This window comes from Lissotriton vulgaris, chromosome 1_2 (genome assembly GCF_964263255.1).
Source record: "Lissotriton vulgaris chromosome 1_2, aLisVul1.2, whole genome shotgun sequence".
In the NCBI taxonomy this organism is placed as follows: domain Eukaryota; kingdom Metazoa; phylum Chordata; class Amphibia; order Caudata; family Salamandridae; genus Lissotriton; species Lissotriton vulgaris.
The window spans coordinates 329776214-329920392 of record NC_141686.1 but is presented as its reverse complement, the minus strand read 5'-3'; the positions used below and the strand labels follow the sequence as shown (position 1 = coordinate 329920392).

The 144179-nt window shown below is 48.7% G+C and overlaps 1 protein-coding gene across 1 annotated transcript; it reads left to right on the top strand.

The window, feature by feature from the left end:
- The first annotated feature begins 72186 nt into the window (after positions 1–72186).
- LOC147736659 (glutathione S-transferase P 1-like) lies at positions 72187–135088 on the top strand. Its single transcript, XM_086953800.1, has 7 exons — positions 72187–72503; positions 77781–77816; positions 90399–90511; positions 98341–98428; positions 115305–115408; positions 132325–132432; positions 134029–135088. Coding segments are annotated over exons 1-7 (639 nt in total). The 5' UTR covers positions 72187–72502; the 3' UTR covers positions 134218–135088.
- Positions 135089–144179: the final 9091 nt, after the last annotated feature.

The following is a 144179-nucleotide window of genomic DNA, read 5'->3' as shown; positions in this document are numbered from 1 at the left end:
CATAACCTGTCAGTCGTGCTATAGTCAAGTGTTGAGTCTGTGTTCGGTTTAAAAGAACTTCCACGGAGTGTGGAATTTGTACTGTCAATTGATGTCCTAACACTATTGAATCACTTTGTCTGATTGCTAGAGCTGTTGCTGCAACTGATTTCAAGCACGCAGGCAAGGCCTGGGCTACTGGATCCAATGTACTAGAAAAGTAGGCACACGGTTTGTGTGAACCTGCTTGATCCTGAGTGAGTACTGACAATGCAGTACCTTCGCGTTCCGTGACAAAAAGTGTAAAAGGCTTGCTGTAACATGATGTCGCTAAAACTGGTGCTTGACATAAGGCTTTCTTTAAGTCGTCAAAAGCTTGTGTATGTTCCTGAGTCCATGGGAGGACAGTCGAAGACGCTGCCTCCTGTGTTGTCAACTGTATGAGTGGCTTGGCTAGAAATGCATACTGAGGGATCCATTGTCTACAGTAAGAAGTGAGGCCTATAAAAGCCCGTACCTCCTTTTGTGTCTTGGGTGGTGACATGCTTACAATTAACTGGATGCGGTCAGGTGTTAGCTGTCTCCCCCCTTTGGACAGCAAGTGCCCAAGGTAAACCACTTGCTGAACACAGAATTGTAGCTTCGAAGGGGACACCTTGTGCCCCTTGTCAGCCAGGAAATGCAAAACCGTCAGTGATGCTAGTTCACATTCACGTTCACTTCGAGCGGTGATCAATAGATCATCGACATACTGAAGTAGGGCAGTGTTATCAGGCATGTGAATACTGTCAAGTTGTCTTTTCAGTGCTTGGCTATAGATGCTGGGGCTTTCTGTGAATCCTTGAGGTGCGCGTGCAAATTTGAAGCGTCGACCATTTAAACAGAATCCGAAGAGATATTGGCTTTCCGGATCAATTGGGACACTAAAGAAGGCGTTCTTCAGATCAATTACAGTAAAGAACGTTGCCTCAGAATCAATAGCTGTCAGTAGAGACGAGATATCTGGGACCACAGGATACTGTGGTACAATGCATTTATTCAATTCGCGCAAATCGATGACTAATCGATAAACTGGGGGTGCATTTGGATCAGTGCGTTTAAGAATTGGAATGATAGGAGAATTACATAAATTCGAGTCGGTTTCTACAACCACTCCTTGTGCAATGAGCTCGTCAATGATTTTCAGTAAAGCCACTACAGCATCTGGGGGTAACTTGTATTGTCGAATTCGTGGTAATACAACTCCTGGTTTAAGTGTGACACGATATGGAGTAATGTGCATACAACCTACATCAGTGGGGCCTTGCACCCATAAATGTGCAGGTACATTCTGTAATCTGGGATCAATATCTCTCAACACATAGTGACCCTTAAAGTCACGTAAAAACAGTCTAACTCCTTCCGGAGAACAGCAAATCACAGCTCCTAGAGCTTTCAGTGTCTTGATACCTAACAAGTTTTCTGGACATGATTTCGTTAATAACAAATCTGTAGTGCGAGACAACGGACCAACTAAAAGAGGTACTGGTTGTGATACTTCATTTACAATAGGTTTGCCTGAAAATCCAAGGGAAACATTCTGGGAGCCTGAGAGGGGTGCCCCTGGAACCTCGTCGTGACTTATCGTTGTTCTGCTTGCCCCTGTGTCAATCAAAAACTTTCTATCTTTACCTAATACCTGACTATGTACGTAAGGACCCTCTTGATCTACAGGAACCTCAATAAGAGGCAAGCCAACTTCCCTCTCTAGGCTGTTTCATGTGTATCGCTGATAATCGGGATAATCAGTTTGGGCATACTGGTACATCTGTTGAGTTGCATGTTGTGTTGCGGCAATCGGTTGTGGCTGTGGTACCGCTACGGTCTGTACTGTCTGTTGTGAAGTCTGCATAGGCTGTGCATTCTGTGGTACTTGTTGTTGGACCTGATCTGGTCTAGGTAGGAGCGGTCTCTCTTTAGTTTTACCTGTAGCTATATTGTGTTTCAAAACTGCACAATCGTTTATATAGTGACCTGGCTGTTTACAATAGTTGCATGTCCCTTTAACAGGAGCTGCTGAATTATTGGACTGTGTCATGCCCTTTCTCTGACCATCAGCTGGGACTGACTGAGCAACTAACATTTTCATTTTCGTGTCTTTCATACGTCTTTGTTCGTGATCATGTTCTTCCCTAATTCTGTTCTGGTGGTACTGTAACATTTGTAACATCTGTGAAGGCGTGTTTGCTTGCCAGGTGCTCTCGACTTTCAGTACACGATTCTTAACTTGGGGCAGGGAATTCTCGACTAACTTAGATACAAAAAGATGTGGATATGACTCGCTACTTGGTTTCAGGCCACTATTAATAACAAAACATTTTTCAAATCGGGAATAAAAATCACTAGTGTCTTCATCGGGTTTCTGTTTACAGGCTGAGATTGCATCCCAGTCCTCCTTTTTCGTTGCTAATAAACGTGGCAAAACTTGTACTAACAATCCTGGTAACGCTTTAGTTTTGTCCCCAAGCCCTAGGCCTGGGGTTCGAGTATTTTCTTCGTTCGCTAATGCAGCCCAATCAATCTTTTGCTCTCCCACCTCCCATTCTTTTTCTTTTAGTTTCTCGTAAATACCGGCAGGCAATAATACTTTCAATATTTTCATGATGTCGGGATAGGTATACTCACCCATGAGTAACATGTCTTTGATTTCACGGTGGAAACCTGCAGGGTCTTTATCGTGACTAGGCACTAATTTCTTCATTTCTAATAGTTCCATTTTAGTTATGGGCGTGTACACAAACACGCGTCTAAAGGTATTATCCTCATTCTTGACTGGATGCACTTCTCGCAAGGGATTTTGTCTGTCTATGTAAAACATTTTTCTTTCTGGGGGTGGAGCTGAAACAAACAGTGGATTCAGGAAAGCACTATATCTGTGTCGATGTTCTAGAATAAGCTTAATTAAATCGGTACCCAGGCCACTCCATCTATTCATGAGTAACTCTATTAATACATCAGGTAAGGGACCTGGATCAGAATGTTGGCTCTTATACAATATAAGGAGGTGTTGTATCATATACATACTAGCTAGTCGCTGTTCATCTGGTGAAAGATTCAAAAAGGTCTGCGCTAATGCATCATCACCGTATTTATCAGAATTGTCAGCCCATTGTACTGCTGACCTTGCTAATTCTTGTTCATCCATGGAATTGAGTACATGGTACCCCATTCGTTCTTGCAGTATTTTATCGGTAGCCTGAAATAGATGTTCAGGGGTCTTTGGATTTGACATAGCAGAGTGAAAAAGTCTCTTGCTTTCTGGACGTATCGGTTTATTAAAGGATCTACCCTTTCCTAAATATGCTATCGTTCCTCTATCTCCTGGCTCTGTCTCTGGCTCATCCTCTGAGGATTTATTCTCGTCTGATTTTCCTTCCCTTTCAGCTTTCTCTTTTTCTTTTGCATGGAATACTACTACTTCTTTACGAATTTTTCTGTACATGCTCTCTATACAATTTTGTTTATCATGTTTTCCGTCTGAAATATTCTGACCCCACGTAGTTAATACCTTCATCTCTTCTTCATTTACACCAGGCCGGTCTCGTTCTCTTATGAAACAGTTTATGAGGAATCTCAATAGTAGGCTCTGAATGTCTACTTTCTGCTGCGCCATGGCCCCGTGAACACATTCCGGACCCTCCCGCGTCTGAACAAAATGATATATCCTGTCCAGATTAGCTTTTATTCCTGGAAACAGGACTAAAAAGTCTGCAGCACGTCTTATACGTATTGAGGCTAATAACATGCAACCATCTTTGCCTGGTATGGGGTCATATCTACAGTATGTGATAAGTTCTTTCGCTTTTTCATTGCTAGTTCTTTAGTATTTAATCGATGTACTGGTGGCGGGGTCTGGAAACCTTCTGATGCACCTCCTGAAGCGGAGGCTTGACCATGATCTGTTGGTAGGGCCGTATCAGGCCCAAAAGGGTTAAGCGGATTGATATTGTTAATGGGGGGTGCAGGAAGTGGTGGGGGAGTGATCTGTCGTTGGGGAAGGTTATTAGGGGGTGGTATAGGTGCAGGTGGAACATTGGTATATGCGGGTGCTACATCGTCTAAATACGAAGAAAGGAAAATCTCTGCTGCGGTCTTATGACGTAATTTAGTCGGAACCAATGGAGGGGGCAGATCTTTCGGTGCTTCCGGGGTCGCCTTGGGCAGGCCCTCGGCCAGGACTGGATACAATCCTGTCATAAGTGCACTTCTTTGTCTGTCGTGTTGTTCTATTTTGACTCGTTCTCCTTCCTCTAGTAGTTCATTTTCCTTGGCTTTTTCGGAATCCTCTCTACTCTTTTCTGCTTTTCGGAGTGCTTTCTCTGTGCGCCTGTGCGATTCTTTCCGCCATAGTTCAATGGCATCTTTCTGTGACTGTCGGGCTTTCTTTTTCCATAATGCTTCTTCTACTCTCATGATGCACTCGGCATCCCACGTCCCTGTAACGGGCCATCTTTGATTCTCTGCTAAATCTTTGGTGTAGTCCACCCACAAGTCGAGATATAATACGGCATCTAAGCCATGCTTGTGGTACATAAAGTGCCCTGGAGTGTCCCTACGTGGAACAGGCACTGCCTCTTCTAGAATCCCTTTTCTAGTTCCTATCTGTCGTAACTTGGAGAATAGCGGCATTTTCGAAACTCAGTGCTTGATAACTCGATACTTACCTGAACACACGCAATACAATAAACACAGTAATGAAGATCAGACAATCACTCATACCACGACATAAAAACACATTTAAAACATTTCGAAGCGGACATTAACTAGATAACTTAATACTGGATGTACTGCTAAACAGTACAGATACACTGCTACAACAGTGCAGACCGGGTCTGCGTACCCAAACCCGTCTTGACCGGACACAAATTAATGCACCCGTCTAGATGCGTCCCCAGCAACGGTACTCACCGGGAAGCACGGAATCGGAAGGCCTCAGAAACTCGACACTGGACTGGACCCTGGACTCGACTGGACTGGACTCGACTCAACTCGCGACGTAGGTACTTCGGAACTTCGGAACTGGTGGGCCTCTGAATACCTCGGACCTTGCTCTCTCGGCTGGGCTCTGGTCGGGATCCTCCGCACTCCTCACCGCCTCGTCTGGGTGTCGATCGCAGCCTCAGTCACCTCCGTTGGCCTGAGGGAGATACAGGAAATCCTGCGGGTACGCGTAGTTGTCCGTCAGCGCTGTGGCAGGGGACCGGGCCTGCAACGCACCGCTGGCGCGTAAGGTGGGGGAGGGGTCCCTATTCGGGCGCCAATTATGTGGTAAATTTAAATTACCTATACTTAATTTATGCGGTAAAGTTCAATAAGAATAACTCAGTCAAAAATAAGAGGCAGAGTCCGTGGCATCTGAGTTTATATGGGTTTTATTCCTTAAAAAGGAATTGGTTCGAACCAGGTATCATGTTCCATCACCACGAGGGTTCAGGAAGGGAATTACAATGCTTTATTAACAGTACATCATATATATAGTCAATGCATTACAGTGGTGATGGGTTCAGAAGGCGTAACAGCTGAGAGAATCGAGATAAGAACACAAGTGCGTAACAATACGTAATCAGAAGGCGTGCACGAGGGCGTACACAAAGGTGTGTGCTAGAAACGTCACATAGAGGTGTCACAAGTGGGTGGATCCCTAGAAGAATCCTGCAGTGTCAGCAGAAATATGTGGCAGAGATGCGCGCGCAGCAGCATGACGTGTAATTGACGTGTAACTGGAGGGTGAAGGGGACTTGACATTTAGCTTTACATGTGGAGACAGAAGTCTGGCGTGTCAGAACAACCTAATCCCAAATCATATCTGGTATCTTGTGTTTGAGGAACTATATTATCTAGAAGGAAAGGTCTCTCGGGCAGAGGCTATTCTATACTGACTGCTAGTGCGTGCATATGCGACTACGTGTCTACGTGTAAAGCAAGGGGGCCATGGGCCTACCATGGTAACGGGAGCTATGAATTACTTGCATGGAGACAGAAAGGCCGGGCCCTTTGCTCTGCAGCTGGGAAGGATGTTTACCTAAACTACTAGACAGGAATGTATTTTCGAGGAGCGGAGCAGATAACTTGAAGGCTGAATACAGTCTTGGCAGGCAAGCAGGCAGAGCCAGGCACCGCTAGCCGCGCAGGGAGTAAGACAAAGGTCAGGGATACAGATGCAGCTTCCAGAGGCAGAAGACAGAAAAAGGCTTGAATGGCAGAAAACAGGGCCTAACTCGCCAGAGCTAGGAAAACGTGAAAAGTACACCATGTAAAGACGGTGGCAAGGCATACTTAGGAACTGAATATTCAATCCATTCATGGTGGATCTGAAAGAGGACATGTTAACGTTGGACACAAATGTATTTGCGTCTTCATAGCTGGTTGTGGAGGGAACATACATGTACTTGAAGCACGTACATGGAGCCGTTGGGGTCTACGATAGGGGACACAATTGACCATAAAAATTCATATTACCTCAAGGCTCTATTGGGTCTGATGGTACACAGGTCCAGTTGCTCTCCTGGGTGTGATGGTGCGCAGGTCCAGTGGCTCTCCTAGGTGTGATGGTGCGCAGGTCCTCTGGCTCTCCTGTGAGAAGGTTCTGTGGCTCTCATAGGTGTGATGGTGCATAAGTCCTGAGGCTCTACTGGGTCTGATGGTACATAGGTCCAGTTGCTCTCCTGGGTGTGATGGTGCGCAGGTCCAGTGGCTCTCTTAGGTGTGATGGTGCATAAGTCCTGTGGCTCTCCTGGGTCTGATGGTCCGCAGGTCCTGTGGCTCTCCTGGGTGTGATGGTGTGCAGGTCTGCCGGCTCTCTTGAGAGTGATGGTACACAGGTCCTGTGGCTTTTACTCGGCTGTGATGGTGCATGGGTCCTGTGGCTCTGCTGGGTGTGATGGTGCATAGGTCCTGCGGCTCTCCTGGGTGTGAGGCTCCGCATGTCCTGTGGCTCTCTTGTGTGTGATGGTGCGCTGGTCCTGTGGCTCTCCTGGGTGTGATGGTGTGCAGGTCCTGTGGCTCTCCTGGGTTTGATGGTGCACAGGTCCTGCGGTTATCCTGGGTGTGATGGTGCATAGGTCCTGTGGCTCTCCTGGGTGTGATGGTGCATAGGTCCTGTGGATCTCTTGGGTGTGATGGTGCGCAAGTTCTGTGGCTCTCCTGGGCGTAATGGTGTGCAGGTCCTGCGGCTCTCCTGGTCGCAGATCCTGAGGCTCTCCTGGGTCTGATGGTGTTCAGGCCCTGTGGCTCTCCCGGGTGCGATGGTGCATAGGTCCTGCAGCTCACCTGGGTGTGATGGTGCATAGGTCCTGTGGCTCTCCTGGGCGTGATGGTCCGCAGGTCGTGGCTTTCCAGGGTGTGATGGTGCATAGGTCCTGTGACTCTCCTGGGTGTGATGATGCATAGGTCCTGTGACTCTCCTGGGTGTGATGGTGCATAGGTCCTGTGACTCTCCAGGGTGTGATGGTGCGTAGGTCCTGCAGCTCTCCTGGGTGTGATGGTGCATAGGTCCTGTGGCTCTCCTGGGTGTGATGGTGCATAGGTCCTGTGGCTCTCCTGGGTGTGGTGGTGTGCAGGTCCTGTGGCTCTCCTGTGTGTGATGGTGCATAGGTCCTGTGGCTCTCCTGGGTGTGATGGTGCTCAGGTCATTGCGATTTTACGTAATATATGTGGAATGCAGGCAGTAAACCAACGCAACCCTTAAAACATGCTCTTGAGCAATACCCAGCAAAAATATCCCTCTTGGAATAAATGGGGAGCAACACAGTGTTTATTTGGGGGCAGTGGGAGCAGCACTCGAAGGAGAAGCACTAAACAACGCATGCACTCTCATGGCGTGCTGAATGTACACAAGTTCCATAAATGTGAGTAATGGGAGGATAGAAGCCAATCAAAAGGATTGCAAAGAGGTAATGTTCCAGGGTAAGAACAAACAGAAGATGAGTAAGGCAAGTCATCAAATAAGAAACAAGCACATGAGAGTGACAATAAAACCAACCAATGGTAAATAACGGGCAGGCTCTAAGCCACGCAGCTTGCATTGTCTGATAGGCAAGACCTAGCAATTCAGGAGAGCCTGATGAGTGCAGGCAAGCAGCATCTCTGAAGCCCACAACAACAAGGGGTTGAGAACTATAGCTTCCCTCTTTGATTGGAACTGACAAATGAATGCCAGGAAGAGAGGCTTGGTAAACCAGTTCATGCTGCTAAATTACAGATTTTTACCTGTATTTAATGCCAATTTGGGCATTGATGTGGCTTGCTTCTCTGTGTGTTTTGTGTTTTTATGAGTGCATGGTGTGGTGTGTGTGAGTGATTTGTTTTGAAGAAATGATTTAGCTATGTTCTGAGTGTGTGGTGTGCTAAGTGTTTTTGTTCTACGCTGTCTTGTGCATTTGTTATGAGTGATTCTGTTTTGTGAGTGTGGGTGGGTGTTGAGTAATGCATTTGGGTTTCTGTATTTTGCATGGATAGAAATGTGTGTGTATGTTGTAGTGCATACATCAATACCACATTGTGTTTCCTGTGTTGTCTTTTGGTGGAAGTGGTGTGTGTTATGTGGGAGGGAGGTGTATGCAAAGTGTGATGTGGAGCATTTATCTCTGATACTTGTGTGCATTGGTGTGGTGGTTTTGTGTTTGTGTGACGTGGGGTGATGTAGGGACAGATAGGGCAGGTGAAAAGTATGCAGAAGAGAGAGTGACTGAAACAAGTTACCTTGGCAACTATACAGCCAGATAGTTTTTCCTGCAATCAGTTGTTCCAGGTAAAGTGCTTGTTTAGACCTGCCAGCCTTAGGGTGGTCTTCCCTAAAACGTGTTGCCTTCATTCCTGCACTTTGGCTGATCTCTGCTAAAGTGCGTGTGCTCTTTCCTTAAAACTTAAAAATTGGTTATCACGTAATTTGCAACTGTCATTTATTTGTAAGTCCCTAGTGAAGTGGTACTACATGAATCCAGGGCCAGTAAATTGGGTGATACTAATGGGCCTACAGCACCGGATGTGCCACCCACTTTAGAAGCCTTTTAAATATGTCTCAGGGAGGCGTGGCCAAGATGGCGAGCGAGTAGGACGTGCCTGCACGATGTTCAGCCGGACTGCCCGGGCACACTCCCTAAGTACTTACTAGCTGGGCCCAGAAGAACTGTTTCAGCCCTAGACAAGTGCCGGGGGGTCAGTGCTGAAGGCAAGCACACGAGATCCGAGTCCAGAGGGGAGCTTGGGGGGCCGAGAAAGGAGTGCGGTGGGGCCTGCCGGATCCAGGGTAGCGCAGCCCAGCGACGATCGCACAGCACAAAGCCAGCCCGGAGGAGCAGTTGGTGCTGTACTGTTTGGTAGCAGGCCGCACTCGAGAGACGTTGGGCTTGGCATATTCCCCTGCCCCCCAGGGATCTGGGTGGACTTAACCCAGCTGTTTGCGGAGGCTTGTCGCGGGTCGGGTGGTGCTGTCTGCGCAGGTCTCCGACGGCCCTGATGAACGCGGCACCGCACCTCATGATGCGGGAGGTGGAGTATTGAAAAGAACGGTGCAGCACAGCCCACCAGCCGATGCACCGGGCTGCTCCAGGCCTGGCGCACCACACCGGGACCTGAGCAGGCCTGCCCTGGTCACTCGCATCGGCGAGAGGCCACCTTTTCGTCCCAGGTGCTTCGCTGCACCGGGCACGAGCACTGGGCCCGGTGGGCTGGCTCTCACAGAGGACCTGGAGCGGGCACCCCGCAGGGTGGAGCAGGGGATCATGCAGCTCGACAGCAAGGACATCCTTGAGCCACTGAGGGCTTGTGGGAGGATACCAAATGTTGTAACGGAGAGGCTGATCCAGCAGGTAGAAGCAAAACTGAGGAACAGGAGAGGGCCTTGGAAGGACACCACCTCTGGTGCACAACAGGAGGGTGAGTTATGTGCCCCCTACAACAAATCTGCGGCCTACCTGAGCCCTATATCTTGCACCTCCCTGTGAGACTGCCAACCCTTGGAGAATTAAACAGTCCAGGACCGAGAGAGGCGGGGGAGGCCCTGATCCCAACCTCACAACGGGGAAGACAGTGCTGCCAGAGGCCATGGTTTGCATCAAGAGGCCTGGGGAGCAATCCTGTATGGGCCTTGCCACATAGGCGATAAAAATGTCTTACTGGCGCACCGGGATATCTCGCTTCCCATAGGTGGGATCCTGCAAGTTGGGGCATCTTTGTGGGGATACTGCTCGGCAGCTTAGGTCCTGAAGACGATACGCTGCGGCCCATTCTCATGCATCACAAGGCTACATCCTGGGCTATGGAGTGGTCTCTTCTTCGCTCCTGCGCCTCTCCTGGCGCTGCACCAGGGACCTATCCAACTTCGGCCAACGATCTCGCAGCATCGCCAATAGTTAATTAGCGGGAAGCACCCTAAGGTAAAAACAGATGGGGACACCACTAGCAATACCTACCTCATTCCACCCCAATAGCCAAGACTCTAAAATGGCGGCCACCAAGGGGAAAAAGGACCGTTCAGTCAACGAACTCCTAATAAAATCGGCTGCCACTGCCAAGCAACCGCCTGAAGCGCAGGATCCCAATGAATTGGGAGACGCACAAGCCCCACTCACCCGTTCCTTTATTGAAACACTCTTTGCCTCACTACGGGAAGGACTGGAAACCATGAAGACAGAACTAGCACAGGAGCACTGAGAGGTGAGAAAGTCATGTAGACGTACAGAGAGACAGAGTGGACACACTGGAAACCAAAGCTCAAACAGAGACTAAGAGATCGAGCAACTCCAACAGGAGGTGATCCGCCTCAAAGATTAGCACTTGAACCTACAGGCCCATGCCAAAGACTTAGAAAACCAATCAAGGCGCAACAATGAATGCATTAGGGGCATTGCGAATGGAGCAGAAAGTCAGGACATTGAAGCATTCATTGGCAGCCTCTTGAGGTCCTTCCGGGACCACTGCAGACATGGAAAATAAGCTCAATCGTACCCATCAAGTGGGGCCAAGGAGGCCCTCCCCGGCTCCCCCTGCCGATATTCTCACATGTCTACATGACTATCAATTGAAGGAATGTATCCTCCAAAAGGCACTGGATAGCCACCCAATCCATTACCAGAAGCACTAACATACTTTATACCAGGACCTCGCCGCCTCCACGTTGCAAAAAAAGGAAGGCATTCCGCCTGTTCACGTCTCACCTGCAAGACAGCAAAGTGTCATACTCTTGGGGCCATCCGTTCCGACTTATCTTCCACATAAATGGCAAAACCCACCAAACAAGTTCAGTACAGGAGGCTCGTCAATTGCTGAATCTCACGGATGATCCTCTAGAGGGCCCCCCATCGACTACCAGTTCTTGCAAAGAACATCATTTTCACAGAAAGAAGACAATGGGCCAATCTACAACTCGGCTGCATCCAGACCCTGAGACAATTGCTAGGAAACGACAGGCGGTGCTGGCCTCAGTAGAGTAGAGGTGGACTTTGTACCCCCAGCAGCTTAACTGATCCCCTGGCACACTTTAATTGATAATCTTTCTGGGTCCCTCCATAGCTTCTCTGTGGGGGTGATGGGCCTGGGAGGGTCGGGGATGGCCATGATGTCTCGACTTGGTCCACCCTTCTCCCCTGGAACTTGCCACCCAGGACAATCGTAGTACTATGCGTGTAATGCTGACTGTTTGTTGTGTTATGTTGGGATTGTTTGGTCTCCCCATGCTCCCTGAATCTGACCCTTAATGCTGGCTTTAGGTTTTGTCACAAATATGGATTTGTTGCTCTGTCCCTATGAGATCCACAATAGCTCTGCCTTACAATAGCAGTATTTTTTCTTAGATTCCCTCCTTGACCGTCAACATGCCAAACTGTCTTAAGCTCCTCAATTTGAAAATTAAAGGGCTCAACAACCGTCTGGGCCACATGATTGCCTCCTTCAGGAGACACACCATCTTTCCGGCGACTCCCATAGGCTTCGCTCCAAGAAATTCCTCCAACAAATGTTCTCGTGCATGAACACCAAGACAGCAGGGGCAGCCCTTCTGCTCTCTTCTTTCTTTCTTGGGAAGCTAGGTCTCAAACAAGCTGACCATGAGGGTCAACTATTAGCCTACTCCTTCACAATAGGGATGCGCACTCTCACCATAGGCTCAGTCCACGTCCCACACGAGGGTCAGGAGGGATTCCTCCGGAGGGCGGTACGAGAGGTTGGTGGGTCCTCAGACAGGATGGTATTACTGGGAGGAGACTATAGTCTTCGACACCTCACCCGACAGATCCGCCCAGAGGCAGGGACAGGCAGGCGCTATCTCTAGAGATGAACTTCAGAACTTCCGGAAAATGGGCCTTTTAGACGTTTGGTTTTGATGATTGACGGACCAGTTTGAATGAAAGATTTACTCAGACCCTCATACCCCCTTTTAACTTTCAGTCGTAGGTGTTGAGGGCCCACTGCAATGAGGGCTCTCTGACACAGAGTGGGCCACTGCTCACAGCTGCTAGTGGGGATGAGTGAAATGAGGGATTTGCATGCAGGGATTTTGAGTCAACAAGTCCAAAGTCTACCTGTGACTGGCTGCGTTTCCCTCCTAGTTTTTCACAAAGACTGTATTAAGCCTCGCCACCCATGCACCTCAGTGGCTAACCAGAGTGTGTTTAGGTGATGGCTTAATCTGCTCTGTGGTTTTAAACTGTGCTCGGAAAGTGCATACAGCGCTTGTTTTTGGCTTGAAAAGTGATTAGTTTAAACATGCAAAAGGAGTATTTTAGTGGCTTCAAAATTGTCCCTTACCTGAAAAGTAGAATCTGTGAGCCAGGAAGTGTGGGTTGTGCCTGTCTGTATCCAAGGAGATTCCGCATAGAGGAGCACCTCTCTGCCACAGCAGTCTGGGTTTAAGGTCACTTGGCTGTTATGTATGTTTTCTATGTGTTGTTGTATCTGTTGCTGTGATTGGTTGCTAGGACTAGTACTTCTATAGGACTGAGGGCCTAAGGTTTGAGTTCTGATTGGCTGTTTGAGCTAGGGTTCTTATTGGCTACTAGGGCTATCGTTTCCTATTGGATTTAGTGATTAGGGCTTTAGCTTTGATTGGCTTTTAGGGTTAGGGCTGTGATTGGTTAATAGTGTCTGTTCTCCCATCGGCTCTAGGGTTTAGGGTTAGGATTCTGATTGGTTACGGCTAGGGCTATATTGGCCAATTGGGCAATTTTAGGCATAGGTCCCAGGGCATCTCAGCCCGGGCATCAAGCTAAGGGCAGAGAAGACCAGGGCAATTGCCTGTTTGGGTCGGGCCTCAGGCTAAAGATAATGTCTCATTTTTACTGACACGCTACCACTTTATGCCCTCCACATCAGCCAACATCCAAACACAATATCAGGAAGGACATTCCACTCATGCACCGCACACAAACTTCATACAGATTTTAATGTGTATTGAACCCCACAAACCACACCTACACACAGCTTTACCCCAATTATGACACTATGACACCTACATTCTCACACAATGCAGAACTTTGTCCTATACCATCAACACATCCAAACATCACCAACACAACACAAAGCCACATTGTACATGAAAAAATACTCTCTCAAAGGCTTTACTCCGTCCTATCATCACCCTCCACCTCTATCCGTGTATCCTCTGTCTTCACTCTCTCTCATCCCAAACCCTTTCTACTACTATGATCTCCAAATTAACCTTTCCTAGACTCTTCCCTCCGCTACACCTCCTATCTCTCCCCAAACATCACTTTAATACTATGATCTCCAAATTAACCTTTCCAAGACTCTTCCCTCCGCGACACCTCCTGGATCACCCCCAACATCACTTCACTACTATGACCTCCCAAACAACCCTAATAAATTCTGCCTTATGTCATCTCTCCTTTGGCTGATTCCAAACCTCATTTTTCTACTCTGATTCTCTTTCTGCCCGATCCCTCTCTACAGGCTCTTCCCTCCTCCAAATCTCCGTTACTCATCCCCAACCTCATGTTACTACTATGGTCTCCTAATTAACACTACTGGGTTTCTTCCCTCCTCTATCCCTCCATTACTCTATTTAAACAAACTAACAGAGTGACATGTCCCGCTCAAATTAGCTGGCACCTCCACATACTAATAGTAATAGTCATACTATACTCATATTTCCCTAAACGAATCCACCACTAATGCTTTTGGCGTTCCAGAGTAGTGTATTACTCACCTGAAAAGCACTACAACGCCTCGTCAGGGTTTGTATGTGCTTTACAAATACAATAAAATTACAATTATTAGGCATCTGAAAGAAAGCCAAGAGGTTTGCTACTTGAAGTAATATCTTTAATGACCACTGTTGGCACCGGAGCCCAGACAGCTGCTGTCGCACCTAGATGACGTTACAACATCCTGATGGAATGCTTCACATAGCAAGGCACGACTATACCTAGAATAGCCCCCTTCCTTTCTAAAGCAAAACAAAGACACAGTAAAGAAAGTGTAAGAAAACAGAATTCAAATTAAATCAAAGGGCAGTATTACAAAAATAAATATTGAAGTAACGACACTGCATAATGGAAAGCTAGCTTACCAGGTAAGTTCAGCACAACTACAGGTAAATTCTGAAACGGTGCATAGCAAATCAAGGACCACCACATGATCCATGAGATTTGGTCTGGAGAAGAAAAACTTGAAAATGCCTTCTGAGCATGACCAGGTATCTTGATCCTCACCTTATTGCATTGAATAAGTGCTAACATTGGATAGGGAGCAGATACGGATAGCATGTCTAACTTCTAATAAATTGTTAATCATCTTTAATAGCAAAGACAGATTTTAAGTCGCAATTCTGAAAATTCCACTTTTAGAAAGATTTCATTTTCTTGGACTAACTATTTGTGCCTTCTGCCAGTAACCTGGATCACATGAATGTGATCTGACTCTGCTGTTGGAGTTTGTGAATTACTCCAAGGTAGTGACACAAAGGGGACTAGGTGTGGGCAGGATGGGCACTGCTCCACTTGCACTTTAAAGGTGCATGCCTGAAGCACACACAAAGTAACCAGACACTTGTTGTTTGTGCTCCCAAAACTTCTTGAAGCCTTGACGATGGAATAGAAGAGCTTTCCAGAACCAGACATGGGAGTAAGACAGGGTCTTCCACCACACACAAAGGCTGGCACAAGGTATAAATGTTGGACCCTTACACATCTATTCAGTACACTCAGAAGGACTGCCTTGCCACCAGAGGACTGATTTGTTGTTACCAGAGGATTACCTGCTGCTTTAAGGGTTGCATTGTTGCTTGAAGGAAAACTGAACTATCTCCTTGAACCCAGGGCCACCAAAGTGACTCCAAGGGATAGGTGGTTGGCCCTCTTTGTGAGCTACAGAGTCATAACTAGCTCATGAGCCCTTAAACGCTGCAGCTGGACTCTACTGGAGTGAGTCCTAACACCGCAAGTGGTGCCCCTGGATCCTGGGGCCTTAGTAATGGTGTTGGTAGTAACTCTCCAAAAGCTAGGACATTTTTCAACCAAAAACTTCCTGGAGACTTGACATAAGATCAGGAACTACAGAAGCCTAGGACCTACCACTGCAGCTTCGCACTATTTCGGATCATAAGCAGTTAAAAAAAAGCTTAATACCTGGCTGTTCTGACCTCTCACCTCTCCCCCCGTTTTTAGCTGTTCTGACCACTTACTTTTCCCCCCGCTTTCAGCAGTTTTTATCTTTGCCTTCACCGGCTATCGTTGCAGCGCATTGAGACCCTTCTGGGTGATATGTGCCCTCAATAAAACTCTGTGGCTATGACTACCAGCCAGCCCATCTGCTAAAGGTGCAACGCCAGTCATCTTGACTTCGCACTAGCTCCCACTATGTTCTTCTCCACATCAGCAAATCCTGGTCAGTGGGACCTCCTGGAAATGGTATCCGGCCTCAGGGATCCTTCTTCTGCTACCCCCTGCAGCTTCATCTCACTGGAAATGTTCAACTTCCATAAAGTTGTCAAAGTCCAAAGGTAAAAATCTTCCCCAGGTTCAATGATGACGGGCCCCCATCGATGACAACAATCTCCTTGGTCAGGAAATCCAGCCTTTCTCGCTCAGAGATTTTCCTGCTATCATTGACAGCTTTACCGAGACTTTGCCTAGCGGCTCCCTGGCATTAATGTTTCCACCTTGGACCCAGCCTGCTGCCTTGCCCCACTGAACTTTATCTTCTCTGGAAATTTTCTGCAGAACTTTTTCTAAGACCGAAGTAAGCCGAGACCGGAGCCAATCCACCCCAGGTATCCGATCCACAATACAGCACAGTCGGCCTTAACTTTTGCCTTTGACCCGGTCTTGAACAATTACCCGTGAATGGTGCTTTGATTATTTAGGTACTAGATTTCAATAAAAACTTTAAGAATTCATAATTCCGGTTCTACTGATTGGATTTAACTCATTTTGATGCAATTGTATTTGTTACAATTTTCAAAATTTGTTTAGGATTTTTCTTGCGTTTTCTCTTTCTTGTGGTTTGTGTGCTGCATAAATACTTTACACATTACTTCTAAGTCAGGTCTCACTGCTTTTGTGCCAAGCTACCCAGGGTTGTGCACAGTTTTATTTAGTGACTTTTATGGTTCACCCTGAGAAGAACATTGATTGCTGCCTGAATGGGGCTTCTACTTGACTTCATAAATAATAGGATTTCTCACAGAAACTGAAGTATTGGATATAAAAACGTGCACTGATTTGATTAACATCTGTGTGATGTACAGTGAAAAACAGTATCTCACATTTTCGGAACATAGAAGTGGGTGGATTGGACGAGGCAGTGCAGTGACCCCGATACATTCTCGCTGCTCGCTTCCAATGTCTGAGCCATAAATGCCTGCCAAGTGGGTATTTTCAGTAGGACGTTGCTGTGGTTTTTGATCTCATTTTCCTTCAAGCAGCATGGAGCACACATGTGAGAGACCTGTTGGTCAAGGTGGGGATCGTTGCACGCAGCACTTCTGATGAATGGATCGTCTATCCTGGTTCGAAGCGTTTGCTCTCTTGGCGTCTCATTTACAAAGCATTGGCTCAGGACAGCGCCTAAAGCCATTTTGCTGCGCTGCCCTACGCCAATCTATTGACAAGATACAGTACATTCCTGTCCTTTCAGCAGTGTTGGCGCACATTTTGCAGCCAAGTTCCAATGCAGGCCCCCTTGCACCATGGTGAAAGTGCATCTGTGTTGCTGTCATGATTGCTTTTGTGCAAGAAGGGGCCCCTTACTGTATAAAAAAGCATTTTCCTCGTTCAATGTGTGCTGCAGAGAGCAGCATACATGGAAAGAGGAAAACAAAGAGAAATGTCTGGGAGGCATCAGTTTTTGTCGCTGTGACGGGGTTTACATGATGCTGTAGATCAGGGGCGGTCTGGAAATCCCTCAATGTGGAATGGGAACACCCACAGCAAGGCCCATGGAACGGCTCCGAGACGCGGAGTTAGGAAGGCAGTGACTCCATAGCACAGGGTGGCTTTGTGCCACCTCAGATATGATTGAGAGGTTTCCACGGCTGCTCCGGCAGTGCAAGCTTCTCGTAAATGAAGACCTTGGGGCTTTGCAACTGTTTAATTGGGATTGTTGCTGAGTCCTCCTATGCACATAAACAATCTTGAAATGCCGTTTTGTAACTGCTTTGTGTGCTGCTCAATGTGGCAAACATAGAAGTTGCAAAACAGCTTTTCTTCAAAAAAATGATTGTTTATGCGCAGGAAGGGGGACCTTCCTGCATATAAACAATCATTGGCGTTTCTTTGTTTCCATGTAGCACGCATGGAAACAGCAAAAACAAGAAGAAATAAAGAATTTGTCCTCGTTGCACCTGTTTAAGACCATGTTTACCCTGGTCTTAACTTTGGCGCTACCTCCTTTTTACCCCTAAGGGGCAACCTCAAAATCAATGGGTGTTGCAGAGGAACGCCCACCACAACACACATTGCCCGCCCCATTCACGCTAAGCATAGCGTGAAAGAGTGCCTTGTTTACAAGGCAGTGTTGTGCCACATTAAGTGGCACAACACTGTCTTGTAAATAAGGTGAAGCCATTATCACCATCACAACGTCATTGAAAGTGACGTTGTGGTGGGGATAGCGGTTTGTAAATATGCCCTTCAGTGCGCTATACCCCTGCTCCCAGGGAGACGGTTCCTGGCATTCGAGGGGTCGGACATGTCCCTCCATTTCAGGGTTGACAGCGATGGGAAACAGAGAGCTGTCAGAGGGTTGGGAGGAGAACCCTGTATCCCTGGCAGCCCTCCAGTGCAACACATACTACCCTAGTAGAGTGCCATCAGAATCACAGCCGCCTCTAGGCGCTGATGGCCAGAGGAAGAACGGTGCAAGCACATGTAATGTAATGTAATGTAAAATAGCATTTGTACCGTGCAGCAGTCACTCCAAGGAGCATCAAGGCGCAAAAAGCTGATTCAGAGATAAAGGAAACAGGTAGGGTGGGGATGGAAACTCACCCAACTGTTACACTAGTGCTCTAACACAGGTGTCCTGTAGCTTGAAAATCCAGGTTTTCAGTCCCTTTCTGAAGTCTTTTTCCTTGTCTAGGGCACGAAGGGAGGGGGGAAGAGTGTTCCACGCTTTTGCTCCGAGTACTGGTAGGGATTTGCCACCTCTCGTGCTAAGCCTGAACCTAGGTACTGACAGGAAATTAGAGCTAGATGATCGGAGATTGCGAGAAGGATGGTATCTGGCAAATCTCTGCTGTAGGTATTTTGGTCCCAGAGCATGGGTGGCTCTAAAGGTAATGATCAGCATTTTAAATAGGACTCTCTTATTTATTGGGAGCCAATGTAGAGTATTTAGTGCAGATGATGCGGAGGATTTCTTCAGCCATTTAAGGACTAACCTAGCTGCGGCATTCTGCACCATTTGAAGTTTATGTGTGGTGGTTTTTGTAGTACCTGCATATAGACTGTTACAATAGTCTATCCGCGACGTCACCAAAGCGACTGTTACCGTCTTCCTAGCCTCTAGTGGAAGAAGGTCGAAAAACTTCCTGAGTCCTTTAATGATGGCAAAGCAATTGCCTGCCACTTTCAAGGCTTGCTGCTTGAAAGAAAGATTGCTGTCAAATGTAATCCCTAGGTTTCGTGCCGATTGAGTTGTATTCGGTGGGATTTCTGCCTTTTCTGGCCACCAGGTTTTGGGCGTAAAGTTGTTATTTGGGCCCATTGGCACGATTTCTGTCTTGCCTGTGTTGCATTTTAGATGATTGACTTTCATCCAATCGAAGGTTGCCGTGAGGCAGCTTTTAAGTTTTTCTTCCCATTCCTGTGTGTCTTTGTCCAGCACTAATATCAATTGAGTGTCGTCGGCATAAGCCACTACATCAATTCCAAATGACGATATTAGTTTAATTAAAGGGGCGGTGTAGACATTAAACAGTGTCGGGCTGAGGCTTGAGCCCTGTGGGACGCCCATCTTTATTAATTTTTCCTTGGAGCGAAATTCTCCGAGAGTAACTACTTGTCTCCTGTCACTCAAGAAGAAGTTTTTGATCCATTCCAACACTGTGCCAGAGATGCCAGAGGTTTCAAGTCTGTTAATCAGGATGGCATGTGACACAGTGTCGAAGGCCGCCGATAGGTCTAATAAAATCAGGACGGCCTTCTTACCCTGGTCCAGAGCCATGCGGATGGTATCTGAGGTGAGCAGGAGGGCAGTTTCCGTGGAGTGTTGAGCCCTGAAACCCGATTGATTGGGATGCCAGGCTTCATTTCCTTCCAGGAATTTGGTGATCTGTTTGTTTACACAGGCTTCAGTGATTTTACTCAGCATAGGGAGGAGAGATATTGGTCTTAAGTTGGATAGGGTGGTAGGGTCAGGGAGAGGCTTTTTTTGTAATGGTTTAACTGCCGCTAGCTTCCATTCAGCTGGGACTGTTGCTGTGGTCAAGGAGGAGTTCACAATACTGTTAATCACAGGGTTAACTACCTCGACCATCATATGTAGCAGTGCCGGAGGACATGGGTCAAACGGGGAACCTGACTTGGCAGCTAAGATAGCCTTATGGGTCTCGTCCAAGCTAATGGGAAGGAAAGTTTCCAGTCTGTCTCTTTCCATGTTTTCCTCATTTACCCTAACTTCAGAAGTGATGAAATCCTTGGTGAGTGCTAGTACCTTGTTTTCAAAGTAGTCTGCGATGGTGTTGCATAGATGTTCCGAAGGCGGGATTTCTTGTTCTAATATTTTGGGTTTATTAAAACTATTGACAATTTTAAAAATAGTTTTTTGTTTGTTTCTGGCATTTTCTACTTCCGAGGTGTAAAAGTTGGTTTTGGCTTGTTTAATCAGAGCATGATATGCGCTTCTGGTTGATTTGTAGTTATTCCTGTATTCGATGCAGTAGTTAGTTCTCCATCTGCGTTCGGCTCTACGCACCTCTCCTTGTTTTATTTTTAACATGGGGTTAAACCATGGTGCTGATTGTTTTTTAGCCGTTGGTCTAGGTTTACGGTTAGTCGGGGCTGCTATTGCTTTCAGGTCTGACATCCATTTCCTGAAGTTGTCATTATCAGCTTCTGGCTGTCCTGACCATGAAGGTTCATGTTCTTTTGCTATATTAAGCAGTTCTGGGTGTTTCATGGCGTCTTTCCATTCTAATTGACTGCTGTGTACAGTTTTCCCTGCCAGTTTATTATTTCTAAGCATTTTAAATGGTAGTTCAAATGGGATTAATGTATGATCTGTCCAGGTTTGGATTTTATGGGATTTGATTTGAATGTCTTGCAGGTTAGTTGATATGCAGTCAATCGTGTGACCCGCCTCATGTGTGGGCTGTGTGACGCATATAGTAAGGCCTAATACATCCATGGTATCCCTAAAGGCGGTTGCTGAGGTATCCGTAGGGGAGTCAAGATGGATATTGATATCCCCTAATACAGTGAAATTAGAAAAGCGCGTAGCCAGGGGGCTCAGTGCCTCTCCTATGCTTTCCAGAAAGCTTTTGCATGGGCCTGGGGGGCGATAGATTAAAGCACCAGCAAAGGTAAAGGAGTCTGTGAGTTTAAGTAAAAAGCACATCCCTTCCGCATCCTTAAGCTCTTGAAGTTTCGTTGTGGTGCAGTTAAAGGAATCTCTATATATTATTGCTATTCCACATTGTTCCGTCCTCTGTGTAAATCTTCACAGATTGATTGTGACATTTGTTTTGTTGCATTTCAGCTATTCCTTGCTTCCCAAGCATGAGAATGTTGCATCGTGGGGCTTGTAGTCATGCTATTTTCGCTGTCACTTTGGGCAGGCAAAGCTTCCAAAGTGAGGCTGGCAAAGGGACAGAACAGCCTGCAGGTTTTACACAAGAGGTGGAGACCTATGTCAGCGACGTTTCATAAACTTCAAACCCTGAGGCATATGTACAAGCCCCTATCACCACGGGAACGTCACTTTTATCGATATTGTTGTGGCAATAGGGACTTAGCCTAATTTACAAGGCAGCATTAAGCCACTTAATGTGGCTTAACGCTGCTTTGTAAACAAGGCCCCCTTTCACGCCTTGGTTAACGTGAAATGAGAGGGCAATGAGTGTTCCAATGGGCATTCCACTGCAATACCCATTCATTGTTTATGCTGCCCACTATGTACTAGAGCAGCGTACATAGGAGACAGCGCCAAAATAAAGACCATATAAAACATAAACCTGGTCTTAAATTGACGAAACGAGGAGAAATGAATTATTTCTCCTTGTTTTTGCTTTTTCCATGTGTGCTGCCTCGTGCAAGGCTGCACAATATCATTCTAAATATGGTGCATACTTTCGTTTCTAAAGTGGCAGATAGAAGCATTAAGAAAGGAAGCCTTACGCCTCTCTCCGCCACTTCCTGAAATATCCCCCATCCCTTTCACGTGCAGAAACAGAAGTGAACTCCGCTATCAAGTTCTGAGAGCTCAAAAAGGCGCTAGTGAAACAGTGCGGTGCAGAGGCGCTAGTGAGATGGTGCAGTGCAGAGGTGCTACAGAGGCGCTACTGAGACTGTGCAGTGCAGAGGCGGTAGTGAGACGGTGCAGTGCAGAGGAGCTAATGAGGCAGTGCAGAGGCGCTGCAGAGGCGGTAGTGAGATGGTGCGCTGCAGAGGCAGTAGTGAGATGGTGCTTTGCAGAGGTGCTAGCGAGACGGTGCGGAGCAGAGGTGACACTAGTGAGACAGTACGCTTCAGAGGCACTTCCAGAGGCGCTAGTGAGACGGTGCGGTGCAGAGGTACTAGTAAGACGGTGCGGTGGCGCTACTGAGACGATGCAGTGCAGAGGCGCTACAAAGGTGCTAGTGATTTGGTGCAGTCAGTGCAGAGGAACTAGTGAGATGGTACGGTGCAGACGCGGTAGTGAAACAGTGCAGGGCAGAGGCGATAGTGAGACATGCGGTGCAGAGACACTAGTGAGATGGTACGGACAGAGGCGATAGTAAGACAGTGTGGTGCAGAGGAGCTAGTGAGACATATGGGCAGGGGCAATAGTAAGACAGTGTAGTGCAGAGGCGCTAGTGAGACTTTCAGTGCAGAGGTGCTAGTGAGACGGTGCGGTGCAGAGGCGCTAGTGAGACTTTCAGTGCAGAGGTGCTAGTGAGACGGTGCGGTGCAGAGGCGATAGTGAGACGTGCAGTGCAGAGGTGCTAGTGAGATGGTGCGGTGCAGAGGCGCTAGTGAGACACTGCAGGGCTGAGGCAATAGTGAGACGTGCGGTGCAGAGGTGCTAGTGAGACATTGCAGTGAAGAAGCAATAGTGAGACGTGTGGTGCAGAGGCGCTGGTGAGATGGTGCGGGCAAAGGCGCTGGTGAGATGGTGCAGTGCAGAGGCGCTAGTGAGACAGTGCAGGGCAGAGGTGATAGTGAGACGTGTGGTGCAGAGGCGATAGTGAGATGTGCGGTTTAAAGGCACTAGTGAGACGGTGCGGTGCAGAGGCGCTAGTGAGACTTTCAGTGCAGAGGTGCTAGTGAGACGGTGCGGTGCAGAGGCGCTAGTGAGACAGTGCAGGGCTGAGGCGCTAGTGAGACTTTCAGGGCAGAGGTGATAGTGAGATGGTGCGGTGCAGAGGCGATAGTGAGACGTGCAGTGCAGAGGTGCTAGTGAGATGGTGCGGTGCAGAGGCGCTAGTGAGACAGTGCAGGGCTGAGGCGCTAGTGAGACGTGCGGTGCAGAGGCACTGGTGAGACGATGCAGGGCAGAGGTGATAGTGAGACATGCGGTGCAGAGGCACTAGTGAGATGGTACGGACAGAGGCGATAGTAAGACAGGGTGGTTCAGAGGCGATAGTGAGACGTGCAGTGCAGAGGTGCTAGTGAGACGGTGCGGTGCAGAGGCGATAGTGAGACTTGCAGTGCAGAGGTGCTAGTGAGACGGTGCGGTGCAGAGGCGATAGTGAGACGTGCAGTGCAGAGGTGCTAGTGAGATGGTGCGGTGCAGAAGCAATAGTGAAGCGTGCGGTGCAGAGGCACTGGTGAGATAGTGCGGTGAAGAGGTGATAGTGAGATGTGCGGTTCAGAGGCGCTAGTGAGACGGTGCGGTGCAGAGGTGGTAGTGAGACGTGTGGTGCAGAGGCGATAGTGAGATGTGCGGTTTAAAGGCACTAGTGAGACGATGCAGGGCAGAGGTGATAGTGAGACGTGCGGTTCAGAGGCGCTAGTGAGACAGTGTGGTGCTGAGGAGCTGGTGAGATGGTGCTGTGCAGAGGTGATAGTGAGACGTGCGGTGCAGAGGCACTAGTGAGATGGTGCGGGGCAGAGGTGATAGTGAGATGTGCAGTTCAGAGGCGCTAGTTAGAAGGTGCGGGGCAGAGGCGATAGTGAGACAGTGTGGTGCTGAGGAGCTAGTGAGACTTGCAGTGCCGAGGCGCTAGCAAGCAAGCCAGTGGTGTGAGCACCCAGAGAGGACACTGTGTGGTCTACATGGTGAGGGGATCCTTTTGCATACAGAGCAACAGAAACAAGAAGCAGTAGAAAGACAACAAGCAAGGGCAGCTCTCTCAAATGTGGTCAATATTCACATGGAATATTTCGAAATGCTGCCCAAACTGTTTCTGAGGACAAAAAGAACTAGAACAACAGCAGTGAAAGCTTCTCTCCTTCAGGGGACAGGTAGAGCCAGGGCAGCAGGGCAAGCTTTCCTCCTTCAGAGAAAAGGTAGAGCTAGAGCAGCAGGAAAATCTTCTCTCCTTCAGAGGACAGGTAGAACTAGAGCAGCAGTGCAAGCTTCCCTCCTTCAGAGGACAGTTAGAGCGAAAGCAGCTGGACAAGTTTCTATCCTTCAGAGGACACGTAGAGCAACAGCAGTGCAAGCTTCTCCCCTTCAGAGGACAGGTAGAGCCAGAGCAGCAGTGCAAGCTTCTCTCCTTCAGACGACAGGTAGAACTAGAGCAGCAGCAGTGTAAGCTTCTCTTCTTCAGAGGACAGGTAGAGCCAGAGCAGCAGTGCAAGCTTCTCTCCTTCAGAGGACAGGTAGAGCAGGAGCAGCAGTGCAAACTTCTCTCCTTCAGAGGACAGGTAGAACTAGAAAAGCAGTGCACGCTTCTCTCCTTCAGAGGACAGGTAGAGTGAGAGCAGCAGGGCAAGCTGCTCTCCTTCAGAGGACAGGTAGAGTGAGAGCAGCAGTGCAAGCTTCTCTCCTTCAGAGGACAGGTAGAGCAGCAGACGTGCAAGCTTCTCTCCAATACAGGACAGGTAGAGCCAGAGCTGCAGTGCAAGCTTCTCTCCTTCAGAGGACAGGTAGAGCGAGAGCAGCAGTGCAAGCTTCCCTCCTTCAGAGGACAGGCAGAGCCAGAGCAGCAGTGCAAGCTTCTCTCCTTCAGAGGACAGGTAGAGCCAGAGCAGCAGTGCAAGCTTCTCTCCTTCAGAGGACAGGTATAGCCAAAGCAGCAGTGCAAGCTTCTCTCCTTCAGAGGACAGGTAGAGCCAGAGCAGCAGTGCAAGCTTCTCTCCTTCAGAGGACAGGCAGAGCCAGAGCAGCAGTGCAAGCTTCTCTCCTTCAGAGGACAGGCAGAGCCAGAGCAGCAGTGCAAGCTTCTCTCCTTCAGAAAACAGGTGGAGCGAGAGCAGCAGGGCAAGTTTCCATCCTTCAGAGGACAGGTAGAGTGAGAGCAGCAGCAGTGCAAGCTTCTCTCCTTTTGAGGACAGGTAGAACTAGACAGCAGTGCAAGCTTCTCTCCTTCAGAGGACAGGTAGAGCTAGAACAGCAGTGCAAGCTTCCATCCTTCAGAGGACAGGTAGAGCAGCAGCAGTGCAAGCTTCTCTTCTTCAGAGGACAGGTAGAGCCAGAGCAGCAGTGCAAGCTTCTCTCCTTTTGAGGACAGGTAGAGCCCGAGCAGCAGTGCAAGCTTCTATTCTTCAGATGAAAGGTAGAGTGAGAGCAGCAGCAGTGCAAGCTTCTCTCCTTCATAGCATAGGTAGAACAGCAGCAGTGCAAGCTTCTCGCCTTCAGAGGACAGGTAGAGCCAGAACCGCAGTGTAAGCTTCCATCCTTCAGAGGACACGTAGAGCAGCAGCAGTGCAAGCTTCGCTCCTTCAGAGGACAGGTAGAGCAGTAGCAGTGCAAGCTTCTCTCCTTCAGAGGACAGGTAGAGCCAGAGCAGCAGTGCAAGCTTCTCTCCTTCAGAGGACAGGTATAGCCAAAGCAGCAGTGCAAGCTTCTCTCCTTCAGAGGACAGGTAGAGCCAGAGCAGCAGTGCAAGCTTCTCTCCTTCAGAGGACAGGCAGAGCCAGAGCAGCAGTGCAAGCTTCTCTCCTTCAGAGGACAGGCAGAGCCAGAGCAGCAGTGCAAGCTTCTCTCCTTCAGAAAACAGGTGGAGCGAGAGCAGCAGGGCAAGTTTCCATCCTTCAGAGGACAGGTAGAGTGAGAGCAGCAGCAGTGCAAGCTTCTCTCCTTTTGAGGACAGGTAGAACTAGACAGCAGTGCAAGCTTCTCTCCTTCAGAGGACAGGTAGAGCTAGAACAGCAGTGCAAGCTTCCATCCTTCAGAGGACAGGTAGAGCAGCAGCAGTGCAAGCTTCTCTTCTTCAGAGGACAGGTAGAGCCAGAGCAGCAGTGCAAGCTTCTCTCCTTTTGAGGACAGGTAGAGCCCGAGCAGCAGTGCAAGCTTCTATTCTTCAGATGAAAGGTAGAGTGAGAGCAGCAGCAGTGCAAGCTTCTCTCCTTCATAGCATAGGTAGAACAGCAGCAGTGCAAGCTTCTCGCCTTCAGAGGACAGGTAGAGCCAGAACCGCAGTGTAAGCTTCCATCCTTCAGAGGACACGTAGAGCAGCAGCAGTGCAAGCTTCGCTCCTTCAGAGGACAGGTAGAGCAGTAGCAGTGCAAGCTTCTCTCCTTCAGAGGACAGATGCAGCCAAAGCAGCAGTGCGAGCTTCTCTCCTTCATAGGACAGGTAGAGCAGCAGCAGTGCAAGCTTCTCTCCTACAGAGGACAGGTAGAGCTGTAGCAGTACAAGCTTCTCTCTTTCAGAGGATAGGTAGAGTAGTAGCAGTGCAAGCTTCTCTCCTTCAGAGGACATGTAGACCCAGAGCAGCAGTGCAAGCTTCTCTCCTTCACAGGACAGGTAGAGCCAGAGCAGCAGTGCAAGCTTCTCTCCTTCAGAGGACAGGTGGAAGCTTCCATCCTTCAGAGGACAGGTAGAGCTAGAGCAGCAGTGCAAGCTTCTCCCTTCATAGGACAGGTAGAGCCAGAGCAGCAGTGCAAGCTTCTCTCTTTCAGATGACAGGCAGAGCCAGAGCAGCAGTGCAAGCTTCTATCATTCAGAGGACAGGTAGAGCCAAAGCAGCAGTGCAAGCTTCTCTCCTTCAGAGGAAAGGTAGACCTAGAGCAGCAGTGCAAGCTTCTCTCCTTCACAGGGCAGGTAGAGCCAGGGCAGCAGAGCAAGCTTCTCTCCTTCAGAGGACAGGTAGAAGCTTCCATCCTTCAGAGGACAAGTAGAGCTAGAGCAGCAGTGCAAGTTTCTCCCTTCATAAGACAGGAAGAGCGAGAGCAGCAGCGCAAGGTTCCCTCCTTCAGAGGACAGGTAGAGCCAAAGCAGCAGTGCAAGCTTCTCTCCTTCAGAGGACAGGTAGACCCAGAGCAGCAGTGCAAGCTTCTCTCCTTCCAATGACAGGTATAGCCACAGCAGCAGTGCAAGCTTCTCTCCTTCAGAGGACAGGTAGAGCTAGAGCAGCAGTTCAAGATTCTCTCCTTTAGAGGACAGGTAGAGCCAAAGCAGCAGTGCAAGCTTCTCTCCTATAGAGGACAGGTAGAGCCGAAGCACCAATGCAAGCTTCTCTCCTTCAGAGGACAGGTAGAGCATTAGTGCAAGCTTCTCTCCTTCAGTGGAAAGGTAGAGCCAGAGCAGCAGTGCAAGCTTCTCCACTTCAGAGAATAGGTAGAGCAGCATCAGTGCAAGCTTATTCCCTTCAGAGAACAGGTAGAGCAGCAGCAATGCAAGCTTCTCCCCTTCAGAGAACAGGTAGAGCAGCAGCAATGGAAGCTTCTCTCCTACGGAGAACAGGTAGAGCAAGAGCAGCAGTGCAAGCTTCTCTCCTTCAGAGGACAGGTATAGCCAAAGCAGCAGTGCAAGCTTCTCTCCTTCAGAGGACAGGTAGAGCCAGAGCAGCAGTTCAAGCTTCTCTCCTTCAAAGGACAGGTAGAGCCAGAGCGGCAGTGCAAGCTTCCTCCTTCAGAGGACGGGTAGAGCAGCAGCAGTGCAAGCTTCTCTCCTTCAGAGGACAGGTAGAGCCAGAGTAGCAGTGCAAGCTTCTCTCCTTCATAGGACAGGGAGAGCTCGCTCTACTGCTGCTTTCACTCTACCTTTCATTGCGTGAAAGGGGGTTTATTTACAAGGTGTCAAAGTTCAAAGTTCAAAATAAGCTTTATTCGATATTCAGAAAAATATCATATAAGCATACATTATTATACAAAGTTTATAAAACATTGTGATTAAAAAGACAAGGAAGATTTCAGTTAAAAAAGTCATCCAGTACTCGATAGGATGTTAAAAACATTGTTGCGAGGACTATTAAAAACTGCACTTAACAAAACGACAATTAAAAACAGGGATGATTATTTTCACCCGTATCAGTCTAAAGTATTCCTAAATTTTATCAATAATTTTAAAAACTGCTCCATTTTAGTTATCACCTCCCTATCTTCAAGCTCCTGTAAACGCTCAAAGGCAAGTTTACACAACCTGAGATTCCATCTCTTGAGTAGGGGTAATAATAGAGCTTTTCTCAATGACCCATAGTATTTACAGAAGAGAATGGTATGGATGTTAGTTTGTTGAGATATAGTGTCACAAGGGCAGGAGCAAAGAGTCCGAGACCAATCGTTACATGTTGGAAATGTTACATATCGGAAGAAAGAACCCAGTCTGAATCTGGTGAGCAGCATCCTTGAATAACACGAATAATCTGTAGAAAGGTATAGTTGAAGACCCTTGTGTTGTGTCACCCTTTGATACGCCAGAATAGTGTCACAATGCTTTTGTTTATTCCATCTGACTGTTTCCAGGTGGGCCATTAGAGTCTTTCTTAAGCATTTTCGTGTAATGTTTTCTAATGACGAAGGATCTGTGAACCATTCTGGGCGCCCAATTTCAAGAAAGAATTTTTTCACATAGACCAGCCAGCTTGATAGAGAATGTTTGGCCCCTTCCAGATTTAGAATGTCTTGAATCACCTCTCTGTTAAAATCAGTCTCGGGGGTAGTCCAAATTTTGTGCCAAAGAAGTGGAGGTTCAGATTTTATAATATCTGCTATAAACGGTAAGTCCAGTTCGATGTGCATCTGGTACACCGAGGTTGCTTTTGAGGCGGCCAGGAGATACCTTACAAATTGATTTTCCACGATTTGTATCGGTGAGATGTTTTTGTCTATTCCCCAAAGGCCTGCCCCATACGTAGCAGTACTGACACATTTTGCTTTATATATGGTTAGTAATTGTTTCACCGGCCTTCCCCCTATTTTGCCTGCAAAGTCACGGAGCCCGCCAATGGCACTCAAAAAAGCAAGTTTCCTCTTCTCTATTGCCGCTTTCCAAGATAATTTTTTATGTAGACAGATACCCAAGTAAGTGAATGCCTCCACTGTTTCCAGTCTTTGGCCCTCGATGAAGATGGGGCATGGGTTTTTTTGTGGCCTTTGTTACTTAGCATAGAATAAGATGTTCCTATGTTCACTTTAAGGCCCCTATCATTCATAAAATCCGTGAACGCTGAAACTGCCTTTTGTAGACCCAATCTAGTCTGTGGGAGAATTGCAGCATCGTCTGCATATAGCAGGATTGGTATCGGTTGTCCTCCTACTTTGGGGAAATCACACTCGATGTTTTTGAGATGCTCGCCAATCGCATTTATATAAAGGGAGAAGAGAAGGGGTGCCAAAATGCACCCCTGTCTGACCCCTCTATTGATATTAAAACGTGGCGAACACTCTCCCCTCAGTCCAAATCTAACTCTGGCTCCGGCTTCTCTGTACAAAGCCTTGATGAATAGAAGGATTGATGGATCTATCCCAAATTGATTTAATATGTCCCATAGTTGGACATGCTGGACGCAGTCGAATGCTGAGGTAAGGTCTATGTACGTTATGTACAGACTGCGCTTTTTGATATCAATGTATTTGGACTTGATTAGATGTAGATTGAGGACCTGTTCAATTGTACCTCTACCTGTCCGGAAGCCATATTGTAATTTCGACAGTATGTTTTTTCCTCCAACCAGGTGGTTAATCTTTCAGGATAATTCGTCCGACAATTTTCATCAAGGTATCGAGGAGGGATATAGGCCGGTAGCACGATGGCAAGTGTCTATCTCCTTTTTTGAAAATTGGTATTACAATTGCCTCTCCCCATGTTGGAAGGAGATCAACGGTGTTTATAGAGTTTAGGACAGAGGTCAATAGAGGTACCCAGAACTCCATTTCTGCCTTATACACATCTGCAGGAATTGCATCCGGTCCAGGTGCCTTCCCTGCTGGACTTTCTTTGATCGCCAGTTCCACCTCCTCAAGTGAAAAAATAATTTTGCAGGAACTCTCTCGGGATGGATTTAAGATTGGTGAGGGGAAACCTTCTAATTCCAAATTATTGGGATATGTGGGTTTGGTATATAGCTTCTGGAAGTGTTCCGCCCACGTCTCACCAGTTATTGCCATATCCAAGTTCCTTTCGGGCATTTTTACCCATGGCAAGGGGGAATTGATGAGTCTCCAAAAAGCTGACATATCCCCCATTTCCGATGTTGTCACCAAGTTCTGCCATGCTTCCTGTTTGAGTGCCCTTTTTCTATCTTTTATGGCCAGGCGATATTGAGTTCTCGCCTGGCGTATTTCTGTTTGAGGTTTGGGTATGACACGCAGCAAGTTCTTTAGGTATTTCAAAGCCTTCGAACATTTTGTGTCAAACCATCCTTTATGTACAATGGGACCTGGTTTAAACTGTCTCGTCAAAAGTTCTTTCAAGGTGACCTGAATTTTAATGAAAGCTTTACAGATGTCATCGGGGTTGTTTTTATTAGAAATACAAGTATGTATCTCCTCCCTCCTCATGTCGACTAGGTTTTTGAGACGGTTGTTTGGATTAATTTTATTCCATTTAACACAGTATCCATTTTTTGCTCCCATTTTAATAGGTTGTTCATAGGTAACCTTGTGTGAATTTTGATTCTTGATAACCGCCGGTAGCTCGATGGTCTTGGACAGTGGATAGTGGTCACTGTGTGGGTGGTCGAGGGTGTTCCAGTCTCGTATTAGCGGCGCATGAGTTTTTGAGAATAGTATAAAATCTATGGTGGTATTCATGCCCCTGCCGTGAAAGGTTGGTTTGTGAGGGCATGGGGTATGAAGAAGCTCATTTGCAAAACGTAGGTTAAATGAGGTCACAAAAGTGTTAAATAGGTCCCCTGATTTTGTGTGCAGGAAATGGTTAAAAGTAGCATTACGAGAGTCTGAATCATATGTCACAAACATGTCACAATCATCTCTTACAATGTTTGAGCAGATATGGCAATTTAAATCGCCAAGAAAGACTATTACACACTCTCCGCCCGAGGATTCTTTGATCTTTTGCAGTGCTTGTTGGAGATTTTCCAAGTCAGCCCCCAGTTGTTCTACTGTGAGGTTGTTGTAGAAGTTGACAATTAACAATAACAGTGACGGGGCGATATCCATAGCGATTACCTGGAAAGAGTCTCTCAGTATTGTTTTCCTAATCCTATGACCAACTGCTACACTAATATAAGAGCATAATCCCCCTTTATGTCTACCCTGTTTGCTCATGGCAGCCGGTGAGTGAAATGTCTGAAAACCTTGGAGGTGGATAGGAGAGATCGCCCAGGTTTCCTGGAAGCACAGGATGGAGTACTGATTTACAACCTTTAGCCAGTCCAGTCCTGTAGTACTATTTTTGAAGAGAGTCCTGCCAAATTCCATGAGAGGAAATGCAAATTGGACATGTTATTTCGGTCTGCCTTATGGGTCGAGGGTGAGTTGTCAATTGCATTTAAGGCAAGACAAGATAGTCTTCTGGCATTGCCCCTTTCGGTAGTTTTTTCTCTATTTCTTGTCCCATTTTCTGGGGAGTTTTTATTAGTCCCATTTACTGGATCGTCCTGCATGGCATGGGTATGATCAGTTATACGATCATATCTCCCGTTATCATGGTTTACTTCCTTGTCTTGAAGGAGTCATTCTACGTCATCCAGCCCGTAGAGCGACTCAAAGTAGTTATGACAAGGTAAGTTCCAGGACGGATTAAAGAATGGTAGGGGTTGCGCAAACCCCTCTGGGTAATGCTGTGGTGTCAGCAGTTGCATGTAATCATTAAAAGGAAGGAATGACTGGTCTCTTGTTCCATACCTTCGATTGTAATTTCTATAATGCGCAGATGTGGGTTTGTCGTAATAAGATTTAAATTAATGTAATTTAGGATGCATTAACGCTTCAGGGTAAAAGTAAGCTAGGGGTTTTGGCGAAATTGGACCCCTGTTAAAACCAGAGAACCAGTCTGTGATGTGTGTGATAACCCTTGGATCTTTAAAGGTAACAATTACTACGTCCCCTTCAATATCTTTGGGGCGGATTCCGACCCAGTTAGTTCTTCTTACCATTATTATGTCGCCGTTTATGTGAGGAGGTAGGGGCCTATTTTCTCTAAGCCAAAAAATAACCTTATTTTTTAGGCTATGATGGTTTTCATAACCTCCTGTGGTAGATAATGGTGAAACTCCCGTTAGAACGATGACGTTCTGTGATGCGGCAGGGGGTAAGTCGACATATCTTTTGGCTACACGTTTTTCCTGTTGGACGGCGGACATCGTTTTTTCGGGGGTGGGTTGTGCATTGCCCATTTTTGCTGAGGCTATGAGGGAGTTAATTTGTGTTGAATGAGTGTCAGAAGACACTTTTGGAGGGGGGGCTGGATTATGGATGGTTACTGTCTTCTTTATTGGAACTGGAGAATGAGTTTTTTGCTGATTTGAAGCAGTGAGTTGCTTCTTTGATTTTTGAGCTTTGGTCATTTTTTCTATTTTGGGATTTGTTCCCCCAGCAATCGATGTAGTGGGCTTTACATTGAGGATTGTAAGTTTTGGGTCGTGGATTGTTTTGTCTCCAGATAATAAGTTTGAGACGGCGTCCCGGGGCCCCCTTAGCTGGTTGGTTTTGGGTCAGAGTTTCTGAGAGAGTGTCAAGTTGAGTAGCTATTCTTTTCACTCTCTCGTGTATTGGTATTAGCAAAGCCTTAACAAGGTGTTCCATGGCGTCCACAAAGTCTTTGATTGTAGGAGGGACACAGGAAGTAAATGTTTCCCTTGGTAATCTGGGTGTTCCTTCTACAATTTGTAGTAGTTCTTTGGTTAATAAGTCCTTAGCCGATGTTTGGGTTTTAGGAATGCTTTTCATAGGGGCTCTTTTACGTCGTTTTTTAGGTGGAGATCGAATAATAACATGTTTCTTTTTGGGTTGATTTTTAGAATGTGAAACTTTATCTACCTTTAGTACAACTGGTAAAGGTTGAAACATGGTTACCTTTTGTGTGGCCAACAAAGGAGGGATTTCTATTATGTCAGGTTGAACAAACTCTGCAAACTTTGGCAAATTTGGAGTAACCAAATTAATAAGGTCAGAGGGTGCGGAGATTGTGATGTTTGCGGATTTTAATGGGGATGGGAGAGAGGATCCATTTTTTGGAGGGAAATAGGATTGGAACACTGAGGGGACGTTGTCCGTGTTCATTAGATCCTCATCTATGTTTTTTAAGGTCGAATTAAGTGGAATGGGCTCAGGGGTAAATGTCGGGTCTGGTATTAGTATGATGTTTTTAAGTTGCTCTATGGATTGACGCCGAGCAATACGACGCTCTACCAGGGCCAAGTCTCTATCAATTTCACCTGTTGCTTTGAAGAAGAATTTGTCCAAAGGTCCTAGGATAGAGGGCCCTTCTGCAGTTGGTTGCACCTCAGTTCCTGATTTAGGCATGATCCTGGCTGGTAGGACTGTGTGGGACCGAAGCACAGGTTAAGGGGATGGCCCAGCCCGGCCATATCTGGCCTTGGAGGGCCGTAGAGGGCCCGCCCTTTGCCCGGGCTTCGCCCCGGGTGTCCCGCTCACGTCCCGCGACGCTGAGGGCTTTCTGATTTATACTGCCCCTCCCGTCGCGTATGCCGCGTCGGGGAACGCGCCGCCGCTGAGCCTGTCGGGATTTGCAGTCCCGAGGCGGCGGCGCGGCTGGTGGAGGGAAATTGACTTCCTTGGCGGGTCCGCTCGTAGTTCCCTGACCGCTGTCGCAATCAGGCGCTGTCAGGTAAATTGCTGGTTCCTTTCCTTGATAAATGCCTCCCCCCGCTCCACCGAGGGCTTTCTGATTTATACTGCCCCTCCCGGCGCGTATGCCGCGTCGGGGAACGCGCCGCCGCTGAGCCTGTCGGGATTTGCAGTCCCGAGGCGGCGGCGCGGCTGGTGGCGGGAAATTGACTTCCTTGGCGGGTCCGCTCGTAGTTCCCTGACCGCTGTCGAAATCAGGCGCTGTCAGGTAAAGTGCTGGTTCCTTTCCTTGATAAATGCCTCCCCCCGCTCCACCGAGGGCTTTCTGATTTATACTGCCCCTCCCGGTGCGTATGCCGCGTCGGGGAACACGCCGCCGCTGAGCCTGTCGGGATTTGCAGTCCCGAGGCGGCGGCGCGGCTGGTGGCGGGAAATTGACTTCCTTGTCGGGTCCGCTCGTAGTTCCCTGACCGCTGTCGCAATCAGGCGCTGTCAGGTAAAGTGCTGGTTCCTTGCCTTGATAAATGCCTCCCCCCGCTCCACCGAGGGCTTTCTGATTTATACTGCCCCTCCCGGCGCGTATGCCGCGTCGGGGGAACGCGCCGCCGCTGAGCCTGTCGGGATTTGCAGTCCCGAGGCGGTGGCGCGGCTGGTGGCGGGAAATTGACTTCCTTGTCGGGTCCGCTCGTAGTTCTCTGACCGCTGTCGCAATCAGGCGCTGTCAGGTAAAGTGCTGGTTCCTTTCCTTGATAAATGCCTCCTTACAAGGTGTCGTTAAGGGGTTAATGCTGCCTTGTAAATAATGGAACGTCGAAAAAAATGTAAACATGCCCTATTATTCTTTTCCTACAACAGTTTATTTGTAACCCCTGCATCTCTTCACAGGTATAAACTCTCCACTGGTAACAACTGCATCTTGTCTGCAGGAGGAGAGCGACATGTTTCAGATGTTCTGTGCATGTTCCATGTGCGCGCGCTTTAGGTTAAGGTTTGGGGCGAGATATCTGATGTTTCTTCTATAAACACACCCAAGGACAGGTCAATGATGGGAAACTGGTGGTCCTGCGCGTGGCCATCCCTTACAGAGGATCTGATTGGAGGCCGCCGGAGTCTGGTTTGCAGGTGTCCAATCACAGGCTGTAGAGCGCACGTGCCACGTCCACGCACCTCGTGATGGCGCGAGACATGAGATAGCAGCGATGACATCTCCCTTATCCAGACCATCTCTCAGCCCTGCAGCCACAAGTGCTCATTTAGAACCGCGTGACTCGCGGATAGCATTAATAAATACCCTTTGATGTTGTGCATTAGGAAGTATGAATTTATCATTAATCTTTGCTTGTATGCGCCTTAATGTGCGCCCTTTCACCTCTCACTTCCTCTTCTTTCCTTCTCTTCCGCATCATGTTTTTCTCCTTTCTCTTAAAAACATGTTTTTACATACAATGCTATATTGCTTGGAGACATTTTTGAAGAATGCAGCATGTTTTGACTGCTTCTCTGTACTCCATCGCTGCTCTTGCATGGTCCTATCGGCTGCTGTTGATTCCTGTTCTTCTGTTCTTTCTTCAGTGAAGCCTTTCAAGCGCCTCCTCCCGCCTCCCTGGCGCTAGGCGCTGGGCGAGGCTGCTGCTGCTTTTGTGTGGAGCTGAACGGGGTGAAAGGGAAGGAATGAAAGGCCCTCGGGGGAGGGGCGGGGCCGGTACACTCGCCTCGACATGCCCTGTCAGGATCCGCGGCCTCCTTCCTAGTCAGAGTGACTGGCCACAAACCGCCACCGGAAGGAACCGGATCAGCAGGACCAGCAGACATCTTTTAAAGAGCACCTGGCATAAGAAGGTCAGGACACGTCACTCAGGAGCTCTGTGGACAAATGAAGCTACGAGGCGCTATAACTTTATACGATCAGCAAGTCTAAAGGCGACTTGAAATACTCAAGTCAAGTCAAGTCAAAGTCCACTTTATTCGATTAATTAAAATCATAAAAGTATTCTACAACAAATATCATACGTTCATATATCTTAAAAACAGTTAATACAGTATTAAACAGCAGATAGAATTTAAAAAACAAGTTACAAAGGCATTATTTACACAGAATTCTTTGCAGTTTGCACTCAACATTACAGTAAACATGAATTCAAGTATCTATCCTCAGTTGTGAATCCAATCTTAACCTTGATCTCTTACATCTAACAGATGCAGCCAAAAAACTAGCGGTGCAATACATAATCAAAGGGGAATGCAACATCTGTAAATATAACAGCGCAGGCTAGTACTGCGTGAAGCCCAACTCCCTCAGAATTGATTTTAAATATCGAGTACGGGGTTCGTGATAAAAGGAACAGAAGAACAAAAAATGCGCATTATCCTGAGGGGAAAAACCATCACATTTGCATGGGGACGAGTCCTCGAGCTTACACCAGTCTTTCTCGTCCCGCAGAACCATATAAATTTGGTTAAAACGAAATTTGGACAGTAGCCACCTATGAAAAGAATTAGTGACCACTGCCAAATAAGGAGCCAACTCAAAAGATGGGGTTATCAATACATGAGCCCTCACAGAGGGTTTACATAATTTATCCGCTTCACGCTCGGCCATACGTAATCTGATGAAATTGTTCTTAACCCACAACAAATCTGCTTGACTTGAAATACTCATTCTTCACACCAGGGGTACTTTATCTCTTATAATATGTGGTGTCTCTACTTTTAAACCGTGGTCTCTTGCTCCTTCTGATGAGATTAACAACGAAAAGCAGGTGTAAACACTGGAACCTCTACAGCAAAAAATAAGCCCATTTGTCGTTTATAAATGGCTTCTGATTGAGGCCCTGTTAATGTCACTCCCTGTGGCTGCTGGCTTTACACTCCACAGTGCAGGGCAGCGAGCAGGGAACCAGCTTCCCTCCAGGGGCTGCAGCCGTCAAATAAAGATGTCACTGTGAATGACACGTCATCAACCACGAAATGTGACTTTTCAAGGAAGGAAGGTTCAGAAGAAACTCAGCAGGAGAGGGAGTCCCCCCTTGAGGGAGCCCCTTTGTGAATCGGCCCCTCAGTTTCTCCAGCGTCCACCTCAACTAAGGGAGATCAAGGGTAGGAGTGAGGCACAGGTGTGAGGTCACACCTGGGAGCTGCGAGCAGCTATCAGGATTGGTGGCGTGCCGAACGGCTCACGGTGCCCCTCATTTACAAGAGGCCTGCGCCGCCAGAACACCCCCTTTTTATGAGGCTTCGGCGGGGCCGGCCTCTCGATCATAGCTATGATGTCACGCCAAGGCACGCTGCGCGGCTGTGAATGGCCTCAAAGATATGGAGTGACGCAAGGCAGCGCCAAGGCCTGCACTGCCTCACTCTGCCTCTGGGGGGCGTCCCATGGGTGTTCCCAGTCAAAACCCATGGATTTGCACACTGCCCGCGCTGGGGCAGCGCCAGAAACGTGCGCCTCCCAAGAGCAGGCGTAACGTGGAGAAATGTTCACATTTCTCCTCTTTTTTTCCTCATTCTGCAGCACCTATAGAACGAGGAAAAGGCCTCTCATGACTGTTTTGTGGCGGAAGGTGCCCCTTCGTGCACAAAAACAATCCTGCCAACAACACACGCTCGCTTGCATCACAGTGCAAGGGTCCTAAGTTGGCGCTCGGCTGCAAATTGTGCACTCGCATGGACCGAGAGGGCAGAAATGCACCGTATCTTGTAAATAAGGTTAATTCCAGCCATTTCTAATTGGCGTAGGGCAGTGCAGCAAAATGACTTCCCGTGATGCTCTATGCCGATTCCTTGTAAATGAGGCCCTGTGTCTTTTAAGAAAAGTTCACATGGGCAATGGTTTCTCTCCTTAACATAGAGGTTTATCGTTAGTGAGTTCAAGACACCCTCTTTCTGTCTTCCTTTCCAGACTGCGTGTTTACTGTTCTCTGGGCACAGCTCTGAGGTTGGTGGCGTGCCCTTCGCTGTCGCACTTTCAGCGCCTCCGTCAGTGGGTGTGGGATGGTGGACAGTGGCCTCACCACTCAGATCTCGCTGAACAGCAACAATGGTCTTGGCCGCGGTCGCTCAAAATAATAATAATACTGAAGCTTATAAAGCGCGACAGCTACCCCAGGCAGGGGTGTCCCGGCGCTGAAGCAGCAGGTAATTTGCGTCTTCTGCAGTTTCAGCACCAGGAATGCAGACAGTAGATTTCCACTGTCTGCGAAATATATACCAGGGGCAATCAAAATTGGATACCAGTGGTCCCAGCAACCTTCCTTACACCACAAGACGGAAGTGTATCACCTCCATACCTTGCACTCACGTACAAGCCAACACTCCCGCTTCAGGCAGGAGGCTCCCGCTCTCAGGGCGAGTGTCCCGCCTCCGATTCCCGCCTCCCACTCATACACGCAGAAACATGATTCAGAGTTTTGTAGAACTGCCAAAAGTAAAATGTTGATCCCTGTCACTGCACGCGGCAGTCTCCGGCTCCAAGGATGACTCCTGGCAGGAAGGGAGGACTGTTCCTTAATTCAACGAAGGGAGGTGAGAGCACGCGACAGGCCTCGACGTTTGATTTTTGGCAGATTTAAACAGAAGACTGGTGGCCCGAGTTCAGTAATCTGCTTTTGTTTGTGTTTTGTTATTAAACTGTCAACAATGAAATGCTGAAGGTCTGTCGCCACAGGTACCAATAGATCCGATTCAGGCAGTGTCTGCAGTCCAATGGAAGGAAAACACAGTCTCTGACTATTTTTTAAAATCTCCCACTTGTCTGCTCTTACATGTTGTCATGTGTGCGCAGTCTGCACACAGGATATCAGCACATGCGTCTGGTTGTCACATGTGAGCAGAACTTTAAATTACAGTAGGCACGGAACTCCACCTAAAACAGGAAACAAAGGTCTGTTGAGGGATATAATTCACAAACAGGGAGCTGCCCCAGGGATTCATGTAAATAACCCAGGGCATGAACATCAGTCCCATGTCAAGACAAAGGGCAGGCTTGGAGGGTCATGGACAGGACTAGGCCTCATCTGCATGTGAGCTGGGCCACTTCCGCATGCCACCCGCAGCAGGGGTCAAGTCAAGTCAAGTCAAGTCAAGTCAAGTCAAGTCAAAAAAATTTGTATAGCGCACTACATACCCAGAGGGTTTCAAGGCGCTAAGGAAGGGGAGGGGGATTATTTGTCAAATATCCACGTTTTAAGCTGCTTTCTGAACGCTAGGTGGTTCTGGGTGAGGCGAAGGTAAGCGGGGAGTGAGTTCCATGTTTTAGCAGCCAGGTATGAGAAGGATCTGCCTCCCATGGTGGTCTTGTGGATGCGAGGTACAGTGGCGAGGGCTTGGCTGGAAGAGCGTAGTTGGCGGGAGGGGGTGTAGAAGGACAGTCGAGAGTTGAGGCAATCTGGTCCGATGTCGTAGAGTGATTTGTGTGCGTGGGTAAGCAGTCGGAAAGTGATTCTCTTATTGACGGGTAGCCAGTGGAGGTCTTTAAGGTGACCAGAGATGTGTTCGTTGCGTGGGATGTCTAATATGAGCCTGGCTGAGGCGTTTTGGATTCGTTGGAGTTTCTTTTGGAGTTTAGCGGTGGTGCCTGCATAGAGGGTGTTTCCGTAGTCCAGTCGGCTCGTGACCAGAGCGTGGGTGACTGTTTTCCTTGTTTCGGTGGGGATCCAGCGAAAAGTTTTTCTGAGCATGCGAAGAATGTTGAAGCAGGAAGAGGATACGGCGCTGACTTGTCTGTTCATTGAGAGTGAGGAATCCAGGATGACGCCAAGGTTCCGTGCGTGGTCTGTCGGGATGGGTGCTTTTCCGAGGGCTTCCGGCCACCAGGAGTCGTCCCAAGCAGAGGGGGATGTACCTAAGATGAGGACTTCTGTTTTGTCTGAGTTCAGTTTCAGACGGCTTTGTTTCATCCATTCGGCAACTTCTTTCATTCCTTCGTGTAGGTTAGTTTTGGCGGTGCTGGGGTCATTGGTGAGAGAAAGGATCAGTTGAGTGTCGTCCGCGTAAGAGATGATGTTGAGGTTGTGTTGGCGTGCGATGGCCGCGAGGGGGCTCATGTATACGTTGAATAGGGTGGGACTGAGTGAGGATCCTTGAGGTACGCCGCAGATGACTTCAGAGGCCTCGGACTTGAATGGAGGAAGGCGGACTCTCTGGGTTCTTCCGGTGAGGAACGAGGTGATCCATTCAAGTGCTTTTCCTTGAATTCCGATGTTATTGAGGCGTTGTAGAAGGGTGCTGTGGCAGACTGTATCGAATGCTGCAGAGAGGTCGAGGAGGATGAGGGCGACTGTGTCTCCATTGTCCAGTAAAGTTCGAATGTCGTCTGTTGCTGCGATGAGGGCGGTCTCAGTGCTGTGTTTTGCTCGGAAGCCAGATTGTGAGGGGTCGAGGGATTTGTTGGCTTCGAGGAAGGCGGCGAGCTGGTTGTTGACGGCTTTCTCGATGACTTTGGCCGGGAATGGGAGAAGCGAGATGGGGCGGTCATTTTTGAGTTCGGTGGGGTCCGCTGTTGGTTTTTTCAGAAGGGCGGTGAGTTCAGCGTGTTTCCAGTCTTCTGGGAAGGTAGCGGAGTTAAAGGAGCAGTTGATGACGTCTCGGAGGTGCGGTGCTATGACGGAGTCTGCTTTGTTGAAGATGTGGTGAGGGCATGGGTCTGTGGGGGATCCTGAGTGGATGGAATTCATCAGGCGGATGGTGTCCTCAGTGGAGATAGGGTTCCAGGCGTTAAGGGTGTTCACGGGGGGAAGATGGATAGCAGATGGTAGGGTGGGTTGGTTTCCGGATTGGTTGTCAAAGCTGTTGTGGATGTCTGCAATCTTGTTGTGGAAAAAAGAGGCTAGGGAGTCGCAGAGGGTTTGAGAGGGGGTGATGTCGTTGGAGTTGGCAGAGGGATTGGAAAATTCCTTGACGATGTTGAAAAGTTCCTTGCTGTTGTGGGCGTTGTTGTCAAGTCGATCCTTGAATGCTGTTTTCTTGGCTTTTCGGATCAGTTGGTGGTGAGTGCGGGTGGCGGTTTTGAAGGCGTCCTTGGTGCTGGTGGTTGGGTCTTTTTTCCAGGCCTTTTCAAGGGAACGGCAGAGTTTCTTGGACTTCTTGAGATCATCGTTGAACCATGAGGCCTTCTTGCTGCCAGGTTTACTTTGACGTTTTTTCAGTGGAGCTAAGCAGCCCTCTCTCCACAGGCTGCTCACAGGTGGGTCTGCAGCCCTCAGTCGAGGGACATTCACCCTGCAAAGTGAGTGCAAACCGCAGAGTTGAACGATTTCAAAGGTAGGTCAATGTGCACCAGTGTTTCATAGTCTTTTGTGAAAGTTTATTTCTAGCTAGTCTAAACATGTTCATGGGCCAAACTAAATATACATTCACCGCATATCACACCCTAGAGCTGTGGACAGTGAGAAACGCAACACCGCCTTCGGTGGCAGCAGCTGACAGTGTGACATAACATAAGGTGTGTTTGTAAAGCGTGAGTTCACCCAGAAGAGCATCTCAGCGCTGAATTACAGATGTTTATTGTCACCGAACTCAATGGTACGCATTTTATCGACCTCAGAAGAATGAAAGGCTGAGAGGACCCGCCAGGATTTGAACCTGTGACCCTGAAGTCAGAACAAAGGCCCTTGCAGTGGACTCATTGGTCCACTCATCCACCAGAGCCTACTTGTTTCCTAGCTTGTTGTCAGGGGCTGGCAGCATACAGTGCCATGGTTTCTTCCATTTATATGTTCCCAAATGTTGGAAATGTGCCCTCTCTGCAGGGTCAACATGAATTTGTTTGCCTTTTTACTGAACCCTATTTTTGCTTGCAATAGAACTCTGTGTACTTTACCTCTGTTGATCATCAGTACCGTGCTCCTCCTTTCAACATACCCAGGTCCTTATCCCACCTGCATTTCACTGCCTGGGAGGGGGTGAAGGGTCTGATCCCGGGGGTCTTGCCCTACAAACAAGACATGTCGCCATCTGGGTCCATAGCCCTCCCATCCGACGGTACCCGCTGAGAGGTGAGCGCCCACTCATTTGCCACCTGTAACTGGACCGCCCTTTCCTAGGGTTGTAGGTTGAGGTTATAGGAGAGTAGGATCTGCATACTAAGGTTACCCCCACTTTTTGCTTCCTCTCTAAATTGATTGCATTAGGTACACTCCAGATTCGTTAATGGGTTACCCTTGTGAGTCCCTAGTATATGGTACCTTAGGTACCCAGGGCATAGGTACCCCAGAGGCCTACCAGGGGCTGAAGCATATATTATGCCACCCCTGGGAAGTCTTCCCAAATGGAACCACAGGACTGCTACTGCAGCCTGGGTAAGGTGGTGCATGCACCCCTTATTAAGATATAGGTTACCTATATCTACATTATATCACTGACACATATAAACCTCTAATTCACTCCTATAGCAGGCCTTATCAATCCTGGAAGCAGAGTGCTTGGTTTCTTGTGAGAGGGTGCCCATGTATGAGCCGGCCCCCTCTGCAGCTTTCGGAATCACTTCTCTGTAGCTGTTCTGCTCGAGGACGTAGAGTGCACGGAACACTGGACGCTCTTCCCCCGATCCTAATGTTTAAAAGGGACCCATTGAGGACGACCAAATTGGAACAAGTCGCCCATTAATATCAGCAACTCACCCGCAGGAAGGAAGTCTGTTCCCCTGCCTTATCTATAGATAAATAAAGCAATTTGAGGCAGAGATCACAGACAAGGTGTATCCAAGACTCCTTGAGAAGTTTTTAGAATTATTTGTCAACCAGTACAAGGTATGAATATAGTCCATTTAAAAAAAACAGTTTTTATTCACATTTATTTGTAGTATCTTATAATACACCATATAGTAAAGATACCAGAGTACTTTATACCTTCTTACTAGTACTGAGCCGGCTACTACGGTCCACTGGAGGAGGTGGTAAAAGTGATTTTATTCAAATAAGGATAAACATATCCTAGAACAAAGAGAGTAAATACTGCTTGGTCTAGAGAAGGATGGTCTAACAATAACCACCATCGAAACGCGTCGATGCTCATCGCAATACACAATCTGTAAAAAGGCGAGGGCCATTAGGTAGCTGATAGTAGGATCCATGCCTAAATAATTGGTGAAAAACAGATGTGTAGCAAACTAATGAAAAATTGAATCTGTCTATGCTATGTACTCTCTTTAAGTTTGTTTTATTGTGTTTTTTAATGAATTGTATTCTAATATGTGAGTGTTTATTGATTTTTTTTATTATTGTTAATTTTATAGCATTATGTATTCTGTATTGTGCTTATAAAATATAGGGTCTATGTTACCCCTCTCTTTTAAACATTATTTTTATCTAAAAAGGAAAAACTTTCCTCAATACATCGATTTATATGGTACAATCCTGTTGAACTGTTGAATGTGTATATGATGGATGAGTGAATAGATACTAGGTGGTATGGAAAATGCTGATTGATTGAATATCATAACTTTGTTGCACCAAGTCCTAAGGATTCTGCCTTTTCTCTGCTGTTCTGTGATGCAGCCAGACCATATACTCTTAAGTGCATTATAACCTCGCGGTTAATACTAACTTTGGAATGGCTGCATGGAAACATGTCGTGTTTGGTGTCAAACACTTTGGAATCCTACCCCACCCCCCGCCAGTCCTGGCAGTGGGGGTAGAATTCCACCCTTCCAGAGGGAGAAGACCTGTACACACTTATCTAACCGGTAATAGTTTAAAAGAGCCCCAGCATCACAAAATGGATGCTGCAGCCACAGACACAAGTTTGACCTCCTGCTGCTGGACGAAACTCCGACAGGGGAGGCCATGACAAGAGGTTTCCTGTCACAGGGGGACTAACCACCTCCCAGACAGGCTTTAGTGTATTGTGGCTGGGTGGGTGCATTCAGAGAATGCTTTTCAGACAGTGCTGGGGGCACACTTGGTGTCCCTTTGCATACCCCAGTTCAAACCGGTTGCAGGGGCACTCAGCCCCTGCTCTGGCGTGAAACCGGACAAAGGGAAAGGGGTGTAACCACCCCCTCCCTGGGTCCTCCCATAGGGGGGACCCTAGAGTAAGTCCAACCTCTAAACTTAGTATAAGTTTAGGAACCCAGTCCTTAGGCCTTTAGGTTACCCTGGACGAAACTCTGCAACATATATCCTGGAACTTTGACATTCTATTTCGACTAGAAGACAGAAGAATCTCCCTTGGGGTCAAGGAGTGACTCCCCTGTTCAAACAGGCTCCAAAGAAGCATGTTGCTGGTCTGCATTTCCAAGGCTCCCGTCGGATCCCGACGGATTTGCGACACAGGACACAGACTTCCAGACTTCTCAGAGGTGAACACGAGATCTCAGAAAAGCTGAGACCCGCAGCCCTCCGAGTGATGTGGGACCGGAACTCCTGGACACCGTGCACATTTGCAAGTGCATCAACTTCCTGAGCTTTTCCGAAGTTGTGCATTGAGCTACTTGTAGTCCAATTCCAGAGAACCATGTGCTGCAAAGATTGTGGGCCTACACTCCACGAGTGTTCCGTGGGCCCGCTTCTAACATTTCCGCTTGAGACTCCTTTGCAATCCCTGGTCCGTCGACTGGTGGGTCCCTACGAAGGTAACTCTTCTGTTTCTTGGGCTTTCCTGGTTGCCACTGATGTGCCCTGCCTCCCCTCCAAAGGGTGAGTCCCTCAGACCATGCTGGTCTGCTCCGAAGACAAACTTTGCTTTCCTGCGTGGGATGCTGTTGCCAAGGCTTGTTGGGTCCAATCCTTAAACCGACCCTGCAGCACTTGACATCCTTCGTGGGACAGCTCAAATCCAGCTCCTGGTTGCCACCAACACCTCATGACCCTCGTGGCTGAAGAGTCAAGCTTCACCTTCTTCACCTGAAATCACCTAACATTGGTTGGCATCTTCTCATCGCCTTCCTGGTCACTGGCTAGTGACCCAGACTCTGTCCCCTCTGCTTTCAGGTTCTGCATATCTTTGAATCAACCTTGGATCCACCCGGACACTTTCGACTTGGTCGCCAGTAGCACTTTGCAGCAGAACGCCATTGAAAACAATGACGAAACCCGACACCTATGCACCCGGCTTCCCTGGGTGAGGTAACACGAGTACTCCGGTGCTCCGGTGGGTATTGACTATAGAACCGCTTCCCGCCTCCGGTTCCCGCCTCCCATTCATACACGCAGAAACCTGATTCTGAGTTTTGTAGAACTGCCAAAAAAAAAATGTTGATGCCTGTCACGCACACTGCAATCTCCACTTCTGGCATGAAAAGGATGAGGCTTTGTTCCTTAATTCTCTGAGGGGAGATTAGAGCATGTGACAGGCCTCAACATTTTATTTTTGGCAGTTTTAAGGAACTCTGTTTTTGTTTGCCAGAGTTCAGAGCTCTGCTTTTGTTTGTGCTTTGGTATTAAACCGCCAAAAATGAAATGCTGAAGGTCTGTCGCCACAGGTACCAATAGATCCGATTCAGGCAGTGTCTGCAGTCCAATGGAAGGAAAACACACTCTGACTATTTTTCTAAATCTCCCATTTGTCTGATCTAAAATGTTGTCATGTGTGCGCAGTCTGCACACAGGAAATCAGCACATGGGTCTGGTTGTTGCATGTGAGCAGAGTTTTACATTACGGTAGGCACGGAACTCTACCTAAAACAGGAAAAAACGATCTGTTGAGTGATATAATTCACAAAAAAGGGATCTGTGCCCAGGGCTTCATGTAAATAACCCAGGGCATGAACATTAGTTGTGCCCAACAAAACTGAATGCGTCCTCATGTAACGCAACTGGTGCTCGTGTAAAGCGCTTTGATACCATAAACCTTCGTGTCAAGTTTGCGCTATATAAAACTCCATAAAAATAAAAAATAGTTCCATGTCAAGATAAAGGGCGGGCTTGGAGGGCCCCTCCCGGTCACAGGCCGAGCCCTGCGTCTCTGCGCTGTCATGGACAGGATTAGGCCTCATTAGCATGTGAGCTGGGCCACTTCCACATGCCACCTGCAGCAGGGGTGCTAGCCCATTCACCATGAAGGGGGCAGCCCTCCCTCCACAGGCAGCTCACAGGTGGGTCTGCAGCCCTCAGTCGAGGGACATTCACCCGGCAACGTGAGTGCAAACTGCAGGGTTGAACAATTTCAAAGGCAGGTCAATGTGCACCAGTGTTTCATAGTCTTTTGTGAAAGTTTATTACTAGCTAGTCTAAACATGTTCACCGGTCAAAAAATATATACATTCACCGCATATTACACTCTCCACCTGTGAACAGTGAGAAACGCAACACCGCTTGAGGGCAACTGACAGTGTGACATAACATAACATAAAGTGTATTTGTAAAGCGTAAGTTCACCCCGAACGGAATCTCAGCGCTGAATAACAGATGTTAACCAACTCAATGGTACGCATTTTATCGACCTCAGAAGAATGAAAGAGTGGACCCGCCGGGATTTGAACCTGTGACCCTGAGGTCAGAACATAGGCCCTTGCAGTGGACTCATTGGTCCACTCATCCACCAGAGCCTACTTGTTTCCTAGCTTGTTGTCAGGGGCTGGCAGCATACAGTGCCATGGATTCTTCCATTTATATGTTCCCAAATGTTGGAAATTTGCCCTCACTGCAGGGTCAACCTGAATGTGTTTGCCTTTTTACTGAACCCTATTTTTGCTTGCAATAGAACTCGGTGGGTCATATTAGCAAGGGCAATATTGCCGCTTTAGCTGGACTTTTTCCCACTGAAGCAGCAATATTTTTATCGTCCTATTAGCAAGCTGTCCCTAACACAGCTATCGCATATTAGCAACGCAGGCTTAGCGTTAAAAAAAGTTTATCGCTTGAGTCTAACGCCTGCTAATAGGATGATTTACCTGTGTATTCAATGGTGGGTGGATTGTCAGGTTAAGCTCCCATTGGCGTTAATGCATGAATATCGCTGGATTTCCAGCGATATTCACGCATTTCGCCGCTATCACTAGATATTTTAGCACAATGGAGAAAAACGTTGCTAATAGCATGTTTTCTCCGCTAACATATCCAGCGATAGAAAAAACAATGCTAGGCCCGTTTTGCGATAAATAACGCAATTTCTTGCTAATATGCCCCTGTGTACTTTTCCCCTGCCAATCAGAAGTACAGTGCTCCTCCTTTCAACATACCCTGGTCCTTATCCCACCTGCCTTTCACTGCCTGGGAGGGGGGGTTTGGCTGATCACTATGAGTGCCCTGCACCCCTGGGATGCTTCATACTTGGGTAAGGGAGCTGCCAACAGCCACTACCCCAGAGGGGTTCCCTCTGCCACCCACTGCCTCTTAGGAGAGGTTGTCGCAGTTGCATACATTGAAGACGCTGGCCCTCTGGGAATTCAGACTGGCGCTGACGTTCCTCAAATGGGAGGATTCTGTCTCCATCCCAAATATCTCCCAGTTTGGAAGTTCGCAGTCTATCCCGCTGCCTTCCTCCCTCCGGGCGCATGAGTCCACCCAGGACATCTGGCTCCCACATGGGACCTTCCCTGCCCAACCCAGACCTTATGTCCCTTTCTTTCAGAGTTCCATCACTAGATCTGTTGGGGAGAAGGGTCCCTGGGGTCTTGCCCTACAATCAACCCATGTGCCATCTGGGTCCACCGCCCTCCCATCCGACGGTTCACGCTGAGAGGTGAGCGCCCACTCATGTGCCCCCTGTAACTGGGCCGCCCTTTCATAGGCTTGTAGGTTGAGGAGCGCTGGAATGGCTTCTGGTGGTCAGATTGTCCAATTCTATTTTGGTGGTGCTCTTGTCTCATTTGACAGGCGCCGGACATCCAGGCAGCCCACAAGAAACGGAAATAAACCATGGCCACTAGGGCGCATCTGCAAGTACACAAGGGCCGGGCATGAGGGCATACCTAGGTGAAGTTGAAGGTTTAAACACAGGAACTAACAACTGCTTCCTGGCCATACAATAATATTCGCAGAACATATCAAAAGACAGGGTGTCGTGCGGAGGCCTATTGTCGCAGCCACAGGGCAACTTGCATCCTGATTGAGCCGAGCCGCCAGGGGAGGCCAGAAGATAGGATCATTGCCAAATCGAAACCTTGACAGTAACAATCTATCTTGCCTATTAGTGGCCTGCACTAAATAATGCCTGTACCCTGGGCAGATGTTTAAAGCACGTGCTCTCCCACCGAGGGTTTCATCATCTCAAACTCTTCACGGGTTAGCCGAGCCCGCTGAAGAAATATGGATTCTCGGGATGACAGTACATGGTCCGCGCTCCTTATGATGGCAAACCCTATCCCCACACAGGCTAAACGGCGAATTCCATGCCCAGCATCAAGGGACAGACAGTCTGACAAAATCAGTCCAATCTATTCTATTTATTTTATTTCACTTACTCTGTTTCCTTAAGCCAGAAAGGTAGCTCAGTGGGCGATGCAGTACTGCAAAGATGTCCCTTAAACCTCCAGGCGACAAGAAGAGGCTTGACGAGTGCATGCCAAGGACCAATGGAAATGAAGGATCAGAGAGCGACAAGGAACAAACAAATGGTGGACCTATGGGCGGGCAGAGGCCCACGGAAATATATACAACAGTCTCTTTGAGACAGCGCATGCGCTCTGTAGCGTAGACCTAATGAACGAGAGACAGCAGCAGCAGCAGCAGCTATGCGTTGCCCATCAGTGCAGTAAAAACAGCGCCTTGCCCTGCGTCCAAATATAACAAGCATTTGCAATGCAATAGGTCTTGCATTTGAGAAAGTTAGAGTTATTGGCGTGGCAAATGATATTTTTTTTCTCCAAAAAGTATCTCAGCAGTAGCATGAGTAAGTGCAATGCCACTAGCTCAAACTTTCAGTAATACGAGACCGATTGCATTTTATACCATTTCACAGCGGCATTCTATGGCTGCTCAAAATCCTTACTACTGCTCAGACACGGTGTAAGGAACGATATCTGTACTTTGCTTGTCAACCTGGAAGCAATTATATTTTTGGATCTATCGAGACAGGTGGCCCCTCGACTTTAACTTCGTCTGTTCCTTGATTTAAGGGTGTAAAAAGTATGTGCTCCGCCTCACCTTTAACTGTCTATGTTGCCATTGAAACAAACACAACAAGTTCATTGAGATGCCTGGCCTATTTATTTATTGTCCCAGTCGGGTCTCGCATATCGGTGCTGACCTAGAACCCAAAGACCATTTGTGCTGCAAGGGCCTCAGCAAACAACCAAGAGATATAAGTCTGAACTGGGTCACTTGTTTTGAACATGCACTAAGAGGTGCTTGAGCACAACCAGAAGCGCTACACTGCCACTCACTGGCGAACAATAGAAACGAGAACCTACAAACGATACCACTTCTGTGACACTAAAACAAAGAATAAATGGAGCTAGAGGACAAAGAAGAATCACCCCGTGCTCTGTTCCTCTGAATGCGACAAGGCTACTGTTGTACTCTGAAGATACCAAGGGACAGGCAACAGGAGTTCACAACTCTGGAGAATGCTCACCATGCCTCAGTCTGGGCAGACAGCAGACACAGGTTCTCAAAACATAACGAGTAACATAGCTCTGTTCAGATGACCACTATCTAACACAGACAGACATACACACACACACACACACACACACACTTTACAACATGGATAATCCTTTACGTGTCAAGCCTGCCACATGCAACTACAAATGACCCCTTTCACTAAAGCATCTAGACAGAACTACACTTTCTAATCGTTCATCAAACGAAGAACCAAACAATAATCGCTATGGCCACCACTGACAAGAGACCATGTGTTGCTGCGCTATTCACCCTGACAAAGACAGTGCAACAAAACAGGCACCTCTAAAATCCCGTCAGTGTGGCATTATTTGAGTGTTTAATGTGGATTCTATACGCTCTTAGCTCTAGCAAAGCAATTTAACATACAATTGATGAACTCATTTTCTTGAGAATTGGGGGATTCAGCTCTAGGAAAGGATGGAGTTGCTCTTATGGCCGCTTATTTCCTTCAAGTGCATTTCTCATCAACTTTATTTGGGAGCAGGTAACTGGTAGTTGAGAAACGGCTTCCAGGCAGTTAAAACAAACCTTTTGATGCCCTGTAACACGTATCGTACGTAGGCCTGGGCGGTAAATTCCGTTCCGCTGGCGGAATTTGGGTAATTTTGCGTTCCGTGGAGAACGCGAAATTGTCCAAAATGCTGTGTCCCGCAACTTCGCTAAATGTTTTGCTTGTTCGCGTTCTCGAATGCGTGTTCATGAGATATTTCCCCCCTAGCATGCAAACAGCAATCACGAACAGGAAAAAAGCATTGCGAACAAGCAATTCTGTGTGTTCATGGAATTTCCGTGTGTTCGCATAGATTTTTACTGTTTAGCAGAGATTTGCGTAAATCAATTACGCAAATTCCGCCCAACCCTAATCGTACAAAGGTATGCCTCCATTTCAGTTTGAGCATGAGAGCGCCACACCAGTTTGCTTCTTGTGGGTCTCAGGCAGTTGCAGTTGGGCAGTGACAATGGGAAAGAGGCAGCTAAGAATAATATATCACAACAGATAATAACAGCGAGAATCATAGCTAGCAATTCATCACAGCAAAAATTAGAACTGCGTACCGCAATAAATAAGTCAACAGAGATTTGCATCAACCGATCAACGGTGAGTTACGAGAATCAAAAATTATTTAATAAAAAATGCTATTTACCCTCCTTCAATATTACTCAAAGAGCTAAAATAGTGAGAAATAAATGTACTCAAGGTCTGCTCTCTGCAAAACATATGTGAGATCTTCTCAACAAACAACGTCTTCTACGGGCAACTGGGACAGATCATGTACAGCTTCCTGCGACGTGACAGGGAGCTCTTTCTCTCCCTAGAAACAGAAGTGCCTATCATTCTTGTAAACAGATTGCCCTCGTCGTAACTGAGGTTAAGTGCCGGTATATTCGGACAAAGAGGGCACTTACAGGCTGTAAGTCACATGAAAGGAGACCGCCATTTACCGCACAACACCAGAAGCCCAAGGACAACCACCCATAACAAACCCTGAAACAAGTAAATGAGTAACTGGCAGCAGAGGATGTGGCGCAACGTCCAGAGCTGCCGACTTTGGAGCTGGGGAACTTGATTTTAGTCTCAGCATGGGTTTGGGCTCAACATTGTGCTCATGCAAAGAACTCCAAAACCTTGTGGTTGAGTTTGCGCTATAGAATAACTGAAAACAAAAAAAAAACGCTTGCAAAAAAAAATTCACGCTCCAGAAGTCCCTTCTAAAGAAGGACAGGGGAATTATTAGTGCCCAGGTTCCACGAAGAAAAGAGCCCATCAAGCAGAAGGGAGGTGGGGGCATCTGCCGCCCGAGAGGGAGCGAAGAGCAGCTGTTTAGAACAAGCAGTGACCAGAGGTTAAACAAGTAGTCCCTAAATGAATAGATAACAGCCAGCAGCGGAACTAAACTGTAGTTGGTTGGTGCTGCGTCCCGCAAAACGGAAGCAAAATGGAACTGACATAGAGGATCAAAAGCCAACCATAAGCCAGATAAGAAGACCTATGCCAGAATCAACCAATGGCAAGCAACAGGATAAATTACTCTCTATATTTGTGTTTACTATAGGTCTTGCGACAGCGCATGCGCTGTCTAGGCGAGACATAAAAATGGCAACAACAGCCACGTAATCCCTATACACAGATCCACACCATTTCTACCCACCTGATGTGTGCAGCTCGTGTTCATTGCTGTCACTCGGGCAACAAATGCCCCCTGCTGCCCAAGACTACTTCTCCTAGACACCTCTAACAAATGGGATGACCTTGTGAAATGGAGTTAAGACCAGATTGTACTTTATTTGAAAGCACACATAGTGTGTGCAGTTCATGCCACGCATGGGTACGGCTGCAGGCCGTGCATCATTATGCACTGGTATTTTTCCCATCCTGCTTTGCGACGAGTAATGTACAACACCATTAGGATCAAATGAATAAACATGGCTGTGGAATACTAATTCTACGTTTTGATAGTCGTGTTTTGTTCTTCGAAAGCAAAATAAAACCGAGCCTCTGGTGTGATGTAGTCACATGTGAACGTACAGCTTATGCAACCCCAAGCACTTCAGTAGTTAACATTTTACCACTTTTACTGTTGTAATAGAGACAAAGTTCATGCATCAGCCAGGGGCTTCAATCTGGAGATTTAGTAACAAATTTAACACACTATTGTCTCTCACTTCTGCGCAAGATTGAGGTGTGGAGAAATATAAAGTCACAACTAGTCAGACTTCGTGCCTGTGCACACACGCCTGTACCTGCCGCTAAAGAGATATTCATGAATGTAGAAAGGGGGAGTCTCTAGTTGGCGCAGTGTAGCACTAGCGACAAGCAGGGACTCTCTCTTCCTCGTCAGGGCTGAGGGTTACCTTCAAGACAACCTCTGCTTACCCTCTAGGTAGTGTGGCTTAAGCAGTCTTAGGCTAATCTTTGGGGCACATAGGGTTAAACATTTGCAATATTACACCATCCCAACCAACCCACCACACAAGGACACCAAACTGTATTTGTAAAAATATATATCTTTATATAAATTTCAAGCAGGCTTGTAAATACAGTCTTGATTCAATGCGAAAACGGTTCCAGTGTACTTTCAATTAGGTTGCCACAGTTCTTATCTTTAGCAATAATCAGTTAGTGATTCAGAACAGTTCTTGTTCAGCTGGTTTCCCCAGAATGGAGATTCTGGGCTCCTCACGGTACTTTTCTCGGCCCTGGCGGTCTACCAGGGTTCCTCCAGCAGTCCGCGGGTCTCTCTGCGCGGCGGGGCGCGGTTTGACGAGGGAGAGAGAGCGGGGGCCTTGGGAGCGCTCCGCACGCAGCTCCGAGGGCTGGGCGAGGCAGCGGGAAGGAAACAGTACCTTGCGGGAGAGTTGGTGGGGCGCAGGTCAATGCGGCAGTCCGCGTCGCGTTGTCTTCCGTCCGGTGCTTGGAGCGAGCAGCAGCTCGGCTCTGGCTCGTGGGTTGACGTTGCTGTGCGGGCCGGGTTGCACAGGGCCAGCTCCTCCGGGTGCCCTGATCAGGAGGGCGCACGTAGGGGACAGCGCTCCTCGGCGCAGGCCTCTATCAATCCAGGTGACGTTCAGGCACTCCACGCAACAGCTGTTTCTCGGACAGCGGCGGCGCGTTCAGGAGTACAAGACACGAAGGGGACCAGCAGGCACCGGGCGCCACCTCTCTTCACGTTGCGAGCTGCAGCTCGGGGTCAGTCACTGTGCTCGGATCAGCTGGGCTAATCTTTACGATGCTTCTGGGCCAAGCAGGCGGCGGTCACTTTGTTTTGAGGGAGGGCAGCTCCCAGAGCGTTGCTGAGGAGCGCGATGGTCACAGCGCGCTCTGCTTTTCCCGGAGGGACTTGCAGAGGGGAGACAGCGTCTCGCAGTGGTTCCTCTGTCAGGGGGTAGCGCCCACTGGTCCTGGGGCGCTGGTCAGGGGGCAAGTTCACAAGCAAGCCCTTGGAGATCTCTCAGCAAAGTTTGGCACAAAGTTTTACAAAGCAAAAGTCCTCTTGTAGTCTTTTCTTTTCCTCTCCTTCTGCAGCAAGGCACCAGACACAGGCAAGAGACAGCACTCCTCCTTGTCCTTCCAGGTCCTTCTCTTCGGGCAGAGTTTCTTCTGTAGCACAAACCGGATCTAATTTACAAGGAGCAAGGCTCCTTCTTTTATACTGCATTTCTTTTGTTCTTACAGGCCAGGGGGGCCTTTGCATAGCCACTTTCAGTCCTTGAGTACCTTGTTGGGTGCAATCCGGCTTCTGCTTTCAGTGTGAGGGGCAGGCACATCAGACGCTCCACAGGAGGTGGAGCCAGCATTGTGTGGACAGGGGCAGCCAGAAGTACCTTGTTGATGGGGCTTCGCCCTTCCTGGGCCAGGTGCCGGCTGAGTCATCAGTCGCTCCCCAGGAGGGTGGAGCCAGCATTGTGGTGGCAGAGCACAGCTAGATTTCGAGTCAAGGGGCACTCCTACCTCCCACTAAGGTGTAATCTTCGCATTCACCACCTGTCATCCCCCAGCCCTGTCACTCACACATCCCAGACAGTCAGATACACATACCAGCAGAGGCGGGCTGAAATGGCTAGGCAAGCAAATGCTAACTTTCTAAAAGTAGCATTTGCAAACACAGGATATTAAAATAAACTTTACTAAAAGAAATATTTTATTATCCTGAGTTCAGGCATACTAAACATGACTCTCTACCATGCTCCCTGAGCCTATTGGGATTATAGAGTGTAATAATTCCAGCAGCCCGTTCTGGCCTAAAGGAAGCAGGTAGCCTTACAATAGTGAAATACGAATTTAGTTGTAATTCACTACTAGGACATGCCACACACATCAGGGCTTGTCCTACCTTACACTCACAATGCACCCTGCCCTCAGACCTACCATAGGGGTGACTGATATGAAGTTAAGGGAAGGTTTAGAGGCTGGCAAGTGGGTGCACTTGCCCAGCCAGCATGACAGTGCGAGACTGCACGCGGGTTCTGCGATGGCAGACCCCAGACACATCTTAAGGCTGCTTCTGTGGGTGGCGCAACTAGCGCTGCAGGCCCACTAGCTGTATTGGCATTCACAAGCCCTGGCACTCCTAGTGCACTTTACTAGGGACTAACAGTAAATCCAATGACCCAATCATGGACATCAATCACATGTACAATTTACAGTAGGGAGCACTTGCACTGCGGCACGGGTTGGCCGTGGCGCAGTGCCCTGAGTAGCGGAAAACCAGCAAAACATCGGAGGCACACCAGCAAAAAGTGGAAGGGAAACTCACGCCAAGGTGCCAGGTCTAACACGTGTCCCCTCCAGCTGAAATGTGGGGGGAACTACCCTTCCCCAGGGAGTTCCACATCACTAAGGCGGAAAAATCTGGACAGACCATCAGCGTTGGCGTGATCTGTGCCAGGGCGGTGTTCCACCGTAAAGTCCATACTCTGTAGAGAAATAAACCACCTCAACAGTTTCGGGTTCTCACCCCTCATTTGCATCAACCATCTGAGGGGCCTGTGGTCCGTCTGAACTCGGAAGTGAGACCCAAACAAGTAGGGTCTTAGCTTCTTCAGCGCCCAGACCACAGCAAATGCTTCTCGCTCTATTGCACTCCACCTACTTTCCCGTGGAAGTAACCTCCTACTGATGAAGGCTACTGGTTGGTCAAAGCCCTCCTCAGTCATCTGCGAAAGAACAGCCCCTACACCATGCTCTGAAGCGTCTGTTTGCACTATGAATTCCTTGGAGAAATCAGGAGCCAGGAGCACGGGCGCCGTGCACATGGCAGTCTTCAGGGTGTCAAAAGCCTTCTGACAGGTGTCAGTCCAAATCACATTCCTGGGCTGCTTCTTCGAAGTCAGCTCTGTCAAGAGGGTCACAATCGTGCCATAGCCCTTGACAAACCTCCTGTAATACCCAGTGAGCCCCAGGAAGGCTCTTACTGCAGTCTGGGTCTTGGGGGGTTCCCAAGCCAGGATGGTCTCAATTTTGGGTTGCAAGGGTGCCACCTTGCCACTCCCCACTTGGTGTCCCAAGTACACCACTGAACCCTGCCCAATCTGGCACTTGCTTGCCTTGATTGTGAGGCCTGCTCTGCGAAGGGCCATCAACACTTCCCAGAGGTGTCGCAGGTGTTCGGGCCAGCTGCCACTGAACACCGCGATGTCATCCAGGTAGGCGGCACTGAACTCATCCAGCCCAGCCAGCACCTGGTTGACCAATCTCTGAAAGGTGGCAGGGGCATTCTTCATTCCAAATGGCATAACCCGGAACTGGAAATGCCCATCTGGTGTAGAGAATGCCGACCTCTCCTTTGCCCCATCGGTCAAGGCGATCTGCCAGTACCCAGACGTTAAATCAAACGTGCTGAGGAACTTGGCAGCCCCTAGCCGATCAATGAGCTCATCAGCTCTGGGGATGGGGTGCGCGTCAGTCTTGGTGACTGAATTGAGTCCTCTGTAGTCCACACAGAACAGGAGTTCAGGTGTGGCTCCCGGCGCAGCAGCCTTCGGGACCAAGACCACGGGGCTGGACCAAGGACTGCTGGAAGACTCAACCACCCCAAGGGCAAGCATCTTGGAGACCTCCTCTTTGATGCAGGCCCTGACCCTGTCAGTCACTCTGTCAGCCTTATGCTTCACAGGTAAGCTGTCTCCTGTGTCCACATCATGGACGCACCAATCTGTGACACTAGGAACCAGGGAGAACAGATCTGGAAACTGCCCCAGCAACTGGCGGCGGTCTTCCTGTTGTTCGGGGGTCAGGGTGGGTGAGAGGTTAACTCCATCCACTGACCCGTCTTTCTCACAGGCCACTAAGAGGTCAGGAAGAGGCTCCGAATCCTCCTCCATTCCATCATCAGTTGCCAACAACATGCCCACTTCGGACCTTCTTAAGTGGGGCTTGAGGCGGTTGACATGTAGGACCCTCAAAGGGTTCCTGGGCGTTTTCATGTCCACCAAGTATGTCACAGGGCTCTTGCGCTCCACAACCTCAAATGGGCCTGTCCACTTATCCTGAAGGGCACAGGGTTCCACTGGGGCCAGGACATACACCTCTTGTCCAGGCTGAAGCTCGACCAGAGTGGCATTCTGGTCATACCACCGCTTCATCTCCTCCTGGCTGGCTTCCAGATTTGCCTCGGCAAGTTGTCTGAAGCGCCTGGTTTGGTTTCTGAAGGCCAGCATGTAGCTATATACATTCTGGGGAGGTTTCCTGGGAGATTGCTCCCAGCCTTCCTTTACCAAACTCAGTGGTCCTCTCACGGGGTGACCGTACAGCAGTTCAAAGGGGCTGAACCCTAGGGACTTCTGTGGTACCTCGCGATATGCAAAGAGCAGGCATGGTAAGAGGACGTCCCACTTACGCCTCATTGGACCTTCCAGGCCCATGATCATGCCTTTCAGGGTTCGGTTGAACCTCTCAACCACCCCGTTTCCTTGGGGATGGTAAGGCGTGGTGAACTTGTAGGTTACACCACACTCTTGCCAAAGGGGCTTCATATACTTGGATATGAAGTTGGTCCCCCTGTCGCTCACCACCTCTAGAGGGAATCCTACTCGTGAGAAAATTCCCATCAGTGCACGTCCCACCACGGGGGCCGTCACTGTCCTCAGAGGGATGGCTTCAGGGTACCGGGTGGCATGATCCACCAAGACCAGGATGAACCTGTTGCCCATGGCTGTCTTGGGGTCCAGAGGCCCAACAATGTCAATACCCACTCGTTGGAATGGCGTACCGACCACAGGGAAGGGTTGGAGGGGAGCCTTATTCTTCCCTCCGCTCTTCCCACTTGCCTGGCAAGTCGGACAGGTCCTACAATGAGCGTCTGAGCTCTTGTGCATTTGGGGCCAGTAAAAGTGGGTGACAAGCCTGTCATAGGTCTTGTCCATCCCCAAATGTCCTGCTAAAGGCACATCGTGAGCCAGCCCCAGTAGGAAGGCTCTGAACTTCTGGGGTACCACCAGCACACGGGCTGACCCAGGTTCAGCAGCCTTAGGCTCTGAATACAGGAGGTCGTTCTCCCAGTACACGTAATGTGTTTTGGCCTGAACACCATTGGCCTGGTCTGCAGCCTGCTGCCGCATACCCATGAGAGAAGGGCATTCTTTCTGCTCCTTGCAGAATTCCTCCCTGGAGGGTCCTCCTTCTTGCTGCCAATGGGTCAGCTCAGGCAGGTCCCCCAGCTCGGCAATCTGTTCCCCTGTAGGCTCCAGGGCATCCCCCTCAAGGTCTGCTTCCTCCTGGACCGTGGGAACTTCAGGGGCCGGTTTCCCGCGCCCCCTGCGCCTTCTCCCTAAGGCCGGTTCCTGGGCCTCTCCTTCAGGCCCCAGGACCTCTTGATCACCCCTACTGGCTGCCATCGACCGGGTGGTCACGCACGCCCAGTCAGGTAGACCCACCATCTTCAGGTGAGTCGTCTTCTCCACCTTTTCCCAAGGGGAGTGCTCCAAGTCATTCCCTAGCAAACAGTCAACAGGCATGGTTTTCCTCACACAGACCTGCAGAGTACCAGAGACCCCCCCCACTCGAAGGGAACTTGAGCCATCGGACAATGACTCTCTGAATTATCAGCATTGATAACCCTACAGTAGGCATGGGGTACAACCTGCTCTTGAGACACCAGGTGCTGCCTCACTGCAGTCACACTGGCTCCTGTGTCTCTAAGAGCTTCAGCTTCCTTACCATTGATGATCACCACCTGCCCATATTTCTTAGTGTTAGAGGGCAGGTAGTTTGTAGGGACCATCTTGCTGTCTCCTAGTGAGACTAGGGTCATCTGAACGGGATCTCCACCCCCCGGGACCATCACTTCTTCTCCTAAGTGAACACTAGTCACTTGACGGGGCGGAGCACCAGTAGGTGCAGGTTTTCCAAACAGGCGACACTTGGGGTCACTGGATATGTGCCCCGGTTCACCACATTTGAAACAATTGAAGGGCCCCTTTGGAACAGGTCTACCTGTCGGGGCCCCATTCTGCTTTGGGGGTGGGGGAGGCTGAGAACCTTTCTGCTGGTCCCCTTGGGGATTACTTTGGGGGCCTTTTTGGAACCCTTTCTGTTTTCCCTTGTCCCCTCCACTCTTCTGCTGGGGACCCTGCCCACCCTTGGCGGAGTCTCCCACTGGACCCTTGTGGACCCTGGTGCTGAGCCAGCGGTCCGCCTCCTCAGCAAGCTTCCTCGGGTTGGACAGCTTGCTATCAATCAGGGGTTGGCGTAACTCAGGAAAACAGTGATCAGACAAGTGCTCCCATGCAATTAAATCAAAGAGACCTTGAAAATCATTCACTTTGCTACCCTTCACCCAACCATCCAGTGCTCTGCAAAAAAAAGTCACGTACTCCACATACGTATTCCCAGGCCGCTTAGTACACCCCCTAAACTTCTGTCTATACACTTCAGGGGTAAGCCCATACCTGTTCATTAAAGCTTCTTTCATGTGGGAATAGGATCTCTGGTTTTCAATGGACAAATCTAGCAGGGTGTCCCGCCCTTCGCTAAGGAACCTTCCCCACAACCCCGCTCCCCAATCCTTGTCAGGGACCCGGTGGGAGGACATGGCTACCTCATATGCCCTAAACCACTGTCCTATGTCATCCCCCTTAAAGAACTCTTTAACTACATCTTTGGGGATGTGCACTCTTGACTCTACTTGCACCGGCGTTGTGCTGCCACCAGAGGGAGGATTATCCAAGCTTCTCTCTTTTAGATTCATCTCCCTCATTTTCAATTCGTAATCCATCTGGTGCTTTCGCTCTTCCAGAGCCATTCTTTTGGTCTCAAGCTCCAGTTGGATTTTTAATTCTGCCAACTTCCTTTCATGATCCCTGGTTTCCTTCCTGTCTGCCAGCTCCTCTGGCGACAGGCCTCTACCAAAGCTGTGCACGCTGTCTTGCTTTTCGAGATCCACCAGATCCACAGGTGCACCCTGCTCCTCAGTTGCATTCTGATCCTCAGGTGCATCTGGATCCTCAGGGGTCTTTCTGGACTCTATCCAGGCTTTCAGGGCTTTGTAGAGTTCTGGTTTGTTCCTACACCCTGCGTGTGGAACCTTGAGCTTTTTGCAAAAAAACTTCAGTTCATTTCTGGTGTAATTATCCAGCTTTGCTGCATCCCATTCCACCTCCAACATCTCAGAGGTCGTGGACTCCGCTCCATCCAGGCTCTTCGTGCCCGGCATGGTTTCTACACCAGGGATCTTCTCTTGGCAAAATTAAAAACAAGCCTGTGGCCAAGTTACTGTACCGTAATCACTGTGCAATGGTCAGAAGCTCAGGTATAAACACTGCAAATGTAAATTCGAAAATCCTCACCGCTGCGTCCAATGTAGGAAGGGGGAGTCTCTAGTTGCGCAGTGTAGCACTAGCGACAAGCAGGGACTCTCTCTTCCTCGTCAGGGCTGAGGGTTACCTTCAAGACAACCTCTGCTTACCCTCTAGGTAGTGTGGCTTAAGCAGTCTTAGGCTAATCTTTGGGGCACATAGGGTTAAACATTTGCAATATTACACCATCCCAACCAACCCACCACACAAGGACACCAAACTGTATTTGTAAAAATATATATCTTTATATAAATTTCAAGCAGGCTTGTAAATACAGTCTTGATTCAATGCGAAAACGGTTCCAGTGTACTTTCAATTAGGTTGCCACAGTTCTTATCTTTAGCAATAATCAGTTAGTGATTCAGAACAGTTCTTGTTCAGCTGGTTTCCCCAGAATGGAGATTCTGGGCTCCTCACGGTACTTTTCTCGGCCCTGGCGGTCTACCAGGGTTCCTCCAGCGGTCCGCGGGTCTCTCTGCGCGGCGGGGCGCGGTTTGACGAGGGAGAGAGAGCGGGGGCCTTGGGAGCGCTCCGCACGCAGCTCCGAGGGCTGGGCGAGGCAGCGGGAAGGAAACAGTACCTTGCGGGAGAGTTGGTGGGGCGCAGGTCAATGCGGCAGTCCGCGTCGCGTTGTCTTCCGTCCGGTGCTTGGAGCGAGCAGCAGCTCGGCTCTGGCTCGTGGGTTGACGTTGCTGTGCGGGCCGGGTTGCACGGGGCCAGCGCCTCCAGGTGCCCTGATCAGGAGGGCGCACGTAGGGGACAGCGCTCCTCGGCGCAGGCCTCTATCAATCCAGGCGACGTTCAGGCACCCCACGCAACAGCTGTTTCTCGGACAGCGGCGGCGCGTTCAGGGGTACAAGACACAAAGGGGACCAGCAGGCACCGGGCGCCACCTCTCTTCACGTTGCGAGCTGCAGCTCGGGGTCAGTCACTGTGCTCGGATCAGCTGGGCTAATCTTTACGATGCTTCTGGGCCAAGCAGGCGGCGGTCACTTTGTTTAGAGGGAGGGCAGCTCCCAGAGCGTTGCTGAGGAGCGCGATGGTCACAGCGCGCTCCGCTTTTCCCGGAGGGACTTGCAGAGGGGAGACAGCGTCTCGCAGTGGTTCCTCTGTCAGGGGGTAGCGCCCACTGGTCCTGGGGCGCTGGTCAGGGGGCAAGTTCACAAGCAAGCCCTTGGAGATCTCTCAGCAAAGTTTCGCACAAAGTTTTACAAAGCAAAAGTCCTCTTGTAGTCTTTTCTTTTCCTCTCCTTCTGCTGCAAGGCACCAGACACAGGCAAGAGACAGCACTCCTCCTTGATCTTCCAGGTCCTTCTCTTTGGGCAGAGTTTCTTCTGTAGCACAAACCGGATCTAATTTACAAGGAGCAAGGCTCCTTCTTTTATACTGCATTTCGTTTGTTCTTACAGGCCAGGGGGGCCTTTGCATAGCCACTTTCAGTCCTTGAGTACCTTGTTGGGTGCAATCCGGCTTCTGCTTTCAGTGTGAGGGGCAGGCACATCAGACGCTCCACAGGAGGTGGAGCCAGCATTGTGTGGACAGGGGCAGCCAGAAGTACCTTGTTGATGGGGCTTCGCCCTTCCTGGGCCAGGTGCCGGCTGAGTCATCAGTCGCTCCCCAGGAGGGTGGAGCCAGCATTGTGGTGGCAGAGCACAGCTAGATTTCGAGTCAAGGGGCACTCCTACCTCCCACTAAGGTGTAATCTTCGCATTCACCACCTGTCATCCCCCAGCCCTGTCACTCACACATCCCAGACAGTCAGATACACATACCAGCAGAGGCGGGCTGAAATGGCTAGGCAAGCAAATGCTAACTTTCTAAAAGTAGCATTTGCAAACACAGGATATTAAAATAAACTTTGCTAAAAGAAATATTTTATTATCCTGAGTTCAGGCATACTAAACATGACTCTCTACCATGCTCCCTGAGCCTGCTGGGATTATAGAGTGTAATAATTCCAGCAGCCCGTTCTGGCCTAAAGGAAGCAGGTAGCCTTACAATAGTGAAATACGAATTTAGTTATAATTCACTACTAGGACATGCCACACACATCAGGGCTTGTCCTACCTTACACTCACAATGCACCCTGCCCTCAGGCCTACCATAGGGGTGACTGATATGAAGTTAAGGGAAGGTTTAGAGGCTGGCAAGTGGGTGCACTTGCCCAGCCAGCATGACAGTGCGAGACTGCACGCGGGTTCTGCGATGGCAGACCCCAGACACATCTTAAGGCTGCTTCTGTGGGTGGCGCAACTAGCGCTGCAGGCCCACTAGCAGTATTGGCATTCACAAGCCCTGGCACTCCTAGTGCACTTTACTAGGGACTAACAGTAAATCCAATGAACCAATCATGGACATCAATCACATGTACAATTTACAGTAGGGAGCACTTGCACTGCGGCACGGGTTGGCCGTGGCGCAGTGCCCTGAGTAGCGGAAAACCAGCAAAACATCGGAGGCACACCAGCAAAAAGTGGAAGGGAAACTCACGCCAAGGTGCCAGGTCTAACAATGAACATCGTATTTAATGAAGGAAATAACTTAATGCTGACAGTGCCAATAGAATAATGGACATTTCCTGGCTGGCTTGCAGTCCTCAAAAAAAAAGATTGTGGCTGCCTTCATTTTTCTTGTCTTTTCAGGGTTTCTTGCAGTGGTCTGCAGCAGTCAGGATGTGTTCTGCATTCACAATGAGCTACAAGACAAACACTTCATTTTCTGCTGTGCCTTTCCTGCAAGGAAGACGCGAGCTGCCAAAATCCAGCCCCGGCAAGAAAGCACTCCCCAAAAATTTTTTTATTCCATGCATGTTCAGATTATGAATATTATAATTAATATCAAGGGAAGGAAAGGGTTCGCGCAACACCATTGTCTATGCTCTGGCATTCGCACAGGTGCAACTGTGCGCACACGCACAAACACAAACACATTTAACACATCAATATTCTTACAATAATTTGATCCTTAAAATTCCTCTTGCCCATTTGCATTCCTGCTGTGCAAATGCATTCAAGGCCATGTGTGCTGCATGACTCAGAGGGAACAGCAGAGTCATTTAAAATCGTTTTTTTACAGACACGAAGAAGACAATAGATACATTAGATGCAATGTTGAAGACTTTCTTAAACAAGCAAAACCTGGACATTATTTAAAAAAATCCTTTCACATTGAAGTCAGAGAAAGAAAAGTAAAGAGGCGCCCTCGGAACACAGCGTCTGAAATTTGACCTCAGTCTTTGAATGCACAGCAAATGTGACGAGATAAGAACAAAAGTTCAAATGCAGGAGTGTTTACAGAAACGGAGCTTGGTGTGGGTGAAAACATGAGCTCTCGTGTGAAATGATCTTAAAAAAGAAAAAAGTAGTTTCCCAAACAGTTCCAAAAATGGGAGCAGTGGCTGGATAGTAGTAATTGGTCCATGTTCTCTGGGAGGGCGGAACGCAGGAAGAGGTATGACGCATACATACCATGAACAAATGGGGAGAAAGAATATGAGAGTGACGATAGAGCCAGCAAATGGTAGGCCTAGGGGCGGGCTGACACCCACATATTGAATACAACATGTCTCTCCAAGACAGAGCATGCGCTGTCTAGCTAAGACCTAAAAAACTGTTTCCCGCTACTGAATGACCTCAAACACTTATGCCACATAAACATATCTTAGACATATGCACTTGTTTTGTGCTATCTGCATGATGCTCTGTGCACACGTGAGCACAAGCAGCTTCCAACTCTTTGTAAAACATTGAAGCATTTTAAAAGAGATTTATAAAAAGTGTCCCTTTGTTATGACCCAGTAAACTAAAAACTTTCCAAGATTTTTTTAAAGAAACAAATGCAACATCCTGCCAAGAGAATGCCTTGACGACAGACAACTTCTTATTTCTGTTTATGGATTCTGAGACTTGCTTGTGGCCTTCCACTTGACCACACCCATACCACGTGCTTCATTGATTAAGTTCCTGATGCAGGGCATTAGGATCAATCACTCAGTTTCACGCCCATGCGGGGATACTTGAGCCCCTTCCCCACCCCCCGTTGCCCCACAAGTTGCACACCCTTGGTTACAGTGGCTCTGGGTCACCCACAGGCAGTATACCAGACCGCGTGCAGCTTCAGAAGAAAGTCATGCAGAACTGCCTGACTTGGGACCCGGTCATTTCAAAACAATTATTAACCTATGATCGAGGTTGATTGAAACTTAGATGAACACTTTTGTTAAACGCGTCACACCCCCAAGATCTGCAGATGGGCGACAGCCCTGAGTTGTCCTAAAGGACTTGGTGGGAGGCTCTCTAGACAATACCAGTTCACTTTTTGCCAAGCACACAAGTGTGACCGCCATTTAACCCCCCATCCCATGACAGGCCACCAGAGAGGTCACTCAGGCCTCTTCTCCACACCCACCATGGACTGAGTATGTCAGCCTGGAGTGGGCAAGAGCAGGTAAGAATGGCAGACTTTCAAAACCAAGAACTGGGCCTGGCCCCAGGCCTAGGAACTGGTCTGTATGTTGTCACCCATCATGGAGGTAAAGGGCCTGCAGTGACATAGAAGAAGGACAGCATGGCATTTAATCACGGCTCTCTGGGACAGACTCCAGATGAGGACAATAATCAGAGGGCTGCACATTTCTGTATTTAAAAAAGTGATGTCTATCTGGCCCAGGGAGGAGAGAAAGGAGATTGCAAGTGACCCATGACACAGGACTAATGCATCATGGGCCTTGAAGTCTTTCATTTATATCGATAAAAACAAAGCCACTCGTGTTGAAAAGTCAAGAATCCAGGCCTGGGTAATGGAACATGTCTCTCCGAGGGGCCACAGTGATGGAGAGATGGACAGAAATGGGCAGTATCTTCAATTGCTGTACTTCAAGAGACACAGAAATGCCAATTAGTATCAAATGCTAAGCATAGAAACTAAAAGAAAATAATCAATGCTCCTTTTCAGAATCAATACTGCTCTTAGATTGGTGCAAGGCGTAGCTATTTTTTTTAGTTCAAAATATTTTATTATATTGTCAAATATAAGAACAAGAAGACCAAAAAAATACCACAAAAATAGTCATCCATTACAGAATATATCTGATACAATCTGAAGAAAAAGATGTTTACCTATAGTACCATTCTATCTAACTGAGAAATCATAAAAATTAAAACATACAGAGGCCTGCCTATGCAATATTATCTAATACAATCTTATATTATTATGTACTACATTAGTTAATATTAAGAACAACATCCAGAATCTTCTAAATTAAAGATGTAATAGAAAGTGGAATTTCATTCTTATTAAAACAGATTTCAATTCCATGGCTTATATATAATAGCCAACAACACATGGAAATTGAAGATGTATCATTAGCAGATTTTTAGTTCATAGTACTGGGTTTCATAGGAGAAGAAATGAACAAATCAAATAATGTAGCATTCATACACAAAAGTGGAAATGTAATAAGTGAAAATTTACCGATAATAATGTCATATGTAGTGGATGGTCAATATGAAAAAGTTGTGAGATTTTACTCCATACATCCGACCCAAATTGTGTAATAGGTGAACAATTCTGGTTTGTTAATTAGTTTTACATTATAATACACAAAATTAGTTCAATAGCAATTATTCAATTTGAAAGAATCGGTCTGGCACAGAGAGGATGGAAACCAATTTGAAATATTACACTTTTATAGATTTTGCCGCATTTGCATAGAGTAGTTATTGTCTAAAATTGAATTGTGGAATTCACTTAGTTTTAATATATTGATAGAATATGCATAAACCAGTTTTTTTAGTTTTAGAAGTGATATGGCCAAATAAACACTGCATTGCAAAAAACAGTTCCTTACCCGGACATCGAGAATCTTACTATTGTAAGAATTGAGAAATGCGTTGAACAATATAACATATCTATGCCATTCAAAAGCAGGAATCTGGAATTTAACCTGTAAATCAGAACAAGATAAAAACATATTAAAGTGGAACATATCTGAAATATATGATATACCAGCATGGATCCATTTTTCCCGAAAAGAAATCGGAGTATTCAACATAACCATAGGATTATTCCATAGAAGACTATTTAGAAGATATAATTCTGTTACTTGTTGTTTCTAAACTTAGGGGTATATTCACAAGAACATGTGATAACTACCGTAGCGTAACGCAACTTTCAACATCGCTGCATATATTGCAGGAAAATAACTCTGTCACAACGTGGAATTCACAACACGGCGGTAGCATGTGATAGTCTGCCGAAACCGCAGACAATGTCTGCGATACAACTACCTCGATGGAGACAAAACGCAAACCACAACACCAAATAACCTGCGTGGGCCAAAGCAGGATGAGGAAACCAGCGATAAGCAGCGCAAGGCCTGCAACACACCTGGCAGGCAGGAAAATCACCATAAAAGTAGAAAAGACACCCAAACACAAACTGACCAACACCCAAGCACCGTGGAGGCAACCGAAGCAGGCGCAGAGTAAGAACGCTATCCCACAAGCACCTTGGACAACCAGCCCGGGACTTCGGGGACAGGGAAGGTCAAGGACAAGAAGAAGAGGAAGACGAAGTTCAGTCCACAGGTGAACAGGATCCTAGTCACAGAGGTGATGGAACACCATCAACAACTGTTCGTCACCTCCAACGTGTCATTGGGCACCAATAATGGAATCTGGCGGGACATCGTGGACAAGGTGAATGCCCTCGGGGAGTACAAGAGGACAATGGACGAGGCCAAGAGGCGATGGAATAACATCAAGCGGAGGACCAAGGAGAAACTCTCTGCCAACCAGAAGGCAGCAACGCAGACTGGAGGTGGGGGCCCAGGGCTACAGCTGGAGCTGGATGACATGGAGGAGCTGGTGTCGACAGTCATCAGTGTGGAGACTGTGGCCGGAGTCGGGGGACCCGACACTGCTCGACAAGACACAGCACAACTACAACATGGTGAGTGATCACCAGGTAATAAGGGGATGGGTGGAGAGGGCCACAATGGCAAACATGTACAATCAAGAAGAGCACAGTGCACACCCACAATGACTTTGGGTCATTGCCCTGATCTACAGACTGCCACAATGTTCAATGCCATGCTGTCTGAATGTCAACATGTACCATGCGGCTACATACATGTGGATACATTGTAATACACCATCTCCCCTTTACATTGCAGAGGCACTGTCAACACCTCCTGCAGAGCAGTCCCAGCCACTCCTCACTGATGACGAGGAGGACAACACCAGCTTCGATACCCAAGCCATCCAAGACATCATTGACCTCATCTGCAACTCACTGCCAGGATCAGGGCAGCCCAGCTGCATCGAGGGGACCCCACCCACTACCCAAAGCACCCAGCAGGAGGCCCTCACAGTGCCGGCACTCCCCCAAGACCCCCAGGAACAACACATGGCCTTCCACTGCCATGTGCTGGAGTGCAAGAGGGAGACCGCAGAGCAGGTGCGGTTGGGCTTCGGCATCATGGCAACCAAACTTGACACCATCCTTGGGTGTGTAGCCCCACTCCATGGTCTCCAACGAGCCCTGACTGACATCGCTGGAGTCATGACAAGGAAAGAAGAACACGTGTCCGCTCAGAGTGGCTGCAGCAATAACAGCCGTGAGCGGGCACACATGCAAAGGCTCATGGAGGGCCTGGTGCGGATGGAGGCGGAAAGGATGGCAGCCACCGCTGCACATCAGTGGAATGTAGCTGGGATCTACCATTCCCTGCAGATCCTCATCATGGCATTGCTGCCACAAGGCGTGGCGATGAAGAATGCCGCTGCCCCCACACTATCCACATCTCCGCCCCCTGGAGTGTCTCTGCCTCCCACTGCGGCAGGCATAACCACTCTGACACCTGATGTGTCAGTGGCACACAGTGCAGTCAACAATCCACCTCCAGCCCCTAAAGTGTCAGTGGCACACAGTGCGGCCGACAATCCACCTCCCGCCCCTGAAGTGCCAGTGGCACACAGTGCCGCAGCCGGTACAGCAACACCCACAGGTGGGGCAGAGCACACATCCAGGGAGGATGACGTGGATGGGCTTGTGATCAGAAGGACTCAGTAGCATTCATTTCTGCCACCTGGCCTGTTCCTGGTTGGTCCCGCGTATGGCCTCATGACCTTCCACTGACCCCAGATTCACTCAGATGCACTCACTTTGGACAACAACATGGACTGCCACATCCTGTTGGAGGACCAATGACATGGCGACCAGACTGCCGACTTCACCCCTCCTCTTGCTTAATACTTGTCTTCCACGGATGGACTATGGCTGGCCCTCCACGGGCCCATATTGTGTAGTGTGTTCAGCATTGCCCTGTACCGCTCCAGCAGCAGAACTGCACTGGATGTGCAATAAACATCCAGTGATGCACTGCTGTGTCATGTCTTTCATCATTCATGTATGTATGTGTGGATGAATGTATGGACAGTGATTTCCCTTGCATCAATAATGCTCATCCTGTAGGATGCCAGTCAGAGGGTGCTAAAAACCAATTTGTGTCCCTGGTCCCATCGACACTACAACAGGGACACACTCATCAGCCATTTTCTTGTCCTGACATGGACTGAACCACGCCCAGTGCCCACGAGTCATTTCTGCAAGCCCTGCGCTGTTCCGGCACACGGCAGGCCAGACCACTCTGCTAACACTCCGAGGGGGGGCCTCATTGCTACCCCTCGCAGATGTACTCACTGGTAGTATTTTGGTCACTGGTCTAGTTGTCAACATGTCTCACCCACTCCCTGAGGGCAGGTTTGCAAGCACACAGCACCCATCCAGCACCGGCATCACAGGCCATGTGACCCCGCAATTATCATCACATACCCCTCTGCCGGCGGTGACTGGATGACGGAGCCGAGGCCTTGAGGCCGGCAGGGGCCTACCACCATGTGGCGCTGACTGGGGCTGAACAGGGCTTGTGGCACATGCTGCATTGTGGCCGGAAAAGGCACCCGGCCACGGGATGATGACTGGGGTTGGACAGGGTTTGTGGCACACACTGCATTGTGACCGGCACAAGCACCCCGCCACAGGATGGAGACTTTGGGTGCACTGAGTCATCGGCACCTTGAGCTTCTGAGTGGGTGTGCAGCCCCGACCCGGTGGTCGGACTGCTCAGGATTTGTGTGCCGTTCTGGACAGAAGTGTAGGCCGAGCCAGCAGGCTGCGCGGGCCTACCGCCATGGTGCCTCGCTTCTGGGATCACAGAGTTAGTGGCACGCATTGGGCTGAGCTGCTGTGCAGGCTGCGATGTTGCCGGGGGCCCTGGTATGTACTATGCTATGGTGTACTCAAGTCCCAGCACCAGATGTGAGACCTGGTGGCCTCTGCAGCGTGGATGGATGGTGTGGAGGGTGCCATGTCCGCGGGCCTCAGGCTTGTGACATATGGGACAGTCTCTCTACACGCCGGTGGCAGAAGGTGAACAGTGAGGCCCGAGTAGGCATGGGCGGGCATGCTCCGATGGGCAGCAGGAGGGGCTGTGATGCTTCTGCCTGAGTGTGCATGGGCGGGCGGGCAAGCAATATTGTCTTGTGAAAGTGTGTGTACTGTGCCAGTCATGTATCTGAACTCTGTTTCAGATGATGGCTCTGACTCTGATGTGTGACCTGGTGTACTGCTATACATACCGGCAAGTGGTTGGAGACACACCAGTGGCAGCAGGTGAGCAGTGTGGCCTGGGTGCTCAGGTTCACATTCTCTCTCTCTCCCTCTCTTCTTTTCTCTCTTTCTCTCTTGTCTTCTCTCTCTCTCTCTCCCTCTCTTCTTTTCTCTCTTTCTCTCTTGTCTTCTCTCTCTCTCTCTCCCCCCTCCTCTCTTCTCTCTCGCCCCCTATCTTCTTCTCTCTCTTTCTCTCCCTCCACCTCCCTTCTTCTCTCTCTCTCTCTCTCTCTCTCTCTCCCTCTACCCCACTCTTCTTCTCTCTCTCTATCTCTACTTCCCTCTTTTTCTCTCTCTCTCCTTTGCTCTCTCTCTCTCTGTCCTTTGATGTGTGCAGGACACACCTTCTTATCATGTTTTTTGTCTTGCGGGCTGTGGCCTATGGATTGCCCCGAGGGGAGCCGCCATGTTTCTTCATTTCATTTCTGTGTTAATTTCAATAAAGTTTCATTGTTTGCTTCGGATGTGTATGTGTGATGCTCATTTCTTTGGCTGTGATAAAGTGCCGTTCATTCGGCGATAGCTCCTTGTGCATATGCCCCTTCGTATAGCCCAGCGCCTTGAGACCCTCATAGGTGAGTCGACTCGCTTTATTAGATTCCAATTGATTGAATGAGTAGAGCAGTTTTAGTAGTACTGAGATTTGGAGTATATAATTTACTTTTTTGCAATCCTTAGTAACAATTGCTTGTAAAAGAAACAGCGCTGTAACATTTCTCTCGAGTAAAAGCCACCAGGGTGTTAAGTAGGGATCTGGATTAGAAAACCAATAAACTCTTTATGCTATTAGGAAGAACATATTATTTCTTAAAATATGAGCTACTTAACCCCCCTTCTAATTTTGAACTCAGTAACATTCTATATTTAATCCATGGGGCCTAATTATTCTAAATAATTAGCAAGGACTTTTTTAATTTTGGCAGAAAAGATTCATGAAAAGTAACAGGTAAGATGGACAGTACCTACCGCACCCGTGGACCTATTGCATTTTGATTGCCTCTGTTTACCCCACCATGATAAGTTGAGGGAAGACCATTTGTACAGTTTCTCCATCATTTTATCAAATATATATTTTTTCAATTTAAATCAACTGTATTTTTATGGTAGTTTAAAAATAAATGGCAAGATACTTAGCCCAGTGGTTTTCCATATTCTCCCCATGCCATTAATCATACCCTCGCTGGTCCTTTACATAGAACATATAAGCAACTCAATGAACATAGCAATACAATATGACCTATGTTTGATATCCAAGGGGATACTGAAGAGATATAAACAATGGAGTTGGAAAAGCAACATAAGAACAAAGTCAGAATAAGACTTAAAAGTTCATATATTACTGTCCTATGATTTCTCTGTCCTTTGATTACACAGTCCGGTGATTACTCAGTCCTGTGATTACTCAGTCCTGTGATTACTCTGCCCTATGATTACTCTGCCCCATGATTACTCAGTCCTGTGATTACTCAGTCCTGTGATTACTCTGTCCTATGATTACTCTGCCCTATGATTACTCAGTCCTGTGATTACTCTGTCCTATGATTACTCTGCCCTATGATTACTCAGTCCTGTGATTACTCTGTCCTATGATTACTCTGCCCTATGATTACTCAGTCCTGTGATTACTCTGTCCTATGATTACTCTGTCCTATGATTACTCAGTCCTGTGATTTCTCTGTCCTATGATTACTCTGCCCCATGATTACTCAGTCCTGTGATTACTCAGTCCTGTGATTACTCTGTCCTATGATTACTCTGCCCTATGATTACTCAGTCCTGTGATTACTCTGTCCTATGATTACTCTGCCCCATGATTACTCAGTCCTGTGATTACTCTGTCCTATGATTACTCTGCCCCATGATTACTCAGTCCTGTGATTACTCAGTCCTGTGATTACCCTGTCCTGTGATTACTCTGTCCTATGATTACTCTGCCCCATGATTACTCAGTCCTGTGATTACTCAGTCCTGTGATTACTCTGTCCTATGATTACTCTGCCCTATGATTACTCAGTCCTGTGATTACTCTGTCCTATGATTACTCTGCCCTATGATTACTCAGTCCTGTGATTACTCTGTCCTATGATTACTCTGTCCTATGATTACTCAGTCCTGTGATTTCTCTGTCCTATGATTACTCTGCCCTATGATTACTCAGTCCTGTGATTACTCAGTCCTGTGATTACTCTGTCCTATGATTACTCTGCCCTATGATTACTCAGTCCTGTGATTACTCTGTCCTATGATTACTCTGCCCCATGATTACTCAGTCCTGTGATTACTCTGTCCTATGATTACTCTGCCCCATGATTACTCAGTCCTGTGATTACTCAGTCCTGTGATTACCCTGTCCTGTGATTACTCTGTCCTATGATTACTCTGCCCCATGATTACTCAGTCCTGTGATTACTCAGTCCTGTGATTACCCTGTCCTGTGATTACTCAGTCCTGTGATTACTCTGTCCTGTGATTACTCAGTCCTGTGATTACTCTGCCGCATGATTACTCTGTCCTATGATTACTCTGTCCTATGAATACTCTGCCCCATAATTACTCTGCCCCATATAACAAGCCAAAGCCACCCAGATACCCGGGCCATCCCAGGGCAGCTTTCCACCCTGTGGATGGCACCTATAGATGGAATGTAAGAATGGTATCTCAGTCCAACTACCAGTGGAGGGTGAAACCTCACCTCAGTTCAAGAGGGCAGGTGATCATAGAGAGCGAAGACAGACTGTCAATCTTAGAGAGGATGTGATTGGACAACAACTTGCCCCACCCTGGGCTTGTAGGCTCTTTGTGAACCCCAGGCATGCCAGCATCTGTGGTCTGGCATCACTCAGCAGCTTCAATGCCCTGCATACATGGGTGCAGTGCCTGGCACATCCCTAAGCAACAAATGGAGAGGTTTAGCCGACTCCCCCCACAATACACACAACACTCCCACCTCACCCTGACTCACCTGGACCCAGGGAGCATAAATACAACAGGAGCAGGAGGAGGGCAGAACAGAAGGAGAGACGGAGAGCTCGAGCCTGGGAGGGAGTAAGACCTTGTTGCTGGAAACCATACCAACAGGAGGAGTAAATCAGTGCTTCTGGAAACCAGACCTAGAGAAGAGGTGCCACAGCCTCACTTCTACCGGGAAAGACACTAAGTGAAGGCGAGAGACACCCCCACTGGAGACTTCACCAGGTGGAGGTGCACGGCTCTGAGACTGCGTGGAACCAGTCAGTGCTGAGAGTGGGAGTAAAGCACCGCTGAAGGTACCAACCCTGCAGCCTTGAAGAGGTCACCAGCATCTCTGCCCTTACCACCAGAAGTAAGTACCCCTTGTCACAGCCTTCCATGTGCCAACACCAGGTATGTATGTATATGTATGTATGTATGTGTGTTCTTATATAGCGCTCGATGTACCCTTGGGCATCTCGGCGCTTGCCTTGGGAACCCGTCCTGGTTTTTCCCTGTGAGATAACCCATACTGGGCATCCCCAAGGTGAAGGCCAGGCATCCCGCCGTGGGGGGCTGTTGTGGAGATTAAGCAAGCTTGTTGCCCAGAGCTGCATAGTGTGAACTCGTGCTTAGTGTGGGCACCGAAGCGAGAATTATCGAGTCTGTGGAAAATTGGGTTCAGGACCCTGCCGCGTCGGGAATCGAACCCTGGTCCCGGGTCTGACCTCAGCTTCAGGGTATGCCTCCTCTAACCAATGAGCCACACTTCTCCACATGGGCATACAATGTCTTCCTGGTGGGGGAGGGTGCGAGGGGGGCTTCAGCAGTGAAACCAGGAGATCTCCCGAGGTCAAAACACCAGCTGGAGAGAATATGACATTCTCTGGAGTTGGGGCTCAGCAGTGGGTGGAAAGGGTCTGCGAGTCCCATAACTGTAGGTGGAGTGCGAGGACTGTGTAAACCTCATCCACCAGCTGCTGGTAGTGTGAGAATGGTGTAAACTTCATCCACCAGCTGCCTGTGGACTATGATGACTATGGGCCCGATTCACAAAATCCTAAACTTACTACCATTTTAGTATTCACAGAAGGCACTTACTCATTTCGGTATTCACAGAAGTAATTTAGGAGCCCTAAAGTAAGGAGTCCTGACTTTACTACTCCTAAACGGAGAAAAATCCTAACTTTAAGACTTTCGGTATTCACAGAAGGCATTTAGGAGTCCTAAAGTTAGGAGTCCTGACTTTACTACTCCTAAACGGAGAAAAATCCTAACTTTAAGACTTTCGGTATTCACAGAAGGCATTTAGGAGTCCTAAATTGTAATTTTTTAATTTTTTTTTCAGTGTTTTAAATAGCACGAACTAGACCTGAACCGAATCAGCTATCAGAGCTCTTTACATATTACCAGTTACGTTGCATGAGGACACATTCATTTTAGGCACGGGAGATTAAGTGATTTGCCCAGAATCACAGGAGGTTTTGGCGTTGTTATCGAGACTCGAACCCAGATCCCCAGGTCCGAGGCCTTCTGAGAATACAGAGAGTCTTAAAGTTAGGATTTTTCTCAGTTTAGGAGTAGTAAAGTTAGGACTCTTAACTTTAGGACTCCTAATGACTTCTTCTGTGAATACCGAAATGACTAAGGCCTAGATGTAGGTAATAGCAATTTACCGAATGGTAAATACCGAATTTTACAGATTCGGTATTCACTATTCGGTAATTGCTATGTAGGTAAAATAATCTGTAAAAATACCGAATCTGTATGATTCGGTAATTACCGATTCTGTAATTACAGAATCAGTATTTGCCATTGATTCCTATGGGCCTTGAAGCCCATAGGAATCAATGGCAAATACCGATTCTGTAATTACAGAATCGGTAAAATTACCGATTTTGCAAGGGTGACAGGGTGTCACTTTGACACCCTGTTGCTCCCCTGTTTCTGGCTTGTGTGCCATTTGACACACAGACATGCCCTTAGGGCATGTCTGTGTACCACATGGCACAGGTGTACATGCACAGATGGGCATGTACACTGGAATTCGTTATTTACCATGGAATAGTATTCCATGGTAAATAACGATTCGGTAAGGGCCTGTGGCACTGATTACAGTGCCACCTACATCTTGATTTACAGAATCGGTAAATTTACCGATTCGGTATTTTACCGATTCTGTATATTTACCAAATCGGTAAATATACCGATTCTGTAAATAAAATGCCCCCTACATCTCAAAAGCCAAATACCGGTCAAAAACGGCCGAAATCGGCCGTTTCCGACCGGTATTAAGGCTCCTACATCTGGCCCTAAGTGCCTTCTGTTAATACCAAAATGGTAGTAAGTTTAGTATTTTATCTTACGTTAGTTCTATGAATTAGGCCCATTGTAAACTTCATCCATCAGCTGATGGCAGTGTGAGGATTGTGTAAACCTCATCCACCAGCTGCAGGTGATGTGTGAGGATTGTGTAAACTTCATCCTCCTGCTGCAGGTGATGAATGAAGATTGCGTAAACTTAATCCACCAGCTGCTGGTGATGTGTGAGGATTGTGTAAACTTCATCCACCAGCTGCAGGTGATGTGTGAGGATTGTGTAAACTTCATCCACCAGCTGCAGGTGATGTGTGAGGATTGTGTAAACTTCATCCACCAGCTGTGGGTGATGTGTGAGGATTGTGTAAACTTCATCCACCAGCTGCAGGTGATGTGTGAGGATTGTGTAAACTTCATCCACCAGCTGCAGGTGATGTGTGAGGATTGTGTAAACTTCATCCACCAGCTGCAGGTGATGTGTGAGGATTGTGTAAACTTCATCCACCAGCTGCAGGTGATGTGTGAGGATTGTGTAAACTTCATCCACCAGCTGCAGGTGATGTGTGAGGATTGTGTAAACTTCATCCACCAGCTGCAGGTGATGTGTGAGGATTGTGTAAACTTCATCCACCAGCTGTGGGTGGCATGAGAGGCCTTGCGTAAGCTTCATCCACCAGCTGCCTGTGAAATATGATGACTATGTAAACTTCATCCACCAGCTGCAGGTGATGTGTGAGGATTGTGTAAACTTCATCCACCAGCTGTGGGTGGCATTAGAGGCCTTGCGTAAGCTTCATCCACCAGCTGCCTGTGAAATATGATGACTATGTAAACTTCATCCACCAGCTGTGGGTGGCATGAGAGCCCTTGTGTAAACGTCATCCATCAGCTGCTGGTAGTGTAAGGATTGTGTAAACTTCATCCTCCAACTGCATGTGATGTGTGAGGATTATGTAAATTTTATACACCAGCTGAAGGTGATATGTGAGGATTGTGTAAACTTCATCCTCCAACTGCAGGTGATGTGTGAGGATTGTGTAAACTTCATCCACCAGCTGCAGGTGATGTGTGAGGATTGTGTATACTTCATCCACCAACTGCAGGTGATGTGTGAGGATTCTGTAAACTTCATCCACCAACTGCAGGTGATGTGTGAGGATTGTGTAATCTTCATCCACCGGCTGCAGGTGATGTGTGAGTATTGTGTAAACTTAATCCACCAACTGCAGGTGATATGTGAGGACTGTGTAAACTTAATCCACCAGCTGCAAGTGATGTGTGAGGACTGTGTAAACTTAATCCACCAGCTGCAGGTGATATGTGAGGACTGTGTAAACTTAATCCACCAGCTGCAGGTGATGTGTGATGATTGTGTTAACTTCATCTACCAGCTTCTGGTGATGTGTGAGGATTGTGTAAACTTCATCCTCCAGCTGCAGGTGATGTGTGAGAATTGTGTAAACCTTATCCACCAGCTGCAGGTGATGTGTAAGGATTGTGTAAACTTCATCCGCAAGCTGCAGGTCACGTGTGGGGATTGTGTAAACCTCATTCACCAGCTGCAGGTGACATGTGAGGATTGTGTAAACTTCATCCACCAGCTGCTGGTGACGTGTGAGGATTGTATAAACTTCATCCACCCGCTGCTGGTGACATTTGAGGATTGTGTAAACTTCATCCACCCGCTGCTGGTGACATTTGAGGATTGTGTAAAAATCACCCACCATCTGCAGGTGTAATATGATGACTAAGTAAACTTCATCCACCAGCTGTGGGTGGCATGGGAGGCCTTGTGTAAACTGCATCCACCAGCTGCTGGTAGCATAAGGTCTTTGTAAGTCCAGGGTAGGTGGTGTGTGAAGGCTGTGTAAGATTTATCCACTGACTGTGAGTGGAGTGTAAGGTCTGTGCAAGCTTCATACAGCAGCTGAGGACATAGGGTGAGGACATTTTAAGCTCAATTCACCAGTTGCAGGTGGAGTGTGAGGAGCTTTAGGCTTTATTCACTAACTGCAGGTACAGAGTGATGTCTGGGTAAACTTTATCCACCATCTTCATGTGCAGTGTGAGGGTGGTGTAAACTTTATCCACCAGCTGCAGGTGGAGTGTGAGGGTGGTGTAAACTTTATCTGCCAAGTTCAGGCGGAGTGTGAGAGCTGTGTAAAGTTTATCCACAAGCGCAGGTGGAGTGTGAGGGTGGTGTAAACTTTATCCACCATCTTCATGTGCAGTGTGAGAGTGGTGTAAGCTTTATCCACCAGCTGCAGGTGGAGTGTGAGGGTGGTGTAAACTTTATCCACCAGCTGCAGGTGGAGTGTGAGGGTGGTGTAACCTTTATCCACCAGCTGCAGGTGGAGTGCGAGGGTGGTGTAAGCTTTATCCACCAGCTGCAGGTGGAGTGTGAGGGTGGTGTAAACTTTATCCACCAGCTGCAGGTGGAGTGTGAGGGTGGTGTAACCTTTATCCACCAGCTGCAGGTGGAGTGTGAGGGTGGTGTAACCTTTATCCACCGGTGGAGTGTGAGGGTGGTGTAACCTTTATCCACCAGCTGCAGGTGGAGTGCGAGGGTGGTGTAAACTTTATCCACCAGATGCAGGTGGAGCTTTAGGTGGTGGAGGCTTCATTCACTAACTGCAGGTACAGAGTGATGTCAGGGGAAACATTACCCACCAGCTGCAGGTGACCTGTGAGGACTGTGTAAACTTTATCCACCAACTTCAAGTGGAGTGTGAGGGCTGTGTAAACTTTATCCACCAACTTCAAGTGGAGTGTGAGGGCTGTGTAAACTTTATCCACCAACTTCTAGTGGAGTGTTAGGGCTGTGTAAACTTTATCCACCAACTTCAAGTGGAGTGTGAGGGCTGTGTAAACTTTATCCACCAACTTCAAGTGGAAAGTGAGGGCTATGTAAACTTTATCCACCAACTTCTAGTGACGTGTTAGGGCTGTGTAAAGTTTATCCACCAACTTCAAGTGGAGTGTGAGGGCTGTGTAAACATACCCACTAACTTCAAAAGGAGTGTGAGTGTGGTGTAAACATTATCCACCAAGTTCAGGTGGAGTGTGAGAGTGGTGTAAACTTTATCCACCAAATACAAGGCGAGTGTGAGGACTGAGTAAACACCATCCGCCAGCTTGAGTGTGAACAGTGCACGTGTCATTCACCAGTTACAAGCAGAGGACGAGGATTGTATAATCTCTAGTGGTAAGTGGGGCTGAGTGCGCCCATTCACCTGACGGCCTCTCTCTCGGGCCTCAGCTCACGCAATTAGTAGAGCTAAGTACACTGCTATGCTTTTAATTACATTGTGCATTTCTCTTCTCTCTGCAGTGGGGAACTACGTCATCAGTTACTTCCCAATGAGAGGTAAGTGCTCTTTGGTGCAGCCGTGTCTCAATGCCGTGTTTTACATCTTCCTGTACACTCTCAAGGTCTGAACCTAGTATAAGAGCTTGTACTTCTAGGTCTTTTACCTATGTACTCTCAGGGACTGACCCTAGTCTCAGGGTTTGCTGTTCTTGCGAAATACCACCTATGATTCACTCTCTCACCCATTCACAGTGTTTGCCTTTGTATTCACTATACCACTGAACTCTCAGGTTGTGAATTTAGTCTCAGGGTCTGCCCCTATTCTCATGGTCTTACCCTAGTCTTAAGGTCTGACTCTAGTTAAGAGTGTGACCCCAGTTTCAGGGTCTGACCATAGTCTCATGGTGTGACCCAAGTCTCAGGGTGTGACTCTAATCTGTGGGTGTGACCTTTGTCTCAGGGTGGGATCCTAGTCTCAGGATGTGACCCTCATCGCACCGTCTGACCATAGTCTAAAGGTTTGTCCCTAGTCTCAGGGTTTGACCCTCATATGAGGGTCTCCCCCTAATCACATAGTCTGATCCTAATCTCAGGGTCTAACCATAGTCTCAGTATCTGACCATATTCTCAGGATCTACTGTCAAGCCCTGAGACTAGGGTCAGACCCTGAGACTAGAGTCAAGCCCTGAGACTAAGGACACACCATGAGACTAGGGCCACATCCTGAGACTAGGGTCAGACCCTGAGACTAGAGTTAAGCCCTGAGACTAGTGTCACACCATGATACTAGGGACACATCCTGAGACTAGGGTCAGACCCTGAGACTAGGTCCACACCCCGAGACTAAGGTCAGACCCTGAGACTAGAGTCATCAAGCCCTGAGACTAGGGACACACCATGAGACTAGGGCCACATCATGAAACTTGGGTCAGACCCTGAGACTAGAGTTAAGCCCTGAACTACGGTCAGACCCTGAGACTAGGTCCACACCTTGAGACTAGGGTCAGACCCTGAGACTAGAGTCAAGCCCTGAGACTAGGGACACACACTGAGACTAGGGTCACATCGCAAGCCTCAAGGTGTGACCATGATCTTGCAATGTGACCGTAGTTTCAGGGTCTGGCCCCAGTCTCAGAGTCTGTCCAAAGTCTCAGGATGTGACCCTAGTCTCAGGGTCTGATAATAGTCTCAGGGCTTGACTCTAGTCTCAGGGTCTGACCCAAGTCTCAGGATGTGGCCCTCGTCTCAGGGTCTGACCCAAGTCTCAGGATGTGGCCCTTGTCTCAGGGTCTGACCCTAGTCTCAGGATGTGGCCCTCGTCTCAGGGCTTGACTCTAGTCTCATGGTCTGACCCTAGTCTCAGGGCTTGATGACTCTAGTCTCAGGGTCTGACCCAAGTCTCGGGATGTGGCCCTCGTCTCATGGTGTGACGCTAGTCTCAGTATGTGTCCCTAGTCTCAGGGCTTGACTCTAGTCTCAGGGTCTGACCTTAGTCTCGGGGTGTGTCTCTAGTATCATGGTGTGACACTAGTCTCAGGGCTTAACTCTAGTCTTAGGGTCTGACCAAGTCTCAGGATGTGGACCTAGTCTCATGGTGTGTCCCTAGTCTCAGGGCTTGATGACTCTAGTCTCGGGGTCTGACCCAAGTTTCAGGATGTGGCCCTAGTCTCAGGGCTTGACTCTAGTCTCAGCATATGGCCCCATTCTCAGGGTCTGTCACTAGTCTTAGGGTCTGACCCTATTCTCACGATCTGACCCTAGTCTCAGGGTCTGACCCTAGACTTAGGGTGTGTCTTAGCCTCAGTGTCTGTCCCTAGTCTCAGGGTCTGACTCTAGTTTCAGGGTCTGACCCTAGTCTCAGTGTGTGACCCTAGTGTCGTGGTGTGACCCTAGTCTCAGGGTCTGACCCTAGTCTCATGGTGTGACACTAGTCTCAGGGTCTGACCCTAGACTCAGGGTGTGTCTTAGCCTCAGTGTCTGTCCCTAGTCTCAGGGTCTGACTCTAGTCTCAGGGTCTGACCCTAGTCTCAGTGTGTGACCCTGGTCTCATGGTGTGACCCTAGTCTCAGGGTCTGACCCTAGTCTCATGGTGTGACACTAGTCTCAGGGTCTGACCCTAGACTCAGGGTGTGTCCTAGCCTCAGTGTGTGTCCCTAGTCTCAGGGTCTGACTCTAGTCTCAGGGTCTGACCCTAGTCTCAGCATATGGCCTTAGTCTCAGTGTCTGACCCTAGTCTTGGTGACTGACATTAGTCTCATGGTGTGACCCTTGTCTCAGGGTCTGACCCTAGTCTCATGATCTGACCCTAGTCTCAGGGTCCAACCCTAGACTCAGGGTGTGTCTTAGCCTCAGTGTGTGCCCCTAGGTGCAGGGTCTGACCCTCATCTCAGCATATGGCTGTAGTCTCAGTGTCTGACCCTAGTCTTGGTGCCTGACATTAGTCTCAGGGTCTGACCCTAGACTCAGGGTGTGTCTTAGCCTCAGTGTGTGTCCCTAGTCCCAGGGTATGACTCTAGTCCCAGGGTTTGACTCTACTCTCAGGGTTTGACCCTAGTGTCAGGGTCTGACGCTAGTCTCATGGTGTGACCCTAGTCTCAGGGACTGACCTTAGTCTCATGGTGTGACCCTAGTCTCAGGGTCAGACCCTAGTCTCATGGTGTGTTTTAGCCTCAGTGTGTGTCCCTAGTCTCAGGGTCTGACTCTAGTCTCAGGGTCTGACCCTAGTCTCAGGGCTTGACGACTCTAGTCTCAGGGTCTGACCCAAGTCTCAGGATGTGGCCGTAGTCTCCTGGTGTGACCCTAGTCTCAGTGTCTGTCCCTATTCTCAGGGCTTGGCTCTAGTCTCAGCATATGGCCCTATTCTCAGGGTCTGTCCCTAGTCTTAGGGTCTGACTCTAGTCTCACGGTTTGACCCTAGTCTCATGGTGTGACCCTAGTCTCAGGGTCTGACCCTAGTCTCATGGTGTGACCCTAGTCTCGGGGTCTGACCCTAGACTCAGGGTGTGTCTTAGCCTCAGTGTGTGTCCCTAGTCTCAGGGTCCGACTCTAGTCTTAGGGTCTGACCTTAGTCTCAGTAATATGGCCGTAGTCTCAGTGTCTGACCCTAGTCTTGGTGTCTGACATTAGTCTCATGGTGTGACCCTTGTCTTAGGGTCTGACCCTAGTCTCAGGATCTGACCCTAGTCTCAGGGTCCAACCCTAGACTCAGGGTGTGTCTTAGCCTCAGTGTGTGTCCCTAGGTGCAGGTTCTGACCCTAGTCTCAGCATATGGCAGAAGTCTCAGTGTGTGACCCTAGTCTTGGTGTCTGACATTAGTCTCAGGGTCTGACCCTAGACTCAGGGTGTGTCTTAGCCTCAGTGTGTGTCCCTAGCCTCAGGGTCTGACTCTAGTCTCAGGGTCTGACCCTAGTCTCAGGGTCTGACCCTAGTCTCATGATGTGACCCTAGTCTCAGGGTCTGACCCTAGTCTCATGGTGTGACCCTAGTCTCAGGGTGTGACCCTAGTCTCAGCATATGGCTGTAGTCTCAGTGTCTGACTCTAGTCTTGGTGTCTGACATTAGTCTCAGGGTCTGACCCTATTCTCAGGGTCTAACCATAGTCTCAGGGTCTGACCCTAGTATCAGGGTCTGACCCTAGTCTCATGGCGTGACCCTAGTCTCAGAGTCTGACCCTAGGCTAATGGTATGACCCTAGTCTCAGGGTCTGACCCTCGTCTCAGCATATGGCTGTAGTCTCAGTGCCTGACCCTAGTCTTGGTGTCTGACATTAGTCTCAGGGTCTCACCCTAGACTCAGGATCTGACCCTTGTCTCAGAGTGTGGCCCTAGTCTCAGGGTGTGGCCCTGGTCTCAGTGTCTGACACTAGTATCAGCGTCTGACCCTAGTCTCAGTGTCTGTGCCTAATCTCAGGGTCTGACCCTAGTCTCAGGGTGTGGCCCTGGTCTCAGGGTCTGACCCTGGTCTCAGGGTCTGATCCTAGTCTCAGGGTCTGACCCTAGTCTCAGGGTCCGACCCTAGTCTCAGTGTCTGACCCTAGTCTCAGGGTCCGACCCTAGTCTCAGTGTCTGACCCTAGTCTCAGCGTCTGACCCTAGTCTTAGTGTCTGTCCCTAATCTCAGGGTCCGACCCTAGTCTCAGTGTCTGTCCCTAATCTCAGGGTCTGACCCTAGTCTCATGGTCCTGTCCACATTAGATATTATGAGACCCATTCCTCTCCTTCCATTTGGGGTAAAACACTAGAGAAGCCTGTCCATCGCTGCCGGACGAGCCTTATAGGATCCCAAGAGCTGCGAGACCCCACTCACTCTGGTTCAGAGCGGCATTCTCCCCCGAATCTGCCCTGCTCCTATCGGGAGAAATGTTGAGACTGAACGCCGGCAAGGGTCAGACATCGGCTCTGACATTACATGACCTGAGTGCAGCCTTTGACACGGTGTCACATGATATACTAATATACAGGCTTCAGGGGGCCGGAATGAGAGGCAACGCCCCAAAATGGGTTATCCCCTTCCTACAGTACAGATCCTTGCAAGTTACACTTAAATCCTGTGTGTCAGACCAGTTTCACTCCACCAAAGGCGTTCACAGCGTTCTAGTCTCAGCCTCACCCTCTTTAATATGTACATTAAACCCCTGGCTGACATCATGAAAGGACATATGGGTTAAGTGGTGTCGGGCGCCGACGAAACCCAACTATGAGTGCATTTGTCAGACCCCTCTGCCATCACGGCTGATAGGTTTAAGGCCTTCCTATCTGACAATGCAGGGTGGATGACCGACAATTGCCTAAACCTGAACGCCAACTAAACGGAGATCTGACTAGTTGGTAGAAGTCCCTCTATCTAGACATCAGCTTGATGGCGAGCATCTTTGGGGGAACCCCCAGCTCCTAAGTCTAAGGCCAAGAACTTGAGAGTAACCTTTGATTCAAAATTAACCTTCAAATATCAAGGGCCAGATGTCGGTAACGAAGATTTAACGATTCTAAAATACTGAATTTTACAGATTCGGTAACTTAGAATCGGTAAATGGGATGTAGGTGTTTATTCAGTAAGTATTACCGAATCGTTACGATTCGGTATTCACCGAATCGGTATTTACTGATTCGGTAATTCCCATTCATTCCTATGGGCCTGGAGGCCTATAGGAATGAATGTGAATTACCGAATCGGTAAATACCGATTCGATAAAATAGGGAAACATTCAAGGGTGGCAGGGTGTCCCATTGACACCCTGTTGCACCCCTGAATAGTGCTTGTGCGCACATGTGGCACACATACAAGCCCTAAGGGCATGTATGTCAGCCACATGGCACTGTTCAAAATGCACAGATTTGCATTTTCGAATGTATTAGGAATTTACCACCAACTAATAGTTGGTGGTAAATAACGAATCCTTAGAGCACACAAGCACTCCTAAAAGTGCTTCCTACATGCCATTTACCGATTCGGTAAATACAGAATCGGTAAATAATGATTCGGTAAATACCGAATCGCTAAATAACGATTCATCCCCTACATCTAAAATGGCTCAATACCGGTCGGTAAGCCTGAAATGTACCGAATTTCGGGTTTACCGACCGGTAATGGGCCACCTACATTGGGCCCATACTCAGGAAAACGGCAGGGAAATGCTTTAATACCCTGAATGTTCTTAAAAAATTCTTGATCTAATTCACGCCAGATCTAGGAAAACCATAGTTCATGCACTTATCACCTCACAGCTGGACTATGGGAATCTTCCCTATATCTTGGTGCAGCCAAAGGGAGTCTCATACTGTTGCAACGCATTCAGAATGCAGCAGCTCGACTGGTCTTAAATCTCCCAAAATGATTGTCAGCTTCTAATGCTCTTAATTTTCTTCACTGGTTCCCAGTTAGGAAAAGAATCCATTTCAAAGCGTTATCCATTTGCTGACGAATCTTAAAGAAACAGCGCCCTTGCTACCTACACTCTTCAGTGCACACGTATGCTCCTACTCGCGATCTCAGGTCCTCCGATGCTAATTTTTCTAGGGTGCGTCGGGTCGGGAGGGCCAGAATGGAAGCAAAATCCTTTGCCTAAAACAGAACCTAAATTGTGGACTCCCTTCCAAGGGATCTCTGAGATTCCCCTTCGGAAACTGATTTAGAAAGAAACGGAAAGCTTTAAAAACAAAGGGACATATTTTATTTTTATTTATTTATAAGATTTATAGAGCGCATGGCTGCCCGTGAGCGTCCCAGCGCTAGTGAGTGAGCTGGTGCAGAAAAGGGAAGGAGATTAAGGGAAAAGCCAAGTTTTCAGAAGTTTACGAAAAGAAAGAAGATTGGGTGGGCACGGATGTCAATTGGAAGTGAATTCCACAGTTTGGAGGCATTGAATGCAGAAAGGCGTCCCCCAGATCGAGCCTTCTTGATCCTGGGCGTAGAAGCCAGGTGAAGGTGAGTGGAGCGAAGGGTTCTGTTAGTTTTGTAAGGAACAATGAGATCTTTTAGAACGGGGGGGGGGGGCTTTGCCATGGAAAATTTTATGGTTGGACAGAGAGTTTTAAAATGAACTCTTTCCACTATCGGTAGCCAGTGCAGTGAGCTAAGGGCATCGATTGTTAGTGCCAGTAAGGATCCTGGCACCTGTGTTTTGCACGACCTGCAGTTTGGCCGTGACTTTCTTAGGGGCCCGAGGTAAAGAGCATTAGCATAGTCCAACCTGGACAATATAAGGCCCTGGATCAGAAGCTTCCTAGACTGGAGGGGGAGCAGAGGTAGAATTGTACGGGAAGTGCGAAGGAGGCCGTAACAGGTTCCCGCGGTTTTCCTGGCTTGAGTGTTAAACGTGAGGCCTTTACCCAGGCAGATTCCCAAGCTTTTGATGCCTGGCTTCATGATCGGAGGCGGACCCATGCAGGGAGGCCACATAGTCTCTGGACGAAAATGAGATTGGTTACCTATAACCAGAATCTCGGTTTTGTCACTATTTAACTTGAGATGGGACCTATCCATCCAGCTAGTTATGTCTTTGAGACAGGAGTAAAGGTCGGTGGAGGGGCGATCCAGCTGGCTCAGTGATACAATGAGTTGGGTGTCATCGGCGTAGGTCAAAAGTTTGACACCATGTGGGGGAACAATTTTCTCAAGGGGAGACATGTACACATTGAAAAGCGTAGGGCTCAGAGATGAGCTCTGGGGACCGCCACAGTGTACCGGGGTTATGTTGGAGATAGAATTGCCCTCCGCCACCTGGAAAGAACGGCTATGGAGAAAGGGTTTCAGCCAGGACAGGGCAAGTCCAGTGACCCCCAAACCCTTCAGCCGATGGACCAGGGTAAGATGATTCACGGTGTCAAAGGCTGCACTCAGATCCAGGAAGATCACTGCCACTGATCCTCCTGAATCTAGGATCTTTCTAGCCTCTTCTACTACTGCAATCATAGCAGTTTCCGTACCTTGGCCCGGGCGAAAGCCTGTCTGGGAGGGCTGGAGTAAATCATTTGATTCAAGGTAGTCGGATAGCTGGCGGTTGACACATTTTTCTGCCACCTTGCTGATACCTGGCAGAAGGGAGATGGGCCGATAGTTGCTCAGCTCCAAGGGATCAAGGTTAGTTTTACTGTGGCCCTCTTCCAGCTCGGAGGGACAATGCCCTGTGAGAGGGAGATGTTGATCAAATTCGCCATAGGAGCAAGGATGGTAGGTGCGGCTAACTTTAAGATGTTGAATGGGGCTGGATCTCACGCGGAGCAGCTTTTAATTGATTGGAGAATGGCAGAGAGTATGTCTTCTGTGATGGGCAAAAATGTTTCTAACCTAAAATCAGTTTGCTGTGATACTGAAGGGAGCAGTTCTAATAGGTCGTCAGGTTTATGCAAAGGGAGATGTTTCAAAATGTTTCGAATCTTGTGGTAAAAAAACTCGGCTAGCTCGTTGCAGCGGAGATTGGGAGGGTCCAAGCGATAGTGGGGGTCAGGGGTTTTGAGGAGCTTTTTCACTATACGAAAGGTTTCTCTTGACGAGTTTGAAGAGGATCTAATTTTTCCTTCAAAAAATGCAGCCTGTGCAGATTTAAGGGCCTTTTTATAATTTAGAATCGTAAGTTTGTAATCCTGCTTTTTTTGGGGATCAAAATTTTTCCTCCATTCCCTTTCTGTTTTTTTGCAGAGTTTTTTAGGAGACGAACCTCCTTAGTGAACCAGGGGGAGGTGGTCTTTCTCCGAGGTTTAAGGGTAGGTTTTTTCGTGAGAACTATGTCCAGTGAGTTTTCAATCCACATGGAAAACTTGGTGTCTGCTGATACAGGGTCAGAGTCACAAGTAGGAGGGGAGAGCTCCAAGATGTGTCTCCATTTTTCCGATTCCAGTTTTGACCAAGGGCGTGCGAGCGTGCTGGGGACAGATCTAGGGCGAGGAATAGCAGGAATCCGCCAGCACCTTAAGATCAGCAAGATTGGAAAAAATAGGATCTAAAAGATGCCCTAATGTATGGGTGGGTTGGCAATTTCGCAGGTAAAGCTGATAAGCCGCTAGGTCCAGTGCCAGTTCGACTGCTAAATTGTCTCCAACATTATCAAAATGGATGTTTAAGTCTCCTAAGATCATAAAGTTAGGGAGTGTACTAGACAAAGCAAGCGACGTTTCCAGGAGGAAACTACAGAATTGTCCAATAAAACCTGGGGGGCGGTAGATAAGGATCCCCGAGAGAGAATTACAAAGGGAGACTTGAATGACAAACCGGGCATTTTCGCAGTCTGATATGGGGCTGCCGCGAAGGAGGCAGGAACGATGATCTTTATATATTATTGCTATCCCCCCTCCCTTTCCCCTTGATCGATCAAGATGTTGGATGAGGAAGCCTGGAGGCAAAGCCTGGGTGATATCAGGGTCAGAGTCTGGGGATAACCACATTTCTGTTAAAAACAGAACCTCAAGCTGGTGGTCTTCTAGAAGTACGGAGATTTCCAGAGCATGTTTAGGCAGGGACCTGCAATTTAACAGAGCCATGTTAATAATAATGTCAGAAGTGTAAGAGGGCTTATCAATAGATAGCGTGTATGATCAATTGAGGCAGTAGCTGCGAGGGTCCCCAATTGTAATTGAGTGGGCGCAGGGAGGCAGGGGAAGCTGTCTCATTTGAAGCAAGGAGTCCCTAAAATACACAAAAGTGATCTGAGGGTTACAGGATATAGTGCTGAGCCCTGGGCCCGGTCTGGCGCGGATGGGCGCAGATAGGCTTACCTCTGGCGCACCTCCAACGCACCAGCGGTGCTCCCGCTGCGCGGCCGATTCATGGCGTCTAAATACTGCTCCGCCTGCCGCCTAGCTCCAGCATCAGGCGTGCGAGAGGGAGTGTCAGGCCGTGTGTGTCCGCCCTCCACTCAAGCAGCGTCAGCTGTGGTGGGCCGGGGTCGGAGCACACGAGGCTGAAGCCTGTGCCTAGTGCCAAAATCAATGCAATATAGGCAGCGTGATTTTTAAAAACATGCAACAGTTCCAGACAGGTACATTTTAAAATAAACAACGTTCGCGCTAGCAGCACTATTTACAAAGGCTTTTGCCGCCAGAGTGTCCATGTTCCGGTGGTCACTGCCCTTCTCCATATTTACAAGTGGCGCTAAGCCACTTTGCGTGGCTTAACACCGCCTTGTATATATATCTTTGCCGCAGTTTTCTGCATCCAAGGGGCGTGCAAGGGGTGTTGCTGTGGGCGTTCCCATGCCACTGCCATTGATTTTAGACCCTGCCCCAGGTTCACAAGGATCTGTAACTCTGATGCAGCCCCCCCAAAAACTGACGGGATTGAAAAGCAGGCGTTCGAGCGGCGCAACCAGGAGAAAAGCTTTCATTGTGAAGCAGTGTGGCTCACTGGTTAGAGGCGGCAGACCCGAGAGCAGAGGACGGCCCGGGACCAGGGTTCGATTCCCGGCGCGGCAGGTTTCTGGACCAGGGTCAGCGGACTCGATAATTCTCTCGCCTCGGTGCCCACTCTGATCAGCGATCACACTCGGCAACTCTGGGCATTAGCTTGCCTCATCCTCACTAACGGCCCCGCCGGGGATGCCTGGTCTCACCCTGGAGATACCCATTAAGGGACCATCTCTCAGGGAAGCCAGGAAGGGTTTCGCAGCGGTCGAAGCGCCTTGGGACCCTACGGGTAAGTAGTGCGCTATATAAATGCCTATACATCATTTCTCCTTGTATTTTGTTCTTTGTATTAGTGCTGGTTAGAAACAGCAAAACACCATTAATGATTGTTTTTGTGCAGGAAAGTGTCCCTTACGGCACAAACACAATCACCTCTGCAGTGCAGGCACCCTTGCACCATGACACAAGGGTGCCTGCGCTGCTGCTGGGCAGCATTTTTAGCTCCGGCGCATGGGATAACACAGGGGTGCACCGTATTCATGACAGGGTCCCCTTTGTAAATCTTTTCGTACCTCCTTTGAGGAGTCTGCAACTTTTTAATGGTTTGTTTCCACAATCGCAGCCACAAACCATTGATGCACACAGTGGCGGCGGCAACTGCGCCTACTATGAGGCAGGCACATGGGTGGTGAATGGGGGCATGAAATAAACACATGAATAAAATAAAATACATAGTTTCTTACTGTGCTTGCTGCGCGATGCGTCCTCTTCACTCAGGTCCTCTTCTTCTCTTGTGACGGTCAAGGCCCCAGCCAACTTCCTTAACCAATCCTGGCACTGCTCTCATGCTGTTAACCAGCATGAGAGAAGCGCCAGGATTGCAGGGAGCTGCCTCTCTCAGCGCTCCAGAGGACCTTGGATGCCTGTGCTTGCTCTCAACCCAGCTGTCCAAGACACCACGGTTGAGAGATGTAAAGTGCGCATGTCTGGCTGACTGTCGCAAGACAGCCGGACAAAGAGATATTCGCACTTTCAAACCAGTGGAGCTTGGTAGGGAACGGGGGTGGACGGTGGGGGGCTGCGGTTTGAAAATATTAAAAAAGAAAACGTACCTTTTCCGACGCCTCTCCGTATCCTCTTCTCTTCTCCAGGCCGGTCCACTACTCCTCCCTGAACATCCAGCCCCAAAGCAACCAAAAAGAAAATGATAATACCATGTTATTGTAATTTTATTTTGCACTCTCACTGCTGTAAGAGCAGTGGGGCGACGCTCCTCCGCCTTAGCGGAGGAGCTGCCACCGTTTTAAACTAGTGCGCAGGCAGCCCGCCGCTCCTCCCTGCTGCCGCTCAGCAGGCACTGCCCCGTCCTGACACTTTCTTCAGGACGGGCTGATGAAAAATAAAATGGTCATGAATTAAATTTATTACCATTTTTTTTCATCTCTGGGGCTTTTTGGGGGTATTTTAGTGGGCGGCACTCCTCCGGCCTATTGGAGGAGCCACCCCTGACACGTCACAGCGATTCACAATAGAAATTCTCTGCATTTAAAAATAAATAGAGACAGAAAACACTTTGTATTCTGTATGTATTTATGTGTAAAAATCAGTAAAAACTGAAAACTAGGAGCCTTAATCAGAATATAGCATTAAGGTGACAGAGTGGGTTACAGAACAGAGACTGAGAGAGTTGGACAACCGTTTCGAAGGACCTTGTCAATGTAGGATGAATCTTTAGGAAACGTAGTTACGCCTGAGTGTAAGTTGAAGTAGTTGTTAAGCAGCAGAGATTTGAGGTCCCTTTTGAAGAAAGAAAGAGAGGGGTCGCATTGGAGATTCTTAAGGACTAAGGGCATATTATCAAGAAACAGCGTTAACATTATCGCCGCTTTAGTGGCAGAAAACTGCTGCTAAAGCGGCGATAATGGGCTTCATAATACGCCCTTGTGAATTCCCATAGAAGCCCATGTTCTGGCGTAAACATGGGCTATTATGGGAATTCTCTCCGGCAAACTATCAAGCCCATTATCGCCGCTTTAGCAGCAGTTTTCTGCCCCTAAAGCGGCGCTATTGTTAACGCCGTGCTTGATAATATGCCCCTGAGTTCCAGATCCTGGGGGCGTTTCCTGAGAGCGCACGCACCTGGGATGATTTCTTCGTCGGGTTAGGAGGTATGAGAAGAAGAGAGTTGGCACTTCTCAGTGCCCGGACTCTTCCTGCTCTTGATAGTTTGGCTTCTAGGTATGTTGGGCAGTTTTGTGTGAAGGGCTTTGTGGGTGATACAACTGATGCCGTAGATGCGGCTTCCTTCGATATGAAGCCACTTGAGTCTTTTGAGGGCAGGTGAGATGTGATCAAACCGTTCAATTCCTATGAGGAGCCCGGCAGCCACACTGAGAGCTGCTTTTAGGGGCGCAAGGTGAATCTTTGGAGTCCAGTCAAGATTGAGTTGCCGTAATCAAGTTTAGAGGAAACTAGTGATTAAACTACCGTCTTAAACGGTCAGATGTTCTTGAGATGTTTTAAGGCATAGAGCGCTCCTTTGGCTGAGTTGTCGATGTGCTCTGTCATTGACATGGATGTCATATCGTAGGGATGGAAGCCTCACACAGCAGGCCCAACATGTCAGCTCCAGTGCTGCACCTTGCCATGACCTGCCCGCTGATGCTGGTGACTCCATCCATGATAGAAGCGAAGGGTCAGGTCCTCCTGTTGTCTGAATGGGCTCTCCGACCTCTCGGCCTAGGCTATGCTGAGACAATGTGCTTTCTCCAACCTGATTGGTCTTTTCTGACCTCTCGTTCTAGGCCGTGCTGAGGTAATGCGCTTCCTGCTCTCAGACCAGGGCAGTCACTGGACAGACGAGGAAATCTCTTCGCAGAAATGGGCAGCAGGGGAGGTGGACTTCAAGGAGACCGCGGTGAGTGTCATCTGTGCTCAACCCTATGGCCTGGCAACCTGCCAGTCTCTCTGTATCCAAGGCTGCTCTTCCTTCCTCTTCCACCAGCCCCTCTGCATCCAAGGCTGCTCTTCCTTCCTCTCTCACCAGCCCCTCTGTATCCAAGGCTTCTCTTCCTTCCTCTTCCACCAGCCCCTCTGTATCCAAGGCTGCTCTTCCTACCTCTTCCACCAGCCCCTTTGTATCCAAGGTTGCTCTTCCTACCTCTTTCACCACCACCTCTGTATCCAAGGCTTCTCTTCCTACCTCTTTCACCAGCCCCTCTGTATCCAAGGCTGCTCTTCCTTCCTCTTTCACCAGCCCCTCTGTATCCAAGGCTGCTCTTCCTTCCTCTTCCACCAGCCCCTCTGTATCCAAGGCTGCTCTTCCTTCCTCTTCCACCAGCCCCTCTGTATCCAAGGCTGCTCTTCCTACCTCTTCCATCAGCCCCTCTGTATCCAAGGCTTCTCTTCCTTCCTCTTCCACCAGCCCCTCTGTATCCAAGGCTGCTCTTCCTTCCTCTTTCACCAGCCCCTCTGTATCCAAGGCTGCTCTTCCTTCCTCTTTCACCAGCCCCTCTGTATCCAAGGCTGCTCTTCCTACCTCTTCCACCAGCCCCTCTGTATCCAAGGCTTCTCTTCCTTCCTCTTCCACCAGCCCCTCTGTATCCAAGGCTGCTCTTCCTACCTCTTCCACCAGCCCCTTTGTATCCAAGGTTGCTCTTCCTACCTCTTTCACCACCACCTCTGTATCCAAGGCTGCTCTTCCTACCTCTTCCACCAGCCCCTCTGTATACAAGGCTGCTCTTCCTTCCTCTTCTGTCAGCCCCTCTGTATCCAAGGCTTCTCTTCCTTCCTCTTCCACCAGCCCCTCTGTATCCAAGGCTGCTCTTCCTTCCTCTTTCACCAGCCCCTCTGTATCCAAGGCTGCTCTTCCTTCCTCTTCCACCAGCCCCTCTGTATCCAAGGCTGCTCTTCCTTCCTCTTCCACCAGCCCCTCTGTATCCAAGGCTGCTCTTCCTTCCTCTTCCACCAGCCCCTCTGTATCCAAGGCTGCTCTTCCTACCTCTTTCACCAGCCCCTCTGTATCCAGGGCTGCTCTTCCTTCCTCTTCACCAGCCCCTCTGTATCCAGGGCTGCTCTTCCTTCCTCTTCCACCAGCCCCTCTGTATCCAAGGCTGCTCTTCCTTCCTCTTCCACCAGCCCCTCTGTATCCAAGGCTGCTCTTCCTACCTCTGCCACCAGCCCCTCTGTATCCAAGGCTGCTCTTCCCTCCTCTGCCACCAGCCCCTCTGTATCCAAGGCTGCTCTTCCTTCCTCTTCCACCAGCCCCTATGTATCCAAGGCTGCTCTTCCTACCTCTTCCACCACCACCTCTGTATCCAAGGCTGTTCTTCCTACCTCTTTCACCAGCCCCTCTGTATCCAGGGCTGCTCTTCCTTCCTCTTCACCAGCCCCTCTGTATCCAGGGCTGCTCTTCCTTCCTCTTCCACCAGCCCCTCTGTATCCAAGGCTGCTCTTCCTTCCTCTTCCACCAGCCCCTCTGTATCCAGGGCTGCTCTTCCTTCCTCTTCCACCAGCCCCTCTGTATCCAGGGCTGCTCTTCCTTCCTCTTCACCAGCCCCTCTGTATCCAGGGCTGCTCTTCCTTCCTCTTCCACCAGCCCCTCTGTATCCAAGGCTGCTCTTCCCTCCTCTGCCACCAGCCCCTCTGTATCCAAGGCTGCTCATCCTTCCTCTTCCACCAGCCCCTCTGTATCCAAGGCTTCTCTTCCTTCCTCTTCCATCAGCCCCTCTGTATCCAAGGCTGCTCTTCCTTCCTCTTCCACCAGCCCCTCTGTATCCAAGGCTGCTCTTCCCTCCTCTGCCACCAGCCCCTCTGTATCCAAGGCTGCTCATCCTTCCTCTTCCACCAGCCCCTCTGTATACAAGGCTGCTCTTCCTACCTCTTCCACCAGCCCCTCTGTATCCAAGGCTGCTCTTCCTTCCTCTTCCGCCAGCCCCTCTGTATCCAAGGCTGCTCTTCCTACCTCTTCCACCAGCCCCTTTGTATCCAAGGTTGCTCTTCCTACCTCTTCCACCAGCCCCTCTGTATCCAAGGCTGCTCTTCCTACCTCTTCCACCAGCCCCTTTGTATCCAAGGTTGCTCTTCCTACCTCTTTCACCACCACCTCTGTATCCAAGGCTTCTCTTCCTACCTCTTTCACCAGCCCCTCTGTATCCAAGGCTGCTCTTCCTTCCTCTTTCACCACCACCACCTATGTATCCAAGGCTGCTCCTCCTTCCTCTTCCACCAGCCCCTCTGTATCCAAGGCTGCTCTTCCTTCCTCTTCCACCAGCCCCTCTGTATCCAAGGCTGCTCTTCCTTCCTCTTCCACCAGCCCCTCTGTATCCAAGGCTCCTCTTCCTTCCTCTGTCACCAGCGCCTCTGTATCCAAGGCTGCTCTTCCTTCCTCTGTCATCAGCCCCTCTGTATCCAAGGCTGCTCTTCCTTCCTCTGTCATCAGCCCCTCTGTATCCAAGGCTCCTCTTCCTTCCTCTGTCATCAGCCCCTCTGTATCCAAGGCTGCTCTTCCTTCCTCTGTCATCAGCCCCTCTGTATCCAAGGCTGCTCTTCCTTCCTCTATCATCAGCCCCTCTGTATCCAAGGCTGCTCTTTCTTCCTCTTCCACCAGCCCCTCTGTATCCAAGGCTGCTCCTCCTACCTCTTCCACCAGCCCCTCTGTATCCAAGGCTTCTCTTCCTTCCTCTTCCACCAGCCCCTCTGTATCCAAGGCTGCTCTTCCTTCCTCTTTCACCAGCCCCTCTGTATCCAAGGCTGCTCTTCCTACCTCTTCCACCAGCCCCTCTGTATCCAAGGCTGCTCATCCTTCCTCTTCCACCAGCCCCTTTGTATCCAAGGTTGCTCTTCCTACCTCTTCCATCAGCCCCTCTGTATCCAAGGCTTCTCTTCCTTCCTCTTCCACCAGCCCCTCTGTATCCAAGGCTGCTCTTCCTTCCTCTTTCACCAGCCCCTCTGTATCCAAGGCTGCTCTTCCTACCTCTTCCACCAGCCCCTCTGTATCCAAGGCTGCTCTTCCTACCTCTTCCACCAGCCCCTCTGTATCCAAGGCTGCTCTTCCTTCCTCTTCTGTCAGCCCCTCTGTATCCAAGGCTGCTCTTCCTTCCTCTCCATCAGCCCCTCTGTATCCAAGGCTGCTCTTCCTACCTCTTCCACCAGCCCCTCTGTATCCAAGGCTGCTCTTCCTACCTCTTCCACCAGCCCCTCTGTATCCAAGGCTGCTCTTCCTTCCTCTCCATCAGCCCCTCTGTATCCAAGGCTGCTCTTCCTTCCTCTTTCACCAGCCCCTCTGTATCCAAGGCTGCTCTTCCTACCTCTTCCACCAGCCCCTCTGTATCCAAGGCTGCTCTTCCTACCTCTTCCACCAGCCCCTCTGTATCCAAGGCTGCTCTTCCTTCCTCTCCATCAGCCCCTCTGTATCCAAGGCTTCTCTTCCTTCCTCTTCCACCAGCCCCTCTGTATCCAAGGCTGCTCTTCCTTCCTCTTTCACCAGCCCCTCTGTATCCAAGGCTGCTCTTCCTTCCTCTTTCACCAGCCCCTCTGTATCCAAGGCTTCTCTTCCTTCCTCTTCCACCAGCCCCTCTGTATCCAAGGCTGCTCTTCCTTCCTCTTTCACCAGCCCCTCTGTATCCAGGGCTGCTCTTCCTACCTCTCCACCAGCCCCTCTGTATCCAAGTCTGCTCTTCCTACCTCTTTCACCAGCCCCTTTGTATCCAAGGCTGCTCTTCCTACCTCTTCCACCAGCCCCTCTGTATCCAAGGCTGCTCATCCTTCCTCTTCCACCAGCCCCTTTGTATCCAAGGTTGCTCTTCCTACCTCTTCCATCAGCCCCTCTGTATCCAAGGCTTCTCTTCCTTCCTCTTCCACCAGCCCCTCTGTATCCAAGGCTGCTCTTCCTTCCTCTTCCACCAGCCCCTTTGTATCCAAGGTTGCTCTTCCTACCTCTTCCATCAGCCCCTCTGTATCCAAGGCTTCTCTTCCTTCCTCTTTCACCAGCCCCTCTGTATCCAAGGCTGCTCTTCCTTCCTCTTCCACCAGCCCCTATGTATCCAGGGCTGCTCTTCCTCCCTCTTCCACCAGCCCCTCTGTATCCAAGGCTGCTCTTCCTACCTCTTCCACCAGCCCCTCTGTATCCAAGGCTGCTCTTCCTACCTCTTCCACCAGCCCCTCTGTATCCAAGGCTGCTCTTCCTTCCTCTCCATCAGCCCCTCTGTATCCAAGGCTTCTCTTCCTTCCTCTTCCACCAGCCCCTCTGTATCCAAGGCTGCTCTTCCTTCCTCTTTCACCAGCCCCTCTGTATCCAAGGCTGCTCATCCTTCCTCTTCCACCAGCCCCTTTGTATCCAAGGTTGCTCTTCCTACCTCTTTCACCAGCCCCTTTGTATCCAAGGCTGCTCTTCCTTCCTCTTCCACCAGCTCCTCTGTATCCAAGGCTGCTCTTCCTTCCTCTTCCACCACCACCACCTATGTATCCAAGGCTGCTCTTCCTACCTCTTCCACCAGACCCTCTGTATCCAGGGCTGCTCTTCCTTCCTCTTCCACCACCACCACCTATGTATCCAAGGCTGCTCTTCCTACCTCTTCCACCAGACCCTCTGTATCCAAGGCTGCTCTTCCTTCCTCTTTCATCAGCCCCTATGTATCCAAGGCTGCTCTTCCTTCCTCTTCCATCAGCCCCTCTGTATCCAAGGCTGCTCTTCCTTCCTCTTCCACCAGCCCCTCTGTATCCAAGGCTGCTCTTCCTACCTCTTCCACCAGCCCCTCTGTATCCAAGGCTGCTCTTCCTTCCTCTTCCACCAGCCCCTCTGTATCCAAGGCTGCTCTTCCTACCTCTTCCACCAGCCCCTCTGTATCCAAGGCTGCTCTTCCTTCCTCTTCCACCAGCCCCTCTGTATCCAAGGCTGCTCTTCCTTCCTCTTCCACCAGCCCCTCTGTATCCAAGGCTGCTCTTCCTTCCTCTTCCACCAGCCCCTCTGTATCCAAGGCTGCTCTTCCTTCCTCTTCCACCAGCCCCTCTGTATCCAAGGCTGCTCTTCCTACCTCTTCCACCAGCCCCTCTGTATCCAAGGCTGCTCTTCCTTCCTCTCTCACCAGCCCCTCTGTATCCAAGGCTGCTCTTCCTTCCTCTCTCACCAGCCCCTCTGTATCCAAGGCTGCTCTTCCTACCTCTTCCACCAGCCCCTTTGTATCCAAGGTTGCTCTTCCTACCTCTTCCACCAGCCCCTCTGTATCCAAGGCTGCTCTTCCTACCTCTTCCACCAGCCCCTTTGTATCCAAGGTTGCTCTTCCTACCTCTTTCACCACCACCTCTGTATCCAAGGCTTCTCTTCCTACCTCTTTCACCAGCCCCTCTGTATCCAAGGCTGCTCTTCCTTCCTCTTTCACCACCACCACCTATGTATCCAAGGCTGCTCCTCCTTCCTCTTCCACCAGCCCCTCTGTATCCAAGGCTGCTCTTCCTTCCTCTTCCACCAGCCCCTCTGTATCCAAGGCTGCTCTTCCTACCTCTTCCACCAGCCCCTCTGTATCCAGGGCTGCTCTTCCTACCTCTTCCACCAGCCCCTCTGTATCCAAGGCTGCTCTTCCTTCCTCTTCCATCAGCCCCTCTGTATCCAAGGCTGCTCTTCCTACCTCTTCCACCAGCCCCTCTGTATCCAAGGCTTCGCTTCCTTCCTCTCCATCAGCCCCTCTGTATCCAAGGCTGCTCTTCCTTCCTCTTCCGCCAGCCCCTATGTATCCAGGGCTGCTCTTCCTTCCTCTTCCGCCAGCCCCTCTGTATCCAAGGCTGCTCTTCCTACCTCTCTCACCAGCCCCTCTGTATCCAAGGCTGCTCTTCCTTCCTCTTCCACCTCCTCTGTATCCAGGGCTGCTCTTCCTTCCTCTTCCACCAGCCCCTCTGTATCCAAGGCTGCTCTTCCTTCCTCTTCCACCAGCCCCTCTGTATCCAAGGCTGCTCTTCCTACCTCTTCCACCAGCCCCTCTGTATCCAAGGCTTCTCTTCCTTCCTCTCCATCAGCCCCTCTGTATCCAAGGCTGCTCTTCCTTCCTCTTCCGCCAGCCCCTCTGTATCCAAGGCTGCTCTTCCTTCCTCTTCCACCAGCCCCTCTGTATCCAAGGCTGCTCTTCCTTCCTCTTCCACCAGCCCCTATGTATCCAGGGCTGCTCTTCCTTCCTCTTCCATCAGCCCCTCTGTATCCAAGGCTGCTCTTCCTACCTCTTTCACCAGCCCCTCTGTATCCAGGGCTGCTCTTCCTTCCTCTTCACCAGCCCCTCTGTATCCAAGGCTGCTCTTCCTTCCTCTTACACAAGCCCCTCTGTATCCAAGGCTGCTCTTCCTTCCTCTTCCATCAGCCCCTCTGTATCCAAGGCTGCTCTTCCTCCCTCTTCCACCAGCCCCTCTGTATCCAGGGCTGCTCTTCCTCCCTCTTCCACCAGCCCCTCTGTATCCAGGGCTGCTCTTCCTCCCTCTTCCACCAGCCCCTCTGTATCCAAGGCTGCTCTTCCTCCCTCTTCCACCAGCCCCTCTGTATCCAGGGCTGCTCTTCCTTCCTCTTCACCAGCCCCTCTGTATCCAAGGCTGCTCTTCCCACCTCTTCCACCAGCCCCTATGTATCCAAGGCTGCTCTTCCTACCTCTTCCACCAGCCCCTCTGTATCCAAGGCTGCTCTTCCTACCTCTTCCACCAGCCCCTCTGTATCCAAGGTTGCTCTTCCTACCTCTTCCACCAGCCCCTATGTATCCAAGGCTGCTCTTCCTACCTCTTTCACCACCTCCTCTGCATCCAAGGCTGCTCTTCCTTCCTCTTCACCAGCCCCTCTGTATCCAGGGCTGCTCTTCCTCCCTCTTCCACCAGCCCCTCTGTATCCAGGGCTGCTCTTCCCACCTCTTCCACCAGCCCCTATGTATCCAAGGCTGCTCTTCCTACCTCTTCCACCAGCCCCTATGTATCCAAGGCTGCTCTTCCTACCTCTTCCACCAGCCCCTCTGTATCCAAGGCTGCTCTTCCTACCTCTTCCACCAGCCCCTCTGTATCCAAGGTTGCTCTTCCTACCTCTTCCACCAGCCCCTATGTATCCAAGGCTGCTCTTCCTACCTCTTTCACCACCTCCTCTGCATCCAAGGCTGCTCTTCCTTCCTCTTCCACCAGCCCCTATGTATCCAGGGCTGCTCTTCCTTCCTCTTCCACCACCTCCTCTGTATCCAGGGCTGCTCTTCCTTCCTCTTCCACCAGCCCCTATGTATCCAGGGCTGCTCTTCCTTCCTCTTCCACCAGCCCCTCTGTATCCACGGTTGCTCTTCCTACCTCTTCCACCACCTCCTGTGTATCCAAGGCTGCTCTTCCTTCCTCTACCACCAGCCCCTCTGTATTCAATACTCCTCTTCCTACCCCTTCACCACCTACTCTGTATGTCCTCTTCCACCAGCCCCTCTGTATACAAGGCTGCTCTTCCTACCTCTTCTATCAGCCCCTTTATATCCAAGGCCGCTCTTTCTACCTCTGCCACCACCTCCCCTGTATCCAAGGATGCTCTTCCTACCTCTGCCACCAGCACCTCTGTATCCAAGCCTGATCTTCCTACCTCTGCCACCAGCTTCTATGTATCCAAGGATCCTCTTCCTACCTCTGCTGACTGGCCTAAGTATAATAAAAGAAGTAGCCTGTCTTTTCCCCAGCCCCTCTATACCTAAGACTGTTCTCTGCACCTCTCCACCAACCTCTCTGTGACTAACAGATTTCTTTGCACTTCTTTAGGTCTTTGGTCAGATGCCCAGGCTGAAGGAAGGGGACTTCTGCCTTTACCAGTCTGGCGCCATCATGCGGTACCTGGGACGTAAGCACGGTGAGACCTGGGGTGCAATATGGGGGTACAGCAGGAGCAGAGGGTGGTCTTTCCATATTTCTGACCTCATGATGCAGGGAGTGGAGATTGGTCTGAGCATGGAGAGGAATGATCAACACACAGTGGTGAGAGTGAGGATGAACCAGCGTGGTCTTAGACCCTCCCTCTCACAGAAGTGTATAGAAACCTACATGATGTAGTTAAGCGGAGCAGGCATGATGCCAAATCTCTCTTGAGTCTATAGTACTACAAGTCAGGTGCTTACATGTATGGCACAGACCTGTGGCGACTTTGTGATGACATGGATCCCTTTTCATGCTAATGTGACACTATTACCATCCGTGTGCTTTACCACAGCATGGAACCCCACTGATATCATCCATGCCTTCATGCGGCACATAGAGTACAGCGGTCGCTGGGAGTCACTACAGAGTGCTACTAGGAAGGTACAATAATAACTGGCTGTCACTATAGAGCATGACCAGAAGAGTGCAGTGATAGGTGGCTGTCACTCCAGAGTACAACCAGAAGAGTGCAGTGATAGGTGGCTGTCACTCCAGAGTACAACCAGAAGTGTGCAGTGATAGGTGGCTGTCACTCCAGAGTACAACCAGAAGAGTGCAGTGATAGGTGGCTGTTACTCTACAGTACTGCCTGACCAAATGCAGTTAAAGGTGGCTGTCGCTCGAAAGTACTACCAGAAAAGTACAGTAATAGATGGCTCTCACTCCAGGTACTACCAGAAGAGTGCAGGGGTAAGTGGCTGTCACTCCTGAGTAATGTCAGACCAAATACAGTGATAATGATAGATGGCTAACACTCCAGAGTACCACCAGATGAGTGCAGTGATAGGTGGCCGGACTCCAGAGTACTAACAGAACAATACAGTGATAGATGACTGTCACTCCAGAGTACTACCAGAAGAGTGCAGTGACAGGTGGCTGTCATTCTAGAGTACTAACAGAAGAGTATAGCGATAAATGGCTGTCACTTCAGAGTACTGTCAGACAGAATACAGTGATATGCAGCTGAAATACGAGGATATATATAGCACACTAATCACCCGTGAGTGTATCCAAGCACTTGAGCAGATGTATAGGCTTTGTGTTCCCCATGGAGTTGCTCGAAGTGCCAGGCCTTCAGCCTGTTGTGTGAATCAAGAAGTGGGGATGATGCTCTGATGTATTAAGGGAGGTGTTTTATATTACCAGATGGAGTGCAGTGAGAGCTAGATGTCACTTTAGGGTATTACTAGAAGATTGCAGTGACAGTTGGCTGTCATTCCAGAGTAGTAACGCAACATTGCAGTGATGGGTGGCTGTCACTCCAGAGTACAAAAAGAAGTGTGCAGTGATATATTTCTGTCACTCCGGATTATTACCAGAGGAGAGCAGTGAGAGTTGGGGGCCACTCCAGACTAGTGCCAGATGGAATACAGCAATAGACAGCCCCCTGCCTTTCTACTCTGTCTGGTAGTACTCTTGTGTTACAGCCACCTAGCAGTGTATTCTCTCTGGCAGTACTCTGGAGTGAGAGTCATCTATCACTGCACTCTTCTGTTAGTACTCTGCAGTGACAGCTACCTGCTACTGTACTCTATCTGCTAGGTCTCTGGAGTGATCAACACGTATGACTGTACTTTAGTAGTACTCTAGAGTTACAACCGCCTATCAGTGTATTCTGTCTGGCAGTACTCTAGAGTGACAGCCACCTATCAGTGTATTCTCTGTAGTAGTACTCTTGAGTGTCAGCCATCTATCACTGCACTTTTCTGTTGGTACTCTGGAGTGACAGCCACCTGTCAATGCAGTCTTCTGGTCGTACTCTTGTGTGACAGTCACCTATCAGTGTATTCTCTCTGGCGGTACTCTGGAGTGTCAGCCACCTACCACCACACTCCTCTGTTAGTACTCTGGAGTGACAGCCACCTGTCTCTGCTCTCTTCTAGTAGTACTCTGGAGTGACAGTCACCTATCACAGCACTCTTCTGGTGGTACTCTGGAGTGACAGTCACCTATCAGTGTATTCTCTCTGGCAGTACTCCTGAGTGTCAGCCATCTATCACTACACTCTTCTGGTAGTACTCTGGAGTGACAGTCACCTATCTCGGCACTCTTCTGGTGGCACTCTGGAGTGTCAGCCATCTATCAATGCACTCTTCTTTTAGTTCTCTGGAGTGACAGCCACCTGTCACTTCACTATTCTGGTAGTACTCTGGAGCGACAGGTATCTATCACTGCACTCTTCTGGTAGTCTGCATGTTAGAATACACTGATAGGTGACTGTCGCTCTAGACTATTCAGTAGTCTCGTAGAACTCCTCATTCATACTATCCATCCTATGCGACTGCGCTCCCTTCACACTGGTCACTATGCCCTACCCTAAGCGCTGCTTGAGCTCCTTGGCAGGTAGGTGTTTGAGGCCGTCCTCCACCCGCAGGCTCCTGCCTGCACCTTACACCTGGTACTCTAGTGGAAGAGCACTCTGCTCTTCTGCCATTCCACTCAATTCTGTGTATTTTGTCTCTTTGCCTTCTTATCTTTTTTTTGTCTCTTTGCTTCTTTTTATTTCTTTCTATCTTGCCTTATTTTCATTTCTTACTATTGCCTTTATTGCAACTCTTTCCCTCTTCTTTCACTTCTTTCCCTCCCACTCCCTCTTCGCACACTACCTGCCGCTGCTGCTCCCCCAGCCTCCCACCAGCTTGTCCCTCCCGCCTCCGAGCTGGTCGCCCTCACCTTACCCCTACTTAATGTTGGCGGCTGCGCTGCTGGCGCACCAAAGGCACGCCGAAGGCAAGCCCGTCTGCGCCTGGCCATGACCTGACCACGAACAGCACCAGGGACACTGGTCCCCTGACCCCCCACCGCTATGACCGCAGCACTCTCCATGCACTTAACCCCAGACACAACAACTGCCAACACTCTATGCTGAGCAACACCCAAGATCTGATCTCCTACCGACACTGCCAACACACCTTCACCTACCTCCTCCAGACCCAGGCAGCTACACCCAGCTCACCAGACGCCACCTCACACAAACCCCTGAGATACATTCTCCTCAATGTATTCTCCCTGCACAGACATGCCGTAGAAATATGGGACCTCCTCAACACTCGCACGCCCAATGTCACCTTCTTCAGAGAGACCTGGACCAACGCCAGCTCCGCACCTGACATCGCAAAAGCCATCCTAGAGAGATACAAGATCCTGAGGAAAGACTGCCCCAACCACCCAGGAGGAGGCCTCGCCCTTGTCCACAAAAGCTCCTTCCGATTGACAGCCACTAACTTGGACAAAGCCTCGCCCCACATGGAACACATCCACTTCCAATTCCAGTTCCAGCCCAACTCCAGAACGATGCTCAGCAGAACACTCACATGCAGACCTCCTGTACCCCGCACCCACTTCACCAATGTCATCGCCGACCACATCACACCCCATGCCCTTGCCTCTACAGTCTACATACTACTCTTAGACCTTAATTTCCACCTCACTAACTTAGGACTGCCGGGCCCGATTCACAGAATGAACTTAAGACTCAATCCTAAACTTACTACTATTTTGGTATTCACAGAATGCACTTACTACTTTTGGCATTCACAGAATGAATTTACTACTTTTGGTATTCACAGAAGTTAGGATTTTGTCTTAAGTTTGTCTTAAGACACACTTAAGACAGACTTAAGACAGACTTAAAACAAAATCCTAACTCCTGTGAATACCAAAAGTAGTAAGTTCATTCTGTGAATGCCAAAAGTAGTAAGTGCATTCTGTGAATACCAAAATAGTAGTAAATTTAGGATTGAGTCTTAAGTTCATTCTGTGAATCGGGCCCGAAGCAACCGGTCTCCACCCCCACTCACACAGCAGGTCACTCACTCGACCCAATCTTCGCCGGGAAAACAACATTTGCTACAGCCACACCTGAAACTGCTCTGGACCGACAACCATTGCATCTATTTCTCCTTTTCAAACCCCACCACACACAAGCCATGCACCACCTCCCACGCAGAAGCTGTAACAAAGTCTCTGAAGAACACTTCACCTTCGTCCGCTCTGCACTGCACCCCCTATTAAGACAGATGGCAACACAGCGGCAAGCACACTCCACCATTAGATTGCCAACTGCACCAACCCTCTCGCCCCCTTCCAGACCACCACAAGACGACACAACAAGAAAGCCAACAGGTTCACCACTGATCTCCGAGAATCCAAGCGCATCTGCCGATGACTGGATAAGACAAGAAGAAACAGCAAAACCCTGGAAGCACGCTCCGCCTACAAAACACCCATCAGAGGACACCAACCACTGATCAAATCAACAAAGAAAAACTTAATCCAAGACAGAATTCTCTCCAATGTCCTCAACTCTGAGGAATTCTTTGCCATCATGCAGGAATTTGCCAAACCTAACAGCGAAACAACTGACAACCCACCCTCCCAAGACCTCAGCTCCTTCTTTCACCTCAAGATCAAGATACTGTACGACAACTTCGATGACCAAGACCACTGCACTGCCCCAACCCCACTCCTAAAGATGCCACACAACAGATCCTTCTCACCTGGACCCCTCTCACTACAGAAGACAACCTAAAGAAAATGAAGAACATTCACTTCTGAGCACTTTCTGACACCTGCTCACCGAACATCTTCCACAGGGCCGCCATCACTCCCAAGCTATGCCAAACTAACAACTGCTCCCTCGAGACAGCCACATTCCCAGACAACAGGAAGCGTGCCGAAGTCAACCCACTCCTAAAGAAGCCCTTTGCAGACCCGACGGACCTCAAGAACTTCTGGCCCATCTCAATGCTTCCTTTAGCTGCCAAAGTCATCGAAAAGGTCGTCAACACTCAGCTAGCACACTTCATAGAAACCAGCAACATCGTAGGCACCTCTCAATCTGGATTCTGTAGCAATCACAGCACTGAGATTGCCCTCCTCACTGCCACTGACAACATCTGTGCCCTCCTTGACCAAGGCGATATGCCAGTCCTTATCCTCCTAGACCTATCAGCAGCCTTCAACACCATCTCCCACCGCACACTAGCCACCAGGCTCCACGACGCTGGAATCCAAGGAAAGGCCATAGACTGGATACGCTCATTCCTCACAGGCAGAACACAGAGAATAAGACTGCTGCCCTTCCTCCCAGAACCAACAGAGATCAGATGTGGAGTACCCCAAGAATCCTCCCTCAGCCCCACACTCTTCAATGTCTATATGCCCCCCTCACAACCATCGTCAGAAACCATGGGCTCAACATCTTCTCCTACGCTGATGACACCCAGCTCATCCTCTCCCTCACCAAGAAACCTGACATCACCAGGCACAACCAAGAAGGGATGAAAGCCCACCCACCCCAACGGACCATGCATACAACCTTGACATCATACTCGACTTATCACTCACCATGAACCGCCAGAGCAACGACGTATCCTCCACTTGCTTCAAAACACTCTGCATACTTCATAAGATGTTCAAGTGGATCTCCACCCCCCCCCCCGACTCCAGGAAAACCGTCACTCATGCACTCATATCTAGCAGACTGGACTACAGCAACGCCCTCCATGCCAGAATCAACAAAAACCTCCTCAGCAAACTCCAGACCGTCTAGAACGCTGCAGCCAGACTTATCCTCGATATCTCATGACACAACCACATCACCCAACACCTGTGCGACATCCATTGGCTCCTTGTCAAAAGAAGAATAACCTTCAAGCTGCTCACACACACCTATAAAGCCGTCCACAACCCCAGAGTCCAATACCATAAGGTCAGAATCTCCTTGCACGCCCCCAAGAGAAACCTCAGCTCAGCCGACCTTGCCCTAGCCACCGTCCCAGGTTTTTACAGGACCAGAGCAGGTGGAACGAACTCCCCCTTCACCTCCGATGGAGCCGACACTGCACCAGTTCAAGAAGGACTTCAAGACCTGGCTCTTCGAATGACCCTAACGGAGCTGCACCCCGCCCCCCAGTGCCTTGAGACCCTCACGGGTGAGTAGTGCGCTTTAGAAAACCTTGATTGACTGACTGAATATTGCCCTAAACCCCTGCATGAAACAAGAAATGATGTTCCGGAATCTTTCTCTATAACTCCCTCTGCTTATCTGTGACCCACCCTATATGACTTCCTCGTCGTCAAAGTGCATGGCCCTGGACTGAAGTGATCTCTTGTTAGTTACTCACCTCTCACTCCTTAGGCTTTAATCCAGCGCTAGAGAGGCAGGTGCGGCTGTTTAGGGTGTGGTTCTCACAGCAACCTCCACAGGCAGCTCAAACAAACGGCTCAAACAATGTTAACTGCCAAGTCACAGAGCCCAAACCTGTTTGGAAACCCTGTGGTAACAGCACAATGCAGTTCTTTGCTTAAAGTGCTAGAAAAGAGTTGAAGTTCCTGGAGAATTGTGGCTCACTGGTTAGAGCGGCAGAATCTAATGCAGAGATCTGACCCGGGACCAGGGTTCAATTCCCCGCCTCGGCGGGTCTTGGGCTCAATGTCCGCGGACCTGATAATTCTCGCCTCTGCGCCTACTCTAATCATGGGTCCCACTCTGCAACTCTGGGCAATAGCTTGCTTAATCTTCACACCGGCCCTAATTGCTAAGGATGCCTGGCTTCACCATGGGGTGCCCAGGAGTGGGCGCCTCACAGGAACAGACCAGGACGGGTTCCTCAGTGGTACAGCGCGGGGACACACTGGCTAGTGTAACCAGGCGCTTTAAAAGCTCAGTTACTTACTTACTTACTTTTATATTGCTGAATATCAAAACCACAACACCAATCAAACACAACATTGAAAATAAAATATTGACGGTAAGTCTAGATTTTCCCCTCCCACTGCGGTCACTAGGCTGCTATGTGCAGAGGCTCTGGTGACTATTTACTTGGGAACGCAGCAGCAGGATGCATAGTGGATGTGTCCAGCAGGTACACCATTGACATGTCCATCTGCGCTTGCCCACACTGTACACCGTACACACCCAGAGAAGCAGCCCTCCATCCAGTCACCACCCATCCATCCAGCCATTGATCCATGTATTCATCCATCCAGTCATCCATCTATCCACGCATCCATCCACTCATCCATCCACCCGTGCACCCACACATCCGCACATCCATCTATCCATATTCATCCATCCATTCACTCTTTCATTCAATACCCACCCACCCACCAATCCAGCCATCCATACTCCATCCATCCATACACCCACCCACCCACCCATCCATCTATCTATCCATCCACCTACCCACTCACCCATCCATTCATCCGCACTTACACCCACCCACATTCTTGTCCCCCTACCCACATCCATCCACCCTCCCACCCACCCACATCCATCCATCCTTCAAACCATCAAACCATCCACTCATCCACTCAGCCATCCCCATTTATCCTTACAACACCCATCCATCTGTCCATCCATCCATACACCCACTTACCCACCCATCCATCTATCTATCCATCCACCTACCCACACACCCATCCATTCATCCGCACATACACCCACCCACATTCTTGTCCTCCTACCCACATCCATCCAGCATCCGTTCATCCATCAAACCATCCACTCATCCACTCAGCCATCCCCATTCATCCTCACAACACCCATCCATCATCCACCCACCCGCCCATCTATCCATTCAACCACTAATCCATCCCCTTGCCTGCCTACCCACCCACCCATCCATCAACCCATCTATTCACCCATCCATCCATCTATCCACTCACCCACCCACCCATCCGGCCGGATGCAGGGTGACTTTACATAAATATGGGCCAACACACTGCGCCACTGTTCGTCCAAAAAAGTGACTCACCTGTGGTGCAAGGGGCTTGAAATAAGCCCTTCAGTCTTCATCCCTCGAGTCCATCATGAAGGCAACAAGAAACACATTAAACGCGGCCGTAGACTGTTTTTAGGGTCTCCTCACCTGTGCTGGCGAGCTGACATATGACAGCAGTTCTTTCACTCACAAAGTGAATGAGCAATAAATGTTATGTTAACAGGTGGTTTGTATAGCGCGCGGTTACTCAGGCAGAGTGTCCCGGCGCTGTATAGATCTGCGGAGAGACGTTGAGCGGAGAACAGGCGCACTAGGTGCTGAAAAGCCAGGTCTTTAGGCCTTTCCTGAAGGACAGGAGGTTGTCAGCTTTCCTCAGCGAGAGGGGGAGCTTGTTCCAAAGCTGCGGGGCACAGGCTCTGTAAGAGCGGCCTCCAATGCGTGAATGCTTTACAGGTGGAATGACAGCAAGGGCTTGAGTGGCTGATCGGAGCGATCTTGTGGGATGATAGAACTGAACATGTTTCCTGAGGTAAACTGCACCGGTACCGTGTAAGGACTTGAAAGTCAAGGTCAAAGTCTTGAAGATGATACGTTTCCTTACCGGAAGCCAGTGGAGTGCCTCAAGGAGGGACGAGGTATGAGATCTGCGGCTTAAACCAAAGATGGCCCTTGCAGCGGAGTTTTGGACAGACTGTAAGCGAGATAGGAGGTATTCTGGTAGCCCTAAGTAGAGCACATTGGTATAGTCAAGCCTGGATCCAATCATTGCTTGAACAGTGATTCTCCTATGAGCCAGAGACAATAGAGGGAGAAATTTCCTAAGTATTCGTAGCTGGCCAAAGCATTGGCCGACCAAAGCAAGGATCTGGGGTTTGAAGGTAAGACCATTGTCAAATTTGACGCCCAGGTTCTTAGCGAGCGCAGTAGGAGAGGAAGGAGGATGCATATCTGCCGGCCACCAAGATTTCCATTGAGTGTCGGGAGAACAGCCAAAAAATATAATTTCAGATTTGTCTGAATTACATTTAAGCTGGTTCAACTGAAACCAGGAAAAGGCCGCCTCTAAGCAGCTTTTAATAGAGTCACCCGCGAAATCAAAGTTCTTGTCGCAGGTAAAAAGCAGCTGCGTATCGTCCGCATAGGACACGATACGCATGCCAAAGGTCTCTGCTAGTTCGGCCAGAGGGGAGAGATAAATGTTAAATAAAGAGGGGCTAAGGACAGATCCCTGTGGCACTCCCACATCAAGAGATGGAACTGTTGCTGAGAAAGGGGGTGACCAGATCAATTGTTGACGTTCGGTGAGAAAGGACTTAAGCCAATTGAACACCGTCCCTCTAATCCCGATCTCCTGAAGTCTGGAAAGGAGCCGGTTGTGAGGGACGGTGTCAAAGGCCGCTGAGAGGTCTAATAGTACCAGCATAGCCTTCCCACCGCGGTCAGTCACTCCCTTTATGGTCTCCGTTACCTCTAGTAGAGCTGTTTCTGTACTGAGGTTAGAGCGGAAACCTGACTGCGTCTGATGGAGAATGTCATGGGCCTCTATGAATTGTGACAAGGTAGAATGGACATGCTTTTCGGCGAGTTTGGCCAGGGCAGGGAGCAGAGATATAGGCCTGTAATTAGAGTGCTCCAACGGATTCAAATTAGATTTTTTTATGAGAGGGATGACATGAGCCTTTTTCCAGGCCTTTGGGACCTCGCCCGAGGTAAAGGAGGCATTAAGGAGAGGATTTATCAAAGAATTAAGAACGGGGGCCATTTTTGAGAGGATTTTGGCGGGGCAAGGGTCTGAGGGGGAGCCTGATGTCAGTTTTAGTAACAGGTCAAGCGAGGCCTCCAACGATAAGGGAGGAAAATCAGACAAAATATGGGTACCCTGTGATGTGTTCCCAGTAAAGGAGGAGGGAGCAGAATCGATGGTGGGGATAACAGGCGGAAAAGATGCCTGGATGTTCAGAATTTTATTGTAAAAAAAGCTAGCCAATTGATTGACCCAGAGTTCAGAGGGAGAGAATTTGGGGTTTAGGGCAGGGGGGGAGGTGAAGTCCCTGACTATATTAAATATTTCCTTGCTGATGTTGCAAGCTGAGTCAATTCTTTTTGCAAAAAAGCCTTTTTTGCTAGTGTAATTTCTTTGTGATAGGCCTTAATGAGATTTTTATACCTTATTTTTAACAGGACATCATAATTTTTGCGCCATAACCGTTCGGCTTTCTTGCAGTTTTTCCTAGTTTCGTGCAGTTCGGTGGTAAACCAGGGGGCTGAGATACGTTGGGACCTTGGGGGTCTGGTAGGCATGGGTGCCAGTTCATCAAAACGTTGAACGAGCCAGGACTGAAAGCTAGAGAGGTCCTGTTCCAGGTTACCAGTCCGTGGGCAAGGATTGAGTGCTAAGGACTTCTCCAGCATGTCAGTGGTGACACGATGGAATGGACGAAATGCCTTTGATTGCGTGGTATTTTACGTGCAGGAGACTTTAGAGGAGCCTACAATGTCAAAATTTAATAGGAGGTGGTCTGACCAAATCACCGGAAGTGGTGGATAGGGTTGGATAGGCAAGGAAGAGAAAACTTGGTCTAACAGATGACCTTTATTATGAGTAGCTGCAAAAAAATACGGTAGAAGATTAAACATGCTAGTGGTGTCATTTAATTTAACAGAGTCACTGGACTCAGGTTCGTCCATGTGAATATTAAAATCTCCTAGGAGGAGAAGATGCTTATATTTTGTAGCAAGAGGGGCTAAGGTTTGGTGAAGTTTGTCACAAAATGGGCCCAGGTGGCCTGGTGGGCGATAGACTAAAAGGCCCGCACAGGAATGCTGCGGGGAGAAAGATAGGCAGAAGCCTAATGAATCTGCCCCTGGGATGTTATCAATTTCAAGTACAGAGCAGGTGTATCGTTTGTCTACAGCCATAAAGAGGCCTTTAAGTCTTGTTTTTATCTTGTCACATTTGCTCTGCATTCAGAGACAGAGGCCAAAAATCAGTTGGTCTTCCTACATTTACTTCTCATTCTCTGGTTGTGAAGTTACAAGATTTTGTAAAGTGAACTGGGGGACAATCAAGCTGTGCAAAGTGTGTGAAATGAAAGTGTCAGGCTGTTTTTTTAACACTAAAATAGCTAATATATGAACCGAGCAAACATTTCAAAATATATTTCAGTAGTTACCAAGGCACATTTTTGTATGTGTGTTTGGCGAAAAGATTGTTATAGGATGAAAACAAATCAGAAAACTTTATTGGAAAATGCTAAATATTTTTGCCAAAACCCAATTTCCAAACATTGGACCTCATTTACTACAAAATGACGCAGCGCGGTTCCGCAGCCCAATTTTCTGTGCCAAACTGCGTCATTTTAATGGCACAGGGATCCGTCGCATTAACAACAATACGATGCATCCATGTGCTTTCCCCTGCACTGGCACGCAATTGCCTGCTATACAGCAACGCAGACACCCTTGCGTCATGTTGCAAGGGTGCCTGCATTGCGGGGATGATTGGTTTTGTGCAGGACGGGACACCTTACTGCACAAAAACAATCATTGTTGACATTTACCTCTTTCTGTGCGTGCTTCAGGCTGCCGCACGCACAGAAATAGGAAAAAACTAGGAGGAATAAAAGTATTTCTCCTCGTTGCGCCACTCCGTCGCCTTCTTTTGGGGAGACGTAGCATTCTGACGCATTCTCAGGTGTGCGGCACTTAGTAGATCTGGGAATGTGTCGGGTTCCATGTATGTTGCGAGGGAACACGCACAGCAACACCCATGGAACGTCCATTTCATGCAGAGTAGTGCGCGAATGGGCCCATATTTACAAGGCCATGAAAAGTCACGGAGGGTGACTTTCCGTAGCCTTGTAAATATGGGTAAGCCCATTGCGCTGTCAATGAGTCAAAAAAAGTGATGCAACGGCGGCGCAATGGGCTTGTCAATGAGGCCCTAGTACACAGGTGTTTGCACTGGAGTGTGTGTGTGTTGACATACCTGTGCACGTCTGCGTTCGCGCCTGGCAGCCAATTGTTTGTATTCTATTCAGTTTTATCAGTAAAGCTGCATGCCAGCAGGAACGATTGTGGCCATTTCAATAGAGGATGTACTGTCTGTAAATGACAGAGCACCGCCACATCATGCTTTAGTAATATATTTATTAAAAGTGAGTTTTTAAACATGAACCGAAAAATATTCCTGCCCCCATCCTGATATCAATGCTGTTAGTGACCTCAGAGGCACAACAGGGGTTATAAGTACCCTATATGTGGGTTTGACTCTTATTATACGAGGAGCAAACATTTAGTCTATTAAATCTTAAACAAAAGAGGTTTTTTGTACAGCAGAAGATGAACTTGGACATTTGAAAGTGCTCTTATATCTCCATAAAATAAAATATTTGCCTAGGATCACACAATTTGAGACTAGTTTATGGGTCTAGCACATTCAGTGAGGTCGAGTAGATTATTCAGGTTACCTGCAGGCCTAGTAACATTGTTAGGTTTGTACCGAGGCTGCCATTGATGGTGCTGGCGTAGTACCTTTCTGTGGTTGATGTGATGAGCTGCCCGTGGCACTGACAGAATACAGCGTCATGAGGTCCTTCAGAGCTCTCTTTTTCTTCCATTTTCCTTTCTGTCTGTGAATAGGACGTTTATTGTCAGAAAGGTCTTAAGAATAACAGGGCGCCGAGGGCTTTGACTTGCACGTGCTTGATGTATTTGGGGCGTGGATGTTCTCATAGTTTCATAAAAGTTGTTGAAGGTCTTTAGAAGGGAGCTGGGGTTGGACATGTAGTTGATGGAGTGACAGATGAGTTCAGGCACCAGGTTGTCTCTGGAGAGGTTTTGATGGATCTGATCATGTCGTCTTCTCTTCTGCATTGACCCCGGTTTGTTGGTCGTACGCTGAGCAGAGGGATAGGGATGGCATAGCGGTCAGTCCAGTCCAAGGCAATCGGTGGCTTGTGCTGGATTGTTGCTATTGAGAAGACAAGGTCGAGGATGTGGTCGATGGAGTGTGTTGCTTGTGTGCCTTGCTGTACCGCGTTGAGTGTATGGATGAGACTGAAGAGGACGCCTCTAATTTGACCTTGAGTGTGTCTGCCCTTTTCTGGTGACGCCCAGGGGATGGAACGCCCTGAAGAATTATTTGAAGTATTGAGAAGGTAGGACATAATTTCCTGTGCAGGTGGATGATGTGCAGTGAATTACACTTGCTTCTTTTTAAGAAGAGTTTGATGTCACTTCCTGTGCAGATGGATGATGGGAAATCCAGCAGTGTCACTTGTTATGCAGATTGTTGATCTGAATTGAATTCATGTCACTTCCTGTGCAGATGGATGATGGGAAATCCAGCAGTGTCACTTGTTATGCAGATTGTTGATCTGAATTGAGTTCATGTCACTTCCTGTGCAGATGGATTATGGGAAATCCATTAGTGTCACTTGTTATGCAGATTGTTGATCTGAATTGAGTTCATGTCACTTCCTGTGCAGATGGATGATGGGAAATCCAGCAGTGTCACTTGTTATGCAGATTGTTGATCTGAATTGAGTTCATGTCACTTCCTGTGCAGATGGATGATGGGAAATCCAGCAGTGTCACTTGTTATGCAGATTGTTGATCTGAATTGAGTTCATGTCACTTCCTGTGCAGATGGATTATGGGAAATCCATTAGTGTCACTTGTTATGCAGATTGTTGATCTGAATTGAGTTCATGTCACTTCCTGTGCAGATGGATGATGGGAAATCCAGCAGTGTCACTTGTTATGCAGATTGTTGATCTGAATTGAGTTCATGTCACTTCCTGTGCAGATGGATGATGGGAAATCCAGCAGTGTCACTTGTTATGCAGATTGTTGATCTGAATTGAGTTCATGTCACTTCCTGTGCAGATGGATGATGGGAAATCCATTAGTGTCACTTGTTATGCAGATTGTTGATCTGAATTGAGTTCATGTCACTTCCTGTGCAGATGGATTATGGGAAATCCATTAGTGTCACTTGTTATGCAGATTGTTGATCTGAATTGAGTTCATGTCACTTCCTGTGCAGATGGATTATGGGAAATCCATTAGTGTCACTTGTTATGCAGATTGTTGATCTGAATTGAGTTCATGTCACTTCCTGTGCAGATGGATTATGGGAAATCCATTAGTGTCACTTGTTATGCAGATTGTTGATCTGAATTGAGTTCATGTCACTTCCTGTGCAGATGGATGATACATGAAGTCCTCTTGCGAGGCTTCTTATTTGATGACTGTTTTCGCTGCAAACCATTGATGTCACATTCCCTGTCGATGGATGATGGGAAGTGCAGTGACGTCACTTCCTGCGCAGATGGATGATTGGAAATGAAGAATCTTGCGTAGCTTCTTCTTTTAAATACGGTTCTGGCAGGAAACCTGCGTAGTCACTCCCTGTGCAGATGGATGATGGAAAATGAAGTCCTCTTGTTTGGCTTGTTCTTTTAAATATGAATTTTGCAGGAAACCAGTGATGTCATTTATTGTGCAAATGGATGGTGGGAAGTGTAGTTATGTCACTTCCTGAGCAGATGGATGATGGGAAATGAAGTCCCTTTTGCTTGGCATCTTTTTTGAAAATTTGGTTTTAGCGGTAAACTTGTGCCACTTCCTGTGCAGATGAATGATGGGAAATACTGTGTGGTTGTTGCGAGATGATGGGCCTCAAATGTTCTTATTTATCAGGACTTTCTCCAATTCTCAGTCTTCGCTATACTATACTTTACTCATACCTGGGCACTCTCAGGGTGCCACCTTCCCCCATGGTTGCTTGTGCTGTCTCTCTGCCTGGGTGTTGTCAAGATGTAACTCTTCCCTGATGGTTTCTTGTGCCGTCTCTCTTTTTGTGTGCTGTGTTTGTGCAAACCTCGTCCCTCTCTCTCTCTATCGGGGAGCATCTGGGTGCAACCCTTGCTTCACAGTTCTCTGTGCTATGTTGACAACTGGGAGCTCTCAGGGTAGGTGGCATTCTAGTCTCTGACTCCCTATTTCACAGGGGTTTATCCTGGGACCTCTTAGTGTGGCATTCTAGCTTCAGAGCTCCTCATATGTTAGGGTCTCTGTCTGGGAGCTTCTAGGATGGAACTCTGGTGTCAGAGCTGCCTATTTCTCAGGGTCTCTCTTTCTGAGCTCTCAGGGTGGTACTCCAGCCTCTAAGCTCCATTATTGTTCAGGATTTCCCTCTGGGTGTTCTCAGGGGAGCACTCTAGTCTCAGAGCTCCCTATTTCTCAGGACCGGTGTGTGGGAGCTCTCCCGGTGTTACTCCAGTCTCAGAGCTCCCTATTTCTCAGGGCCGGTGTATGGAAGCTCTCCTGGTTTCACTCCAGTATCAGAGCTCTGTATTTCTCAGGGTCTCTCACTGGGAGCTCTCAGGGTGGAACTGTAGTGTCAGGGCTCCCTATTTCTGAGGACCCCCTCTGCGAAATGTTAGTTTCATAGCTCCATATATCTTAGGCTCTCAATCTGGAAGCTCTCAGAGTAGCACTCTAGTCTTGGGATCTCTCTCTGTGAGCACTCAGGGTGTCACTCCAGTCTCAGAGCTCCCTGTTTCTCAAGATCTCTCTCTGCAAGCTCTCGGGGCGTCTCTCCACTCTCAGAGCTTCCTATTTCTCAGGGTGTCTCTCTGGGAGCTCTCAGTGCGAGCTCCAGTCACAGAGCTCCCTGTTTCTCAGGGTGTCTCTCTGGGAGCTCTCAGTGCGAGCTCCAGTCACAGAGCTCCCTGTTTCTCAGGGTGTCTCCCTGGGAGCTCTCAGTGCGAGCTCCAGTCACAGAGCTCCCTGTTTCTCAGGGTGTCTCCCTGGGAGCTCTCGGGGCGTCTCTCCACTCTCAGAGCTTCCTATTTCTCAGGGTGTCTCTCTGGGAGCTCTCAGTGGGAGCTCCAGTCACAGAGCTCCCTGTTTCTCAGGGTGTCTCTCTGGGAGCTCTCAGTGCGAGCTCCAGTCACAGAGCTCCCTGTTTCTCAGGGTGTCTCCCTGGGAGCTCTCAGTGCGAGCTCCAGTCACAGAGCTCCCTGTTTCTCAGGGTGTCTCCCTGGGAGCTCTCAGTGCGAGCTCCAGTCACAGAGCTCCCTGTTTCTCAGGGTGTCTCTATGGGAGCTCTCAGTGCGAGCTCCAGTCACAGAGCTCCCTGTTTCTCAGGGTGTCTCTCTGGGAGCTCTCAGTGCGAGCTCCAGTCACAGAGCTCCCTGTTTCTCAGGGTGTCTCTCTGGGAGCTCTCAGTGCGAGCTCCAGTCACAGAGCTCCCTGTTTCTCAGGGTGTCTCTCTGGGAGCTCTCATTGCGAGCTCCAGTCACAGAGCTCCCTGTTTCTCAGGGTGTCTCTCTAGGAGCTCTCAGTGAGAGCTCCAGTCACAGAGCTCCCTGTTTCTCAGGGTGTCTCTCTGGGAGCTCTCAGTGGGAGCTCCAGTCACAGAGCTCCCTGTTTCTCAGGGTGTCTCTCTGGGAGCTCTCAGTGCGAGCTCCAGTCACAGAGCTCCCTGTTTCTCAGGGTGTCTCTCTAGGAGCTCTCAGTGCACACTCCAGTCACAGAGGTCCCTGTTTCTCAGGGTGTCTCTCTGGGAGCTCTCAGTGCGAGCTCCAGTCACAGAGCTCCCTGTTTCTCAGGGTGATTCTCTGGGAGCTCTCAGTGCGAGCTCCAGTCACAGAGCTCCCTGTTTCTCAGGGTGTCTCTCTGGGAGCTCTCAGTGCACACTCCAGTCACAGAGCTCCCTGTTTCTCAGGGTGTCTCTCTGGGAGCTCTCAGTGCGAGCTCCAGTCACAGAGCTCCCTGTTTCTCAGGGTGTCTCTCTGGGAGCTCTCAGTGCGAGCTCCAGTCACAGAGCTCCATGTTTCTCAGGGTCAGTCTCTGAATCTCAGGCTTCACTGCACTATACTGCACTGTTCCCTCAGAGTCCACCCCTTCTCCTGCATGGGCTGCTGTCCTTTCACCAAATCTATGGACTCTCAAGGTCTGGACAGTGAGAGATGCGCTCATCCTCTGTAGGATCATGACAGAGCCTGTTGGTTAATGGTTTGCTCATGTGCTTACACGTGTGATGTATCACTAATGCCCCACTGGTCTTTGCAGGGCTCTGTGGAAGAAACGACAAGGAGGCGGCGCTTATTGACATGACCAGTGATGGCCTGGACGACCTGCGGACCAGCTACCTGCGTATGATCTACTTGGACTATGTATGTAGTTGTGTTAAAGGGTAGATGAGGCACATGCATGATGGTGATGTGCTCTGGAGATGCTATCACAGCAATGCCAGGGGTGTTTGGTGACTATTGGGAAGATAATCAGGTTTGAAAACCTTCCTGGCATGCACATGTTATTGTATGATGAGTAACAACAGCACAGCTAGGTTATAGGGTCCCTACTCCCGAACCACAAGCATCAATGTCCATGTGCTTGTGTGTTCACTGGGACTGAGATATGTGTCCCCTGCTCATATTCACACCACAACTGAGATGCACCTCCCCTAGATATGTTCAACTAATGATCACACCCACAGCACAAGTAAAGTACACATTCTCCACATGTGTACAATATGTGTTCACAACCTCACCACTGGGCACACTTTCTCTGCAGGTAAACCTTACCCCTTTCAAAGACGATCCATTCCTCAAACCCCCATCAGATATAAGCAGCACCTGGTGTTTCAGGACGGACACAGGACCTCTCTCTGAACATGAGTTGGGTGGCATGCTACTCTCTCTGAACATGAGTTGGGTGGCACTCTCATCTCCCTGAACATGAGTTGGGTGGCACTCGTCTCTCTCTGAACATGAGTTGGGTCACAATCTCCTCTCTCAGAACATGAGTTGGGTGGCACTCGTCTCTCTCTGAACATGACCTGGTTTACACTTGGCTCCCTGCACATGTGTTGGGTTACACTCTCCACTTTCTGCACATGAGTTGGAGCACACTCTCCTCTTTCTGCACATCAGTTGGGTTACACCTTCCACTTTCTGAACATGAGCTGGGGCACACTCTCCTCTCCAAACATGTGTTGGGTTACAGTCCCCTCTAAGAACGGCAGTTTGGTTATACTTGCCTCTCTGAATAAGGTGTGGGTTACACTCTCCTCTCTGAATATTTGTTGGGTTACACTCCCCTCTCTGCACATGAGTTGGGTTACACTCTCCTCTCTGACCATGCATTGGGTTAACCTCTCCTCTCTGTACACGAGGTGGGGTACCCTCTCCTCTCTGAACATGCATTGGGTTACACTCCCCTCTCTGCACATGAGTTGGGTTACACTCTCCTTTCTGAACATTAGTTGGGCTACACTCTCCTCTCTGAACATGAGTTGGGCTACACTCTCCTCTCTGAACATGAGTTGGGGTACCCTCTCCTCTCTGAACATGCATTGGGTTACACTCCCCTCTCTGCACATGAGTTGGGTTACACTCCCCTCTCTGCTCATGAGTTGGGCTACACACTCCTCTCTGAACATGAGTTGGGTTACACTCTTCTCTTTGACCATGCATTGGGTTAACCTCTCCTCTCTGTACATGAGTTGGGGTACCCTCTCCTCTCTGAACATGCATTGGGTTACACTCCCCTCTCTGCTCATGAGTTGGGTTACACTCTTCTTTCTGAACATGAGTTGGGCTACACTCTCCTCTCTGAACATGAGTTGGGGTTCACTCTCCTCTCTGAACATGAATTGGGTTACACTCTCTTCTCTGAACATGAGCTGGGGCACACTCACCTCTCTGAACATGCATTGGGTTACACTCTCCTCTCTGAAATGGAGTCAAGGCGCACTCTCCTCTCTGCACATGAGTTGGGTTACACTCTCCTCTCTGAACATGAGTTGGGGCACACTCTTCTCTCTGAACATGAGTTGGGTTACACTCTCCTCTATGCACATGAGTTGGGGTTCACTCTCCTCTCTGAACATGAGTTGGGGCGCACTCTCCTCTCTGACCATGCATTGGGTTACACTCTCCTCTTTGAACATGAGTTGGGGCACACTCTCCTCTCTGACCATGCATTGGGTTACACTCTCCTCTATGAACATGAGTTGGGGCACACTCTCCTCTCTGAACATGAGTTGGGGTTCACTCTCCTTTCTGAACATGAGTTGGGCTATACTCTGCTCTCTGAACATGTGTTGGGGTTCACTCTCCTCTCTGAACATGCATTGGGTTACACTCTCCTCTCTGAACATGAGTTGGAGTTCACTCTCCTCTCTGTACATGAGGTGGGTTACACTCTTCTCTCTGACCATGCATTGGGTTAACCTCTCCTCTCTGTACATGAGTTGGGGTACCCTCTCCTCTCTGAACATGCATTGGGTTACACTCCCCTCTCTGCTCATGAGTTGGGCTACACACTCCTCTCTGAACATGAGTTGGGTTACACTCTTCTCTCTGACCATGCATTGGGTTAACCTCTCCTCTCTGTACATGAGTTGGGGTACCCTCTCCTCTCTGAACATGCATTGGGTTACACTCCCCTCTCTGCTCATGAGTTGGGTTACACTCTCCTTTCTGAACATGAGTTGGGCTACACTCTCCTCTCTGAACATGAGTTGGGGTTCACTCTCCTCTCTGAACGTGCATTTGGTTACACTCTCCTCTCTGAACATGAGTTGGGTTACACTCTCCTCTTTGAACATGAGTTGGGGTTCACTCTCCTCTCTGAACATGCATTGGGTTACACTCTCCTCTCTGAACATGAGTTGGGGTTCACTCTCCTCTCTGAACATGCATTGGGTTACACTCTCCTCTCTGAACATGAGTTGGGTTACACTCTCCTCTTTGAACATGAGTTGGGGTTCACTCTCCTCTCTGAACATGCATTGGGTTACACTCTCCTCTCTGAACATGAGTTGGGTTACATTCCCCTCTCTGTTCATGAGTTGGGTTACATTCTCCTTTCTGAACATGAGTTGGGCTACACTCTCCTCTCTGAACATGAGTTGGGTTACACTCTCCTCTTTGAACATGAGTTGGGGTTCACTCTCCTCTCTGAACATGCATTGGGTTACACTCTCCTCTCTGAACATGAGTTGGGTTACATTCCCCTCTCTGTTCATGAGTTGGGTTACATTCTCCTTTCTGGACATGAGTTGGGCTACACTCTCCTCTCTGAACATGCATTGGGTTACACTCTCCTCTCTGAACATGAGTTGGGTTACACTCCTTTCTGAGCATGAGTTGGGCTACACGCTCCTCTCTGAACATGCATTGGGTTACACTCTCCTCTCTGAACATGAGTTGGGTTACACTCTCCTCTCTGAACATGAGTTGGGTTACACTCTCCTCTCTGAACATGAGTTGGGTTACACTCTCCTCTCTGAACATGAGTTGGGTTACACTCTCCTCTATGCACATGAGTTGGGGTTCACTCTCCTCTCTGAACATGAGTTGGGTTAACCTCTCCTCTCTGTACATGAGTTGGGGTTCACTCTCCTCTCTGAACATGAGTTGGGTTACACTCTCCTTTCTGAACATGAGTTGGGCTACACTCTCCTCTCTGAACATGAGTTGGGTTACACTCTTCTCTCTGACCATGCATTGGGTTAACCTCTCCTCTCTGTACATGAGTTGGGGTACCCTCTCCTCTCTGAACATGCATTGGGTTACACTCCCCTCTCTGCTCATGAGTTGGGTTACACTCTCCTCTCTGAACATGAGTTGGGTCTCACTCTCCTCTCTGAACATGCATTGGGTTACACTCTTCTCTCAATACATGAGTTGGGGAACACTCTCCTCTCTGAACATGCATTGGGTTACACTCTCCTCTCTGAACATGAGTTGGGTTACACTCTCCTCTATGCACATGAGTTGGGGTTCACTCTCCTCTCTGAACATGAGTTGGGTTACACTCTCCTCTCTGAACATGAGTTGGGGCGCACTCTCCTCTCTGACCATGCATTGGGTTACACTCTCCTCTCTGAACATGAGTTGGGGCACACTCTCCTCTCTGACCATGCATTGGGTTACACTCTCCTCTCTGAACATGAGTTGGGTTACACTCTCCTCTCTGAACATGAATTGGGGTTCACTCTCCTCTCTGAACATGCATTGGGTTACACTCTCCTCTCTGAACATGAGTTGGGGTTCACTCTCCTCTCTGAACATGAGTTGGGTTACACTCTCCTCTCTGAACATGCATTGGGTTACACTCTCCTCTCTGAACATGAGTTGGGGTTCACTCTCCTCTCTGACCATGCATTGGGTTACACTCTCCTCTCTGAACATGAGTTGGGGCACACTCTCCTCTCTGACCATGCATTGGGTTACACTCTCCTCTCTGAACATGAGTTGGGGCACACTCTCCTCTCTGACCATGCATTGGGTTACACTCTCCTCTCTGACCATGCATTGGGTTAGACTCTCCTCTCTGCACATGAGTTGGGTTACACTCTCCTCTCTGCACATGAGTTGGGTTACACTCTCCTCTCTGCACATGAGTTGGGTTACACTCCCCAATCTGACCATGAGTTGGGTTACACTCTCCTCTCTGACCATGCATTAGGTTAGACTCTACTCTCTGACCATGCATTGGGTTAGACTCCCCTCTCTGCTCATGAGTTGGGTTACGCTCTCCTCTCTGCACATGAGTTGGGTTACACTCTCCTCTCTAAACATGAGTTGGGTTACACTCCCCAATCTGAACATGAGTTGGGGCGCACTCTCCTGTCTGCACATGAGTTGGGTTATACTCCCCTCTCTGAACATGAGTTGGGTTACACTCTCCTCTCTGAATAAGGGTTGAACTATGCTCCCCTCTTTGAACAGTCTCAGGGTTGCACGCTCTTCTCTCTGTACAATAGTTTGGTCAGATGATCAGAGTCTGTGGAATTGCCTAAACCATCAACTCCAGGACGCCAGCCCTGTGGGGACCCTGAAGTGGTTGTCCCATGAGTGGAAGCCCCCCTGAGAGCATTGTCAGAGTCTCTGAGACTCAAACTTTTGAACAACTATCATTGCCTGTTGGTAGACAGCATCCAGATATCAATCTGCAATCCTCCACCAAGTATCAGGCCTATGTGACCCAGAGGTGGAGATATCTGTTGTGCTTTTCTTCCCTCACTGAGCAGTAGTCAGCTTACATTCTTCCTTCTTTAAACATACTATATGTTACCAACCTCTGGTTGCCCTTCCCCTTCTCTCACACTGGGTTAGGTTACACATGCATTTCTCTGAGCCTGAATTGAGTTTCCCTCTTACTACTTTACACATAAGTTATGTTAACAGCGTCCCTTCTATTAGCATGATTTTCTTTGCACTCTCTCTTCTTTGCACTTGGGTTCTGTTAAATGGGCCTTTGTTTGAACCTGAGGGAGTCACACTCTTCCTTTTTTAAACATAAGTGGTGGTAACAACCTCCCCTCTTGAGGCATGAGTTGGGTTACACTCTTTTTGTTCTCAACATCAGATAACTCTCCCTTTTCTGGACATAAGTCTATCTTCATGAACACAAGTAGGTGCTGAGGGAGGCCTGTATCAGTTCCTTTGGATCGGTGGGAAGTAAGTTTCCAAATGTTGCACAAGCCGCTGGATTGTTTTGCTTTTCTTTACAATGTCATGGAAGGCGCAAATCGACTCTTGTTCTGTTTTGTAAATGCAAAGGTTAAGTAAATATGGGCCAGTACATTCAGGAAGGAGAACAATTACCAGTCTTGGAAACAAAAGCCACAAGTCAATTGACAGTGACACAGTTTAGTCTCCCTCTGAGAACCCTACTCCTGGTGTAGAGACGTAATGAGTCAGATCCTTGGAGTGGAGCCAACATCCGTGGTAGAGTCTGGAGCTGTGGGGTTTGCAGTTGGTCTTAGGTTTCTGGCTATTCGAGCCCTGAGAACTCTACTTCTGGTGTAGAGACGTATTGAATCAAAGCCTTGGAGTAGAGCCCACAGACCCTGATAGAGTCTGAGCAGTGGGGGTTGTAGTTGGTCTTAGGTTTCTGGCTCTTAGGACCTTGAGAACCGTACTCCTGGTTGTTAGACGGACCGGGAGGGTCGGCCGAGGACAATGGGAGAGGTCTCCAGGGAGAACCCCTCCAGCGATCGTACAGACAAGTAACTTCCCCCCCACAGACGTACACCACACAAAGATAAGGTTTAACGTTCTTTATAAGTGATCTTTAAGTATGGTAGAATGGTACAAGGAGGTCTGGACTCAGGGGTCCCCTCGATTCTAGTCTCTTGGATGGGAAGGGGGTAGCGGGACAGTCTTATTACCAATCTGGTAGATGCGATGATATGATGAATAGCTCACAATCCTCGAGCTCGGCGTTCTAGAGGGACGGGCCGCGGCAGCGCCGGCAGGTCCCGAGATGATCGTAGGTAGCGACGGTCCGCGGCGGCGCCAGCAGGTCCCGATGAAGGTGGTAGTTACAACGGTCCGCGGCCGTGCCAGCAGGTCCCGACGGAGATGAAGGATGCAGAGGGTTGCGGCAGCGCCAGCAGGCAGGACGATAGTTCGCAAGGCAGGACTACGGCAGCGCCAGTAGTCCGTCAAGGATGAGTTCTTCACGGTGTCTCTCGACTCCAGGATACAACTGCCTTCCTGCTCTGGAGCTGCCCCAGTTATAGGTCTGGCGCCCTTTGATGTCCGGACCCTCGCACTTGGAGGTCGGGAGGTCCGGGATGAGGGAGTCCGGACACCCAGCAGGGGGGTGGAGCCAGCGCCCGGGGGAGCTGGGGGGCGATCAGCACCTGGCGGGGGAGAACCATCGACACTTCTTTCCCCCATTGGTCTGCCAAGTGGTCCGTTCACCTCCTGGGTGGATGGTGGTGCCGGGATGTCGGGGCCTGGCCAGGCCCAGGGTTAGGGTCGATCTGAGGCCACGCGGCCTCGTGGTGCAGTTTCCAAGATGGCGGCCGGGCGAGGGCCGGTAGTGGTTCGGCCCCATGATTCAGAGATGTCCGGGGGCAGGAATCCCGTAGGAGACGGGTTGCGGGGTGCTTCGGTGGGTAACACCTGGAGAGCCGGGGCTTGGGCCCTGTCATGCGGGGGGGAAGCAAGCCCTTCCTGTGGCCTGTCCAACATGCGTCCCCCCCAGCTGAAGGCGGGGAGAGTCACCCATCCTCTTGGGGACTCTCCTCGTCGAGGCGGAAAAAGCGGGACAGACCGTCTGCGTTAGCGTGGTCTTGGCCAGGTCGATGTTCCACAGTGAAGTCCATCCCCTGCAGGGAGATGGACCAACGCAATAGTTTGGGGTTTTCCCCCCGCATCTGCATTAGCCACTGCAGATCCGATGATCTGTCTGCACCCGGAAGTGGGTACCGAAGAGATAGGGCCGGAGCTTTTTGAGGGCCCACACCACTGCGAAGGCCTCCCTCTTGATGGTGCTCCAGCACTGTTCTCGGGCCAGGAGACGTCTGCTGATGAAGGCCACCGGTTGGTCAAGTCCTTCGGTGTTCAACTGGGAGAGGACTGCCCCAATGCCATGGTCGGAGGCATCCGTTTGTACGATGAATTCCCGACTGTAGTCTGGGGCCTGGAGCACCGGGGCAGTGCACATGGCGGCCTTCAGCTTCTCGAAGGCCGCTTGACAGTCTGGGGTCCAGTTGACCTTCTTCGGGTGGTTCTTGGATGTGAGTTCTGTGAGGGGCCCCACAATGCTGCCATAATCCTTCACGAACCGCCGGTAGTAGCCGGTGAGCCCCAAGAAGGCTCCGACCTCGGTCTGTGTGACGGGAGGCTGCCAGGACTGGATGGCAGCAATCTTGAGTTGAAGAGGGGCCACCAGACCGCTTCCCACCTGGTGTCCGAGATAGGTCACGGACCCCTGCCCAATTTGGCACTTGCTGGCCTTGATTGTGAGGCCGGCCCGTTGGAGGGCCTGCAGGACCTCTCGGAGGTGGTGGAGGTGGTCGGACCAGTGGCGGCTGTACACAGCGATATCGTCCAGGTAGGCGGCGCTGAACTCCTCGAGCCCCGCCAAGACCTGGTTCACCAGTCGCTGAAAAGTAGCTGGAGCATTCTTCATGCCGAACGGCATGACCTTGAAGTGGTAGTGGCCATCGGGAGTGGAAAAGGCGGATCGTTCTGGAGCCCGGGGTGTGAGACCGATCTGCCAGTAGCCCGCCGTCAGGTCGAAGATGCTGAGGTAGCGGGCAGCCCCCATGCGGTCGATCAGTTCATCTGCTCGGGGGATGGGATGAGCGTCGGTTCTGGTGACAGTGTTCAAGCCCCGATAGTCGACGCAGAATCGGAGCTCAGGAGTGGTGCCGGGGGCAGCAGCTTTGGGGACCAGCACGACCGGGCTGGCCCAGGGGCTGTCCGAAGGCTCGATGACCCCGATCGTGAGCATCTTTGACACCTCCTCTTGGATGCAGGCCCGTCCCCGATCTGGTACGCGGTATGCCCGATGCCTGATAGGGGGACTGTCCCCAGTGTCCACGTCATGCAAGCACCAGGGGGTGACCCCTGGGGTGAGGGAAAACAGGGTCGCGAATTGCTGCAGGAGGTCCCGGCAGCCTTGGCGCTGTTCGGGGGTGAGGGCATCTGAGAGTCGGACCCCGTCCACTGAACCATCTTTTTCCCCGGTCCTTAGGAGATCAGGGAGAGGCTCTGAGTCTTCTTCCGCTCCGCTGTCTGTAGCCATCAGGAGGCTGAGCTCTGAGCGCACAAAGTGGGGTTTGAGTCTATTGGCGTGGAGGACCGGGAGGGGGTTCCGTGGAGATTCCATATCAATGAGATAGGTGACGGGGCTCTTGCGCTCGACCACTTTGAAGGGGCCCGTCCACTTGTCCTGCAAGGCACATGGTTCGGTGGGGGACATCACCCACACTTGTTGGCCAGGTTCGAATTCGATGGAGGAGGCATTTTGATCGTACCATTTTTTCATGTCCTCCTGACTGGCCTCCAGGTTCGCTTTCGCCATTTCTCTGAATCGCCTGGTTTGATTGCGTAGGGTCAGGAGGTACTTGAAGACATCTGGGGGGGTCTTTAGGGGGGCCATCTCCCAACCTTCTTTGACTAGGCTGAGGGGCCCTGACACCCGGTTGTCCATACAAGAGTTCGAACGGGCTGAAGCCGAGGGACTTCTGGGGGACTTCTCGATATGCGAAGAGGAGGCACGGCAGTAGCACATCCCACTGGTGACGGAGGGGCTCTTCCAACCCCCCAATCATCCCTTTGACCGTGCGGTTGAACCGCTCGACGAGTCCGTTTCCTTGAGGGTGATAGGGGGTCGTGAATCGGTAGGTGACCCCGCACTGTTGCCAGAGGGACTTCATATATTTTGAAATAAAGTTTGTGCCTCTGTCGCTGACGACTTCTCGGGGAAAGCCCACCCGGGAGAAGATCCCCATTAAGGCCCGGCCGACCACCGGGGCTGTTACAGTTCGCAGGGGAACAGCCTCGGGGTAGCGGGTGGCGTGGTCCACCAGTACCAGGATGAACCGATGTCCTTGTGCTGTACGGGGGTCCAGGGGCCCCACAATGTCTATGCCCACCCTCTCGAACGGGGTGGTGACAACTGGGAAGGGTTGCAGAGGTGCTTTAAGTTTGCGGCCGCTTTTCCCGCTGGCCTGGCACGTGGGGCAGGACCGGGAGTGGTTGAGGACGCCGTTTCTCATCTTGGGCCAGAAAAAGTGGGTCACCAGGCGACTGTAGGTTTTGTCTTGACCCAGGTGTCCAGCCAGGGGGACATCATGGGCCAAATTTAACAAGAAGTCTCTAAAACGGAGGGGCACCACCAGCACTCGACTGGCCCCTAACTCCGCGATTCTCTGTTCACTGTACAACAGGTCGTTGTCCCAATAGATCCAATGGGCTCCGGTGGTGTCCCCTGCGCTCTGGGCGAGGGCTTGCTGGCGGAGTCCCTCGAGGGAGGGACAGGTCTTTTGTTCTTGACGGAACTGTTCCTGGGTGGGCCCCCCCTCTTGACACCACTGAGCCAGGCTGGGAAGGTCCTGGGGCTGAGCGAGCCCTTCGGGAGTTTGTTCTGGGGGGTCGGTGTCCTCTACTGGAGCGATCGGGGGAGGAGGTGCTGGCCATTCGGGTTCTTCTGGTTGGGGGATGGTACGGGCGGCCATGGACCGGGTGGTTACACACGCCCAGTCCGGGAGGCCCAACATCCCCAGGTGTTCTCTTCTTTCTACGGCGGCCCATGGGGAACTCTCAAGATCATTTCCCAGGAGACAGTCCACGGGGGCGTCATCTCGGACCGTCACCTTCAACATGCCGGATACTCCCCCCCATTCGAAGGGGACGCAGGCCATCCGACATAGACTCTCCGAATTGTCGGCTGAACGGACGGGGCAGAGAATGTTCGGCAGGATCTGCTCTGGGGTCACCAGGTGACAGCGGACGGCCGTCACACTGGCCCCTGTGTCACGTAGGGCTTCAGCCCTGCGCCCATTAATGTTCACCCACTGACTATATTTTCTGGTGTTGGCGGGTAGGAGAGCCCGCGGGGCCATGTCCCTTCCCCCTAGGCACGCTAGAACCATGGCGGCCGGTTCCCACTCTTGTTGTTCTTGTTCGCATTCCTCCTGTTCTTCGGAGATTTGTTCTCCCCCCAGGGCGGCGGCAGCTACCTGGCGGGGTCTCGGAGTCTGGTTCTGTGGACAGTTCGGGTCATTGGCGTAGTGGCCGACTCGCTGGCATCGGTGACATGTGACATTGGCTCGGAACCCCGGGCTCACCGGGGGGTTGCCCCGGTTGGCCGGGGGCGGGGTGCTTGCAGCGGGAGCGGCCGGGACGGTGTCTCTTCCCCGTCCCTGGCCTCCTCCTCGGGGACGGTGCTGACCTTGGTTGTTCCGGTTCTGTTCGTGTGGCCCACTCCGGCCTACTCGAGTGCTCTCCCACCGGTCAGCCTCGGCGGCGAGCTGCCGTGGGTCAGTCAATTTACTGTCGAGGAGGTGCTGCCTGAGCTCGACGAAGCAGTTGTTAGAGAGGTGCTCCCACACCATGAGATTAAAAAGTTGCTCGTAGGTTGTTACATGGCTTCCCTTGATCCAACCCTCGAAGGCTCGGCTGAAATAGTTTACATATTCCACCCAAGTTGTACCCGGGATCCGGGTACAGTCTCGGTACCTCTGGCGGTACATTTCGGGTGTGAGCCCATATCGGGTGAGGAGGGCCGCCTTCATGTGGTCATAGGAGGTCATCAGATGGTCTGGGAGCTGTAGCAGGGCATCGCGGCCTTCATTGACGAACCTCCCCCATAGACCGGCTCCCCAGTCATTTCGATCAATCCGGTGGGAGGTCATGGCGATCTCGTAGGCCTTGAACCACTGTTGTATGTCGTCATCTCGGAAATATTCTCGAACGACATCCTTGGGGATGTGTACTTTCTTTTCTGTCGCTCCTGGGGTGTGCGGTTGCTCGGGCACCCCCAGTTCTTTGTTCTGTTTCCGTAGGTTTATTTCTGCTAGATTGCGCTCGTGTTCGTACGCTAATCTCTTTTCTTCAAGCTCTCTCTGCCTCTGTTTTTCTTCCCGTTCTTCTCGGAGCCGCAAATGTTCTAGGTTCAGTTTCTGTTCTGCTAATTTGAGCTCACTGTCCATTTTGAGTCGGGCCATTTCTAACTCATGCAGTCTGCTTTTTTCTCTCTCTTGGATCTCTTCCTGCGAGAGACCCGTTCTTCGCTCCTCGGGAGCCGTGGGGTTCCTCTCTGATGCTGCAACGTTTTGGTCCGGGGTCTGACGGCCCCGGTTTCTGCCCATGACTCAATGGCGTGCTTGAAATCGTCTTTAGTACTCAGACCGGTGGTAGCAATGCCTAGTTCAATGCAGAATTGTTTCAATTCACGATGGCTGTATTCTTCCAATTTCTCCATCTGGAATTTCTCGGTGGATCCGCTCTCTTTGGTTGTCATTGTGTTTCCGTCGTGGGGTGAGCTACTCTCTGTACGATTACGCGTTGATTCGGATCGCGCCGCTGGCCACCAATGTTAGACGGACCGGGAGGGTCGGCCGAGGACAATGGGAGAGGTCTCCAGGGAGAACCCCTCCAGCGATCGTACAGACAAGTAACTTCCCCCCCACAGACGTACACCACACAAAGATAAGGTTTAACGTTCTTTATAAGTGATCTTTAAGTATGGTAGAATGGTACATGGAGGTCTGGACTCAGGGGTCCCCTCGATTCTAGTCTCTTGGATGGGAAGGGGGTAGCGGGACAGTCTTATTACCAATCTGGTAGATGCGATGATATGATGAATAGCTCACAATCCTCGAGCTCGGCGTTCTAGAGGGACGGGCCGCGGCAGCGCCGGCAGGTCCCGAGATGATCGTAGGTAGCGACGGTCCGCGGCGGCGCCAGCAGGTCCCGATGAAGGTGGTAGTTACAACAGTCCGCGGCTGTGCCAGCAGGTCCCGACGAAGATGAAGGATGCAGAGGGTTGCGGCAGCGCCAGCAGGCAGGACGATAGTTCGCAAGGCAGGACTACGGCAGCGCCAGTAGTCCGTCAAGGATGAGTTCTTCACGGTGTCTCTCGACTCCAGGATACAACTGCCTTCCTGCTCTGGAGCTGCCCCAGTTATAGGTCTGGCGCCCTTTGATGTCCGGACCCTCGCACTTGGAGGTCGGGAGGTCCGGGATGAGGGAGTCCAGACACCCAGCAGGGGGGTGGAGACAGCGCCCGGGGGAGCTGGGGGGCGATCGGCACCTGGCGGGGGAGAACCATCGACACTTCTTTCCCCCATTGGTCTGCCAAGTGGTCCGTTCACCTCCTGGGTGGATGGTGGTGCCGGGATGTCGGGGCCTGGCCAGGCCCAGGGTTAGGGTCGATCTGAGGCCACGCGGCCTCGTGGTGCAGTTTCCAAGATGGCGGCCGGGCCGGGCGAGGGCCGGTAGTGGTTCGGCCCCATGATTCAGAGATGTCCGGGGGCAGGAATCCCGTAGGAGACGGGTTGCGGGGTGCTTCGGTGGGTAACACCTGGAGAGCCGGGGCTTGGGCCCTGTCATGCGGGGGGGGAAGCAAGCCCTTCCTGTGGCCTTTCCAACACTGGTGTAGAGACGTATTGAGTCAGATCCTTGGAGTGGAGCCCTCAGACCCTGATAGAGTCTGAACAGTGGGGGTTGTAGGTGGTCTTAGGTTTCTGGCTATTCGAGCCCTGAGAACTCTACTCCTGGTGTAGAGACGTATTGAATGAAAGCCTTCGTAGTAGAGCCCACAGACCCTGGTAGAGCCTGAGCAGCGCTGGTTGTAGCTGGTATTATGTATCTGGATCTTATGACTGGAGGATCAAGTGACAGATGGACAATTTGGAGACACGATGAAACTATTTTCCTTGTGGACAAGGGAGGTTTTTAAGAGCAACCTACACTTGAGAAAGTTATTTTCAACAATGAGTTGGCATGGTGGTATGTTCCACATGCATGAGCCCTGCACACGAGAAGCTCGCCCTCCACTTCCGTTGCATCTTCTTGGATCCGATGTTAGAAGGTGTCTGTTGGCAGACCCTAGACCTCTGGAAGACGGAGGACACACATCAAGAAAGATAATCCAATGAGAGACCAGGCAAAGATTAGTCGTTGAGACACAGGGTTCAAAGTACGATCTTTTCATGGGTGCCAGTAAAGGGACTTCAGTGCCAGTATGATGGGGCCATGGCATTGCAAGCCGAACAGAAGATGATTGGCAGCGCCCTGGGCTCTCGAAAGGTTTTATGTGGATATGTTGGAGAAGGTACTACAGTGATGTAAATGGATATTGTCACAAATCGCACTAGAGAAATGTACTACCAGGAGTGGAGTAGTGACAATAGGGGGAATTAGCGACAGCAGCAACTGAGGTCCAGTGGGTGTGTGGAAAGCTGGCTACGTTAAGGACTCACTCTGTGTGAGATAGAGGGGGCTCTGGGCCCGATTCACAGAACTAACTTAAGACAAAATCCTAACTTACTATCATTTTGGTATTCACAGAAGGCATTTAGGAGTCCTAAAGTTAGGAGTCCTAACTTTAGGACTCCTACACTGAGAAAAATCCTAACTTTAAGACTTTTTGTATTCACAGAAGGCATTTAGGAGTCCTAATGTTAGGACTCCTAACTTCTGTGAATACCAAAATGAGTGAGTGCCTTCTGTGAATACCAAAATGGTAGTAAGTTTAGAATTTTTTATCTTAAGTTAGTTCTGTGAATCGGGCCCTCAGTGTCTCTGACTGAGCCCTCAGCACCACCATGGTGTGCTAAAGGGAGAGTGTGCAGGTTCAGAATGCGGCTTATAAAAAAAGTTGTCAGAACTGTTCATGCTTTAAAGATGCCTTAAAGAAAGTTAGCTTATTAAATGTAACTCAAAATTTTCAACTACGGAGGTTTGTAGATTTCTCTATTCGAAATAAAAAACAATTTTATAGTAATTTTTAAAACATAATTTCCACATACCCAAAATTGTGTGTGTGAGAAAGAGAGGCCCGCACTTTATCCATCTTGCAATCTCCTCTTTACTGGATTACTACATCATTTATAACCCACATTCCCACTGCTTTTAATTTAAGATTTTTAAAACAAAAAAAACGTTAAGCTTCAAGATACAAAACACCTTCTAAATGATTATGCAACAGAAAAAAACTACCAGATATTGCAACCTCCATTCTGAACTCAGAAAAACTGGAACAAAGTTGCTATTTGAATGAGTTTCAGAATACAAAAATGAAATAAAATGAGTAATTCTCTAACAAAATCAGAACCCTTAACTTTCTCTCTGCTGTTTTCTGGTGCTACATAAAAAAATGGTACAGGCAATTGGCCTGAATTTGGCACACTGGTGTGATGGTTAACTTTTGTAATTAATTTTTTTGCATGCATATGCCACAAAAATAAAAAATAAAAAAAGAGTACATGCTCTCATCAAAACAAGCCTGCCTTGTGCTTAAGTATTTTTAAATTGAAAAAACTTTGACATATTTGGCTGATTAACGAATGGTTGGCCCGTCTCACAAAGGTAAACTTCAATGTTTGGCCTGAACTTAGTCCAAACGTCTACGTTTAGGAGTTTGGGAATTCACAAAGGGCATGTAAGAGTAGTATCTTTATGTGCGCACTCGGTGCGGATCTCCGCCCCACATGTGGACGCAAAGATAGTACATGAAATTGTCCTTAGTGAATCACCCAAAGTTGTACACTTAACCGTTTGTTCTAAGTTTAGGCCAAACATCTAAGTTTACCTTTGTGATTAGGGCCAGGTTTTTTAAAACAACATGCCTCTCAACTGAGCCGCGGAGCTTATTTTATTGTTTGTAAAAGAGAACAGAATAAATCCCTGTAGAAACTGGCTCTGTATATGCTATACCAAAGTGAGGGATAGAGTGCACAGAGTCCAGTGGAACCCCAAAGGCAGGCAGAGGTAAAAGTAAATAGCACCTTACTCTCCATTTGTGATAGTGTGGACGACCAGTAAGGCTTTATCAGAGGGCCATGTTAAGTACTTATTGTACACACTCAGGCAAGAAATAATGTCACACACTCAAAGACTATACTCAGACCAATTTGTTTGTATCAAAAAAATTTCTTTAGTTATTTTAATTCTAGAACCAAGCCATGCCTGGTGGAGGTAAGTGAACTAATACTTTTTAAAACCTTATGCAGTGATTTACAGTTGAATGCAGGTTCAAATGCATTTGGTTGTGTTACAGGTAAGTCAACAGTCCGAAATTACTTTTTAGTTAGTTTGTAGATTAGAGTACACATTACTTATTGGATTACTTTTTATGTTACTTTTGCTGATCAGTGTGATATGCCTAGATTCACACTGAAACATTTCCTAGACAAAGGGTAAGTAATTCAGTTTTTATAGTTATACAGTTTTTCAATGTTTCATACAAACCAACTCCACACAAGAATTTTCAAGGAAAAGCAGTCAAAGCAAACTTATGAAAGGAAATGAAGTTAACGGTTTGCAGGAAAGTACTTATTTGTCGGAGTTGGTATTCTGGGGTTAGAACCAGGGTTCCCCCAGGGTCGAGGATGCACTCTCAGAACACACTCAGCAGCACTAGGGCGGTCGGGTGCAGAGTGCTGAGGCCCAATGTTATCCAATGGGAGATAGGGGGCCTCCGGTTGGGGGCTGCTCACGAGCAGGCCACAAGGTTGTGAGAGCAAAGCTCCTGGTGTTAGGCTCAGGGCAAAGGTGGATCAGAGTTAGCACACAAAGTACACCCACACTGAGGCAGCGGGTTGTAGGGTGCTGTTTTGGCATCCGGTGCCCTGTTGTTTTGAATTGGAGTTGCAGGTTTTGGGTCTCGCCTACGCAGCGCTCATGCGCTACATAGGAGGGCCTTTAGCCGTTGTTCTGCTCATTTTCAAGCACACACTCGTGCTTGTGACAGCATCCACAATGCGACTGTTGCTCGCTCCCGCAAGGCGGATGGTGCCACAAGCACGAGTGTGCTTGAAAACAGCTGCATTTGTTATTCCCTCATGCAAGGCTCTCTCACCAGAAAACCAGCTGATGTTACACTTTTAGCATTAGCATTGACTTACTTCCGCTCAGCCAACTACGAATCCTTTCAAGTCTATCAGAATTTGGTTTATTTACTCTGATCAGGCATGACCCTGGCGCTGACTTCACTCTTGGGTGCATTCCTCCCTGACGTGCTCTGGTGGCAGCCAGCATAGCTCAGCGCGGCTCCCCACTTCGTACGTGTCTGTGGGGCGCCCTCCGGCTTCCCGCGCTTGCAGGTTTATATAGCGCCAACTCAGCATCGGAGTGCTGTGCCCATGTAAAGGTTTAACTTTGGTAAGAAGTTATGTTTGCAGTAACAGGCACTGTGTTGATGAACACTCTGCCCACGGCCACACATGCTGCCCACCTTGCTATCTTCCAGTGGCCTCACTTTCATAACACTCCCTGAGACCTATCGCTAGGAGCATTCATTTGGAGCCAAGCTGCCGCCGACTCTTCCATCTGGAGTTATATTTTGATCTTAGTAAAGTATTTGCCGAAAGCTAAAAAAATAAGTACAGGAAAAGTCAGCGTAGCAAAGAGCCTACCACGCCACGCCTGCCTCATTTTGAAAGTGTTTTTTGTTCCGAAGGATCAGATAGTTTAAATAGCTTGAATGTGTTGAGGTTGTGAGAAAACAAACGGGGGAAGTACACATGCATGTTGTGGATGCGATACCGAGAACTTTGTGCCTGGATCATGGGTTTAACAAGTCTTATGTCAATTCTTACCTCCTACAGGACAACGGAAAAGAGAAATATGTTGAGAACCTTCCCAAACAGTTCGCCCCTTTTGAGAAACTTCTGTCCCAGAACAACAAAGGAAGTGGATTCATCGTGGGCAGCAAGGTGAGGGCTTCTACTCAGGAAACCTCCGAAACAAAATCTATTGATTGGCATGGTTCACCAATCGATGTACAAATGTGTGTTACAAAATACAGCGCTATACTGATTATTCCTAACATAACCCTCCCGTGATCTGTATCACATCAGCAGCATTCCTAGTCCTGGCCAGCAGGTCTCACTCAGTCCTATGCATATTCAGCAGCCCTCTCAGCCCTGGCCCGCAGGTGTCTGTCAGTCTGTGTATCTTCAACAGCACTCCCAGCCTTGGGCAGCAGGCGTCACTGAGTCCTGTGTATCTTCAGCAGCACCCCCAGCCCTGGCCAGCAGGTGTTACTCTATCTGTGTATCTTCAGCAGCACTCCCAGTCCTGGGCAGCAGGCGTCTCTCAGTCCTGTGTATCTTCAGCAGCACTCCCAGCCCTGGCCAGCAGGCGTCAATCAGTCCTGTCTCACTTCAACAGCACTCCCAGCCTTGGCCAGCAGGTGTCACTCAGTCCTGTATATCTGCAGCAGCACTCCCAGCCCTGGTCAGCAGGCGTCACTCAGCCCTGTGTCTCTTCAGCAGCACTCCTAGCCTTGGCCAGCAGGTATCACTCAGTCCTGTGTCACTTTAGCAGCACTCCCAGCCCTGGCCAGCAGGTGTCACTCAGTCCTATGCATATTCAGCAGCACTCCCAGCCCTGGCCAGCAGGTGTCAGTCAGTCCTATGCATATTCAGCAGCCCTCTCAGCCCTGGCCCGCAGGTGTCAGTCAGTCTGTGTATCTTCAACAGCACTCCCAGCCTTGGGCAGCAGGCGTCACTGAGTCCTGTGTATCTTCAGCAGCACCCCCAGCCCTGGCCAGCAGGTGTTACTCTATCAGTGTATCTTCAGCAGCACTCCCAGTCCTGGGCAGCAGGCGTCTCTCAGTCCTGTGTATCTTCAGCAGCACTCCGAGCCCTGGCCAGCAGGCGTCAATCAGTCCTGTGTATCTTCAGCAGCACTCCGAGCCCTGGCCAGCAGGCGTCAATCAGTCCTGTCTCACTTCAACAGCACTCCCAGCCCTGGTCAGCAGGCGTCACTCAGCCCTGTGTCTCTTCAGCAGCACTCCTAGCCTTGGCCAGCAGGTATCACTCAGTCCTGTGTCACTTTAGCAGCACTCCCAGCCCTGGCCAACAGGTGTCACTCAGTCCTATGTATCTTCAGCAGCACTCCCAGCCCTGGCCAGCAGGTGTCACTCAGTCATATGTATCTTCAGCAGCACCCCCAGCCCTGGCCAACAGTTGTCACTCATTCTCGTCTCACTTCAGCAGTACTCCCTGTCCCGGTGAGTAGATTTCCCTGTAAGAGGATAACTGGACTCCTCCTACGTAGTCCCAGACTTGCCTACATGAAGCACACATGAACTCATAAAGCTCACGATATGAATTTACTACACAAGTAAGCATCCCGCAGCTCTTTAAAGATGGTGCCCTCATGGTGGTGCCCTACTCATATTGCACATTATTGTATCAGCAGGGAGGTTCAGTGCAGTGGTATAGCTCCATGCAGGGGGGGGGTTCTGGCTTGCGGAGGATAACACTGGACTGTGGCTATTAAATGTGCTCTTCTTTCTGACACAGATCTCCTATGTAGACTACTGTCTGCTGGACATCCTGCAGATCCACCTCGTACTCGCTCCCGACTGCCTCAAGGACTTCCCTCTGCTTGCAGCCTATGTGGACAGAATTGCCTCCCGCCCCAAGCTGAAGGTGTATCTTGAATCAGAAGCACGTAAAAATAGGCCGATCAACTCCAATGGTAAGCAGTGACTGCAAAAAGGCGCATGGTGTGGCCTTCAATTCCAAAAACAGGCCTTGACCCCCAAATGATTCAGTCATCAATTTCAACAACAACCACCAGTGACCACCCAAAACCAAATTATTCAGTCATAAATTTAAAAAACAACAACCTATAACCATAAAAAAACTAATTATTCCATCATCAGTTTTAACAACAACGAAGGACCTGCAAAAACCAAACGATTTAGTCATCAATTTCAACAACGACAATCAGTGCCCACCAAAAACCAAAGGATTCAGTTATCAGTTTCAACAACGACAATCAGTGACCACCAAAAACCAAATGATTCAGTCATCAATTTCATTGACAACAAGCAATGACCACCAAAATCCAAATGATTCAGTCATCAATTTCATTGACAACAAGCAATGACCACCCAAAACCAAATGATTCAGTCTCAATTTCAAAACAACAATTAATAACCACCAAAAACCACATGATTCAGTCATTATTTCAACAACAACCAGTGACCACCAAAAAACAAATGCTTCAGTCATCAATTTCAACAACAACCAATGACCACCAAAAATTAAATGATTCAGTCATCATTCCAACAACAACAAGTAACTGCCAAAAACTATAGAACTTGATCATAAATTCGAAAAGTAACCAGTGAATGCCCAAAACCCCAGGATGCGACCATCAATTCCAATGGCAAGCAGTGACTGCCCAAAAATTTAGGACATGACCTACAATTCCAGAAACAAGCAGAGACCGCCTAAAACCATAGGATGAGACCACTAGAAACCAGCATAAAGCATGTGACCCTCCAGAGGCTGTCAACAAAGAATGTTTTACTTGTATGTCGGTTTAAAATTAAAATTGTGTTGTTCTTTTGTCTGCTTCAGCTTGGAAGGTGTTTGTATTAAGCAGTGCTGGTTGTTTAGCTATCGCAGGTCAAGGGCAGGCGGATAAAAGTATGGAACAGACACATTAAAAATACATTATGTCCATGCGGAGAAAGTGGTCAGGTCATTCTCAAAAGCTAATATCTTTCTTAAAAAGAAAAGTAGCTATAACTTTTATTGCATTAATTATGGTGTGACGCAGGTGAGTCAATCCAAGCTCAGCCCCTCTGTTGGGAGGGCGTCTGATCTAGCTTTGGTTTCCAGATCCATATGCAGTTCAACAAAGCCTCAGGTCTTCTTGTACCATGAATTGAACAATCGTGTTGCCATCCTTAAGTAGAAGCCTTGTTGGTCAGGTATCTCACTTGTAAGGGTGGTGGCTCCCTCATCGCTCCTCATGCCAGTCTGTGAAAGGAGCACCTCCCAGGTCTTCCGCCAACCGGAATAGACCAGGAAGCATCTGTACAGCTTCTTCTGTTCGAGGTCATCCTCATCAGGAGTCATGTTCATAACTCTTCCACTCTTCAATAGGTCTTTGGGAGTATGGGCTCTCCACAGTCCGGCCTGGCAACATTTAATGACAACGGTGGCATTGTTGTTCCAGCCAATACCCAATCTGTCCAATCATCTGCACCACATACCTTCTACTCAGGGCAGTAATCACATATACCATGGTCCTGGTAATACCTGGCCACCATTGGAGGTTTTTTAATGATTAAGGCGTTATTAACCAATGAAGTTCTGAAGTCAAGAGATCCTTCATGTGTTCAAGGATAGCATCAACACAAGCTGAGCTTAGGATCTGAACCTCTAATCTTGGGTGATTCATAATCCATAGGGGATGAGGCTCCGGGGTGGGACCGACCAGCACCTAAATGTGCCTCAGAGTTTCAGAGCTCCAACGAGGGTCCCCATTCCTCGCCCTGTTGGAATGATCCCTGTTAGATGAGGATCACTGCCACAGCGGCCCCTGTAGGAAATGGCTGAGTCCGGATTCTCGCTTTAGGCTGCTTTGGTTGGAACCAAATGGAGCTCACAAAAAAATGTGGCCTTTGGCCAAGCCGCACATACTACTCCTAACCCATGCCCCATCCCTGATATACACTGTCCACCTGTATAACCTCCCACTTTCTTTAAGGGCAAACCCCACTATTGTTATCCCTAAAACACTCCTTTTCTTTCATAAAATTCCCCACAGGTTCTTCACCAGCCCGCCCGCTCTATGCTACGGTTGTCTCTGTTTCTTGCTTGATGCTGGTATTCCCCCTACTTCTCGTCTCATAAACCTTGCCTGTCACCCCTTGCTTTATTGTGAGCTCTCACTCACCAACAGAAAAAACACTCCCCTGAGGTGCACTCTCTTTACTCCCCTTCCAAATCCCCCATTTCACCTTCCCGTCCACCACTTTTCCAGCACCTCCATCTGTTTAATGAGGTACGTTCTGTTTCCCAGTAGGGCAGATATACCCCATCATGTCTGAACAGTAATGTACATCTCCACTGAATTTCCTTGTTTTGCCCACTCTGAAGTTCATCTCTTTGCAGAAACCCAAGCTCTGTCTCTTTCCTTGTGTGGTCTATTTATGGCGGCCGGCTCCCGGTCCCTCTCCACACCCTCCTGGGCAAAAATTGAGAGAAAACAAATTTCATCTGGGACAATTTTGTGACTCAACCCCTCCTAAGAGCCACAGGGTTTTGATTTCAAACCGGTAGGTCCATGTCCAGCAGACAAAACACTACGCAGTGCTGTGCGGGTGGTGTTCTCTGGTGATGATTAGTCCTATAGATTAGTTCATGGACACTGTGAAACTTCAAACCATCTTTCTTAAATCAATTAATCACTCAGAATAGCACTAAGAAACACAGTATACAATTTTAAAATCTTTATTTCTAAAAACAAAATCGAATGCATAAAATGTGAATGGTAACCACACACAGTGCGAAATGAATGCGGCAATGCATGAAAAAGCCGCGAAAACAATACACCCTATCACTACTTCTAAGCAATAAGATAAAATGTATCAGAAAAAAACAAGCCTTTAAATCGAGTTTTTTATAAATGGATCACCCCGCCTGCCTTTTCTCAGTAAGAAATTGCTGCTTCGTTGTACTCTATCACAGTCCTTGCACGGGACTGAAAATCATTGCCGGACTGGAAGCCACATCTCTGCACCGGTGAACAGACAAAATATCGACTCCAAAATATCGACTGGACATAATATCGAGTTTTAAATATAGACTGGACAAAATATCGACTGGACATAATATCGACTACAAAAATATCGTTTTTCAGGTAAGTGAAGTAATATCGACTGTTTAAAATGTAGATAGCAAAAATATCGAATTTTTAATAATATATAATATTTTATAGTGTATTTTTATGTAATAATATGTGTGAAAAGTGTGTATTAATGTTATAAAATATTTTATTAAATGGAATTAGTTTTTTTAATAATTGCGTTATGTAATTCTGTAGCGGGTTGTGGGTTTATAGGGGAATAGGGTGGGAAGTAATTTAATAATAATTAATTAATTAATATATGTTTGTAAATATTTATAATTAATAATTAATTGATAATTCATAATAATTAGTTAATTAATTAATATAATTTTGTACATATTTTGAATTAGTAATTAATTGGTAATTGATTAATTGTAATTAGTTAATTACATTAATTAGAGTACATTTTAATATATATAATTTTGTGTTATTGTTAAGTAATTAATTGGGAAAAATTAATATTAATTATTAAAATAATTACAGCTAATGTGCTAATATATTTACTTTATTGTTATTGTTAATTAATAATTAATTGCTAATTAAATAATATTGATAAATTTTGGGTAAAGGAGTATTTTTAGGGTTCAGGGTCAGTTTTTAGTTTTTGGGTAAAGGGGCATTTTTAGGGTTCAGGGTCAGTTTTCAGTTTTTGGGTAAAGGGGCATTTTTAGGGTTCAGGGTCAGTTTTCAGTTTTTGGGTAAAGGGGCATTTTTAGGGTTCAGGGTCAGTTTTCAGTTTTTGGGTAAAGGGGCATTTTTAGGGTTCAGGGTCAGTTTTCAGTTTTTGGGTAAAGGGGCATTTTTAGGGTTCAGGGTCAGTTTTCAGTTTTTGGGTAAAGGGGCATTTTTAGGGTTCAAGGTCAGTTTTCAGTTTTTGGGTAAAGGGGCATTTTTAGAGTTCAGGGTCAGTTTTTAGTTTTTGGGTAAAGGGGTATTTTTAGGGTTCAGGGTCAGTTTTGGGTTTTTGGGTAAAGGGGTATATTTTAGGGTTCAGGGTCAACAAATAAGATTGTAAAATGTTTTTTTATTATTTTCATTTATTATTTAATTATTATAATTTCATTTAAGTATTTTTAAGTATATTTTAGTAATTAAAATTTAATATTAATTTAATTTAACACTGTTTTTAATAAAGTCGATATTTTTTACATCTATATTATTGTTAACGATATTTTGTACTCGATATTTTTGTACTTACCTGTTTGTAGATAGAAAGTCGATATTTTGTCTGTCGATATTTTGGCAACGATATTTTTGCAGGTCGATATTTTGGCAGTCTATATTATTTCAGTGATCCCTCTGCACCACTCCCGACTGGGCCTGGTTTGTCGCATCAATCCTACATGACTTCCAGCTTGATAGTCCAGTCGCGAAGAATCCCCAATTATTGCTGGGATATCATAGGTCCCGATTCACAAAAAAAAATCTGAGAAAACATTCTAACTTTACGACTTTCGGTATTTACAAAAAGCATTTAGGATTAGTAAATTTAGGATTCCTAACTTTATTACTCCTAAATGCATTTAGTGAATACCGAAAATCGTAAAGTTAGGATTTTTCTCAGTTTATGAATAGTAAAGATAGTCCTAAATGCCTATTGTGAATACCGAAAATTGTAAAGTTAGGATTTTAACTTTACTACTCCTAAATGCCTTTTGTGAATACCGAAAATTGTAAAGTTAGGATTTTAACTTTACTACTCCTAAATGCCTTTTGTGAATACCGAAACTTGTAAAGTTAGGATTTTGTCTCAGATTACTTTTGTGAATTGGGCCCTGAGTTTTTATAGCATCTGATCTCCAGTTTTTTTTCATTTTACAAGTTTGGTGAGACTAAAATCCCAATAAGACAAAATAAATACAACAATAAATGTGTCATTGTGATTTACATATCGATAATCAGGCTGCACTATAAGGGTCGGTATTAACATGGCGGCGACCATACCATGAATAACAAAAGGCTAGCACTTCTGCAAGTGTCTAAAACTTCACATTTTCTGTTAAAAAGAGATAAAATAAAGTCTGCAGATAAGCACATGATAAAAATATAAGAGGTTACATGGTTTGTCAGTGTCTAATCTACTCAAAGAATGGGAGAGCAATTTAGAGGGAGCATCATCTATTATGATGAAAATCTTGATTAAGCACTCTTTAGAAAAGGGTGAAAAACTACAGGCTGAGATTGAGCAAATAGAGAAGGAGATTGGGGAGATGGGAGAGAAAGATCTAATTGAAAAGAATTTTGCCATTTTGAAAAAAGTAATGGATAATCACCAAATCTATCTTAAAGATAAAAAAAATGCGTAAAATTAAGAAGGATGACCGTGATTACAGGGACGGTCGTATCTACACCTTTGCTAAAAAATTTGACAATCTCCCTGGTTCTGAAGACAAAAAAAGATCTAGGGAAGACAGGGATGATGGTGATGATAACCAGTCAGTCAGCAACATCTCCATCTCATCAGCCAGCAGTGTTGCTTCTTCCACCATTACACCCGAGGTCCCTTTAGGCGAGGGTGCCTCGTCGTTCCAGAAGGAACTAGCAAAGCTAAGAATGTCAAGCCGCCTCCAACAAAAGAGGGAACAGCCAAAACCAGGAGGTGGAAAGGAAGTAGGAAAAACCGACAAATCTGAAAAAACAAAGAAATAGTCAACACTGTTGATTTGTTAAATATCACTGATGGTATACAAGATTTGAAAGTTGTAAATTTATCGAATAAAACCCTTGATGCTACTGATATGCAAGTTCTGAGTAAAGGATTGAATTTTTGTCCTACACAAATGGGTGACCTTGCTGATGTACATGTTGACCTGTTTAAATTCACCAGGCTTCTTAAATTGAAGGATTTCTTTTCCAATAGACCGGTGTGTAGTGCTGTTCCAAAAAACCGGATGAATGAGAGCGAACACACTATTGCCTCCATCCGTGGTGTCCATTGCCTCATGACTTTAGACGAGGAGGAACAGATCAACATACCAGCCCTAATGACAGAATTGGGCATTGACCAAGAAATCACTGATGATAGTGGTCTCCATCCCAGATCCAAATTTATTCCCACATTTGGTTATCACTCCAATATAGACGCTTTTTACAAAAAGGTAACTGAAGACCTGTACAAACTCGAAAATTCTAATCAACAATACACTAGAATCAGGTCTAATATAACTGACTCTGAAAGAGAAGCCCTTAAAAACCTCAAGGATGACCCCAACATTGTGATACGAGGGTGGGAGTGTGGTAATCATGAACCGGGCTGACTATTTTGGTGAAATTAAACAGCAACTATCAGACAGTAAGAACTATAGGGAGATTAAGAGCAATCCAGTACCACTTGTTATAAATACCATCAATGAGAGACTGTGTGAATGGAAGGATTCTTGTTTACTGACGGAGGATGAATTTAGATTTCTACATGTATCTAACCCCTCCTACCCTTGTATATACATCCTCCCAAAAATTCATAAGGGGGGGGAGGGATTTCCACCTGGTAGACCCATCATCTCGGGGGTGGGCTCACCCACCGAAGGCCTTTCTCATTACGTGGATCTTAAGTTGCAGAAATATGTGCTTGGTCTTCCCTCCTATGTTCAGGATAGTAAGGACGTCTTGATCAAACTCAACGACTTTGAGTGGTCAGATAACCTTAGTTTCGTGACATTAGATGTCACCAGTCTCTACACGTGTATTGACAGAGTGTATGGGAAAATAGCAGTTCAATCATTTCTAGACAGAGAAGATGCCCAGCTCTATTCTCAGAATGAAATGATCATGCAGATGATAGATCTTATTCTGCTTAACAACTACTTCCTCTTTGATGATCGCTGGTACCAGCAGACCAGTGGTACCGCGATGGGTTCCAGGTTTGCTCCTTCGTATGCCTGCCTCTTTATGGGGTGGTATGAGAGGGAGCACGCCTGGGCCCGATGTGCCTCCCCCTGGACTAACAATATCGTGTTCTGGGGGAGGTACATCGATGATGTGATATGTTTGTGGTCTGGAACTGATGAGGAACTTGCCAACTACTTTGTATATCTCAATGACAACCCCTACAATGTGAAGTTCACCATGTCACATAGCAGGAGCAGTATCAACTTCCTGGACATTACGTTCTATGTACAGAATGGTCGGGTCCAAAGTAAGTTATACCGAAAGGAAACCTCCTGTAACTCTGTACTACACGCCTGTAATGGCTGGATTTTCTGTTTAGATGGGATCAGCCCCCAGGGGCCCCTATGACCCAGCCAAAACGTACTCACCTTCCCTTCTTAGATCGTATTTACACTGAGTAGATATAACGATGAATATACAGGTCGCACCTAAGAATGGGGAATGACAATATACATATATGGATTTTCTACAATATCTTATTCACATCAGTTGGCCTCGCGGTCGCCTCGACCCAGACCGTTCTACCCCAGGGCAGATCTGACACACAATCCGGCGTGTCTACACACGGGCCTGCAGAACCCAATGCTCCCTTTTCCAAGCGTTCGCGATCCTGCGAAACATCCACGCCAGTATCCCTCCTGGCGCTCTCATTTATCTTATACCACAATCCGGTGGCTTTACACGATAGTATCCTCCCTATCGTTCTCATTAACGCCGCATATCAACGACGACCACATTCCTATGAAACGTTATTGGGATGATATCTCAGCAATCTACTTAGGATAAAACTAAAGTAATAACTTTGGATATGGATTCAGATTATATAATGTACTTTGTGCTCACGACATCAAAGGTCCACTCACTCCCTCCTTATTTAGTTACCATTTGTCTGATCGGGATTTCTCATCCGTTCGTCTAAATAGTGCCTAACTAGAAGTGCCATTTACCAAGATTGAACATAAGCACCAGATACACAATAATTCTATATGAATTAGGGTATTTATTAACAATAGGCATAAATCACATTACTATGCAGCATTACATTTGCAAAGAGAATAAAAGAGAAAGGTTAGGGTGCACGCACTATAAGAATCGGTCGGACATCACCTGGTTAATGGGAAATCGGGACTCGGCAGTCATCTAGGCTCCTGTCTCGTCTCTGGGTCCTGGCTCGCCTTGCAGTCACCCTCAGCCGTCACAGGTACACGTCTGCACTGATAGGCTCAAACTCGTCTGCTCTCCCTCAGGACCTCGGAACCTCGCTGTTAATTAGCTACCGTCTCTCTCTCTCTCTGCCTTAGTGCGCTCCGCGCCACTTCTCGTTCAGTCTATTTTCAGAGAGTTTCGGTCTTAAATCTTTCTCCGACTTCAAAGATGGCGACTTGTCCACCATGAAAATGAATAATGGTAGAGATGCTAACGGCTAGATGCCGCCTACGGACTGACTGACTGAAAGACTAACACCTTCGCTAATATCAAAGCCCGTTCCTTCATGGAAATTCACGGCCAGTAACCTGCCGCCCACCAAATTCTTGTACCTCCCCGTACCAAGGACACTTTCCCAGCCGGCCGGCCTGAAGTTGTGTCTTCGGAGTGGAGAAAAATACATTCCTTCGATAAGGGTCAGCCTGAACCGGTTCTCTCCAAGCGAACAACAGCTTGAAACTAAAACATTACTCTTGACCTAGAAAGCCTTCTCGAGCTACCAGGCAGAAAGCAAAATGGAGTCTGTCTCGCTTAAGGCCTACGGAGCCCATAATATACATAGCTCCATGAGAAACAGATCGGCATGTTAGCAAATGAGTAAATCATGACCAATACCTATATATCTAACCCCTAACTTAAATTCATAAGCCTTACTCTAAGGAAAATGGCACGAAAATGCCCTTATATCTATAAGACAGGGTCCCTGTCTATCGGCCTAATCCCTATGCTATGAGGGTGATAGGCTGGAGTCACTCTCCATCATTCTCCTTCTCCAGAGGGCTGGCAGAAAGACAGCCATAACATTACACCCCTTGACTCCAGTCTATTTACCAATAACTAAATGGAACTAACGTCAGTAGACGAATAATATGAAACAAAACTAACTGATCTACTATTCTTCGTAAGTCTAAAAAATTGTAGCAGGGAAGGGATACACTGAATAAAACAGCAAATCGCTATAAGGATACAGACAAAAATAACAACCCCTCCCAAAATTTGTCGTAAAAAATGCATGTCAGGGAGCCAATTAAAAAGCCAGTCAAAGAAACCCTGATCTATGTGTTCTCTAATTTCTGCAGTCAAGTCGTGGAGTTTATTAATGTGGGATTGGATATCTTTAGAATGGTCAGACAAATTAAAACAGCATAGACCTTCAAATTCAGAGCACTCATGCCCGTGTTTCAGCAACAAATAATCGATAGCGGCACGATTCTGCAAAATAGCTCTACGTTCACCTTGGGAGTCCAATAATAAATCTGATAAAACAGTAGACGTTTGGTTGATCGATTTGACCATCCAGCAGGCCATTTTGCCGATTGTTTTAGCATTATAAACGGCCAATGCCGGAACACCAATTATAGAAAAACCTAAACCAAGATATTCTGATCTAGAAAAAAGATGAACAGAGGAATCACAGTCTTCATGCAATGACATAGAGTCTCGAACAATACGGGAATGTGAAGGAGGATGTGAAGAAAACATTAGCAAACTTAATCTAGTGATGGCACACGGGCCACCAGAAATATTCGCAGGAATATAGGGCCAAGATGAATTCCCGCATGAAAAGAGCCATCCAGCCGGTAACAACATTGAACGATAATGGCTAGTGGCAACAACTAAACTTTTGCAAGTCATATTGTTCTTCACTGAAAAACATGAATTAGGAAGTCTTTTCATACATAACAAACGCTGGTGAAATGAAAAAGTA

Bases quoted from the DNA above. Each gene is read 5' to 3' on its own strand.
- LOC147736659 (XM_086953800.1), top strand. The intron at 90,512-98,340 runs GTGAGTGTCATC...GCACTTCTTTAG, and splicing joins TGGACTTCAAGGAGACCGCG to GTCTTTGGTCAGATGCCCAG. The intron at 115,409-132,324 runs GTATGTAGTTGT...TACCTCCTACAG, and splicing joins GTATGATCTACTTGGACTAT to GACAACGGAAAAGAGAAATA.